Source organism: Jaculus jaculus, chromosome 5 (assembly GCF_020740685.1).
Source record: "Jaculus jaculus isolate mJacJac1 chromosome 5, mJacJac1.mat.Y.cur, whole genome shotgun sequence".
NCBI lineage: Eukaryota > Metazoa > Chordata > Mammalia > Rodentia > Dipodidae > Jaculus > Jaculus jaculus.
In genome coordinates this window covers 140,136,853-140,258,763 of record NC_059106.1, presented here as the reverse complement: position 1 = coordinate 140,258,763, position 121,911 = coordinate 140,136,853, and the positions used below count along the sequence as shown (strand labels likewise).

The following is a 121,911-nucleotide window of genomic DNA, read 5'->3' as shown; positions in this document are numbered from 1 at the left end:
ATATTTGATTGTCTTGTGAAAATGTGATACTTGAAAAACAAAGAAAATTTGGGAGGTGAACAGCTGGCCGTGCAGATGGTGTTGATGAACTGGATTCGGATTTCTGTCTGATGGCTTAAGTTTCTGGAATGCTAGGCTCTCGGCTCAGGGTAGAATTTTTATCTCGCAGGAACATGGAAGACTGTTTTTACATGCAGGCTAGCAATCAAGATTAAAATGCTTTAAATAGAACAAAATATTGCCGCAAGTGTTTGAAGATTCAAAGCAACCATTCACCCAGTTTCACTGGACTATACTGAATAGACTCTTCCAAGGTTTCTTCATCTGACCCTCATTAGCATTGAGCTCAGATAATGCCTGGACAACTTTCTTCCCTCAGGCCCTTACTTGGCCCTTTCTATGGTTGATATTCTATTTGTTCCAAACACACGCCCACTTTTGCCTTCATCTCTACTGTTTACCAGAATTATTCCACATCTGTGTGGCAGCCTGGGTTATATGAATTTTTGCCTGTTCTTCTGTCCATTGTGAGAATGGGGGCTTCCTGAGAATAGAGAATTTTTTCATTATATATCTTGTATTTTCAGGGTCTCAAAGAAGGCATGGATATTTCAGAGGCTCTTTACATGGTTGTTCAATAACCAGTGCAAAATTAAATAAATGAAGCAGTAAGTGATTTTCATTTTCCTTTCTGTTAAGTGGGGAAGAGTGGGCAGAGATCAGTGACTACTGGCTATTTAGAACAAAATGTAATAAATGTTCCTGGTTAGAGGTCAGAGAGCTCTCATAATACAGCTAACTTAAGTTAAGTTTTAAACTTTTCTAGGAATGAAGTAAAACTAGCTTTCAGTGTTAGATGATTTTAGTCAAGCCAAACATAACATTTAATTAAATTGAATTTAAAATGAACTTTAAAAACTCTCCCACTTACATTTGTAGACACTTAAAACAGCCATTAAGACCTGAACACACTCAAGAATGATAAACGGCATGCCTTCCTTCCCTTAATAACTTTTTTAGGAAAACAGACAATTGGAAGACAATCAAACTTGCCAGCTGCAGTATGGATTCTGAAATCACTGTGCCTTTATCAGTTGAACTTGTCATAGTATTCAAAAGAGGTTTTAGGGCCAGATAGATGGCCTAGCAGTTAAAGCCCTTCCCTGCAAAGCCTAAGGACCCAGCCAGATTTGATTCCCCAGTACCCATGTAAAGCCAGGCACATAAGGTGGTACATGCATCTGGAGTTTGTTTGCAAAGGTTAGAGACTTTGGCATGCCCATTCCCCATCTCTCTCTCTCTCTCTCTCTCTCTCTCTCTCTCTCTCTCTCTCTCTCTTAAGTAAATAAACAAAACAAAGAGTTGTTATCTAATATTTTATTTGTTGCTCATATTATTTAGAAAAATGCCTCAAATTGTCAAGATGAGAATTGTCAAAGTAAGTGAAGAAGGGTAGATGGATATATAATTCAGTAGTAAAGCAGTTACCTTGTATGCATAAAATATTAAATATAAAATGGCAAAGACTGGAAAGGAGCTTATTATTTCCAGAACATTTTTAACTTCACTGACAATTTTCATACACATACACATAATGCATTTTGGTCATAATGTCCTCTCAGTACTCTGTCCCTCCTCCCCCATACCCTTCATGACATTCCTTAACTGATGGAGAAGCTGTATGAGAAATGGATAGAGGAAAAATACTATTAGAACTCATTGTATCATACTAACCAAAGTAAATACAATATTATAACCATGTGACCTAGTAAAACACACTTAGCTGTCAAGAACTATTTATCATATGCAAAGAAATTACAGAGCTGGAGAATTCTATGACACTGATTACCCAGTGGTTCTCAGAATTAGGTTTTTTTTAAGCATAGTCTCCTGCTAGCCCAGGCTAACCTGGAAGTCACTGTAACCCAAACTGGCCTCAAAATCACAGTGACGCTCTTATCTCAGCCCCTCAAGCACTGGAATTATAGAAGTGAGCCATCACATCCAACTTTCATAATCAGTGTTTACTTTCAGGTCCATTTCATGCAAAATAATGACATACACAAAAACATATAGGTTTGCAACAAATAAAACTCTCAAGTGGGGCTCAGCAGTTAAAGTTACTTGCTTGCAAAGCCTGATGGTCCAGGTTTGATTCTGCAGTGCCCATGTAAAGTCAGGTGCACAGATGCATCTGGAGTTCATTTCCAATGGCAAGAGGCAGTGGTGTGTGCTTTCTCTCCCCGCCCCTCTCTACCTTTCTGCTTACAAATAAATAAAAACTATGTTTCAAAACTCTCAAGTTTTTTGAAAAGCTCAAGAAAGAAGCATAGGCCATTGCAATCACATGCAAAATACTTTCAAAAGGAGAAACACATAATAGCAGTTAGGTGGATCATGATAATATATATTAATGTTTCTATTTATTTATTTATTTATGAAAGAGAGAAGAAGGGAGGCAGAGAGAGAGAGAGAGAGAATGGACACTCCAGGGCCTCTAGCTACTGCAAATGAATTGCAGATGCATGTGCCACCTTGTGCATCTGGCTTTACATGGATTCTGGGGAATTGAGGCTGGATCCTTTCGCTTTGCAGGCAAGTGCCTTAATCTCTAAGCCATCTCTCCAGCCCCGAATTTTGTTTTTGTTTTTGTTTTTTCCAGGTAAGTTTTCACTGTAGCCCAAGCTGATCTGGAATTCACTATGAAGTCTCAGAGTGGCCTCAAACTCACGGAGATCCTCCTACCTTTGCCTCTCAAGCGCTGGGACTAAAGGCATGTGCCACCATGTGTGACCTGATAATATGTTTTAAAATAGAATTAAATAGTGCTTTTCTTATGACATTAATGACTTTTTAGGTCTGTGTATTTAGTATGTGTGGTGTGCTGATGTGTAGTGTATACATGTGTGCAGATACATACTCCCCACACACATGGCTGCAGAAGAATGTCGACTGCCCTCCTCCTTCACTCTTCTGTATTATTTCCTTAACATGGCATCTTTCACTGAACTTGGAGCTGCTGTTTTCAGTGGAACAGACTGACTAGCAAAGTGAAGAGATTCTTCAATCTCTGTCCTCCCTCAGCCTTGGAGTCACAGGCATATGAGGCCATTCCTGGGTTTTTATGTGGGTGCTGAGGCTTCAACACAGGCCCTCTCAGGCCTTTTCAGGCACTCATAATTACATGCCATGAGATCTTACCTGCTGATCCATCTCCCTAGCCCCATTATTAAATTTTAAGTAAAAATAAATAAATAAATAAAATTCAATAGTTTAATCAGACAAAGAACTTTAAATGAAACTAATATTTAATGAATATCTACTTCTGTGCAGACTTTCATTTAGATCACTTTCAAGAATGCAAGAAAGCCAGGTGTGGCATGTTTGAGGCCAGAATGAGACTACATAGTGAATTCCAGGTCAGCCTGGGCTACAGCGAGGCCCTACTTGGAAAACAAAATAGAAAAAAGAACCCAAGGAAGGAGAAAGTAACACATCCCCCAAAGAGGTCTAGAATATGACATTTCGGTGACTCAGTGTAGTCCAGAGACAGAACATAAAATGATGAACAGAGATGAACAACGTCTGCATGGGTTTAGTTAAAAACCACTGAAAATATAATAGTAAGAGGAATGATATGTGCAATAGAATACTTGGCGAATTGCTTTAGTCTAATATTGCTTCTTTTTCTGTTTATAAACCATATCAATGAGAAGAATGAAAATCATGATGTCCTGTCCCTGTCATCATTTCTCATAGCTTTCTCCTCTTCCACTTCACTGATTCATTCCAAATGCAGGCCTATGTGTAAAATATACATACAAATTTGGATACTATGTTGATCCCTGTAAAGAGTCGGAGGCTTTATGCAAACTCGCCAGTTTATTGGCTACAATTTCATGGCTGTGTGCTGACAGAGGCTGAGACTATGGGCTTAGGGGGAAAGGACCTGAGACTCATTGCAGTACCACAGCCAGATGCTGCCACCATCACAGAGCAACACAACGTGTGTCCAAATGGCAGAGGCAACCAGAAGCTAATTAACTCCAATCACTTATTCATGGACAATTCACTTCCCTGAACTTTTCCCCACAAGGAGAAACTGTCCATTTGTATTTATGCGGGGGAGTCAACAAGGTTTTCCTTTACTCCAGTAATGAACTACTCTTCTCTTCTATATTCTATATTTCTATATTTTCTTCTCTAGTGTCCCACACAAACAACTTAAAAGATTCCATAAAAGCGTGGTCAGTGTCAACACTTGTGAAGTGTGCTGAAGTTCAAGAGACCTAAAGATTTTAAAAATCTTTGGAACTATTACACTGCCACAGAAAAGTACTTTTTTTTTTTTCATGGGCTTCTTTCTCCAAATGAAGCCTTGACCAAAAGTACTGACAGACTTATAGCTGGAACTTGTGGCCTCAGAGCAAAAGTTGTTGCTAGGTTGCCTCTAGAATTAAGTAACCATTAAAGACTGTGATTAATCCTTCATTTAAATGTTGATGTCACAAGCTAAGGCTTCACCAAGTTTATTTTCTTCCTTGATTTCTCCTTTCCCTTTTTCTCTTAGATTCTGATGCTGTCTGTAAACATCTACCACAGGTAAGTATAATCAGGGGACAGAGTTTCCTGAACTATCTTGTGATTCAAAGTATATAAAGTGATAGCCATGGTGGCACACACCTTTAATCCTAGCACCCAGGAGGCTGAGGTAGGAGGATTGCTGTGAGTTCTAGGCCAGACTGGGATGACAGAGTGAGTTGCAGGTCAGCCTGGGCTAGAGCAAGACTCTTCCTTGGAAAAAAAAAAAGTAGTATACATAGGTGTTGCAGTCAAGTTCACATTGCTGGCAGAAATTGCCCAACCAAGAGCAGCTTGTGGGGAAAAAAAAAAGGTTTAATTTGGTTTACAGATTCAAGGGGTAGCTCCATGATGACAGGGGAAAACATAAGCAGTGGGTGGACATCACCTTCTGACCAACATCAGATGGACAACATCAGCAGGAGGGTGTGCCAAACACTGACAATGGGAAACTGGCTATTACACAACACAACCAACAATACACCGCCACCAGGAGGCGTTGATTCCCAAGTCTCCATCAGCTGGGAACCTAGCATTCAGAACACCTAAGTTTATGGGGGACACCTGAATCAAACCACCACATTCAGCCCCAAACTGATAACCATACATGATAAAAAATGCAATGTATTTAGTCCAACTTTAAAAGTTCCCATAGTTTTATCAATCCCATTGATATTCAAACATCCCCATAACCCAAGGTCTTTTAACTGTGCCATAATACCAAAAAAAAAAAAAAAAAAAAAAAATCCCCCCAAAAGCCATAGTGGCACAGAATAAACACACTGCAAAAGATGGCATTGGGCATACCAAAGAAATATTCAACTAATACAAAATTTAAAACAACCAGAGCAAACATCAAACTCTGTAGCTCCAATTTCTTATATATAAGACATAATTCTGGAAATGTTTTTCACCTTCTTTAAACATGTATGATAATCCCCTTATTATTCTTTTATATCCAGTGTTCTCTTTCCTTGTCACTTATCCAGTCCAATACTGTTCTCCAAATCATAAGTGCTTCTACGGAATCTAGTCTGTCTATTGAGTTTCCCCCATGGTTTTATTACTTGGTTTTAAACTGCACAGGCTACAGTTTAGGAACTTAATTCATCAGGTGCAAATACATACAGTAGAAGGGTATTTAGGCATCATGTGGCTAGCTCCATCCATAAACTCAGATGAGCATAGGTTGTCCTTTTTTTTTTTTTTCATTTCCTTTAAATGTACTTAATTTTTTTTTTTTTTTTTTAATCTTCCACCTTCATTGGGAGAAAAGCGGGTCACTGGCTGTTTTACAATGCCCCCTTGTGGACCAACTATGTAATTGGTACATATATCACCAGCCAGGTTTACCCAGAAAGCAAGCACTTAGATGGACAGTAAGGTGCACATAGTAACATATTCCTAACACCTGTCAATGAAGGGAGTACATGGTTTTGATTTTCAGCCTTTTGAATAAAAAAATTGCAGAGACACAGTGGTATTTGAGGACGTTTGTAAACAGTCCATTCTAAGGTGCCCAGGTCTTAACCTCTACACCAAGGCATTCTCTACAGGAACAGTAGCAAAACAAAGAAAACCTTGCTATAGTTTAAGATAAAAAAAAAAAACACCTAAATCAGGCATGATGGTGCACACCTTTCAACCCAGCACTCAGGGGGCCAGTGGCAGGAGGATTGCCATGAGTTCAAGGCCACCCTGAGATTACATTGAGAATTCCAGGTCAGCCTGGGCTAGAGCAAAATCCTACCTTGAAAACAAAACAAAACAAAAAGCCTACCTAACTCAAATATTAGTGGAAAACTAAGTAAAAGATAACTTTATAAATTACTGCTATTCTTTTGCTATTAAGAATCAAAGAATATAGCACTCCTAGGTATATATCCTAAGGACTCATCTCATTTCCTTAGAAGTACATGCTCTAACATGTTTATTGCTGCTCAATTCACAATAGCTGGGAAATGGAACCAGCCTAGATGTCCCTCAACTGATGAGTGGATAATGAAGATATGGCACATTTATGCAATGGAGTTCTACTCAGCGGTAAAGAAAAATGAAGTTATGAAATTTGCAGAAAAATGGATGGATCTGGAAAGGATTATACTAAGTGAGGTAACCCAGGCCCAGAAAGCCAAGCATTGCATGTTCTCTCACATATGTGGATCCTTACTACAGATGACTGGGCTTCTGTATGAGAAGGAAAAAACTCAGTAGTAGAGGCCAGTAAGCTAGAAAAGAGATATAAAGGGAAAAGAAAGGAAAGGAGGGGGTACTTAATAGGATGGTATTGTATATATGTAAGTAGCAGAATAGATTACTGGGGGTGAAAAGGCCCAAAATGAGGTCTGGGGAAGAGATTGAGTAAAGGAAAGGTGGAGAGACAGATAATCAAAATCTAAGAGGATATAAATAAAACATGTAATCCTACTTTTTTGGACAATGGAGCACTCAGGAGCCATAGATTGTCGCTAGAAATTTTTCAGTGCCAGGGATGGGATATCTTCCAGTGAATTGTTGGCCAGGGAGATCCCTGAAGCCCCCAAAACATTATAGGCCATTGCCAAAGCCCTTGGTTTCCCACCAGGAATAGATGGTAAGACCCTATTGCTGAAGACTCCATATACTTGAGCTGCAAGGCCACTGAGAAATCTTGCTGGATCTGAGCTGATAACCTCCTCCATGTAGACCAGCTGACAGAAAGCTGGAAGAAGCCATTCTACATGTAGTTCAATGGGAGAAAGAGAAATCACCAGTGAAGATACTCATCAGTGGACACTGCAAGCCTTATTATTGTCCAGCCAGGACAAATGAGCCAACAGATGCAATAGTGGCACGTCTGTTATGGGGAAAACCAACTACCCTCTAATTGGACTGGAGGCCTGTGTGGGGAGCCCCTCGGCCCGCATGGCCAAGGCCTATGGGGAGAGTACCCCTGGCCAAGCCCTAATGATGGCGCCTGACGGAAGTTAAGTGCTTGGGACAAACAAGTCCATATTTGGAGGAGTTTGCCATCTCTGCCACTCATTGGTTTCTGATGCTCGTCTGGAGGGGTTGCGTGGCCTGGAGTGATTGGGCGGAGTGAGTGCGCGAGTGAGTGCGCTTATAAGGAAGCCCCGCCCAAGGCTCGGAGGAGATGAAGCTTGAAGTTGCCTGAATAAACTGCTGTAAGAAGAACTGGTGGTTGTGTCTTCCTTGCTGGTCGAGGCAGACGCAACAGGCCTGCTCTATGGGAAGGGAATACATCCCTGATACTGAAAGCTTAAAACAGGGGTAGTCATGAGACCTAGGGGTGTAACGTCTGCTGTTGTCTGGGCAATTTTGTATACTATGCTTATCAAACTGCCCAGTAAGCACTTCAGTTAATGTTCACACACTTATATTAATGGTACTCTCACTTTTGGTTGAGCATCTTCTCTTTTCAGATGGCAGTGACCTTGGGACGACTCAAAAGGTATCATGGTGATGGAAAGAAATGACTGCAGTGCTCAGTACTGCAATATCTGTATCATACCTTCCAAAGCTCAGGGTCTAATGTGGATGAGGTGGCAGAAAGAATGTAAGAGCCAAAGGAAGGGCAGGACTCCATACAACATGCTCCCTCCAGATACAAAATGGCCTGGATATCCATGGCCTCACAGTGCCTGACACTACCTACATAAGACCATCACAAGAGGAGGAGAAGATCAAGACATCAAAAGTAAAAGAGAGGGCTGGAGAGATGGCTTAGCGGTTAAGCACTTGCCTGTGAAGCCTAAGGACCCTGGTTTGAGGCTCGGTTCCCCAGGTCCCACGTTAGCCAGATGCACAAGGGGGCGCACGTGTCTGGAGTTCATTTGCAGAGGCTGGAAGCCCTGGCGCGCCCATTCTCTCTCTCTCCCTCTATCTGTCTTTCTCTCTGTGTCTGTCACTCTCAAATAAATAAATTAATTTAAAAAAATGAATTGTTTCATTAAAAAAAAAAAGTAAAAGAGAGACTGAGTGAGATGGGAAGGGGGTATGGTGGAGAACGGAGTTTCAAAGGGATAAGTGGGGAGAGGGATGGTATTACCATGGGGTATTTTTTACTATCATGGAAGTTGTTAATAAAAAAAAAGATTAATAAAAAAAAGAATCAAAGAAAATCTGTAATAGGAAAGGAATGTTATGGAAAGGTTAAAGATTAGGCTGTATTGAGCCGGGCGTGGTGGTGCACACCTTTATTCCTGGTTCTTGGAAGACAGAGGTAGGAGGCTACATAGTGAATTCCAAGTCAGCCTGGAATAGAGTGAGACCCTACCTCAAAAAAAAGAAGTTAGTTTGTATGCATTTAGGTTAATGAATTGCCTATGAATGTCACATTAATTAGCAAGTTCACAGGGGTCTAGCTTTTATTGGATAAATGCCATGGTAGGAAGTACAGGGGCTCCATATAGAGCTGTGTCCCACTGAGATCATCACACAGTGCTTACCTCATTATTGCAGTTAGCTTTGTGTTGCTGGCAAAACAACATCCAACCAAGAGCAGCTTTTCAGAGGAAAGGGTTTTTTTTTTTTTTGGCTTACAGACTGAAGGGGAAGCTCCATGATGGCAGGGAGAAATGATGGCATGAGCAGGATCCAGCAGCAACATCAGCATCTCCGGCACTGGCAACAGCGGCCCTAGCAGCAGCGGCAGATCCAGCAGCAGCAGCTTCAGCAGCAGAAGTAGTGATTCCAGCAGCGGGGGTGCCGATCTGCAGGGCCACAGTTGCCAGGCTTGGTTTGCCCTGCAGGAAAAGCCAGTGCCCAGCTCCAGAAATCAGAACAGCAGCCCAACAACCTAGCCAGCAACTTGACTGAGACCAAAACCATCCAAAAAGGTAACTGGGATTGTAACAGGGAAGGGTCTCACTTGGTCACAAGCTGACTTGGATCGGTCGACAGACCAGAAATCTTAACCTCTCTGTTGATAGAGGATCTGTTTGTTATAATAACTACTCTTGCACAAATACTTGGTGCTGTTTTTGATTGAATGTGTACAGTGTTTAGTTAAATTTTAGAATCTACCTGTATTTTATTCCACTCAGCCTACTTGAATACTCCCATAGCAGGGAAACTCAACCCCTAGGAACACCTTTGTAGATACTCTGAGAGTCTTAAGAGCCACACCTAACAACTTAAGCTCCTACCCTGAAGATATATATCATAAAATCAATTGATACAGCTAAGAAATACCCAGCTAGCAGAATATCCAAGCATTAACTTAATCCAAGATGCAAAAATATATACATTGTAACACAAGAAACACTAAAAAGAAAAACAATATAAATCCACCTAACAGTATTAATGCATCAGACATGACCTCAGTGAGAACGAGTTAGAGGAAATGCCTGAGAAAGATTTCAAAAGAATGATTGTAAATATGTTCAAAGAAGTCAGAGAACAAATCAAAGGAATCAAACAAGAAATCAAAGAGGAAATCAAAGGATTCAAAGAGGAAATCAAAGAAGATGCAGGACACCAATTAAATGAAATAAAGAAGGCAATACAAAACATAAATAAGGAAATAGAAATAATAAAGAAAAACTAGTCAGAATTAATAGCAATGAAGAACACAGTTAATGAAATAAAAAACTCTGTAGAAAATCTCACCAGTAGGATGGATGAGGGAGAGGACAGAATATCTAAGCTAGAAGACCAGGTGGCAGATCTAATGCAGTCCAACAAAGAGAAAGACAAACTTATAGAAAAGTATGAGTGGGAATTTCAAGACATTGGGGACACTATGAAAAGATCAAATATAAGAATTCAGGGCATAGTAGAAGGAGAAGAATTCCACTCCAAATGCATAGTAGGTGTCTTCAACAAAATCATAGAAGAAAACTTCCACCAAATTGGGAATGAGGTGCCAATGCAGATACAGGAAGCCTTTAGAACCCCAGCCAGACAAAACCTGGAAAGAACCTCTCCTCGCCATATTATAATCAAACTACCAAACACACAAACCAAAGAGAAAATATTGAAAGCAGTTAGAGAGAAAAATCAAGTTACCTACAAAGGCAAGCCCATCAGGATTACAGCAGATTATTCAACACAAACTATAAAAGCCAGAAGTTCTGAAAGATAACAACTATCAACCCAGGTTACTTTATTCTGCAAAGCTATCCATTCAAATAGACAGAAAAATAAGGATATTCCATGACAAAAGCAGGTTAAAGGAGTATTTGAAGACAAAACCAGCTCTACAGAAAATACTTGATAGAATCCTCCAGGCTGAAGAAAAGGAAAAGCACACATATAAGGAACCTGGAAAAAACAAGCAATATTCAAATACTATTTAACACAAGAGAGCAAAGGTAGAAAAGGAACCACATACACACACAAAAAAAATGGCAAACATAAATACACACCTTTCAATAACATCTCTTAATATCAACGGCCTCAATGCCCCAACCAAAAGACATAGGTTTGAAGACTGGGTTAAAAAGCAGGGTCCTACAATTTGTTGTCTCCAAGAAACTCACCTTTCTACAAAGGATAGACATTATCTTAGGGTGAAAGGTTGGAAAACGGTTTTTCAAGCAAATGGATCTAGAAAACAAGCAGGGGTTGCTAACCTAATATCTGACAAGTTAGAATTCAGTCCAACGTTAGTCAAGAAAGATAAGGAGGGTCACTTTATATTGGTTAAGGGCACACTCCAACAGGAGGACATTATAATCCTAAACATATATGCACCTAACATGGGGGCTCCCAAATTCATCAAACAAACAGTATTAGAACTAAGGTCACAGATAACACCAAACACAGTGGTGGTGGGTGACTTTAACACCCCTCTCTCATCAATTGACAGGTCATCCCTGGAAAAAATAAAGAGAGGCATATGGACTAAATTAGGTCATAGAAGGAATGGTCCTAACAGATATATACAGGAAATTTCATCCAAATGCTGCTGAATATGCATTCTTTTCAGCAGCACATGGAACATTCTCTAAAATAGACTATATATTAGGACACAAAGCAAATCTTAACAAATTCAGGAAAACTGAAATAATTCCTTGTATTCTATCTGACCACAATGGAATTAAACTACAAATCAGTAGCAAGAAAGGCTATAGAGCATACACAAAATCATGGAAACTAAACAATACACTACTAAATGATGAATGGGTCAATGAAGAAATCAAGAAGGAAATCAAAAAATGTATAGAGTCAAATGATAATGAGAACACAACATATTAAAATCTCTGGGACACAATGAAAGCAGTTCTAAGAGGTAAATTTATAGCCTTAAGTGCCTATATTAAGAAATTAGAAAGGTCTCAAGTAAATGACCTAATGCTTCACCTTAAAGCCTTGGAAAAAGAAGAACAAGGCAAACCAAAAATCAGCAGACAGGAAGAAATAATAAAGATTAGGGCAGAAATTAATGAAATAGAAACAAAAAAAAAAAAATCCAAAGTATCAATGAAACAGAGTTGGGTCTTTGAAAGGATAAACAAGATTGATAAACCCTTAGCAAATGTGATCAAAAGAAAGAGAGAAGAGACACAAATTAATAAAATCAGAGAAGAAAAAGGCAACATCACAACAGATTCCAGAGAAATTCAAAAAATCATAGGGACATACTATAAAAGCATATACTCCACAAAGTGATGAAAATCTGAAAGAAATGGATGAGTTCCTTGATTTATATGATCTACCTAAATTAAATCAAGATGAGGTTAATCACTTAAATAGACCTATAACAAACATGGAGATCCGAATAGTTATCAATAATCTCCCAACTAAAAAAGCCCAGGCCCAGATGGATTCACTGCTGAATTTTACCAGATCTTCAAGGAAGAGGTAACACCATTGCTTCTTAAGCTTTTCCAGGAAATAGAAAAAGAAGGAATTCTACCAAACTCCTTCTATGAAGCCAGCACCACCATGATACCAAAACCAGGCAAAGATAGAACAAAAAAAAAGAAAATTACAGACCAATCTCCCTCATGAATATAGATGCAAAAATTCTCAACAAAATATTGGCAAACAGAATACAAGAATATATCAAAAAGATCATTCACCCTGACCAAGTAGGCTTTATCCCAGAGATGCAGGGATGGTTCAACATACGCAAATCTATAAATGTAATACATTATATAAATGGGTTGAAGGATAAAAATCACATGATCATCTCATTAGACACAGAGAAAGCAATCAACAAAATCCAACATCCCTTCATGATAAAAGTCCTACAGAGACTGGGAATAGAAGGAACCTATCTCAATATAATAAAAGCTATTTATGACAAGCCTATAGCCAACATATTACTAAATGGGGAAAAACTGGAAGCTTTTCCACTAAAATCAGGAACAAGACAAGGGTGTCCACTGTCCCCACTTTTATTTAATATAGTTTTGGAAGTCTTAGCCATAGCAATGAGGCAAGAGACACACATAAAAGGGATACAAATAGGAAAAGAAGAGATCAAATTATCATTATTTGCAGATGACATGATTCTATACATAAAGGACCCTAAAAACTCTACTCGCAAACTGTTAGAGCTGATAAAAACCTACAGCCATGTAGCAGGATACAAAATAAATACACAGAAATCAGTAGCCTTCATATATGCTAACAACAAACACACATAGGATGAAATCAGAGAATCACTCCCATTCACAATTGCATCAAAAATAAATAAATAAATAAATAAATAAATAAATAAATAAATAAATAAATAAAGTACCTTGGAATAAACCTAACCAAGGAAGTAAAGAATCTCTACAATGAGAACTTTAAAACACTCAAGCAAGAAATTGCAGAAGACACTAGAAAGTGGAGAAACATCCCTTGTTCCTGGATTGGAAGAATCAATATTGTGAAAATGGCAATCTTACCTAAATCAATCTACACATTTAATGCAATCCCTATCAAAATTCCAAAGGCATTCTTCATGGAAATAGAAAAAACAATCCAAAAATTAATTTGGAATCACAAAAAACCTCGAATATCTAAAATAATACTGAGCAACAAAAATAAGGCTGGTGGTATCACCATACCTGATTTTAACCTATACTACAGAGCCATAGTAACAAAAACAGCATGGTACTGGCACAAAAACAGACATGTAGATCAGTGGAACAGAATAGAGGACCCAGATGTAAGCCCAAGTAGCTACAGCCACCTGCTATTCGATAAAAATGCCAAAAATATTCTTTGGAGAAAAGACAGCCTTTTCAGCAAGTGGTGTTGGGAAAACTGGATATGTATCTGTAGAAGAATGAAAATAGTCTTCTCTCTCTCCATGCACAAGAATTAAGTCCAAATGGATTAAAGAGCTTACCATCAGACCCGAAACTCTGAAACTGCTAGAGGAAAAAGTAGGGGAAACCCTTCAACATACTGGTCTTGGCAAAGACTTTCTGAATACAACCCCAATTGCTCAGGCAATAAAACCACAGATTAATCACCGGGACCTCATGAAATTACAAAGATTTTGCACTGCAAAGGACACAGTGAAAGAAGCAAAGAGGCAACCTACAGAATGGGAAAAACTCTTCGCCAGCTATATATCTGATAGAGGATTAATATCTAGGATATACAAAGAACTCAAAAAGTTAAATAATAAGGAATCAAACAAGCCAATCAAAAAATGGGCTATGGAGCTAAGTAGAGAGTTCTCAAAGGAAGAAATACAAATGTCATATAAGCACCTAAAAAATGTTCTATGTCACTAGTTATCAGGGAAATGCAGATTAAAACTACATTGAGATTCCATCTCACTCCTGTCAGATTGGCCACCATCATGAAAACAAATGATCATAAATGTTGGCGGGGATGTGGAAAAAGAGGAACCCTCCTACACTGCTTGCTGGTGGTAATGCAATCTGGTCTAGCCATTGTGGAAATCAGTGTGGAGGTTCCTAAAACAGCTAAAGATTGATCTACCATATGATCCAGCTATAGCACTCCTAGGCATATATCTGAAGGACTCATCTCATTTCCTTAGAAGTATGTACAAAGTGCCACAAGTGTCTGGAGTTCCTTTGCAGTGGCAGGATGCCCTGACATACCCATTCTCTCTCTATCACACACACACACTCTCTAACAAATAAATATTTAAAAAAAAATAAAAAAGATAAGCCAGTAGGTCAGCACTAGGATAACAGGAAAGGGACCCCGGGGGTGTGATCCATCCCTCTGAAGGCTCAACATAAAACTAATGGAAATCCTTCTAGAAGCAAAAGGGTCTGAAGAGAGAGTGCTGCATGAGATCTCAGCTCCCCAAGGTCAGCATATGGAGACCATTAAAGCTGTGCTCCATGGGCACCTGGCTTCATCCTGATCTTATAGCAGAACTCGGTAGCATTGCCCACGCTGTACTGGTTTTGAAACAATGAAAGATGTAAGGGCTGGAGAGATGGCCTAGCAGTTAAGCGATTGCCTGTGAGGCCTAAGGACCCCAGTTCGAGGCTCAATTCCCCAGGTCCCATGTTAGCCAGATGCGCAAGGGGGCGCACATGTCTGGAGTTCGTTTGCAGTGGCTGGAAGCCCTGGCGCGCCCATTCTCTCCCTCCCTCTCTCTCTCCCTCTTTCTCTGTCACTCTCAAATAAATAAAAATAAAAAAGATTTTAAAAAAAGATTTAAAAAAAAAAGAAACATGTAAGATGCATAGGTCATGGACTAATTGAAACATGGTTCCAGAGAGAGCCACTGAGGCAACGCATTGTGAAGCAGGGTCAGAACACCCGCGAGGATATCCTGTGAGACTGCTGTGTGAGGGTGTGCCCCAAGTTGCCATGGAGACATCAGGATGTTAGAGATGCCAGGACCATGAGCAATCTGCCAGCAAAAGCTGTGGGACCCTCACCTGATCAAACTGCATATACACCTCTCTTCCAACAAAGTAACTGGCCATTCTAACCTATAGCCCCCTGGAAACCCTAAGTAACTGCCATTCTGTGAGCAAACACATCCTGAAGCACATCCTATAACTAGGGCCAGTGTGCCAATCTATCTCATAATGGTACATGTACATTAAGGCAAACTGTGTCCTCTGAGTTAACTTTTAGAGAAAATCTTCTATTGAACTTGTAAATATCCAGTCCAGACCATAACCCCTAGAGACACACTAATGACCCTAGTCTGTCTTCAGGATGCTGATGTGATCTTTCAGCTTAAAGAGAGGAAGAATTGGGGCAAGAAGAAAAAGGGATGCATAATTAAGTAGTCCTAGCTGACGTATGGCCTGTCTGATCTTTTTCCAGATCTACTGCTGCAAGCTGCTCCATAGTCCTTGCTGGTGGAAACACTTGAGGGGATCCATCTTGTTTCTAGAAAACAGTTACTTTTGCTGCAAGGTATAGCTTTGTTTTCATAGAGAATTACCCTTGCCTTTGTGGGGCCATGGTCTGTGCTGCTGGTTTTGTTCTTATGTGAATCCAAGGTGGCTTAAGAGGAAAGGTCAAGGAAAATGACCTATCTCTGTACCTGACTTCAGCCAAAATAAAATATACAGACAGATATGTATTGCATTTGAAGAAAATATTGTTGAGAATGTCCGGAAGTTGATGAAATACATTAGCCCAAAGTTAAAGAAGCTCATTGAAATCCAAACTTTTATATTTCTACAATAAAAATAATATGGGGCAAAATCTAATTCAAATCATTAGCAAGGTTAGAAGGAAAAAGGGCTGAACTCTTCCCTTGTTGTCAAAACCTATACAATAAAGGGCTGGGGTAACAGGACTTTAATTCCTGACCCTAAGAATGGTCCTGAGTCCTATCCCTGGGCCTGGGAAGAGAGAAGATATCCTGAACTTCCCTCGAGATCATTAATGGTGTCAGGTTCAGTGTTTGAGATAGAGGAGATGGGAGACGAATTGTTTCTTGGGTCCAAGAGAAAATGGCAGGATCTGAAACAAAAATGGAAGAAGGTCTAGAATGCTAGGTAAGGGGAAGGAGAGGGTCTCAATGGTTTTCAGGGAGAGGAGGAAGGAAATTGCACTGTGAGGGAGAGTCCTTGCTTGGGACCATGACAGGGTACTGAATGAGAGGGGCAGAGATAATCCTTCCTCTCACCCCAGCTGTAACTGGGTTTACCCAATTGCCACAACAGACCTAGTGGAGCATAGCTGGTGGGAAGGGGGAAAGAGGGGGAAGGGATGAAGAGACAGGTCTCTTGAAACACTGCATTTCCAGCATTTTTGGTTGCTGTTGTTTTTGAGGCAGAGTCTCATTCTAGCCTAAGCTGACCTGGAACTCATTATGTAGCCCATACTGGCCTCAAACTCACAGTGATCCTCCCACCTCAACTTCCTAAATGCTGGATTTAAAAGCATAAGCCACCATGCCTGACTCATTTCCAGACTTTTTGTCTACATGATAGAACAGAGATAGAACTTTACAGAAAAGGGGATAGAAAGGCAGGTGGGAACCCTCTTGGGATGATGAAATGGCATGATCATACATTTAACTGCTTGGTGCTGAATTGGGGTTACATGGTGTCATGGTCAGCCTCATGTTGCTGGAATGAACTTCCAAACCAGGCATAGTTATGGAAGGAAGGGATTTATTGAAGCTTATTGATCCAAGGGAAGTTTCATAATGGCAGAAAAAGATGGCCCCCTTTCCCAGATCCAAGTATAGAAAAAAGTCGCCACAAATACCATAAGCAAGCACACTCCAGGAACCCAGGCAAAATTTGGGCACTTTGCATATCTTGAGCTGGAAATTCCAGATCCTCCCCAGACACCTTAGGACTGGACTGAAGATCCACAGTGACACCAAATTACAAGCTTGAATAATACTCCTGAATCTTTTGGGGGACATACATTTAAACTACCACACATGGAATCAGAAACTCTCCAACTTGGGATGTCTGAGTGTTTCCACACTAGGAGGATGAGAATGTCCATGTGGCATGATGAGTGGTCATCTAGATGGTAGTAGATGGACTAAGGAGTAGCCTGTGGATATAAGAATCAAAATGGTTACTGAGGGCTGGAGAGATGGCTTAGTGGTTAAGACACTTGCCTGCAAAATCCAAGGACCCATGTTCAAGCTCTCTCCAGATCCCACATAAGCCAGATGCAAGTGCAAGGTCGCACATGCCACTGGGTGGCACAAGCTTCTGGAATTCAATTGCAATGGCTGAGGCCCTAGAGCACTGTAGCAATCAGGTTCGCATTGCTGGTAGAAATCACCTGACCAAAGGCAGCTTGTGGGGGGAAAAAGAGGTTTATTTTGGCTCATATGCTCAAGGGAAAGCTCCACAATGGCAGGGGAAAACAAAGGCATCAGCACAGGGTGGCCATCACCCCCTGGCCAACATAAGGTGGACAATAGCAACAGAAGAGTGTGCCAAACACTGGCTTGGGGAAACTGGCTGTAACAACCATAAGTCCACCCCCAAACAATACACTCCCTCCAGACGGCAGTAATTCCCAAATCTCCATCAACTGGGAACCTAGAATTCAGAACACCTAAAGTTTATGGGGGACACCCGAACCAAACCACCACAAGCACCAATTCTTTCTCTCTCTCTCATGCTCTCCCTCTCTCTCTTTCCCTCTTGCTCTCACTTCTTCTTTAAAAATGGTTACTGAAAGGATAACCGGTAATTATAAAAGCCATCTGGAATTGGACATGCTCAAATGAATTGCATTAGTTAGGTAGGCAAGTTAAAGACAGAGCTGGCAGGCATTGTCATTAAAGCATCCATACTCATGAGGCTGGACAGAGGAAAGATCTCAGAAAACATGAGCCCTTGCATACAGAAGAATGATTACCTCAGAGAAAAGAAGCAAGATCATATATATGATTGAGAGAGAGAGAGAGAGATATCTAGCTTTAAAAGGAATATGTCTAAAAGAAATATGACTCAGAACAAGGGGTGTTCTCTGCTCAGCATGCCACAAAGATATCAAGCCATACGCAGAGAAAGAAAACAGGTTGGCTTTGTGTGTGGGGTGGAGGGGGCCTGACCCTATGAGTCTGTGCGTGCCAGGCATTGCAGCTACTTTCTCTTTACTGGGACAAAAACCTGACCAGAGAGAGGCAGCTTATGAGAGGAAAAGGTTTATTTTAGGCTTACAGAATCCAGGGGACATTCCACTGGGGTAGAAGAGGCTGGCTCACTTCTATAGATTTATAACAGAGAACCACCACCAAACAGCCTGTAAACATAAACAGCCAGAGCTCCCAGGATTCTGGACACACCTTAATACTGGATTTAAGATCCGCCCCCCAGTGACACCTCCTTCAGCAGGATGCTTGAGGCTTAAATTGCAAGCTTAATCAAAATGCCTCCAGGGCTGGAGAGATCTTAACGGTTAGGGTGCTTGCTGGAAAAAGCCAAAGGACCAGGTTCGATTCCTTGTGACCCACATAAAGCCAGATGCACAAAGTGGTACATGTATCTGGATTTCATTTGCAGTGGCTAGAAACCCTGTTGTGCCCATTCTCTCTCTTTTTCTCTCTGCCTTTTCCCCTCTCTGTATCTCAAATAAATAAATAATTTTTAAACTCTTAATTTAAAAAAATACCTCAGGGCTGGAGAGATGGCTTAGCGGTTAAGCGTTTGCCTGTGAAGCCTAAGGACCCCGGTTCGAGGCTCGGTTCCCCAGGTCCCACGTTAGCCAGATGCACAAGGGGGCGCATGCATCTGGAGTTCGTTTGCAGAGGCTGGAAGCCCTGGCACGCCCATTCTCTCTCTCTCCCTCTATCTGTCTTTCTCTCTGTGTCTGTCGCTCTCAAATAAATAAATAAATAATTAAAAAAAAAATACCTCAGAACAGACATGATGGCACATGTCTTTAATCCAGCACTTGGGAGGCAGAGGTGGGAGGATTGCTGTGAATTTGAGGCCAGCCCGAGACTACATAGTGAATTCCAAGTGTCAGCCTGGACTACAGCAAGACCCTACTTCGAAAAAAACAAACCAAACCAAAAAAAAAAAAAAAAAAAAAAAACCCTCTCAGACTGCCAAGGTGGTGGCACTCTAGAATACTAGAATCTTGGCACATGCCCCTAATTCCATACACTCATGACCTAGAATTCACTATGTAGTCTCAGGCTGTTCTCGAACTTAGTGATCCTCCTACCTCTGCCTCCTGAGTGCAGGAATTAAAGGCATGTATACTACCACACCCAGCATATATATAGAGAGAGAATGCATACTCCAGGGCCTCTAGGCACTGCAAATAAACTCCAGAGGCATGCACCACACCACTTTGTGCATCTGGCTTTACATGGGTACTGGGGAATTGAACTCTGGTTGTTAGGCTTTACAAGCAAATGCCTTAAATGCTGAACCATCTCTTTAGCACAAACTCATGAGTTTTGAAGCTTGGTATTCAGCTGATGCCAATTTGGTAGGTGGAGCCTTGCTGGGGGTGGGCTTAGGGGTGTTATAGCCAGAGCTGTTTCTGTTTTCCTCCCATTCTGCAAGAAGATGATGTCCAGCCTCTGCTCATGCCATGCTTTCCCTGATATCATGAAGCTTCCCCTCAAGACTACAAGCCAAAATAAACTTTCCTCCCATTAATGGCTCTTGTTCAGGTGTTCTGTCCCAGCAACATGAAGGTAACTACAAGAGTTCATTGAAGTTTCTATAAAAGTGAAATAACTATGAAAACTTGGAGATGGGCATGGTGGCACATGCCTTTAATCCCAGCACTCTGGAGGCAGAAGTAGAAGGATCACTGTAAATTCGAGGCCAGCTTGAGAGTACAGAGTAGTTCCAGGTCAGCGTGGGCTATGGTGAGATCCTATCTCAAAAAAAATAAATAAATGAATAAATAAATAATAAAATAAAAGTAAAAAATCTTGGCTTAGAAAGGTAAGAAATGTAATAACCTAGTATTATTTTCATGTGCATCTTAATTAAGATTAAGATTAGCCACATTTTTATTGTGTATGTGTGGTTGTGGGCACGAACATGCCATGGTGAATATGTGAAGGTCTGAAGACAACCTCGGAGTGTTTGTCCTTTTCCCTCTGCCTTTCTTGGGACTGGTATCCCTTGTTTATTTATTTGCTGCTTGACTTCATGTGCACCACTGTAACTTGTTTGAGTTCCCAGATTCTCCCTGCTATAGGCACTTTAGGATTTTGATAGGTGTGCCACTTTGCATCTGGCTTTACGTGGGTGCTAAGGAGTCGAGCTTGGACCAGCAGGCTTACAAGCAAACGTCTTTAGCGGCTAAGCCATCTCTCTAGCCCCTAGAACGTTTTTGATTTGTTTCTTTTTTTTATTTTTTATTTATTTATTTTTTTGGTTTTTCGAGGTAGGGACTCACTCTAGCCCAGGCTGACCTGGAATTCATGGAACTCATGGCGATCCTCCTACCTCTGCCTCCCAAATGCTGGAATTAAAGGCATGTGCCACCACGCCCGGCCCCTAGAACGTTTATGATGTTGGCAAAAGGGAAGTGCTCAATGGAGGGCAGGGCGTGTATCAGCTGTGGTCAGTTTTAGCTTTCTAGGTAGTAAAAACCTGGAGGAGAGCTGGGCGTGGTGGTGTATGCCTTTAATCCCAGCACTTGGGGAGGCTGAGGTAGGAGGACCCACTGTGAGTTCAAAGGCCAGCCTGAGACTTCCTTCCAGGTCAGCAAGATCCTACCTCGAAAAACCAAAAACCAAAAACCAAAAAAAAAAAAAAAAAGAAGAGGAAAAGAAAAAAAAGCTGGGGCTGGAGAGATGGCTTAGCATTTAAGGCACTTGCCTAAGAAGCCTAGAGACCCGGGTACCCAGGTTCAATTCTCCAGTGCCCATGCAAACCACATGCACAAGGTGGCACCAAGAGTCTGGAGTTTGTTTGCAGTGACACCCATTTCCTCTATCCACCTCTCTCTCTTTCTCTCAAATTAATTAATTAATTTAACAACAAAAAAAAAGCTGGATGAGTGGAATGGCCAGAAGTTTGAAACCTGCTTTGCTGAGCTCCTGCAATTTCCCCATCGCTGTTAGTCCAAATCCCAGGCAGGTGACGCGCTGCACCAGGTTCCTGCTCGGGCCCCACCCCGACCCCCAGCCGGCTCCCTTGGCCACGCCCCCCGCACGGGGTGTGGGCGGGGCTACGGGCGGAAGGGCACGGAAGGCGGTGACGCGCTCGCGGCTCGGGAGGAAGCTGGGGCGCCGGTGGCGGCCGCGAGTAGGCCGGACAGCCCGTCGCTGGCCGGGTTCTCCCCGGCGTGGGCGTGGACGTGGGCGAGGAAGGGGAGGCCGCGGCCCCGGCGTCCGGGAGGGGCCGCAGGGTGAGGCGGTGGCAGGCGCGAGGAACGCAGGTAAGCCGGGGCTCGGGGGCGGCGATGGCCCGGGCAGACACGGCCCGCGCCAGCTCAGCGCCCGGAGGCCCCGAGCCGGGCCCTCCCCCACCGCTCGCTGCGAGCCCCGGGGAGGAGCTCGTCGGCGGCCACCGCCGCCTTTCTTGCTCCCGGATCCGAAGCTTGCATCGCAGACCTGACAGCACGAGCCCCCGCCGCCTCTTCCCTTCCCTTCCCTTCCCTTCCCGGAGCCGGCGGGGGGGAAGAACGCTGCTCCGGGCCCCGTGCATCCTGGAAGTCTCTGGATTTTCTTCCTACAGCTCTGCTTGCTTCCTGCCCACCACGCTCACGAGACGCTTTCGGGGGAAGGGCTGGAAGTACTTGGACTCGAGGGGTCGTGGAGGGCCTCCCCCTCCCCCCCTCTCTCTCTCCTGTCTGCTGGGCAGCGTAGCATGAACCCTGTTTGCACACGAAGGACGTGGGAGCTTGCACTTTGGAGGCCTAGAAGCCCAGTTGAAGTGCTGCACGAACCCGTTTGATCCTGTGGGTCAAATTCACCGCCTGCCCAGCGGGGTTTTCTTAACATTTACAAAGTGATGGGGAGAAATGAATGGGTGTTGTGGAAAACTACATAAGACACCGTTTAAGAATATTTGGAGTACTTGGTTGGTTCCTTATGATGGTATTTTTGCCATTTATCCAGAATAAGCTTGGGATGCAGCAGGGTATCAGATCGTGTGTGATCAGAACTTGTCTGCGGTCTGTGCTTTGGGTGAATAACATCAGGAAGAAAATCTCTCCTAGCCAGCCAGATAGGTCATGTTCATTGATAATTGGTATGTGAACAATAACTTAAACCAACTTTTTCCGCTTTATCTAAGGCAGCTTTTGTGCAGTTGGCTGTTAATCTAGGAGATACTTAGTGGACTCATTGGCCCACTTGAAAAGGAGTCCCTCCCCCTCATATGTTATTTATTTACTTATTTGAAAGAGAGAATGGGCGCGCCAAGGCCTCTAGCCAGTGCAAATGAACTCCACACACAGGTGCCACCCTGTGTGTCGACTTTAAGTGGATACCAGAGAATCTAATCTGGGTCCTTCGGCTTTGCCGCTAAGCCATCTCTCCAGCCCTCAATACTTTGCTAATTTTTTTTTTTTAATTTACAAGCAGAGACAGATAGAAGAGAGACAGAATTAGAATGGGTAGGCCAGGATCTCCAGCCGCTGCAAACTTAACTCCAAATACATGTGCCACTTAGTGCACCTAGCTTTATGTGGGTACTGGGGAACAGAGCACAGGTCATTAGGCGTTGCACTTAACTTTTTTTTTTTTTTTTTTAAGGCACAGTTTCACTGTAGCTGCGGCTGTCCCAGGGGCTTTTGCTGACAGTGATCCTTCTTACCTCAGCATAAATTAAAGATGTGTGCCACCACGCCCAGTTTACAATTTTTAAGTTAATTTGAGGAGTTAAGCCTTCCTGTGTAGTAGAGGGAATGTTCCCCACTCTGTTGTATACTGTACACCAAATCAGAGGAGAGAGGAAGAAAGTGTCTTGATGAGTAGCACTTGCTCTTTAGGCAGACTAAGGTTGTATTCCTTGCCTCAGTAAGGAATGGTGTTGGCTACAATTCACTATGTCAAGTACACACTTCATTGTACTTCCTTTGATGTGAAAATATTTGGCCATGGGTGGGGTGAGGTACAGTGGACTTCTGATAGAGGTGGCCATATGTTTGCTTGTTCTTTTTTTCTTTTTTGTGGGTTTTTTTGAGGTAGGGTCTTACTCTAGCCCAGGCTGACCTGGAATTTACTATGTAGTCTCAGGGTGGCCTTGAACTCAAAGTGATCCTCCTACCTCTCCCTCTCCAATGCTGGGATTAAAGGTGTGTGCCACCACATCTGGCTGTTTGCTTGTTCTTAATCCATGGTTTCTTATCTTGCTCATATGACCTCAGCCTCCTGAGTACTGGGATTATAGACATACACTACCACAGGCGACCTAAAATACGCATAAATGATAATGTTTCCATGGTTTTTCTGTCTTTGTTTTTTCGAGGTACAGTCTTACCCTAGCACAGGTTGGCCTGGGTCTCACTCTGTAGTCCCAGGCTGGCCTCAAACTCACAAGGATCCTCCTACCTCTGCCTCCTGAGTGCTGGAATTAAAGGTGTGCACTACCACGCCCCCTATTTCCTTGGTTCTTGAAAGGTTATAAAAACCTATCAAAAAGCTAGGCATGGTGGCACACGCCTTTAATCTCAGCACTTTTGGAGGCAGAGGTAAGAGGATAGTCATGAGCGTGGCCATCTTGAGACTGCATAGTGAGTTCCAGGTGAGCCTGGGCTGAAAGGAGACCCTACCTCGAAAAACAAACAAAAAACCAAATAACAATTTATAAGAAGTAATATGATCTTGGGTCAGGAATATGGCTTAATTTGGTAGAGTACTTGCCTAGCATGCAAGAAATCTTGCATTTTATCCCTAGTTCTGCATAAGCCAGGAATGGTGGTACACACCTGAAGTTTCAGCATTCAGGTTCAGAAGTTCAAGATTATTGGCTACACAGCCAGTTCCAGGCAAGTCTGGGCTGCGCAGGACCCTGCCTTATATATAGATGATTGATGGATGGATGGATCAATCGGTAGAATAATGATAGATAGGCTGGGGAGATGGTTTAATGGTTAAGGCACTTGCCTGCAAAGCCAAAGGACCCAGGTTCGATTCACCAGGACCCACATAAGCCAGATGTACAAGGTGGTACATACGTCTGGAGTTTGTTTGCAGGGCTAAAGGCCCTGGCACACCCATTCATTCATTCTCTCACGCTCTGCTTCTTTCTCAAATAAATAAAATATTTTTTAAAAAGAATAATGATAGGTAATGATCATATACAAATAGAAAGACAATATGTATGTAATTTCAGCAACAAAATCTAAGCAACATCAAGAAATTTCAGCCAGAAGTAGTGACTTAGGCCTGTAATCTCAGCACTAAGAGGCTAAAGCTGGAGGATTCCTATGAGTTTTAGGCCAGCCTGGATTAGCTAGTAAGTTCAAAATCAAGTACTGTCCTGAAAAGTAAGGAGGGAGAGAGGAAGGAGATGAATAAAAAGACTCCTTAAGAGGACTTGTTTTCCCGTATGGGTTTACTCACTATGAAGCTTGAGCTAGAACTGACTGACTCAAGGTTGCTTGTTAGGAAAGCAAGAGAAAAAACCTAGTAAGGTCGTTGGGCTGAGCCTCTATAAACTTGAAATGTGACACTTCATTTGTATTGTATCTAGGTTTCACATGTTGCCTGAGAAATGTTTGTTTTTTAATCCTAACAATCCCCTCTGTTCACCCTAGTGGAGACTGAACCTGGGGCCTCAAGCATAATAAATTTACAACTAACCTACAACTCAGCCCTCCAGAAACCCTTTTTTGTCTTTCTCAGACTGGCCTGAGACTCACTTCAGTCCTTCTACCTCAGCCTCCTGGGCCCTTGGAATTAAAAGTGTTTCCATCATGCCCAGCTGAGAAGCTTTGTAAAACATAACAAATTCCATATTGAAAATAATTTCCCTTAGAACTCTGTACGACAGTTCTCCTTTCAAAATTTTAAAATTTATTTTCAGTTCTACTTTTTTTTCTCTAGTTTCTCCTCTTAGTTATTTTTCAAGGCAGGGCCTTGCCATGCAGTGCACGCTGTCCTTGAACTTCCTGTCTAAGCTTTCCAAAAAAGACTTGTATTAGACAATTGGAACCATAGCTAGCCCAGTCAGTTATTTCTTAGAGAAGTTGCAGATCTATTTTATTTGGGAGGGGAGGTTTCAAGGTAAGGTCACCCTCTAGCCCAGGCTGACCTGGAATTTACTGTGTGGTCTCAGGGCCTTGAACTCTCAGTGATCCTCCTGCCTCTGCCTTCCAAGTGCTGGGATTAAAGGAGTACGCCACCACACATGGCTCTTCTATATTTATTATGTGAAATTCTGTGTAGGGAAGAGTTATACCTTATTTTGTCAGCTTTTTAAAAAATATATATTTATTTATTTTTGAGGACAAATCCAGGCTTACCTTGAACTCATTTTGGAAGCAAGTGGCTTTAACCACTGAGCCATCTCCTCAGCCCAAGATCTTGCTTGTAGCACACCAGGGCTGTCCTTGAAGTCATGGGATCCTCCCACCTAGGTCTTCCCCAGTGCTAGGACTAAGGGTGTGAACCGCCAGCACACCTGGCTTTTATTTTGTTTTTAAAAAGTTAAATGAGGGCATGGTGGTGCATGCCTTTAATCCCAGCACTTGGGGGGGGCGGAGGTAGGAAGTTCACTGAGTTTGAGGCCACCCTGAGACTACATAGTGAATTCCAGGTCAGCCTGAGCTACAATGAGACCTTACCTCAGAAAAACCAAAAAAAAAAAAAAAAAAAGAAAGGCAGGTGGTGATGCACATCTTTAATCCCAGCACTTGGGAGGCAGAGGTAGGAGGATAGCCATGAGTTCAAGGCCACCCTGAGAGTACAGAGTTAAATCCAGGTCAGCCTGAGGCAGAGTGAGATCCTACCTTGAAAAATCAAAAAAAAGTTAAATGAGTCTTTTTAAAAAACATTCTTTTATATATATATATGTGTGTATATATATAAATTATACACACACACACCTATAAATTTGAGAAAGTATGGGCATGCCAGGGTCTCTTGCCACTGGAAACAAATTCGTGACACATGTACCCCTTTGGCTTTATGTGGATACTGTGGAATTGAACCAAAGTCTTCAGGCTTTACTAGCAGGTGCCTTTAACTGCTGAACCATCTTTCCAGCCCTTTATCAGCTTTAAAATTACTAAATATTTGTTATTTGGGGTTTTAACTCATATGCTAGTTGGTCCATGGTTGGTTGGTTGGTTGGTTTTTTTTGGCCACTTTGCATCTTCAAGTGATGTGTCCTTACTTTCTGAGCCCTGGGTGCTTTCTGGCACCATGGTGATTTTCCAGGCTCATCTGTCTTGTGCTTTCTCTGTCCCAGCTCTGGAACTCTGAACTCAGCCATTTCTTCCTCCACTGGCCTCCCTTTGTCTCATCTTTCTCTCATCCCTCTGTTCTCCTCCTCTTCCCTTTATTTGGGGCTGGGTTGCCTTTCAATTTACTGTCTAGCCAAGGATGACCTTGAACTCCTGATCCTCCTACTTTAGCCTCCAGATGCTGGAATTACAAACTGGAGTCACCATGAAGGGCTCATCAGTTTCTTTAAGCAGCCCCAGGGATTCCGTCTGCCCTTCCCCAGTGCTGGGGTTACTAGTGCGCACTACCATATACAGCCTTTGACATGCACGCTGGGGCTTGTGGCTCAGGGTCTCATGCTTGCACACAAGCGCTTTACCCACTGAACCCTCCAGCTCTGTCTGCCACTTGTCTCTTTCTCATTGTTTTAATGAATGTTTCTCCAGTGGTGAAAAACTTAGCTCTCCTCCTGCAGATCATAATTAACTAATAACTGACTTCAATGGGAAGGAAATAGCTGCCCACTGTGTAACATTTGTGTAGTGTCTTTGTCATTAGCTGTTGAGCATATAGTCAGAATGTTTTCCAGAGTCACTTTGGGTAATTTTTTTGTGGTTTTCAGTGTGTTTATATTATCGATTGGAAATATAGTAGGCTAGAGGCATAGCTTAGTGGTAGGCCCACTGGGGGGGAAAAAAAAAAGGTGAAAAAAATAGTCATTAGGCTGGGAAAATCGTTCAGTGGTTAAAGGCACTTGCTAGCAAAGCACTTGGCTTGGGGAATCAAACCAGGGCCAGCAGGCTTTGCAAGAAAGTGCCTTTAACCACTAAATGAAAAGGGGCATATAGAGAGAATGGGTATGCAGGGATCTCTAACCACTCTAAATGAACTCCAGATGCCACCTTGTGCATCTGGCTTATGTGGGTACTGGGGAATCAAACCTGAGTCCTTAGCCTTTGCAGGCAAGTGCCTTAACCACTGAACCATCTCTTCAGCCCCTAAAGTCATTTATTTGTTTGTTTCTCAAGGTAAGGTCTTCCTCTAGCCCAGGTTGCACTACAATTCACTCAGGGTGGCTTCAGACTTCTGGCCATCCTCCTACCTCTGTCTCCCACTTTCTGGGATTGAATGTCTAAAGTCATTTTTAAGAAAAGGGTTTTGGGGGCTGGGGAGATGGCTTAGTGGTTAAATGCACTAGCTTGCAAATCTTCCTACTTTTTTTTCTTTTGAGGCAAGCCCAACAGACTGCCTTTTTTATTAATTTTTTTATTGACAACATCCATAATTGTAAACAATATCCCAAGGTAATTCCCTCTCTCCCCCCCTTTCCCCATTGAAACTCCACTCTCCATCATATCCCCTGCCCCTCTCAATCAGTCTCTCTTTTATTTTGATGTCATGATCTTTTCCTCCTCTTATGATGGTCTTGTGTAGTAGTGTCAGGCACTGTGAGGTCATGGATATCCAGGTCATTTTTTGTATGGAGGAGCACATTGTAAGGGGTCCTACCCTTCCTTTGGCTCTTACATTCTTTCCTCCACCTCTTCCAAAATGGACCCTGAGCCTTGGAAGGTGTGATAGAGATATGGCAGTGTTGAGCACTCCTCTGTCACTTCTTCAGATGCCTACTGAGTCATCCCAAGGTCACTGCCATCTGAAAAGAGAAGCTTCTCTAACCAAAAGTGAGACTAGCATTAATATATGGGTATGAACATTAAGAGAAGTGCTTACTGGGCACTTTGGTGAGCACAATATATACATTTAGCCAAACGCCAGCAGACATTACACCCCTAGGGCTCAGGACTACCCCTGTTGTAGGTTTTCAGTATCAGGGATGTATTCCCTTCCATGGAGTGGGCCTGTAATCCAATTAAGAGAGGGGTTGGTTTCCCCTATAACAGACGTGCCACTATTGCACCTGTTGGCTCATTTGGCCTGCCTGGCCAAATTTAAGGCTTGCAGTGTCCACTGTTGAGTATCTTCACTGGTGATTTCTCCTCATACATGGAACTGCATGCTGTGTGGCTTTTTCCAGCTTTATGTCAGCTATTTTGTTTTTGTTTTTGTTTTTTAATGAGGGAAAGAGGAGAGAATTAGCATGCCAAGGCCTCCAGCCACTGATGCATGTACAACCTTTCGTGCTTGCATCGCCCTATGTGTCTGGCTTATGTGGGACCTGGAGAGTCAACATGGGCCCTCAGACTTCGCAGGCTTAACAGCTGAGCCATCTTTCCAGACTTTTTTTTTTTTTTTTTTTAGCTTAGCTTGCTACTTTTTAACCTTAGCAGGCTGGTGATTCTTGGTTGTTAAAGTCATTTTTTCCCCCAAGGTAGGGTCTCACTCTAGCCCAGGCTGACTTGAAATTCACTAATATAGTGTACGGGTGGTCTTGAACTACCAGTGATCTTACTACCCCTTCCTCCTGAGTGCTGGGATTGAAGGTGTGTACCATCACACCCAGTCCTATAAAGACCCCCTTTTAAAAAAAAATTAAATTATGAGATAGAGAAAGAATAGGTACACCATGGCCTCCAGCCACTGCAAAGAAACTCCAGATGTATGTACCACTTTGTGATTACGTAGGTCCTGGGAAACTGAACCTGGGTCCTTTGGCTTTACAGGCAAGTGACTTAACCACTAAGCCATCTCTCCAGCCCTAAAGTCACTTTTAAGAATAGCATTTTACGGATGGGGAGATAGCTTAGTGGTAAAAGGTACTTGCTTGGAATGTCTGATGGCCTGGGTTAAATTTCTCAGTGCCCATGTAAAATCAGATGCACAAAGTGGCACCTCATCTGGAGTTCATTGGCAGCAGCAAGAGGCTGTGATGTGTCATTCTCTGTCTCCAAATAAATAAATAAATACTAAAAAAATTTTTTTTTTTAAAAAAAAGGACTTTGGGGCTGCATGGTTTCAAATGCCTTTACCCTAGCACTTGTGTGGTGGAGATAGAGAATCACTGTGAATTCCAGGCCAGCCTGTGCTAGTGTGACCCTGCCTCAAAAACAAAACAAACAGGGCTGGAGAGATGGCTTAGTGGTTAAGGTGATTGCCTCCAAAGCCCAAGAACTCAAGTCTGAATCTCTAGGTCTCATGCAGCCAGATGTACAGTGACACAGGCACACAAAGTCACATGTGCACAGGGAGTGCATGCATATTGAATTCGTCCCCAGTGGCCGAAGGCCCTGGCGCACCCATTCTCATTGGCGTGCTCTCTCTCTCTCTCAAAATAAATGACAGTAATAAACAAAGCATGGGGGTTTTGGTGTAGTTCAGTAGTAAAACACATGTTTGCCATGCATGAGGCCCTCAGTTCAGTCCCTACCACAACATATACAGCATCAGCAACCAAAAACTCCCAGAATAACTACTAAAAGCTACTGGGAAATTTTGAACACACAGGACTTAACCAAATTTGGGGCAAACTAGGGGTCATGCTAGACCATTTGTGCTAGAATATCTGTATCTGAAGGGTTTTCTTATAGATGTAAACAGTTGTCTGTAGAAAATCTGCTTGGCTAGATAAGAGACAGCTAAGGTTCTGGAAGATGAGTGGAAAAAAGTATGGGAGTCAACTATTCACTAAAATTTCCTCTTCAAACTATCTGGAGTCCCTTTTTTAGGGACCTTTATTTCCCTTTCTTTTTTTTTTTTTTTTTTTTTTTGAGGCAGGGTGTCACTGTAGCTTAGCACAGGCTGGCCTAGAGCTCACTTTGTAGTCCCAGGTTGAACTCGATCCTCCCTGTCTGTTTTCTTCCACTTTCCTTCCTTCCTTCCTGTCTTTTCATTCTTTCAGCAGTGCCTCGCTCTATCCCAGCCTGACCTCAAACTCAGAGTGCCTCCTGAATGCTAGGTTTATAGGCTTGAGCCACCATACCTAACTTGTGGGGTTTTTTTGTTTGTGTTTTCCAAGGCAGCATCTCACTCTCATTCTAGCCCAGACTCACAGCAATCCTCCTACCTCTGCCTCCCAAGTGCTGGGATTAAAGGTATATATGCCACCACACCTGACTTTGTTTTCTTTAACTTCAGAGTACCCTATAGTGTAAAGTAATTGTTCAGGCCTTTTTGTCTAGGCTTTATCAAGTGTCATTTGTGAATTTTTTTTCTTTAAATCATCCCCCACCCATCCCCAAGGGATGGGTGTCCTCATTAAAGGCTATAGGATGAGGTGGGTGAGGGGAAAGCTCAGTGTGATTCATTTACCCTAGTTTAGTTGGGCCCTCAACTATGCCTAACTGCTGGTCCATTATCTCTCCAAATGGGAAACTAGTTGGGTTAGGAGAAAGCATCTGGGATCTAGCTTATTCAGAAATTTCAGCTCATCTTTTCAAGCTCCACCCATACTCTTGACCATCCTAGTTTTGTGGGGTGTGTGTGTGTGTGTGTGTGTGTGTGTGTGTGTGTGTGTGTGTGTTTTGTTTTTAACTTTCAGGGGACATAGAACCTACTTCGTGGCTTTGGAAATCAACACTTTGAGCCTGCTAAGTCTGTTGCTCATCTACTGCTTCTTTCAAAAACAAAAATTATTGTACTTATCTGTTCTTTGATCTTGAGAAGTGTTGTTGCCTTCTTTTTTATTTTTAACAAATCCTCTATGCAGTATAGGAGGGCCATGAACGTTGGCTCTCCTGCCTGTGTCTCCTAAATGTTATGCTGGGGTTACTAGGTGTGCACACCAGATTCAGTGATTTTTGCCTTTTAAAAAAAAATCCATGGCCTGGAGAGATGGTTGAGCAGTTAAGCACTTGCTTGTGAAGCCTAAGGACCCTGGTTCAAGTCTCGATTCCCCAGGTCCCACGTTAGCCAGATGCACAAGAGGACGCACACCTCTGGAGTTCGTTTGCAGAGGCTGGAAGCCCTGGTGCACCCATTCTCTCCCTCTCTCTCTGCCTCTTTCTCTCTCTGTCTATCACTCTCAAATAAATAAAAATAAACAAAAACAAAAATTTTTAAGAAAAAATCCAGGGCTGGAGAGATGGCTTAGAAGTTAAGACGTTTGCCTACAAAGCCATGGGATCCCAGTTCTCTTCTTCAGGCCCACGTAAGCCAGGTGCACAAAGGAACACATGCATCTGGAATTTGTTTGCAGCAGCTAGAGGCCCTGGCGTGCCAATTCTCCCCCCCTCCCTCCCCCTCTCTCCCTCCCCCTCTCTCACTCTCTTTCTCTCTCTCTCTCTCTTCCTCCCCCCCCCTTTCTTTCTCTTTCTCTCAAATAAATAAATAAAATCTTTTTTAAAAATCCAATCACTGGGCTGGAGAGCTACATACAGAGCCTAACAACCCATGTTTGATTTCCCAGTAGCCACTTAAAGCCAGATGTGCAAAGTGGCGTATGTGTCTGGAGTTGGTTTGCAATGGCTAGATGCTGTGGCATGCCCATTCTCACTCTGTTTCTCTTCTCTCTGTCTCCTTGCAAATAAATAAATAAATAAAATATATATTTTTTTTAAGTCTCTCTCTGCCTGTATGTAGGGAGAGGAGGCTCTTTTTTTTTTTTTTTTTTATTTGAGAGCGACAGACACAGAGAGAAAGACAGATAGAGGGGAGAGAGAGAATGGGCGCGCCAGGGCTTCCAGCCTCTGCAAACGAACTCCAGACGTGTGCGCCCCCTTGTGCATCTGGCTAACGTGGGACCTGGGGAACCGAGCCTCAAACCAGGGTCCTTAGGCTTCACAGGCAAGCGCCTAACCGCTAAGCCGTCTCTCCAGCCCTAAATAAAATATTTTTAATAGGGTTGGGAAGATGGCTCAACTTTTAAAGACACAAATCAGTAAATACAAATTTTAAAGTATAGTCATTTGTATCAGTGGGATTTGGAGAACCTGAATAAAACATCAGGTTAGCCTCTTTTTTTCCCCAGAAAACTAATGCATAGAAAAATAATATTCCATTGTGTGAAAGAGAAATTGCATGTATGAATGAGTGGCTTTTGGTTTCCTCTTCCTCTGGCCTTCATTTTACAATGAATGAATCTCTAAAAGTCACCTAGAATTTTTCTTGTGACTCTGCCTTGTGTACGTAGACAGACCCAGAAAGTGAGGTCTTGTTAGTGTGCTCTCCTCTTCCTTCCATCCCAGTTTTCATCACAGTGGAAACCTTGGTTGGGTATATATGTATGCATGCATGTGTCCTCTTATGATGTATGATGTCATTATATCTGATAGAATAAATTGAAGTGCATTTGCCCTTTTTCAGATTTCTATCTTAATTGCTGTATCTCTGTATGCCATAATTTTTACATACAAATGTAACTGTTTAAAACATTTTTTTTTCTTTGCAGCTGTATCCAGTTCTCATTATGAATCAGAAAAATGAGAAAACCGAGGAAATTTTTATGGAAGAAAGGAATCCACTTAGCCTTGTCTGAAAAATGGAGTAATAGGTCTGGAAGCTTTAAGAAATTCCATTTTCCCCAACACTTGTGTGTTCTGAAAGCTAAGCCCATCATTTGTCATAGACAGTTGAAGCATTTCCAGTGTATTAGGAAGGCTCTTCAAATCCAGAAAACGTGGATCCAGGATGAACCCCTTTGTACAAACACCAAGTCCAGTGTGGGTGCCCAAAATGTTAATACTTTGTACTCTGAAGTAAAAGGAAAGGACACTAAGCATTTAATTTCTTCCTCACGGACTCTTCTGAAACTCCATGCAGTTAAGTTGCTGTCGTCAGCAAAGCAGGACCATGAATACGGCAGAGAGAAACGACTCCTGAAGGCAGTTGCTGACTTAGCAGCAAATACTGTTTTAGGTCAGGCCAATGGTCATAGACCTAGGACAGAGCCTCAAGCTTCTGACTTTCCCATGAAGTTCATCAGGGAAAGCCAAAGTCCGGGTGAGAGTGGGAAGATTGTAGTCACCTTGAGCAAACAGAAGAGAAAGCGCTTTTGTTTTGGCTGCTACCAAGGCCTCGAGCACCACCTGAATGGGGGACCCTTAATTACAAAAAAGTTCCAACATAATCAGTATCGAAGAATAAAAGTGTCTCCTCTTATGATGTATGAGAAATTATCCATGATTAGATTTCGGTATAGGATTCTCAGATCCCAGCACTTGAGAACAAAAGGTAGAATTTGCAAGCTAAGAAAAGCCCAGCGAAGCTGGGTGCAAAAGGTCACAGGAGACCATCAAGAGACCCTTAGGGATAACACTGAGGGTGGCACTTGCAGCCCAGTCCTTTCCCCAGAACCTAAAGATCCTTGCCCGCATCAGTCATACTTTCCAGATATGGACGGCAGTGTTTTGGTGACGGGAAAGAACTCTCATATGCCTGATGGCCACACTAAAGGAAGTCCTTTCTTGGACAAGGAGCACAGTTTAGATGAAGCATTCCCCCACCAACAGAATGGCAGTGCTGCATACTCCTGGGACCAGTCAGCCTCTTCTCCTAAGTGGGACTCTACAGAGCAAATTAGTGAAACCCCCTTATCAGAACTTCCTTCTAATAACAGATTCGCCTCAGAAACTGAAAGAGCAGTTTTGACTCTGGGTCAGGAAAGTGGAACAAGTGCTGTCAGTGATGACAGAGTAAAGCTGTCGCTGTCTGGAGCAGCTCAGTCTGTGAGTAGTGCAGATGGGTCTGTGTCTCAAGAGGCTGCTCAGACTGAGAACTCCTATCAGATGGAGGAGGATGGATCTCTCAAGCAGAACATTCTGAGTTCTAAGTTGCTGGACCATCCTTACTGTAAAAGTCCACTAGAAGCTCCCCTGGTATGCAGTGAAGTCAAACTAGAAAATCAGGTAGAAGGTGGCAAGAACAATGAGAAAGCATCTCCAGTGGACGATGAGCAGCTGTCAGTCTGCCTTTCTGGTATGTACTCTGCTTTATTGTCCAAACTATGGCCCACACTCACTGTCCATTATCCTTTCTGGAAGAATCTTGGTTTTTCCTCCCACACATGGTTTAAACCAGACATGGTAGCTCACACCCTTAGTCCCAGTATTTGGGAGGCTGAGATAGTAGGATCACCATGAATTTGAGGCCAGCCTCAGCTACGAAATGAGTTCCAGGTCAGCCTAGGCTAGAGTGAGACCCTACCTCCAAAAAATAAAAATTAGGGGGCTGGGGAGATGGCTCAGTGGTTAAAGGTGCTTTCTTACAAAGCCTGCCGACCTGGGTTTGATCTCCCCAGTACCCACATAAATCCAGATGCATGAAGTTTCAAATGCATCTGGAGTTTGTAGCAGTTAGAGGCCCTGACACACTTTAAAAATTTTTTATTTTAATTTTTATTTATTTATTTGAGAGAAAGAGAGAGAATGGGTACACCAGGGCCTCTGGCCACTGCAAATGAACTCGAGACACATGTGCCACCCTGTACATCTGGCTTAGATGGCTCCTGGGGAATCAAACCTGGGTCCTTTGGTTTCATAAGCAAGTGAGTGCCTTAACTGCTAAGCCATCTCCTCAGCCTAGGCCTGGCATTCTTATATTCTCTTTTTCTCCCTTCCTCACCCCTCTCTAATACATACATATATATACACACACACACATATGTGTATATATATGTATAAATGTACATATATATATGTGTGTATATATATATATATGTATACACACATACTAGTATACATATATATAATAGTTTTTTAATAAAGACAAAGTAGAGAAACTAATTGGGAAGAAGAAGGTTAATGTTTGGTAGGATAGGAAAAGCTATAGAAGGGTGATGAGAGATGAATATGATCAAAATACACTTTATGTATGAAATTGTCCAAAAAAGCAACACAAAAATTCAAAAAAAAAAAAAAAACCTGACTAAAGATAAATAGAACATCAGATTAGGAGTCAGTGTGTGCCAGTCAATATATATATATTTTATATGTAGTATATAGTCCCTAAACTTCTATAGCATTAGCCAGGGTTAAGTTGATACGATGCTAAGGACTGTCTCTTCTCTATGCATCTTTTTTTAAATTATTTATTTATTTGAGAGGGACAGACAGAGAAAGAGGCAGATAGAGAGAGACCAAATGGATGAGGCAGGGCTTCCAGCCACTGCAAACAAACTCCAGACACGTGCGCCCCCTTGTGCATCGGGCTAACATGGTCCTGGGGAATTGAGCCTCGAACCAGGGTCCTTAGGCTTCACAGGCAAGCGCTTAACCGCTAAGCCATCTCTCCAGCCCGTCTCTTCTCGAATGTAAGTATTCCTTATAGTTTATTTGCATATTTGAGTTACTTGTACTGAGAGGAAACCCACTGCAGCTTTGTAATTTTATTTAGTATTGCATAAACATGAAGTGTGAGTGTAGAAAGTGAATAGTTATTCCCTTGAAAACCAAGTCAAATGTTATAATGACATTCCTGAGTTGCTCCCCCTCAAGGAAAAATTAATACTGAGTTGCTCTGTGCAAGACTGCTAGAAAAAAAGATTTGCAGACCCCAGGTGTGATGGCTCATGCCTTTCATCCCACCATTCCAGGAGGCCAACGTAAGAGAGCTGCTATGAGTTCAAGGCCATTCTTTTTTTTTTTTTTTTTTTTTTTTTTTTTGGTTTTTTTGAGGTAGGGTTTTGCTTTATCCCAGGCTGACCTGGAATTCATTATGTAGTCTCAGGGTGGCATTGAACTCATGGCCATCTTATTCTTGTTTACAGAGAGCTCCAGGTCAGCCTTGTCTGGAGAGAGTCCCTGCATCAAGAAGCAAACAAAAAAAAAAAAAAAGATTTGAGGCCATTTATGAAAATCAGGTTTTTGTATTCAGATTCATTTGAAAGTATCTTTAAATTCTTCCTTCACTTTAAAAATGAGCTAAGGAGCTAGAGAGATGCCTTAGTGGTTAAGGTGTTGGCCTGCAAAGCCTAAGGACTCAAGTTCAATTCCCTAGGGCCCACGTAAACCAGGGGCACAAGGTGGCACATACATCTGGAATTCGTTTGCAGTGGCAAGAGGCCCTGGCATGCTTGTTCTCATTCTCTGTCTCTTTCAAATAAATAAATTAAAAAAAAAAAAAACTTTAAAAAGATATCATGGTGTTCTGGAGATTATAGAAAGGAAACTAAAGAAAATAACAAGGGTTGTTTTCTATGGGTGCTCAAATTAGAGGCCTGTGCTGGAGCTCAGTGGTAGAACACATGCGACTGAGACCTTCATTCAGTCCCAAGCACAGACATGAAACAGACAACTTAAGAAGGCTAAGCAAATGCCAGCCAGGGCGCTAAAACACAATATATATACTCAGAGTCTCTCAGAATTATGTGCAGTAAAATTACAGCATATTAAGATTAAGAGATAATGATATTTAGCTGCCTGCTTTGCAAGGAAGAGAGTCCTGTGTCACAATGCATTCTGTTTGGGTTAAAGATTTAAATAACTAGAGACAACAGCTCAGTGACAGAATACTTGCCCAGCATGCCTAGACCATCGGTTTGATCCTCAGCATCCCTAAAACAAAACTTTGAAACAAACACACAAAAGCTTTTATTTATTTTTTTATTTTTGCTATACTGAACATTGAACCCAGCATCTTGAGCCTATAGGTAAGCATTGTACCAGTGAGCCCCATTTCCACATCTTTGATATTTTATTTTGAAACCCGAGGTCTCATGAAATTGCTGGCACTGATTGTGAGTTTGTGATCTTTCTGAGTAGCTGGGATTTTAGAAGTGTGCCACAGCACCTGGCTCTTTTGGTTTTGGTTGGAGCTGGGTGTTTGTGTGAGCTAAATAGTATACTGAGCTCCACCATCAGTGCTCATACACAGCCTTGTACATGAACATTCAGAATAGCATTACTCATAATGACCAAAAGTGGTGACAACGTAAATTTCCATCAGTAATGAATGGGTAAAACGTGGTTCGTATAGCTGGGCATGGTGCCATAGATCTATTATCTCAGTGCTTGGGAGGCTGAGACAGGAGGGCTGCAAAATTTGAGGCCAACCTGGACTACATAATGAGTTCCAGGCCAGCTTGGGCCACATGGCAAGATTTAGACCTATTTTGAAAAAGGCTGAATATTTGCTAATTTGGAAATACTGATCTGACTACTCTCCCATCTCATTTTTAGTTTTTAGAACCTTGATATTGTTGGTCCCAAATCTCTCCATCTCCTTTTTGAATATTAGGATTTTTAATCATTGTATCATTATTTCATTCTTTTGTGAAGGTGTGTGCTTGTGTGTGTGTGTATTGTGGTGTTGTGTTGTGGTGTTTATGCACTTGGCCATGTGTAGATCAGAGGAGAACATTGGGTGTCCTCTTTTGTTCATCTACATGTTTCCTTTAGATGGAGTCCCTGACTGAACGTGGAACTGCCGTTTTTGGTCAGACTGGCTGAGCAGTGAGCCCCAGTGATTCTCTGGTGTCCGCTCCCTACAGGACTGAGGTTACAGCCATGCTTGCCCACACCCAGCCATTCTACATGGGTGCTGGAGAGCAAACTCGGGGCCAGTCAGGCCCATATGCTTGTGTGGCAGGTGCTTTGACCTGCTGAGACATTTCTCATCCATTTTGTAGCCTTTCATTAGGTTCTTAAGTTTATTCTTCACAGGACTTGTCTGGGGTGTGTTGTATTTTGTTGAAAATGCACATGTTTTATGTAGTCATCTCATCCTACTCCCCCACCCTCTGTAGCTCAGGCTAGCCTGAGACTCAGGTGTTTAGCCTCATCTGAGATTGCAGGTGTGCACTACCATGTCCTGTTGTTTCTTATGTTCCCAACACAATAAGCACCATTACACATGTGTAACCTACATCAGTAGCCTCGGGGAACAAGCTGTCCAATACAGTTGGTCTCCTAAGATGGGCAGTTAGGCTGTTTTAAGGGGGCTGACAGATATTTTAATATAGATGTAAGCATAAGGGCTGAGAAAAGGTGTCTGAGAAAGACCTGCTCCAGAGCATGGGTGTGCGCAGTTGAGTTTCTAAAACAGCTGAAGGTTTTGTTTTGTTTTTAATAATTCTTTTGTACCTTTAGGATGCATTCTGATTTGAACTCTAGTTTTTTCTTGGATAACTTGGACATTTTTACTATTTTGGAGTCAAACATGAAGCATTTTTCCTTTTACATCGCTCAGTTTGGTGAAAATATTGTGACATAAAGTACCAGGTGCTGTAAGGAAATAGGTTATTCTGTGCCAAAGATGAGTGACTGTGACTGGGAACAAAGTGACCTGAATGGCATGCCTCATCTTGGAAAGGGTACAAAGCCAGATGTGCTCACACCTGCAGTCCTAGCACTTAGGAGCTGAAGGCAAGAGGCTTAGGAGTTCAAAGTTATCCTTACCTACATAGCAAGTTTGAGGCTGGCCTTGGCTACATGAGACTCATATCTCAAATCTCACCTTGTCCCCTTAAAGAAAAGACAGTACAAATAAAGAATAAAGGTTCTTATAAAATACTTAGGTGGGCTGATCAGGTAAACAGGCTATACCAAAGAAGGGAATCTATAGGATTTAAACCTTGAACACATTCTTAGATTTAGTAGATTAAGATCAGGTATAGAGCCAGGTGTGGTGGCCTATACTTTTCATCCTAGTTACTCAGAGGCAAAAGTAGGAGCATCTCCATGAGTTTGAGGTCACCCTGAGGGTACATAGTGAATTCCAGGTCAGCCTGAGCTAAAGTGAGACCCTACCTCGAAAAACAAAAAAGAAAAAAAAAGTCAGATACAGGTACTAGTAAATTCAGTCTTTAGTATTTAAAAACACATGCATGGGGGCTGGAGAGAGGGCTTAGCGGTTAAGCGCTCACCTATGAAGCCTATGGACCCCGGTTCGAGGCTCGGTTCCCCAGGTCCCACGTTAGCCAGATGCACAAGGGGGCGCACGCGTCTGGAGTTCGTTTGCAGTGGCTGGAGGCCCTGGCGCGCCCATTCTCTCTCTCTCCATCTGTCTTTCTTTCTGTGTCTGTTGCTCTCAAATAAATAAATAAATAATGAACAAAAAATATTTTAAAAAAACACACATGCATGGGCATTACAGGGTCTCATGCTACTGCAAACTAATGTCTAACAGGCTTTATGTGGAAGGCTGGGAGTTGAACCCAAGCCTTTAACCTTTGAGATATCTCCCTAGCCTCTGGGCTGAAGCAGTGCTCCTACCTCAGTTTCCACAGTAGTTGGAACTATATGCATGTAGCACACTGTGTGGCTCCAAGGTCTTTCCATAGAAAAAAGGTGATAGCTATTTCTTTAGTTCTGTAGTTCTATGACCTACATTAAAATCTTAGCTGTGCTGTTTGCTAGTTAAGTGTTCATGGAATATTTACCTCCCCATTTCCAGTGTCTCCATTAGTAAAGTGGGATAAATATGAGTTGATAAGCATTAAATAAGATCTGCTAATGTTTATCTTATGGTAAGTAACTTAAACTACTGGTTGTTTTACTTGTACTAGTGAGAAAGGTGTATTACTGAATTAGTGAGAAGTTGACATCTAGGGTTCTCCTTGAATATCCTGGTAGGTTCATTCTACTGAATAATTCTTTAAATACAGATAAAATGAAAATCTATCACAAATTTATATATTTTTAAATTTTACTTACTTGCATGTGTAAATTTGTGCAAATAACCATGTGTATGGGTATGATAAGGTCTCTTGCCACTGCAAATGAATAAATACCCAGTGTACGTGCAACTTTACATCTAGCTTTACGTGGGTGCTGGAGAATTGAACTATGGCCCATCAGGCCTTGCATGTAAGTGCCTTTAGCTGCTGAACCATTCCTCCAGTCCCTGAAATTACTTTTACAATTTTTGTGTGTTTGTTTGTTTTGTTTTTCAAGGCAGGGTCTCACTCTTGCCCAGGCTGACCTGGAATCCTGAGTGCTGGATTAAAGGCCTGCACCACCACACCTGGCTTTGTTTTTACAGTTTCTTGAGTTAGCATATAAAGAGTGTGTGTGTGTGTGTGTGTATGCCATTATATAATTTCTTTTTTTTCCTTTGCATTTTCAAGGTAGGGTCTCACTCTAGCCCAGGCTGGCCTTGAATTCATTCTGTAGTGCAAGACTGGCCATGAACTCACATTGATCCCCCTACAGTGCTGGGATTAAAATGTGTAGCTTATAGTTTCTTATTTATGTTGAGAGTGGAGAAAGAGACAGATAGAGAGAAAATGGGCATACCAGGGCCTTTAGCCGATGTAAACAAACTCCAGACACATGTGCCACCTTGTGTATCTGGCTTATGTGCATCCTGGGGAATCGAACCTGGGTCCTTTGGCTTCCTAGGCAAACACCTTAACCACTAAGGCATCTCTCCTGCCCTAAAGTTTCTTATTTAAATGCAGTTCTTTAAATGTTGAGATTCTTTATCTCTTTTGGGCCTATATCATGTACAAACAAGGCCATGTTGAGATAACTGGGGATGCAGCCCAGTGCTAGAATGCTCGCCTAGAGTCAGCAAGGCCTGGTGTTCGTCATAGTCCTAGAACATTAAAAAAAAATGAAAAGGTAAACACTATATGCAAATATATCAAGTGTATAAGCTCTTCCGAGTTTTGAACCTCTCAATAGACTGGCATGGTATGTTTCCAGCACTCTTGAGGTAGAGGTGACAGTCAAATTAGAGGTCAGCCTGGGCTACATAATGAGACCATCTCAAACCAATGACTGGGATGCAGTTCAGTGGTAGAAAGATTGTCCAACCCTGGGCCTAGGCTGGATCCCCAGCATCAGAAACAAACAAAGCCAGGCCTTAGCTGCTCTGTATTTCATTGAAGCCTAGACCAAAACCCAGCCTCAGTGAACACCTTTTTCCTGTTTTCTGGACCCAGACCTTTGCTTTTGCCTTGAGCTTTTAAGGTTAGGACCCACTCTGGTAGGAAATTAACAGGAAGAGAAGTAGGCTTTTCACTTTCGTCTGTCCCTCTCCTTATATGAAATACTCCAAAAACACTTTTTTTAAAAGCTCTTGAACATATTTATTATCTGGAATGCTGTCAATTCTGGAAACAGATGTCATTAGACAGATGAAAACCAAAGCAGGGTGGAAGCAACAGAACCTCTGATGCAATCCATTCCTTTATTTATTTTAATGTGTAATTGACTCGGACTCACCTGCATCTCATTCTGTAGCACCAGGCTGGCCTCAGCTCTTGGAGATCGTCCTAGTCCTACCTCAGCCTCCTGAGTGCTGGGATTAAAGGCACACCCAACCCAAGAAACTCTTGATACTTCCTATCCATTGAACTGATGTGTAGCAGAAGCCGTTCTTTTTTTTAAATTTATTATTTTTATTTATGTGAGAGAGAGAATGAAAGAGCACAGCAGGGCCTCCAGCCACTGCAAAAGAATTCCAGATGCATCCACCACCTTGTGCATCTGGCTTATATGGGTCCTGGGGAATCAAATCTGGATCTTTGTATTTGCAGGCAAGTACCTTAACCACTGAACCATCTCTCCAGCCCACATTCTTATTCTTTTTCTTTTCTTTTCTTTTCTTTTCTTTTTTTTTTTTTTTACAGTTTTTATTAAAAAGAGAAGATGGGAGAGAATGGGAGCATTAGGGCCTCTAGCCACTGCAAACAAACTTCAGTGTGGGTATTGGGCAATCAAACCTTGGTCCTTAGGCTTTGCAGGCAAGTGTGTTAACTGCTAAGCCATCTCTCCAGCCTCAGAAGCCATTCTTTTTAATATATATTTTTAAAAATTTTATTTACAATCAGAGAGGGAAGAGAGAATGGGCATGCTGGGTACACCAGCAGCTGCAACTGCAAACAAATTCCAGGCACATGCACCACTTTGTGCATCTGGCTTTACATGGGTGCTAGGGAATAAACTCGGGTCATTAAGCTTTGCAGACAAATGCCCAAGCCACTGAGCCATCTTTGCAGCCACAGAAGCCATGCTTAGTGATGGAAGGGGCCCTGTGTATGCTTTGTTCTCATTTTAGCCCAGCCTTAATTGTTGGCCTGATAGACTGCTGTTTTCCCCTTTTTGAGATGAGTAATAGTGGATTAAATGTAAAAATCCAGTATGAGGAATAAGGAGATGGCTTATCGGGTAAAAGAGCTTATTATGCAAGCCTGATGACCTGAATTCAGATCCCCAGAATTCACATAAAATCTGGTGTGGTGACAAGTATCTTTAAGCCCACCCTCCTATGGTGAGGGGGAGGAGAGACAGGAGGATCCCGCATGCTTGCAAGCCAGCTAGCCAGGCATTCTCAGGGTAAACAACAAGAGAACCTGCTTCAAACGAGTTAGAAGATGAGGACCAACACATGAGCTTATCCTCTGACCTATATACATGCACGTTGTAGTACAGATGCACCTACACTTACAGGAATGAACACACTCATGTCCTACACAACCATAATTGCATGAGCTCAGCGTGGTGGTATCAATAATCCCAGCATTCAGAAGGCAAAGGCAGAAAAGGCCAGCCTGGGCTGTGTACTGAGACTGTGTCTCAAAAATCACTTCTTGGCCTTTTGCTTCAGATCAAGTATAAGATAATCAAAAATCCAAGGTGAAATGCCTCAGAACATTCTTCTGTAGGCTACAAGGATGAAGGCTTAATCCATTTACCCCCTCAAAGGTATATGTGGTACACACCACAGGGCATGTGTGGAAGTCAGGACAAGTTTGAGGTGTCTGCTCCACCTTTTTAAAAAAAATACATTTATGGGCGTGCCAGGGCCTCCAGCCACTGCAAACGAACTCCAGATGCATCTCCCCATCCCCCCACCCCCACCACATCTGGCTTACCTGGGTCCTGGAGAGTTGAACCAAGATCCTTTGGCTTTGCAGACAAATGCCTTACCCACTAAGCCATCTCTCCAGCCCCAAGACAGGGTCTCTTCCTACTGAATGTGAACTGCCAGACTGCAAGTGAACATCAGACTAGCTTTGGATTCTCCTGATTCCACCTCCCCTTGTGGAAGTATTGGGATCACAGCTTCCACTTTCCATGGATGTTGGGAAATTGAACCCAGGCTGGCAGGCTGTGAAAGTGTAGTACACAGCTTCGGGTTGCTTTAGATGAACTTCCATACACAGTTATGGGAGGAAGAGAGATCCAAGGGAAGTTCCATAATGGCAGAAGTAGTTGCTCCACTTTCACAGGTCTAAGCAGGGAGAAGCCACAAGGCAAAAAACTCAAAAGCCACATCGCACAGCACACTTAACGAACTCCAGCATTTTGTATATCTTTAGACTGAAATTCCAAATCTACCTCCACACCTTAGGGCTAAACCCCAAGATCTACCCAGTGATATCCCCAGCCAGGTAGCTGAAAATCTAAAAAGTTTTAATAAACTGCAAACAAACATTCCAGACACCTTGAGCTTTATGTGGTTACTGGGGAATCTAACCTGGGTCCTTCAGCTTTAGGCAAGTGTCTTAACCACAAAGCCATCTCCAGCCCAGAAACAACTTTTAAAAGATTCATTTTAGCTGCGCATAGTGGTACATACCTTTAATCCCAATACTTGGGAAGTAGAGGTAGGAAGATGACTGAGTTCAGGGCTACCTTGAATCTCCCCCCCCCCCAATATATTATGGGTGTTTGGAAAGATAGCTTAGCACTGAAGGTGTTTGCCTGTGAAGTACAAGGACCCAGATTCAATTTCCCAGAACCCACATAACTCAGATACACATGGTGGCACATGCATTTGCAGTGCCTAAAGGCCCAGTGTGCCTATTCTTTCTCCCTTCCTCTCTCTCTCATAAATAAATAAGAAAAATATTATTTAAATGCAAATAAATTGTTTTTACAAGCTATAGTACTAAGTTGCAATACATTTAAGTATGTGTTAAATGTTATGAGAGCAACTTTGCTGAAGGTACTTTTTCTATTTTTTTCTTTTCTCCTTTATGTAAGGATTCCTAGATGAGGTTATGAAAAAGTATGGCAGTTTGGTGCCACTCAGTGAAAAAGATGTTCTTGGAAGATTAAAAGATGTCTTTAATGAAGACTTTTCTAACAGGTAATGTCAATGATGATGAAGGAAGCCCTTGAAAATAAAATTATTGGCACATATGACTTTAATTCAAAATCTCTGTTTCAGAAAACCATTTATCAATAAGGAAATTACAAACTATCGGGCAAGGCATCAGAAGTGCAACTTCCGCATCTACTACAATAAGCACATGCTGGACATGGATGATCTGGCAACCCTCGATGGTCAGAACTGGCTGAATGATCAGGTTAGTGCCTTGTGAGAGCCCAAGGTAGTGGGTAACTCGGGATACTTGTCATTCCATACAGTGCAGCCTTTGGCTTGACTTGTCCCATACCTTCATACCTTTTAGAAACGATGACTTCTATCAGTCTTTAATGAAGTGAGTCTTCCTAACTCCACAGTCTAAAGGGTTTTGTACTGGTGCAACTATCAGTGTGGCTTGTTCTGCTGAGACTGCTCTGGATTGTACAGGGTTAGTCAGCTGGTTTTACTTTTTACAGGTCATTAATATGTATGGCGAGTTGATAATGGATGCAGTGCCAGACAAAGTAAGTGAAAACTCCCTCCTCACGAGTGTCCTTATAGTAGTATAGTAGTCCTTTGTTTGCAAAGCCTGCCCATCCAGATTCAAGTCCTCAGTTCCCACATAAAGCCAGATGCAGAAAGTGGAGAATGCATCTTTGGTTTGCCTTGGCTAGAGGCCCTGGCACATCCATCCTCATGCATGCCCATTCTCTTTGTCTCTGTCTCTTTCTCTGGCTTGCAAATAAGTTTTAAAAAAAAAAAAAAAAAAAAAAAAAAACTTAAATAATTACTTGCTACTCTTTAGATCTCACATATGGACTGGATTATGTCTTGATCCTGTTCTCGCAGATCATTTCTGCTTACAATGGGTGTTGTTACATGCCTGTAATTCCAGCATTTCTGCTTGCAATTTTTGTGGTGGTTACATGCCTATAAGAAGTTTAGGGCTAGAGGGATGGCTTAGCTTTTAAGCCACTTGCCTGCAAAGCCAAAGGACCCTGGTTTGATTCTCCAGGACTCACGTTAGCCACATGCACAAGGGGATGCATGCGTCTGGAGTTCAGCAATGGCTGGAGGCCCTGGTGCACCCATTCTCTCTGTCAAATAAATAAATTAAAAAACAAAGATCAGAAGTTTAAGGTCATTTTGATGATATAGCAAGTTTGCGGACAAGTTGAGGTACCTGTCTCAATTTTTTTTTTTTTTAGGTCAACAAAGTCAACTTTTTTCTTATCTGGGTAGATATATATATTGGTAACTTGTAATTTTTTTTAGATATGTACAGCAAAGATCATATCACATTTTAAATTAAACTTAGTCTTAATTTCCTTAAAAATGTAAAATGGTACTTATATTATTAGTTACTCTTATTGCCGTGACCAAATAGCAGACAAGAAGCATCTTAAGGGAGGATCAGCTTCATTCAGTTTACAGTTCAAGGTTACTGTCCATCATGTCAGGGCAGGTATAAAGTAACTGGTCACACTGTGTTGCGTTGCAGTCAGGAAGCAGAGTGATGATCTGTTCAGATAGCTGTTTCCTTTCTATGACCCTACTCTGTGGAATGGTGCTGTCAGTATTTGAAGTTGGTCTTCCCATCTCAACCTAATCTGGAAAATTCCTCACAGTCTTAATTCATATTTTCTTTCTGAATACTCAAATACCTCATGGGCCAGGTGTGGTGGCTCACGTCTGTGATCCCAGCCTAGTACTGGTGAGGCTGAATCAGGAGACATGAGAATTGCAGCCCAACTTCAGTTTCAAAAGGAGACCCTTCTGATAGCACTTGTGATTTTAGGAAAGTATTTAATCTTCACTTAAAAATCACAAATTTGTAATGAGTTATAAATTGGTTCTGAGCCAAACATGATGGCACACACCTATAATGGAAGCACTTGGGAGGAAGAAACAGGATGGTCAGCTAAAGTTCAAGGCCAGCCGCTTGGTCAATGAAGAGAGTCCCAGGCAATCAAAGACTGTTATGAACCTTTACTACGAAAAGAAAAAGAAAGAAAGCAAAAAAAAAAAAAAAATCAGGAGACTTAACTGTCAGATTGTTGCATCAAATGCTCTCAACTATCAAAAAGTTAAGCTTTATTTTGGGTATTAATTTGACTTCCTTATCTCTACATTTAATTCCAACCTCTAAGGTAGTAGTTCCTAAAGTCTGTTCCCCAATCAGCAATATCAGGATTTACTGGAGACACACACTCCTGTTACGGCTCAGACATGGTGAACCAGGCGACAGGGTTGGCCAGCAATATTTAAAAGATGATTCTGATCCAGAGTCACTGCCACAGAGGCAACCACATATTCTTCTAATCTATGTTAAATGACATAGGTGTGTGCACGCGTGTGTGTGTGTGTGTGTATGTTTGGGAAGAGGTCAGCTTTGGGAGGGGAAAGGGTTCGAGGTAGGGTCTCACTCTAGCTCAGGCTAATCTGGAATTCACTATGTAGTCTCAGGGTGGCCTCGAACTCATGGCGATCCTCCTACCTCTGCCTCCCGAGTGCTGGGATTAAAGGCGTGTATCACACACCTGTCTGAGGGCAGCTTTTTGAGTCAGTCTTGCTGTGTAGCCCTGGGTATCTTGGACTTCATAATGTTACCTAGAATGGCTTTAAACTTTTGGTGATCCTCCTGCCTCTGTCTCCTGAGTGCTTGGGATTACAGGCAGGCACCACCATGCCCAGCTCTTGTGTGCTAGCATAGATAGAAGCTCACTAAGTAGCCCAAGATAACCTCAAACCCACTACGTATCCAAGTGTGGCATTGAATTTGGGGTGCTCTTGCCTCAGCATCCACAGTGCCGAGAGATTACTCCGTTTGTGTAGTTCTTAAGAAAAGAATTTGCGCCGGGCGTGGTGGCGCACGCCTTTAATCCCAGCACTCGGGAGGCAGAGGTAGGAGGATCACAATGAGTTCGAGGCCACCCTGAGACTACAGAGTTAATTCCAGGTCAGCCTGGACCAGAGTGAGACCCTACCTCGAAAAACCAAAAAAAAAAAATAAAAAAAGAAAAAAGAAAGAAAAGAATTTGCATTGTGGGGCTGGGGTCCTTGCTCACTGAATAAGTATGAACTGTGTTAGATCCTCAGTATCCATGTAGAAGGCTGGACCTCTGACTCCACTCCTGAGGTAGATGGAGATAGCAGAATCACTGGGGCTCACTGATCAGCCCGTCATACCAAAAAAGGAAAACAGTCCAGTGAGATTCTGTCTTAAGAAGGCAAGAGTGAAGCCAGGCGTGGTAGCGTACACATTTAATCCCAGCACTTAGGGGAAAGAAGCAGGAGGATCACTGTGAGTTCGAGGCCACCCAGAGACTACATAGTGTATCCCAGGTCAGCCTGCTCTGGGTTAGAGCAACACCCTACCTTGAAAAACCAAAAAAGAAAAAAGAAAAATTCATCTGCCACACATACTTGCATATGCCACACACACTTACTCAAAAAGAGAAAAAATATTGCATTAGAATAACCTAGAAGGTTTATAAAAATCAGTGGTTGCACCCTACCCTGTAGTTTCTGCTTTATCAGGCCTGGAGTGGGAACCTGAGAATGTGGATATTTGACAGCTCGCAGTTGATTGTGATAATCCTGGTCTGAGGCCTATACCATAAGAACCATGAGCAGTAAGGGAATAGTTGTAGCCTGTGAAGATGGTCACAACTAAAGTGAACATTTTTTTGTATTGTTTTCTTTGTTGAGGTAGGGACTTTTTCTAGCCCAGGCCAGCCTGGAATTCGCTATATAGTCTCAGGGTGGCCTAAATTCATGGCAGTCCTCCTACCTCTGCCTCCCAAGTGCTGGGATTAAAGGTATGCACCACCACACCTGACTAGAGTGAACATTTTAAGACTATATGGAGCTCTTGGCAAATATGCATGTGTTCCTGACTCCATCCCCCGCTCTGCAATAAATGTGTAAAATAGTTTGATGAATGGAGACAAACAAATCTTAAGCCAAGGATATAGGTGTTAATGCTCCTAGTGGCCAGAGTAATGCTCACAGATTAGAAATGATTATGCTGCCGGAGGGGTGGCTCAGCGCCCAAAGAACTGATTGTAGCCAGGCACAGTGGTGCATGTCTTTAATCCCAGCACTCTGGAGGCAGAGGTAGGATGATCTCTGTGAATTTGAAGCCACCCTGAGACTACATAGTGAATTCCACGTCAGCTTGGGCTAGAGTGAGACCCTACCTCAAAACACCAGAAAGGAAGAAAGAAATTATTGTGCCGAGGCCTTTTATAGTCTCCACATCCCTCAGACGGTGTTTTTTTTACAGTCTGTATCTCTGGAGTTACAGGCATCCATTTTTTCTTGTCTTCTTTCAACTTATTTATTTATTTTTATTGTTTTACTTATTTTTGGTTTTTTTCAAGGTAGGGGCTCGCTCTTGCCCAGGCTGACCTGGAATTCACTATAGAGTCTCAGGGTGGCCTCGAACTTATGGCAATCCTCCTACCTTTACCTCCTGAGTGCTGGAATTAAAGGTGTGTGCCACAATGCCCGGCTTCATTTCATTTTTTAATCACCTGATTTGGAGAGGTTAGTCAAGTTACCTGTCAACTTGATTGGATTAAGGTCAGCTGCTAAGCCCCACTCCAGTTCTGACTATAGACCACAGCTTTAAGGTCTTTCTAATGAAAATTTGGAATAGACTTGTAATGTTTTGTAAGTTTTCATGTAACATGTTTTCATCATTTCCTTCTCTTTATCCTGTTCATCTTCTGTTTTTCTTTTCTGTTTTTTTGTTTGTTTGTTTGTTTTGTTTTGTTTTTGTTTTTTAGGATTTTGAGGTAAGGTTGCACTGTAGCCCAGACTGACCTGGAACTCACCCTATAGCTGTAGGCAGGCCTCAAAGTCATGAGGATCCTCCTACCTCAGCCTCCCAAGTACATGTGGAAGACAGGATCTCACATTAGTCCAGGCTAACCAAGAACTCACTCTGTAGAATAGGTGGGCCTCAGATTCACTCCTACCACTTCCTCCCAAGTGTAGGAATTATAAGTATAAAATACCACATCTGGATTATCCAGTTTGAGATAGTCTCATGTACTCCAGGTACCATGGCCTTGAAAGATGACCGTGGCTGTTTGAACCAGGTGATCCCATACACTCAGGTGTTGTGAATGCTTGCACACTAGATGGCAGCAGTTTGGAAGGTGGAGGCTTGCTGGAGGAGGTGTGTTGCTGGAGGTGGACCTTGGGGCTCACTTTCCTGCTATGGCAGAGGGGATGTCCAGCCAGTGCTCATGCCATCATGGAGCTGCCCTTTCCTCAAGATTGCAAGCCAAAATAAACAACTTTCCTCCCACCAGCTGCTTTGGTCATGTGCATTGTCCCAGTAACCAGAAGGTAGCTACAGCATTGACCTCCTCCACACTGCTAGGATCATAATATGTGCCATTGCACCCTGTGTGTAACATGCTGAGACCTAACCCAGGGCTTTCTACGTGCTAGATAAACATTTCACCAACTGAGCTTACCTTTCCTCCCCCCTGCCAAAAAAAAGAAAGATGATCATTATGTTCAATATGAAGCTTTTCTGTTTGGGGTTTTTTTTTTTCCTCCTTTCTTTTTGGTGGGGGGAGGGAAAGAGGTTTATTTTGGCTTACATGCTCAAGGGGGAAGCTCTATGATGGCATGGAAAATGGCATGAGCAGAGGGTGGACATCACCCCTGGCCAACATAAGGTGGACAGTAGCAACAGGAGAGTGCCAAATACTAGCAAAGGGAAACTGGCTGTAACACCCATAAACCCGCCCCCAACCATTTTTAGTTTTGTTGAGGTAGGGTCTCTCTCTAGTCCAGACTGATCTGGAACTTGCTCTTTAGCCCCAGGCTGGCCTTGAACTCATGGTGATCCTCCAACCTCTCCCTCTCAAGTGCTGGGATTAAAGATATGCACCACCACACCTGGCTTCCCTTTTCCTTTTTTATTTGAATGTTCAAGCATTTTTTTAAAGCTTATTTATGAGAGAGAGAATGGGCACATAAAGGCCTTCAGCCACTGCAGAAGTACTCTACATACATGAGCCATCTGAGATATCTGTACTTATGTGGGTACTAGGGAATCAAACCTGGCTCCTTTGGTTTTGCAGGCAAGTGCATTAACCACTAAGCAATCCCTCCAGCCCTTTTTTTTTTGTAAGTTAACTTGAGTATAGCATATATAATCAGTTGCTTATATTCGGTGTCTGTTCTAGGTTCACTTCTTCAACAGCTTTTTTCACAGACAGCTGGTAACCAAAGGATATAATGGAGTTAAAAGATGGACTAAAAAGGTATTCTATTTTTTTATACTAAATTTAAAATGGATAGGCCTCTCTAGGTGGAAGAGTAAGAACTTTAATGTCAGTCAACCTAATCAGACCCTTCAATGTGACAGTTTTTAATATTAAATCATAATGCTTGATTGGATGTTCTGTGTGTGAATTGGAATGTGCTGTAACTGAAAAACCACCAAACTGGGGGAGTTCGTGATTGCACATTACTGTTAGCCTTAGATGGCTCATTTATTGCAAAATAAAGTGCTAGGTTAGGTTAGCTTAGTATGTAAAGTACTTTCAGTGACTACCAGAAACTGTTTGTTTTAAATTTTGTTTTATTTATTTATGTACTTATGAGAGACAGAAAAAGAGACAGAGAGAGAGAATGGGCACATCAGGGTCTCCAGCAACTGCAAATAAACTCTAGATGCATGCACCATCTTGTGCATCTGGCTTACATGAGTCCTGGGGAATTGAGCCTCAAACTGGGGATTTTAGGTTTCACAGGCAAGCGCTTAACTACTAAGCCATCTCTCCTGTGTCAGGTGCTGGGATTGTAATTGTTCTCTACTTTTCCTACTTAGAGACATTTAAGTCTTTTTATGTCCTATTTTTGGTATTTCATCAATATTAGCAAGTTCAAATTCAAGTCATAGGTGTAGAAATAGTGTGGTTTTAACTTTTGTTAGTGGATAGCGTTGGTGTGTGTGAGAGAATATCATTGACTCATGTAGCTCAGGCTGTCTCAAATCCACAATGTAGTCAATGCTGGCCTTTAAACTTATGATTCTCCTGCTTCCACCTCCTGAGTACTGGGGTTATAAACCTGTGCCACAGTGTTTAACATGCTTTTCAGTTTTGTAATCCTAATATTTTTGTTTCTGTTTTGTTTTTCAAGGTAGGGTCTTGCTGTTAGCTCAGGCTGACCTGGAATTCACTATGTAGTCTAAGAGTGACCTTGAACTCAAACAATCCACCTACCTCTGCTTCTCAAGTGCTGGGATTAAAGGCATGCACCACTATGCCCAGCTCAATCCCAACTTTTTTTTTCTATGTGAGAAAGCAAGACAGAGAATTGCACACCAGGGCCTCCAGCCACTGTAATCGAAAAATAGACACTTGTGCTATGGGGTGGTACACACCTTTAATCCCAGCCCTCAAGAGGCAGAGGTATTTCATTGTGAGTGTGAGGCCACCCTGAGAGTACATAGTGAATTGCAGGTCAGCCTGGACTACAGCAAGACCTTACCTTGAGGGGGTGTGAGGGTTAAGAGGGCTGGAGAGATGGCTTAGCAGTTAAGGCCTGCAAAGCCAAAGGATCCAGGTTTGATTCCCCAGGACCCACGTAACCCAGATGAACAAAGTGGCACATGTGTCTGAGTTTTATTGCAATGGCTGGATGTCCTAGCATGCCCATTCTCATTCATTCATTCATTCATATTCTCTCTCTCTCTCTCTCTCCCCCCCCCAAAAAAAAATAAAATAATAAAAAAGAAAGTAAGTAAATTGGGCTGGAGAAATGGCTTAGTTAAGGCACCTGCTTGCAAAGCCTAAGGATTCATGTTCAACTCCTCAGGTCCCACGTAAGTCACACACGAGGTGATGCAAGCACATGATTGTACATAAGGTGGTGCATGCATCTGGAGGTCTTATTTATAAAATGGGAATGCCTAAGGTATTTGTTGTGAGGATTAAATGAAAGTATATTGTACACACAGTAAAATGATTTATATTATTAGTTACCACATGTGCATTTCAGTTCTTTAAGTTGGAAATCCAAATACTGGGGATTTTTTTTTTAAAAGAAAGTGCCTTTTTTTTTTTAACTTATTTGAGAGACAGAGAGAAAGAGAGAGAATGGGCACACCAGGGCCTCCAGCCACTGCAGTCGATCTCCAGATGCATGCGCCCCCTTGTGCACGTGGCTTACATGGGCACTAGGGAATTGAAGCTGTGTCCTTAGACTTCATAGGCAAGTGCCTTAACTGCTGAGCCCCTAGTGGGAACTGTTTTAACAAAATTGGAAAAAGAAAGGTCTTTTTATAAAATAGATTGCTAATTGCATTAGCAAGATTAAAGTATTGGGTAAATTGATAGCTCATTCATAGAATTTTCAGTTTTTGATAAACCTTATGGTTTTTACTCATTATTTCTTTTAGTAAATGTATTCCCTACTGATAAAATGGTAACAAAATCAGGAATTAAAATGCTGATACAGATTTCTTACTCTTTATAGTGGGAAGGAAGTAGATATTTCTGGACTTGCTAAATTATAAAGCAAAGAACAAATCACACAATTTGCATTGACTCCAGGTCACACACCCATCATACCATCTTCCTTGCAAAACTTAGTTCTTGTCTCTCCTCCTTTTCACTTCCTTTACCCTGTGCATAGGATGGTCTTATGCATGTAAGATTCACTTCTCGTTTATGTACTCTCTTCTCTTCCTCTCTCCTCTTGCCCACCCCTCCATAGGGTTGCTTTGTGTAGCCTAGGCTGGTTTTGAAGTCATCTCCTTTTCATTGCCTTCCCAGTACTTGCTTTACAGCCCTGTGCCATTCATCCTGGTTCCTCATCAGTATTTTCCTTTCTAGTACTTTTTACCGCATGATCTATAGGACTCCTTTATTGCTTCTCTACTAGAATGAACTTAGCATGAGACCACCTTGTTTTATGTAGGAATGCTAGAGCATTGAGTAATTTCCAGGACAGAAAAGGTAACTACTGATAAGAACTAAAACTATACTCCACATTGCTGGTGTATACTCTATGGTATGGTGGTGCACTCTCATAATCTCTATACTCATGAGACTTGGGCAGGCCAGAGGAGAGCTTGGGTCCCTTCTGTGTGCTTAGTCATGCCCACTTTGTATGTGGGTCCTGGGTAGCTGAGCCATATTTTAGCTTAGTAGTTACAAGCATAAACATTAAAGATAAACTTGGGTTCACATTATGGTTCAACACTTCCTAATTTTATGACCTTCAGTGGATAAAAAAAACCAGTAAATGAAAGCTGTTTGTTGTTGGTTCTTTGGTGATGGCTTCACTCTATTTCTTTTCTCTTCATCAGGTGGATTTATTTAAAAAGAGTCTTCTGTTGATTCCTATTCACCTGGAAGTCCATTGGTCTCTCATTACTGTGACACTCTCTAATCGAATTATTTCATTTTACGATTCCCAAGGCATTCATTTTAAATTTTGTGTAGAGGTAAGTTAATAACCAGCCTATCTCATTTATCTTGTGATTGACCAAATTGTATCATAGCTCTAAAATTGAACAGCGGAAGACAGTCCCCAGAAGTAAGTGTCTGTTCAGAGAGTTCTCCAAACTTCTGTTCAAGACAAAGAACTATAAGAGGGCTGTTTGAGCCAGGAAAGGAAGCTGCCAGGAGCCGCACTTCCTTGGAGAAATGAGCACCCTATCAGATTCTGTCTGCATCATCTGTGCTTTTCCTGTAAAACTGCCTCTTGAATTGAGTTAGAAACTATTCCTTTTTTCTTAGAGTGGATTTTTTTCTTTTTAATTTTAGAGCTAGAGAAGGACTGAGATAATTGGCACACCAGGGCCTCTGCCACTGAAATTGAACTCCAGACGCGTGCGCCACCCAGTGGGCATGTGCAGCCTTGCACTTGCCTCAACTTTGTATGTCTGGCTAACATGGGATCTGGAGAGTCAAACATGGGTCCTTAGACTTCTCAAGCACCGTAACCATTAAGCCATCTATCCAGCCGTGATTGGCTCTTTTTTGAACATTTTATTGATTTGAGAGAGAGAAGGAAAGAGACAGAGAAAATGGGCACATCAGGGCCTCTAGCCACTTCAAAGGAACTCCAGATGCATGTGCCACCTTTTGCATCTGGCTTGTGTGGGTAATGGGGATTGATCCTGGATCCTTAGGCTTTACAGGCAAGTGCTTTAACCACTAAGCCATGTCTCCAGCCCCCTGATTGGCTCTTTTTTTAAAAAAATATCTATTTATGAGAAAGAGATGGACATGCCAGGGCCTCCTACCACTATAAAGGAACTCCAGATGTGTGTGCCATTTTATGCATCCTGCCTTATGTGGGTTCTGGGGAATCAAACTCAGGCCATCAGGCTTTGTACACAAATGCCTTTAACTAAGCCATCTCCCAGCCCATACAGAGGGAGAGAATTGACGCATCAGGGCCTCCAGCCTCTACAAACTCCTTGTGTGTGTGTGCCACTTTGTGCATATGGTTTTACTTGGGTACTGGGATGTTGAACCTGGGCCAGCAGGCATTACAAGCAAGTGTCTTTAACCACTGAGCCATCTTTAGCAAGCTTTAGCTCCTATATTTAAAGTACCTTCTGTAGAGTAAGTCATAATCAGCTCATATTAATAACAGTATTGGGAAAAACAACAGAAACATTAGGTTTCTAGGTAGACAGTGTGACTGAGAACAAAAGGCCATTCATAACATGATCAAAGCATAAATTTGCTCAGGAATATTCCCTAATGAGAAATGTAGAAAAACTCCTACGGCTTGACAGTTTGGAGGAAATGTGAGTAAGTGGAGAGGGAGAGTAGGTACAAATTTGTGAGGGATTTTGTTTTGTTTCTCTAGACTAACCTCAAACTCAGCCTTCTTCCAGAGCTTTCTGAGTGCTGACACCACAAGTTTAGGTCACTGTTGCATGCTCCAACTAGTCTTCCTTTCCTCCCTTGTCCCCTCCCTTCTGTCCCCTCCCCAGAGTTTGCAATGGATAGGCCACTCTTTTTTAAAAAAGGGAATAAGGGACTGGAGAGATGGCTTAGTGGTTAAGCACTTGCCTGTGAAGCCTAAGGACCCTAGTTCGAGGCTCAATTCCCCAGGACCCACGTTAGCCAGATGCACAAGGGGGCGCATATGTCTGGAGTTTGTTTGCAGTGGCTGGAGGCCCTGGCACGCCCATTCTCTCTCTCTCTCTCTTTCTCTGTCTGTCACTCTCAAATAAATAAATAAAATTTTTTTTTAAAAAGACATAGCTGCAATTTTTTTTAAAGGGGGGAATAAAACACCACCCTGCATCAGTGGGCTGGAATGGCTGCTCAGTTGTAGAGTACCTGGTCTAGCAATGGAAGATTCTTGAAGACTGGTTGGGAGGAATTAGATGTCCATGAAGGTGTAGGAGACTCCAGGCTTGTGGACCCCAGTTTTCAGTTCTTACCCTGTTACCAAAGAATTGAAAATGTGGATTCAGAAAAGGGTAGATTACAAGTTATGAGGTTTATTTCTGGGAGTTATGATCCATAGCAAAAGCAAAGCAGGAGAGCCCAAGCCAAAGGATCTCCTTTGAACAGGGAGGGGTCAAGGAAGATCAAAAGAGAGACCACACATGTAGCAAAGCAGGAAAGCACCCAAAAGGAAACAAGGAAGTGCTGCCCCTCTGGGAAGGGGAGGGGAGACCAAAGAGATCCCTCTTTGGGAAGGAGCCAAGAAGCTAGGACCCTGAGGCAAGAAGAGGAAGAAGCAACTTCCACACTTTTATATGGGTCAAACATCCAGTTAGGATGAGCCTTATCATTTGACTCAGGCATGTAAGGGGGAAACCAGATAGGTTAGTGGGCTCAGGAGGCTGGCTCAGGAAGGGCCAGTCCACAGGTGTGGTAGGAGACTTGAAGCCAGAAGCTGCTGAATAGTGTTGCTTGCAGCCATCTTGGATGAGATTGCATTAGACTTTGGTGGTAGTACTTCCAGGGCAGACAAGGTGGCATCCATGTTTCTGTTAGTCCCTGCCTAACTACCTACCAGAAAAAAAGGATGTCGTGCACCTAACCCATAACACTAGCAAGTTCAAAGTCCTAGGATTGATTTCCAGCATTAAAATAAAAATCTACATTATCTTTATCTCCCCCACCCATTAAAAAAGTTCATTAGTACTCAAATGTTTCTATGTGATTGTAAGGAAATAAATATATAAATATTTCCTGGTGGTCTGTAACAGTTAACTTGGCCACTTAAGGGTAATTGCAGTGGTAGCAATAATAATCAGTTCTGAGTGCCTTTCACCTTAAAAACTACATATCCTGGCTGGTTATGTTGGTTCACACTTTAATCTCAGCACTGAGACTGAGGCTGGAGTAGGATTACTGTGAATTCAAGGCCAAACCAGTCTGGATTGTGGAGTGAGAACCTTTCTCCAAAGCAAAACCAAACAGGGCTGGAGAGATGGCATGAGGCCTCTTGGGCCAGAGACTGCCAAATTCCACTCCCCCCAGACCTACATAAAAAGTTGGACATAGCTACACATCTGCAACCCCAGTCTTGGGGGAGGGGATGCATGGAGAATAGAAAATTCCTAGCTGACAGATAACAGTTCAAGGTTGAGGAAGAGGACCCATCTCACAGAAATATATGGATGAGCAAAAGTGATGCCAGCTGTTCTTCTCTAGCCTCTGCACATACATGTATGGGATGTGTGCATGCGTCACACACAACACACGAACCCCCCAACATATCTTACTGTATACTTCTTGATGTCTATAGCATAAAAATTCTTGTATATTTACATAGATGGGACATGTACTAGGATGTTCATAGTAGCATTTATAAGAGTAAGAAATAACCCAATTTTTTTTTTATTTTAGAGGAAGAAAATTGGTGTGCCAAAACCTCAGCCACTAAAATTGAACTCCAGACGCTTATGCCACTTAGTGGGCATGTGCAACTTTGCGCTTGCTTCATCTTGTGTATCTGGCTTATGTGGGATCTGGGGAGTTGAACACAGATCCTTAGGCTTCTCAGGCAAGCACCTTAACCACTAAGCCTTCTCTCCAGCCCAAACCTAAATTTCTAAGTGTGGAAGGACAGGTCTATAATCTCAGCATGTAGGAAGGTGAGGTTTTCAAGACCATCTTTGGCTACACATCTCAGAAGCACAAAGGGGTTGAGGATGTAGCTCATTCATTGGTAGAGTACTTGTCTAACATGCTGCAAGCCCTAGGTTGTTCCCATGTCATCGGATTAAAAACACTTAGAAACAAAAATTCACAATCTAAATTTACTTTCAGCAAGAGACAAGCTAAATACAATAGTAACCTTTACTATCAAACTGATCATAGCAGTTAAAAGAGAATATAGTGTGTATAGTCCATAAGATTACACAGAAAGATCTCCAAGACATAATTGAGGGGTTTTTGTTTTGTGTTCCTACAGTACTCGAATATGAATCCAGCATCTTATACATGCCAGGCAATGTTCCACTGCTGAACTGTGCCCTCAGACCCATAGCTGAGTTTTTAAATCCTTTTACAGCAGAATGATACAGTAAAATATTTACATGGGGAAAAATTCATGTGTGCATTCACGCGTGCATGCATACACACACACTTTGCGGTACACAAAAAGATGGGATGGCAAGGCTTAGTGATACATGTTTATAGAGCTAATTACTTGGAGATGGGATAACCAGTTGAACCCAGGAATTTAACATCAGCCTGGTTCTGAGACTTATCTTTAAAACAAAATGGACTGGATGCAATTTTGATTTTCAGTGTTTGCATTTTGCTAAGAGTTCAAAGGAGAAGGACTAACAGTTAAAGAGAATTTTGCCTATCGCTTCTTGGCCTTTTGGTAAGATCAAATGTGGAGAATTTTGCCTTACATGAGATATTTTAATACTTTAGAAGGAGAGTATATTATTCTATTACTTGTATGATTAAAATTGAAATTAAAGAAGCTGATATGATGGCTTAGTGGTTAAAGCCATTTGCTTGCAAAGCCTAACACCTAGGTTCAATTCTGTTTTACCTACATAAAGCCAGATGCACAAAGTGGCACATGCACCTAGAGTTTGTTAGCAATGACAGGAGGCCTTGATGTGCCCATACTCACTCTATCTGCCTCTTCTCTCTCAAGAATATTTTTAAATTTTTTAACTTAAAATTAAGGTCAAGTTTTCAAAATCCAAATTTGTGGTTCTTATAAACAAATCCTGACTAAACTCAAACATATTCCTCCTGAACCTAGATAGAATTCAATATCTCCACTCCAGAAGAAGCTCATTCAATATTGGGCATGAGTGTGTTTTCCAGTTAACTTCCCTAATTCTTTGCTCCTCTTTCTACCAGTACTTCCCTCAGTTGCCAGCACCTGTCTGTCATCACTTCCCTTAAATATGCAGTGATAAAAGTGTAGCCATATTAGTTCCCTTAACAGTCCAGATATAACACAGAGTAGAGGACAGGGTTCTCATCTAGGAAATGAGATATTGGTACTTGGGCTGTGGGCTGGCTGCTGACATGTGCCTTCATGGAACAAAGGATGGGTACAAAGAGTTTTCTTTATGTAGTAGGCATTTTATCCCTGTGTAGTGACAGATGCCTGTAATCCCAGCATTCAGAAGGCTGAAATGGGAGGTCAGGAGTTTAAGGGGGGCTTGTGCTCCATAGCAAGACCCTATCTTGGGGAAAAAAAAAAATAGGTAGCTTGTTTCCAAAACAATTCTGAATTATTTGCCTTTTGGTTCTGCTGCACAGTCATTGAGTGTTTATTTTTTTAAGACAGAATTTTGATGATGTATAATGCAAGACTGGCCTTAAACTTGTGATCATCTTCCCTTAGCCTCCTGAGAAGCTGTGGTTACAAACATGTGACAGTGGCCAGCTAAAAAATTCATCTCAGTTTCTGCCAAATTGTCTCTGCCTTTTCCGCAAAATTACAATTAGCCTGATACCTTTGCCAATTTGCAAAAAGATGTTTAGAGCAGACTTGTTTTAGTCACTTTGAACCAAGTTCAGTGTCACGCAGGAAGGTGGGTTTCATTAGGCAGTTGTGGGGAATTTAGGAGTACTGGAAAGTGGCTGTAACAGAATTGCACGCCTGTATTCCCAGAGCTGATAAAAGTAGCAGCAAATGTGAGGATTCTGTGAGAGCTGAGACTATAATGGCTGTATACCTCACACATGACACCTCATATATTGATGCACAATAAATGTTAATATGGGCAAAATTTTTTAGGGACAGATCTTTTTGCTTATTTGCGACATGCTGTAATGTTTGGTAAATCTAAAGTATCTGTTTTTACCAAGTGATTTTTGTTCTGTACAAGTACCTTCTGTTCTGCCTTCCAAGGAGTTTACTTAATTCAAGTAACCTTAGTGTTGCACTTAATGTGCACAAAGAGGTTGAAACTCCAGCAAGCTTCATTATGGTAGAAATTTCAGCAATGGACTTAACTGCATTTTATGAGTCAGTAGGATTAATGTTCCAAAAAAAAGTTTCTTTTAGCTCTCAAAAATAGTTTTTGTCTGACTGGAATGTTTTTCATTTAGTTTTATTACTGATTTCCACCATTCTTTCCTTCCCCTGTGAGCACTGGCAGTGATGAAGATGGTCAGTGTTTGGTAATTCAAGTTTCAAATGGAGCAATTTGACTTACTGTTGGAAAAGGCTACCTAGTTCATAAAACATTTTAATGTCACAAATAGCAATGTCTACAGTCTGCATTCTTTAAAGTACAGGTCTGAGAGAGAATTCTGAAGTTCTAGCTCCAAAAAAATTCAAACAGAAGAGTTATTTGGAAATAGCTAGACATGGTGGTGCACGCCTTTAATCCCAGCACTTAGAAGAAAGAGATAGGTGGATCACCATGAGTTCCAGGCCACTTTGAGACTACATAGTGAATTCCAGGTCAGCCTGGACTAGAGTGAGACCCTACCTCAAAAAAAAAAAAAAAAAAAAAAAACTTGGGAAAATGACTATTTGAATACTTTTTGTTTTGTTTTTTAAGATAAGGTCTTAGGTAGCCCAGGCTGAACTGAACTCACTCTGTAGTCCTAAATTGGCTTCAAACTCATAGGATCCTTCTACCTCTGCCTCCGAGTGCTGGGATTAAAGGCACACACCATGCCTGGCTTATTATATAATTTTAATATAGTGTTCACTATTTTCTGACTTCCCCCCAAAAAAAGAAAACCCTGTTTTTAGGTATTCAGAAGAAGTCTGTTTAAAAAAAACTACTTGATTTGCCTATTAATCTGATTACATAATTTCCTAGAGAGGAAATCCAAAACCAGCATTCTTAGCACCTTTTTACTTCTTGGATATTTCCCAGGGCACACCTAGTGCACAATGCTGGGCCCACAGCAATCCAGGGCATAATTGATTATCCAAACTCTTTACTACAGATTTCATCCGGTTATATGAAGCCAATCTTCCTTTGCTTCTGTCTGCTGGTGGGCAGGTTCCATGTTTTCACCAACTAATAGAACACAGCATATGTGTGTGGTTTCTTTTTAACCAGAATATAAGAAAGTATTTGCTGACTGAAGCCAGAGAAAAAAATAGACCTGAATTTCTTCAGGGTTGGCAGACTGCTGTTACAAAGGTAAGTGTGTGATACAAGTGAAATTTAGACATGCCCAAGGGAGATGGTGATCCAAAGGGTGGGTGTACCTGTGAGATTGAAGACTGGTGACAAAAAAGAATCTCCAGGGAAGGAGCTCAGGATAAATCGATCTATATTAGTTACATTAATCACCTGACAGCTAATTTCCCAGTGTTTGCTGGGAGCAGATAACATCAGTCATGTCACCCCTAAGGCAGCTGCTAATAATACGGTTCTGCTGAGAAACAAATTTGAGCTCCTTTTTTTGGGGGGGGGGATTCAAAGTAGGGTCTCACTCTAGTCCAGGCTGACCTGGAATTCACTATGTAGTCTCAGGGTGGCTTTGAAGTTAGTGATCCTCCTACCTCTACCTCCCTAGTGCTGGGATTAAAGGGATGTGCCACCACACCGGGCTCCAAATTTGAGTTCTTGATAGGTGACTCCTATCTCTTGTCTTGTAGCTGTAATTTCCATATGGCCCATGTAGACTCAGAGAAATGCTAACATGACTATTTGGCCTCACTAAAGAGCAAGAACTTATAGTTTGAACTCAACATATCTGGTCCATTAACCAGTTCTTTTGGAAACATACCTTTTGCCTTCAGGATTTCTTTTTTTTCCTAAGAATAGGGCAGATTTGAGTAGTGTGAGATAAAAAGTGATAATTGAGTCCACCATCAAGTATTCACAGTCCAGGCACATGTTCTCTGATCCACATTCCACTATGTTCTCATGCTCATAGAATTGAGAGCGCAACTGATTATCCAGATTTTTATTTCCCCATTCGTCGCACTTGGGCTTTAAATTGTGGTTGCTACTTGAAAGATTCTTTTATGTGGCCAGATGCCTTCAACATCAAGATATTAGAACGGGGTCTGGGAGATGACTTCGCAGTTAAAGGCAGTTGCTTGTAAAGCCTGCCAGCCCAGGTTCAACTCCCTAGGCACACAAAGCAGATAAGTGTTTGCAGCCACAAGCTACCCTGGCACACCATGGCACACAAACACACAAATTTTCAAAGATATTAAAAGTGTATACCAGGTGCCCTGGACAGAGACAAATTTCCAATCTCTTATTCATTTATCCATAAAGGACATCTTCTTGAAGAGGAATAGTTGATATATTTTAATCAACTTTTTTTTTCCTTCAGTGTATTCCACAACAGAAAAATGACAGTGACTGTGGAGTCTTTGTGCTCCAGGTAAGTATTTTTTCCTACAGTATTTGAATTATTTTTTTGGCTTAGGAGAAAGAAATGGCAGTCCCTGTGTGTATACCATACTAGGTACAGGCAGGCAGTTATACAATGGTTTTTGCATTTTTAGATGTAACCTTAAGAAACAACTACTTCCCAATGCCAAGAATTAGTAGGGGCTATCTCCCATGTCTTACTGGAGGTTTGTTAGTGAAGTCACACCAGAGAATGGGATTTGCAAAATTAATTTTTAAAATTGGGCAGGCAGTTAAAGCCCTTGGCATAGTGTAGATTTTAAACGAGGGCTACATCCAAAGCTGTCAGGCACAAAGCTCTCCTTGAAGGTGTGGAGTGTGTTTTTATAAGTTCTCCCAAACTTCATTCTGCAGCCTTACAGTGTTAGGTCTGCCTGTGGGGAAACAGTAGCAGGAGCACCCACATGCCACTCACTTGTCTCTGGGACCTTTGCAGTACTGCAAGTGCCTCGCCTTAGAGCAGCCTTTCCAGTTTTCGCAAGAAGACATGCCTCGAGTGCGGAAGAGGATTTACAAGGAGCTGTGTGAGTGCCGGCTCCTAGACTGAGACCCAGCAGGGACTCTGGAACACTGACCACATCGGAGCAGATGGTTTGTTACTTGAATCTCCACAAACACTTATTTGAATTTTTACAGATTTCAGATTGGTGGTATTGGGCCACTGTTGTTACCTCAAATTTATTTGTTGCCCTTACTCATTTCTCCCACTACCATGTACTTTTTTTAAATGTTTAGTTTAATTTTTAACTTTAAGAATTCCGTGCATCCCTCCCATATTTAATATTTATTATCCAAACACATGCATGTAGACAGAGCATGCAGTGAAAAGTATTAAAAAAAAAAAAACTAGTAGATTTGGTGCAGCTTTTGAAACTTAGTTAGATGTGAACTGAATACATTTAAAATTTAGCCCCACCACCTAAAATGCAAGATGTTTGTGATGCAGCATTACTCACAATAGACGTTCCCTGTGGCAAAGAGGGTAGGGAGTGGTTCTGACAAAGCCAGTCTTGTAAACCAGCAGCACCTCTCACTGGTTTTCTGCTCCAAGTCTCAGCCTGAGATACGTAAGGAGCTGATAAGTGAGGCTGTTCTGTTCATGGAGGCATGCTTGTAAGCACAGTGCCCCTTTGGGAACTGCTGATTAAGGTCTGAGAAAAAGGCAATGTTCTTATGGCCCAGTTATTTTTAAAAGTTTTTTTGATTTTTCCTGACGGGGTTTCACTGTAGGATCCAAGCTAGCCTGGAACTCATTCTAGCCAGGCTGCCCTCAAACTATAGCCCTGTTTGTTTCCTGAGCGCTGGCTTTACACTGCCACACCAGCAGTGAATGAGAGTTCAGACTCGGTCTTGGGAATTAGAGCACATGGGCTAGATCTCATAGGGCTTTTGCTTCGTCATTGAATTCCCTGGATTTTTCTGGTTTTGACCTGTGAAAAAATTTAGCATCCATCAAACTTGTTAGAAGTAATTTGCAAGTTCTCACTTCCCTTTTACCTCCCATGTGGAAGATGTTTGCAATTTACCAAAAACATTTCAGAGTATCTGAAATGTAAACATCAAAATGGAAGGTTGATTTTAGGTCTTTTGCAGATGGTGGGGAGAAGAGAGAAGGAAGCACCGAGTTCTGTGGGAGTGCTGCACGCAGATTAGGAATGTTTGCTCCCTTCTCTGGGAGCGCATACCATACAGGCTTCATCTGGCTTCTGCAAGAACAGCCGTGAGCCTGCACACAGGAGTTGCCTTTTCCTCCTCTCTTGAACTGTAAAGGGCTCTGTCTTAGCTGCATAGGATGCCGGGATGGATCTTCTCTCTTCAATCTGGCCTTTTGTGACATTTGAAAGGAAAGGAAATAAGGAGCATGTTAAGCTTAACCAGTTATCTTTTCTGAATTGAGAGAGAATGTAAGAAACTCAGAAGCTTGTACAGAGAAGTACTAAGTGAACGGCAGAAGATAACTTTATGCCTGGTTAGGTACAGGCTGCTGGAAAAACATAGTGTTTAATTTGCCCATAAGATGTGGCTGGCTGAGCAGGGCTGACCGCCCATAGTTGAGGGTCGAATTAGACAGACGTTGATATGCAGAATTCCTGACACCAGTGTGGACACTGGGATGCAGCCCCAGCACTTTGTTCTCCTAAATCATCCAGACTTCAAAAGTCCTTAGCATAAAAACCAGGTCAGTATTTCTTACTGTGCTTCAGGTCATTAAAAAGACTGGGAGTAGATGCTGCTACAGATAAGGTGGTATCACCATTAAGAAAGATGAGAATTTAAGAGTAGGAAAGAGGACTTTTTTTTTTTCTTTTATGGTACTGGGGCTTGAACCCAGGGCCTGTGTATGTGCTAGGCAAGGGTTCTAGCACTGAACTACACTCCCAGTTCTTTTTATTATTTTTGAGGCCCAATCTCACCTTTAATTGTCTTGCTATCCTCCTGCATCCCAAATAACTATGACCTACACTACCAAGTCAGACCTAGTTGAAGATGTCTTTTTTTTGGGGGGGGGGAGTAACATAAGGATTCAGGGTCTCATGTAGCTAAGGATGACCTTGAATTCCCAATCCTCCCTCCATCTCCCAAGTGCTGACATTGCAGGTATATGCCATCATAACCCAGCTGAAGGTGTGGTTTTAATGCTTTCAGACATAATGGCAACAACATGGGACTCTTCAAAATTTGTATGCAAGACATTTGCTGTGTTGTTGTTGGGTGGTTTTCTTCTTTTTCCTTTTTCTTTCTTTTTTTGGTGTGGCTATACCAAAGTAGCCAGTTAATGATTGACTCAGTGTCTCTCGTTTTAAAACTTCTTGAATAATGAAGTAATGCACTTCCCCATGACAGACCCATCATGCAGAAAAGACAGTTGTATTCTTCTAAGAAATTTTTTTTTTGAGATAGGATCTCAATTTAGCTCACGCTGGCCTCAAATTTGCAATCTTCCTGCCACAGCCTCCCTAATGCTGGGATTACAGGGTCATGCCAGCAAGCCCATTGCCTGGGAGAATCATAGTGCCTAGAGCTTGAGTTACCAATTTCCTCTAGCCAGAAATGGTCACATTAGCACTGAGGCATGCAGGGGTGAGCAGAGACAAGCTGCTACTCTCTACTCCTAGCATGATAGGGTGCCTTCAAGTCAGCTGCTCAGCATGCTTTAGCCTGAACGCTGAATATTTTAAGTATGTTTTCAACGTGTTTCTGTCATTCATAGCTTGATTTCAATATACAGTTGCTCTCTCTCCTTGTGACTACATGTTAACTTCTATTTAGCTTAAGTCCTAGATGAGAAAGTCTTGATGTTTGCAGTAATTACTTTCTTTCAGCAAAGCCACTCTTGAAATATACTCTGGGCTGTTGGTAAGACAGGCATTGCTTTACTGTAACTAGCTTGGCACTGAACTGTTTGGGTGCCCACAAGGTAGGCAGACCTTATGCCATTGGGGTTAAGTGCAAGCTTTGCACAAACTAAAAGCTATATATAAGCCTCCAACAAGTTGCCTAGTCCTTTCTCTGGGCAAATTTATCAGGCTATATTTGCTTCTTTCCAGTGGTTGTTTTGTTAAATTTATAGCAGTGAATGTAGATTTAATTCATCTTTTAGTTGTCTTAAGAATCATGGAGAATTTACTTTTAGTTTAACCTCTTAAAGTGGGGGGGAAGCAGTTGCTGCCAATAATCCCAAATCACATTTGTGTCTTTGCATTGTATTTTCTACTTACCATTGAATATGAATAACTTAGTCATCTTGACTTTATATTTGGAACAAAACAGTAACAGACCCATTGGGACACAGCCAGCTGCAGCACTTGGCTAACCATAATTGTGGTTCACTGCTTCTTCCTAGATTTGAATTGTGGCATCTGAATGGGTCTCTGGACCTTTAAGTGAGAAACAATGAATTACGTATACTGACTATCTACTCTGCTTCATTATATTAAGAGGCCAGTTACAAAGCATATACTTTGTTATTGTGCTAGGCTCTGCCTCCTGGCCAGGAGATAACTAAGACCTAGGGAACACCGTCAAGAGATGTGCTAATTTGTATTTGGGCGTTACAGAAGCAAACCTAAGAGAAGTTGTTCACTTAAATGGTACCTGTTGGTCAGAAAGATAATTTATTAAATATTATGATCATGTAAAATTGCAGTACTCAACTCTTCTAGCAAAATATTTTTTTGAGAAATAAACTAAATGCCTTTATAAACTTGTGTCTATTCTGTTGAATGTGCATAGCCACACACACCTCAAACTGTGTGCTCTGGGGGGCAGTGACAGCACAAGAATACACAGTAACATGGAAAAGCAATGGTGGACAACTGGCATCCTCTGGCCTCCACACACAGGCCAAAAGGACTTGACAAAGTAAGTTGGTTTATCTTTACTGCAATGTTACAGAAGATACATCTCAAATAAGAACCACTGTCTCTGGTGTGAAAGCCTTTGGAGATGTGAGTCATGTTTTATTATGGAAGAATGTAAGAAACAGCCAGATGTGGTGGTGCACTCCTTTAATCCATGAACTCTGGAGGTTGAGGTAGGATTGCTGAGTTCAAAGCCAGCATAGGGCCACTGAGTTCCAGGTCAGCCTGTGCTAGAGTGGGGAAAAGAAAAAATGTAATGAATGGTTTAAACTCCAATAAAAGCACATTTTAATACCAAATTAATGTCTACTCATGTTTATAGATATAATGCTTAGAAATCATATGTAAACTAGTACTTTGTTGCTAGATAATTTCACATTTTTTTCATAGCAGGGAAAATTATGCTCACATAGAGTAGTGAGAAATCATCTCTTGTTTTACAAAATGCTAAGTAAATTCTTCAGTCTTCTCTGTAGAGACCATAAGATCACAATTTGGGAAGAAAAACAAGCATTTCCTGGAGGAAATCTGATTTTGTTACGCATTCTCCCAATTTTCAAGCTGTTTTTAGCTCTTTTCTAGGGATTGAAGCCAAGGCCTCTCAAATAACAGGCAAATGTCCTGTCACTGAGCTTACCTCTAACACCTCTTTTGTTTCTATTTGAGACAATGTCTCTCACTTCACTCAGTTACCAGACAGGCCTTGAAACTCTTCATCCTCCTTCGCAGCAGGGTTATTTACAGAGACAGAAGGGGCAAGCCAGGGTCTCCAGGTGCTGCAAACGCATTCCAGGCACATGCATCAGTTTACATCTGGCATTATGTGGGTACTGGGGAGTTGGGTCACTAGGCTTTGCATAATGCAGGTGCCTTAATGACCATCTTTCCAAATCGAAGCTCTTTTTAAAAACCCATCCTATCCTCAAGATCACTTTGAAAATGGACAGAATAAATCTGATGGCCCTAACAGCAGCTTTCATGTCCAGGCAATGTTTTAAGTTTTACTCCATTTCCTACTGTGTATTCTACTTTGGCGGGGGTTATATGAGGTTCTCTATACATCACAAATTCCCCCATCACCTTTTTCTCTCTTTAAAGTGGTCAATGGAACATTTACATCATTTGAGAAATGTGTCTGGCAGATACCCTTCAAGTTCTGGTAGTCTTCTGATATGTAAGGCAAAGAAGCAAACAGTACCCCCAGGACTGTGTAAGGCTGGCTTTTCTGCTGAAATACAGAAAACAAGTCCAGTTGTCAAATACTTGTTCCTGTTAGAATAAAGCCATAGGGGGCTGGAGGGATGGCTTAGCAGTTTAGGCATTTGCCTGCAAAGCCAAAGGACCCAGGTTCGATTCCCCAGGACCCACATTAGCCAGATGTACAAGGGGGCACATGCGTCTGGAGTTCGTTTGCAGTGTCTGGAGGCCCTGGTGCTCTCATTCTCCCTCTTTTCTCTGTCAAATAAATAAAAATAAAATACAGAATAAAGCCATAGAGCCTACACAGAAACACACCATTTAATAAAGGTATTATGATGCAAACTCAAGATTTTAAAAATAATTATCTCAGGCCCCATGAGAAACATGAATCTCCTAAGACAGCAAAACAAATTTTTTACATAGTTCCAGTCTTCCTAAAAGAAATTCAGTATTTGGGGCTGACAGAGTAATGGACACAGATCTGTTGCCCAGGAACACAATCTTTACTATTAACAGAAAACCATTCTGATTTAAGACTTGAATTCAAGACATTCTTTTGGCTTCTGTCCTTTAATATTTCAGAGGAAAACTATGAAATGGCTTCCAGCTCAGCAGAGACATTGATCGAGACCTTGAGCAATGTACAGTGAGCTGTGCACTGACAGGTTCTCACCACTCACTGGTTTGGTGCCAGTTTTCCATAGCCACCTCTTCCAGCATCATAGTCCTCCCGATACTCATCTCGAACCTTAATTGAAAAGAAAGATGATATAACAGATATGTCTCTCATAATCATGTCAGACAGTATCATCACATGAAAATAACACATGTATCAAGCTCTTTAAAGTAAAAGGCATTTTGGGCTAGAGAGATGGCTTAGTGGTTAAGGTGCTTGCCTGCAAAGCCAAAGGACAAGTTTGGTTCCCCAGGACCCCTGTAAACCATGCACAAGGTGGCACATGCATCGGGAGTTCATTTGCATTGGCTGAATGCCTTGGTGCACCCATTCTCTCCTACTCTTCCTCTTTGCCTCTTTCTCAAAGTTAAAAAAAAAAATTAAAAGGCATTTCAGTGCATTTTGATTTTGTTCTAGACTTTCTTGCAGTGGGAAAATAGCCCCTGGTAGAAGTTCAATAACAGTTACTCCCATGCTAGCCCAGCATGATCTGGAACTCACTTCAGCTTCAGCCTGGCTTCAAGCTCACAGCAATCTTCCTACCTTAGCCTCCCAAGTGCTAGAATTGAACGCATGCACCACCACACCTGGTTAAGTAACAGTTATTTCAAGAAGATACATACAAATGTATAGATATTCTACTTCAATGTCAAAAAAACTTTATAATCAAGTCAGGTGGCACTCATCTGTAATCCCAACATTAAGGAGGCAGAGACAAGGATCTAAAGGTCCAGGCCAGCCTGGGCTTACATAAGATCCTGTCACAACAAAACACACAAAAACAAAAACCGATCAGTTTGTTTCATTATTTTGCCAAGACACAAAATCCCTTACAAAGAGTAATGACAAACTGACAAGCACCTGCATTACATTGGAATCCCAAGCAGATAAAGCCCACAGGTACCATACCTGGCCCCCAGACCGCCCACGTCCGTACTGCCTGCCCTCCTTGAAGCCTGCATCCCAGTCTGTGCGAATGACCCGGTCATCCAGACGTGTTCCATTTATGTACCGCATGGCGTTTTCTGCATCTGCTCTTGAATAGTATCTTAAGTATAAGTATTAAGGAACATTTGCATTTCTCCAGTTTTGGGAATGAGAAGCAACTCATCTAAACGAAGGAAAGTTGCTAAGACAGTATAAAACCTAATCCTACCAGACTGATTTCAGAGACTACTCTGTTTGCATAGGCCTGTCAGAGGCTGGTCCAGTAGCACTTAAACGAAGCAAGTTATGAAGGGCTACACTGGTCAGGATTGCCTAGACATTCCTGCTAACAACTGGTCCACTGTTGATTTAGACTAAAAATATGCTCAGTGCAGATTTAGATCATAAACTACATGGCTTATCTAAGAACCTCTGTAAAGTTGGGCATGGTGTGGTACATGCCTGTAATCCTAGCACTAGGAGGACTGAGGCACAAGGACTGCTGTAAGCTTGAAGCCAGCCTGGGCTACACAGCAAGACCTTTATAAAACTCACCAAGAAGGGATAGTGGGGGACTTAATAGATAAGGTCAGGCATATATGGAACTGCCCTACAGAAGGAAAAGCTCAAAGGTTAGTGGTTCCCAAGCCTATTTAATCAGATCTATGAGAGTACAGGTGTACCTCTGAGCTTCTTGTTGCTTCCAAACACATGATGCCACTTTGTGCATCTGGCTTTATGTGGACACTAGGGAACTGAACTCAGGCCAGCAGGTTTTACAAGCAAGCACCTATAACCACTGAACAATCTCCCCAGCCTTAGTATGGTATTTTTTTTAAGTCACTTTCCAATTATGATTATCAGCTTGGAAAATGTTGGTCTGGGCTTAACGTTTTTCAAGCAGGGTCTCACTCTAACCCAGGCTGACCTGGAACTCACTGTTACTCCAGGCTGACCTCAAACTAATGGCAATCCTCCTACCTCAGCCTCCCAAGTGCTAGGATTAAAGGTGTGTGTCACCAAGCCCAGTCTTCTTGTCTTTAAATTACACAGGAAGGGAAGCACTAGTTGCAATTCCAGCATCAAACATCTAGACAGTGCCTAACAAACAGTAGACAACTATCTGTGGAATGAATGCTCAAACGACAAACAGAAAAACCAACTAGCAATAAGTTGTCTTGGACACTTGCCATCCTGTTGATCTTGGACTTGGAAGACAAATGGAAATATTCTGGTTTTTAGAGACCTGATTACCTGTACTGGGGAGATGGTTCAGGAGGATAAGTGCTTGCCTTGCACACATGAGGACCTGAGTTTGATCCTCAGCACTGGGGAGATGGAGACAAGGACTTCTAGGGTTGCCATGCCAGCCAGTCTAGCCAAGCTGACAAGCTCTAGCACAATGAGACCCTTGTATCAAAAAAGGGGAGGGGAGGTGCCTGAAGAATGATACCAATGTTTTTTGTATTAGTATTAAAAAAAAAAAAAAAAAAAGATGGCTCAGCATTTAAGGCGTTTGCCTGCAAAGCATACCAACCCTGTTCAATTCCCCAGTACCCATGTAAAGCCAGATGCACAGTAGCCCATGCATCTGGAGTTCATTTGCAGTGGCTAAAGGCCCTGGTGTACCCATTCTCATTCTTGCTCCTTTGTATCTCCCTACTTGCAAATAAATAAAAACATTAAAACAGCTGGATTCCACAGTACTCATATAAGCCAGATGCTCAAGGTGGCACATGCATCCGGAGTTTGTGGTGGCTAGAGCTCTTGGTGTGTCCATCCTCTCTCAAGTAAATAAAATTAAAAAAAAAAACAAGTAGCAGACAACTACTCTGCACTCTACCAGGAAGGATACTCCACAAAACAGAATCCACATGCAGTTTTCTTCATTTTATCCAGACCCATAATAATCTTCTTTATGTCACCACTTTTGCTGAAAAGTTCGTAAATTTGTTCTTCAGTTGTATAAAAGGAAAGATTTCCGACATACAATGTGCAGCTTTTCTTCAGTAGTTTCTCTTGTTCTTCATTGTCACCCTAGAATTCCAAAGACACAGTTAATAAGTATTACAACACAAAAAGTGCCTTGCTGAGGCTAAGAGATGGCTTAGTGGTTAAGGTGCTTGCCTACAAAGCCAAAGGACCCGGGTTCAAGTCCCCAGTACCCACATAAGCCAGATACACAAGTGACGCATGCATCTGGAGGCTCTGGTGTGCCCATTCTCTCTTCCCTCTCTCACCAATAAATAAATTAAAAAATTTTTTAAAAAGTGTTCTTAACTAAGATAAACAGTCTGATTTGGAAATCAAAATCTCTCACCATCCCAACACCCAGCAAATCTCTTGGCAAAAGAGAAGCCATCAATGGTCTTAACCAGCGGCAGACCCTGCAAGCTCAACTGCCGACCAAACCAAATGTACCAACTGGTGCAATGGTGGCATGTTATGGGGAAACCAACTGATCTCTGGTCAACTCCATGTGAGGGAATTCCTGTCTGGTACTGAAACCTTATGAAAAGCTTATGGCTTGGAAGGTTATAAGCCATAAGTGTGTTGGGAGGAGGGAAACTACTACTATTTCCTGGCTAAATGGATATATTATGCCAACCAAACTGCCTTCTAACATACTTATGTTTATACCCATGTATTAAAAACATTAACACTGCTCTCACTTTTGGTTACAGAAGCTCCTCTTTTTAGATGGCAGTGATCACTTTAAGGCTATCACACCCTTAAAGGCTCAGGGACCATTGTGGTGGAAAAAGCCAAATATGCTTACAATACTGTCTTCCAGACAAAGTGGCCTGAATATTCATGACCTCACAGTGACTGATACTGCCTACACAAGACCTGCATAACAGGAAGAAAGAAATGACATCAAAATAGAAAAGACTAGCTGGAAAGAAGAGATTCAATGGAGGGAGAATTTGGGAAGAGGGGAAAAAAGAGCATGGAGGAAGGGGATTATGATCATGGTACACTGTTTATATTTACGGAAGTTGTCAATAAAAAGAATTTTTAACAAATAGCTTTTCAAAGACAGCATTCCCCTTGTAGTACTCCCAGAGACTGTCCACGGTAAAGCCTGCCGAGATGACTTGCGAACTCATACATGTCTCTATGTGTAGAACATTTAATGGCTACTGAAAAGGGGCACACTTTCGTTCATATATATGTATACACACATATGAGAAGGCGGGGCAGACAGAGTGCGCCAGGGCATCCTGCCACTACAAGGAATGCCATTTTGTGCATGCAGCTTTACAATCAGGCCTTTAACCACTGAGCCATCTCTCCAGCCTACATGCTTTCTTAACTCTTCCTAATTTAGGAGACAGGATAAAGCCAGAAACAGAAACGGGATTCACCAATACACCTGACAATCCTTGGGAACAAGATGGTGTGTTATGGGCTAGACATAGTACTTCCTTACCACCCCTTGCCCACCCCCCACCCCCCGACAGGGTTTCACTCTAGCTCAGGCTGACCTGGAATTTACTGTATAGTCTCAGGATAGCCTGGAACTTGTGGCGATCCTCCTACCACTGCCTCCAAAGTGCTGGGATTAAAGGTGTGTGCCACCATGCCCGGCTCATTCTTTATTTTTTAAAAAAAAGGTTTTTGTTTGTCTTTTTTGAGAGAGAAAACACTAGGGCCTCTAACCACTGCAAAACAACTCCAGATGCACACATCACTTTGTGGATCTGGCTTTACATGGGTACTGGGAATGGAACCTGGGCCACTAGGGCTTTGCAAGTACATGTTTTTAAGCTCTGAGCCATCACCCCAGCCTGACTTTATTCATCTGTTGGTTGAGGAGCATACTGAAGGTCTCAAGCATCCTAGACAAATATTGTGTAACCTCAGCTACAGCCTCGGCCTTAGACACACTTTTTCTTCATGGTGCTTTAGGGTGGTTTTTTTTTGTGTTTGTTGGTTTGTATTGTTTTGAAGACGGGGTTTCACACTATATCCCAGGTTAGCCTTGAACTCTGAGCAATTCTGCTTCAGCCTCCTGAGAGCAGGAATTATGTATGTGAACCACCAAACCCAGCTAGATATGGTATTTTAGACACCTGAACAAAAATCAGTGGCCATCCCAGAGCCGCCTTCATGTGGGGGAAGACATATGTTATTAAACAGAAGCTTATTAGCTGAACTCATACCTTTTTAAAAAATATTATTTGAGAGAGAGTGAATGAGTATGGGCACACCAGGGCCTCTTGCCACTGCAAAGGAACTGCAGACACATATACCACTTGTGCACCTGGCTTTACTTGGGTACTAGGAAAATGACCTGGGTCAGCAGGCTTTGTGAACAAGCTCCATTAACCACTGAGCCCTCCATATGTGATGGTAGTATAGTTTCCTTCATTCTGAGAATAAACTATCAAATGGTTTGTAACACAGTGCTCTGTGAGACAAGTTTCATGTGAGCACATGTAATGATAGAGAAATACGTGGAAACATATAAAGGAAACGACAGTGCATCTCTGTATGTGAAACTATACAGTTTACATAAACATGTACATCTACGCACCTCGCCAGATGTGGTGGTGCACACCTTTGTTAATCCCAGCACTCGGGAGGCACAAGCAGGAGGAGCACCATGACTTTGAGGCCACCATGGGACGACACAGTAAACTCACTGAGCACTTTTGTAGGTCGGGCAGTCACAGAAAACACTGGGCTGGGAGTGCTAAAGGGTAATACTGAATTAAAAAAATAAAAAATAAAATAAAAAAACAGGGCTGCAGAGATGGTTTACTTAAGGAACTTGCCTGAGAAGCTTAAGGACCCAGGTTGGATTCTCCAGTACCCACGTAAGCCTGATGCACAAGGTGGTGCATGCGTCTGGAGTTCGTTTGCAGTGAGTGGCTGGAGGCCCTGATACGACCATTCTCTCTTCCCCCCTCTGTCTGTCTGTCTCTCTCTCCCTTTGTCTGTCTGTCTGTCTGTCTGTCTGTCTCTCTCTCTCTCTCTCTCTCTCTCTCTCTCTCTCACACACACACACACACACACACACACACATACATTTTTTTAAATTCCTGAGTCAGATGCCATATACTCTGGGGCCGAAAGGGACCTTCCTCCCCCCCCACCACCACCACCGCGCATCACCCACTTTCCCAAGGCACAGCCCGTGCAAACACGAACGGCCACTGCTACTGCTCGAGCCTCCTGCATTGATGCAGGAAGCGGGCAGCGGCAGCACGAGCGTGTGCACGCGGCTTCAGTGGCATGCAGACACTGGTCTGGCCTCTCCCGCAGGCACGGGGACGCCAGCGGCGCAAGAGAGGCGACCCGGTGAGAACGTGACGAGTGCGAACTGTTTGTTTCCTGGCGTTCCGGCCCCAGGCTGGCCCCTCTCCCGACAAGGCGTTCCTCACCCGGAAGTGTTGGTCCCGGTACTGACTGAGCTCTACGTAGGAGTCGCTGCGCAGCGTCTTCAGGAGGCCGCCCGACATGATGCAGAGCGGGTAAGCGAGGAGCCGAGCACTGCGCGAACAATCCGGCGGCGGCGGTGGGCGGGCGAGAGGGGTGAAAGCGGAAGTGGGCGCAGGCTGTTGCCGAAGGCGGAAGTCCGTGCGGGCCAATCCGGGCGCGGCGCTGTCGTCATCACGCCGCGCGGGCGCGCCCTCGTCCGTCGTCGCGCGCGGCCGGTGGGAAGTGGAGGGCTGCGAGCGGCGCGTTCCGGGGCGCTCGGAAGGAGGATGGTTTTCCGGCGGCTGCTGGCGGCCCTGCTGCACAACCCGCAGCTGGTGGAGCGGCTCTCCGAGTCGCGGCCCATCCGGCGCGCGGCGCAGCTCACCGCCTTCGCGCTGCTCCAGGCGCAGATGCGCGGCCCGGACGCCGCCCGCCGCCTGCGCGCCCTCGCCGGCCGGCCCGCGGGCTCCCTGGCCCACCGCCTCGCGCGTTTCCGGGACACCTTCACGCAGGAACTGCGCCGCGGACGCCAGGAGCGCTCCGCGCCGCCGCCCGGGCGCCAGAAGGGCTCGGGCGCCAATCTTTAAGCACGGAGGAAGCCGGGGTCCGGCCGAGGTCACCTACTGTCCCTTCGGTGTGCCAGACATCGACCTTGGCGTTCATGAGTCATCCGGGGCACTGCGCACGGCTTCGAATCTTGACTGACCTTGTCGGCTGCAGACATCCGACTCCTAAGAGCTCAAGGTCAGGCATCCTCGTGGCGGGCCTATGACCGAGCCAGAGCACAGTGTGGAGAAAGACCCCGAAGCCCGAAGGATAAAGAGACACTGGACCCGACCCCAGACGCCTGCCTTCTGCAAGCGGCCCCGCAGTTCTTGATGACTGCTGCTGTAATGTGCGCTGCCGCAGCGGGTACTGACTCCAGGGAATGTGGTGCGTTGGAAAGACGACCCGCAGCTGCCAAATTCTCTGAATAAATAATAAATGCGTGAGCTGATTTGCCGGCTGAGGCGTGGTACTTCTCAGACAAAATCAGTCCCGAGGGCCTTTGAAATTGCCCAAAGTCTTGTAGAGCGGGATGTGAGTGCAGACATGTGACTGTGTGGATGGGTAGGTGGGTAGATAGGTGGGTGTGTTGTGCTGGAAATTGAAGCCAGGGGCTCACACATACTACGCAAGCACTCTACCACTGAGCAATGTCCCCAGCCCATGGGCCTATGTTCTTGACCACAGCTCTCTGCCACGTTTAACGTGCTCCTCAGGGACTGCCTTTTTCATGACCAGCAGGCTAAGACTACGATACTTGTATCCCTCTTCCCTATTTTTGAGGATCTGGGATACAAACCGTGGTTAGCTAACTGGACATATGATGAAGAAATCCATTGCAGGGCTGGAGAGATGGGTTAGCGGTTAAGGCGTTTGCCTGTGAAGCCAAAGGATCCAGGTTCGATTCCTCAAGCCCCATGTAAGCCAAATGCGTCTGGATTTCGTTTACAGTGGCTGATGGCCCTGGGGCACCCATTCTCTCCAACCCCCACCACCACCTTTCTCAAATAAAAATATTAAAAATTACTAAGAAAGAAAGGGACTGAAGAGATGGCTTAGCAGTTAAGGCACGTGCCTATGAAGCATAAGAACCCAGATTCTATTATCGAGGTCCCATGTAAGCCAGATGCACATAATGGCACATGCGTCTGGAGTTCGTTTGCAATGGCTGGAATCCCTGGCATGCCCATTCTCTCTCTCCCCACTCTTTTTCTGTAATAAATAAAAATAAAATCTTTTAAAACAAAAAGAAAAATCCATTGCAAACATATTTCCCATCTTTCCTGGCCCTTTCTACTGAGGCTCCCAATACCATGCAATCTAGGAAGTTTGAAGCCATATGAAAGACTTTTAGGCAAGTTAGGAGATCCTGAGCAACTTGAGTTCTATGTTCCCATTGGTAGCAACATGCTGAGGGGTCCTCAGCCACACAGCAGTGTTGAAAAGGCAGAACATTTGGATTGCTTAATCCGGGAGAATTTTATTACCTTGGACAGGGGGTTATGCCCAAATCCTTGAGCATGCTGAACAGACACTGTACCACTAAACTACACCCCTAGCCCCTGGGAAGATGGATGGAGAGTTTCCCACTACCTCTCAAGAACAGGAGTAGAAGAAAATGGGAAGAAGGCAGACTTGGTGGCACACACCTTTAATCCCAGCACTCAGGAGGCAGAAGTATGAGGATTGCTGTGAGTTCGAGGCCAGCCTGAGACTACATAGTGAATTTCAGGTCAGCCTGGGCTACAGAAAGACCCTACATCAAAAAAAGGGAGAAAAATGGGGAGAAAATTCCAAGAATGATTTATTTTGGTATTAAACACTGAGTCAACAAGTACCAAAATGCAATTTCTACATCCATGGTTAAAGAGCTTTGTAAGAAATAAGCTAAGAGACGTGCTCTGGCTCCAAGAATGACACTGGCCACTGCTAAACACCTGCTAAACATGAGACACTCTGATCCTCTGATCTTTTGTAAGATTGATCTTTTGTAAAATTGAGCAGTGGGTTTGGTGAATATAAGGGACTTTTTAATTTAGTTATTCGCAAGCAGATAGAAGAGAAACAGAATGGGCATGCCAGGGCTGCAAATGAATTCCAGATGCATGTGCCACTGCATCTATCTGGCTTTATGTACGTATTAGGGAATCTAACACCAGTCATGAGGCTTTGCAGGCAAGCACCTTAACCACTGAGCAATCTCTCCAGACCCCCCCCCCGCCCCCATTTTTTGGTTTTTTGAGGTTTTGGTTTCTTGCTCTAGCCCAGGCTGACCTGGAATTCACTATGTAGTCTCAGGGTGTCTCAGGGTGACTTCATACTCATGGTGATCCTACCTCTGCCTCCCAATGCTGGGATTAAAGACATGTGTGACCGCACCCAGCCTTATTTTTCTTTTTGGAAGTAAGGCCTTACTCTACCTCAGGATGACCTGGAATGAACTCTATATGCCCAGACTAGCCTTGAACTCACAGTAATCCTCCAAACTCTGCCTCCCCAATGCTGAGATTAAAGGTGTGGTGCCCAACCTTTTAAATTTTTTATTGAGAACTTGAAGATATGAATATATTGCACATTTGTCTTATTCCCATCTGTTGATGCCCCTTTCCCCCACTCTATACTACAGAGGGCTCTCAGTGCACTGGTCAGTCCCTGGGGTGGGGGAACAACAATGCCTCAGTACACCTTCACAACCTGTGGCTCTTAACGTTCTTCCCGCCCCTCTTCCACAGAGTTCCTGAGCCTTGGAGGGCATGTTACAAGTCTTTATTGTTGAGCTCGCTTGGTGAATTTTGAATCTCAGTGTCTATTGCCATCTCCCTGGAGGATAATCTTAAACTAGCCGGAGAGTGGCACTCATACTCAGTCATGTAAGAAGGGGCTTTTTAGAACGCAGTGTGGAGCAGGTCAGGAACAAGAACTGGAATCCCTGAATCTGAGCCGCCTCTTTGCTCCTTTTCATGCTATCAGAAGTGTGGGATGCCAGACTGTCCTTAGGATGCCAAAAGACTGTCATGATAGCAAGAATTAAGGCATCATGGGAGGCTTGGGAGAGGTCACAGGAATATCAGCAGCTCATTGTCTTTCAGAACCAGGTGCCATTATATATTTAAAGCATTACAAGGGTTGGAAGCAATAGGGCAGAAACATACAGGCGCCATTGGTACACTAGGATTCTTTGGGGACCTTGGCATTGGGAGTGTGACTCGTCAGATCTTTGGTGTCTACGGGGAAGGAGTGTGCACTCACCCGAAAGGCAGAACAGCAAATGGCTATGGCCAGAAGCAGCAGCCGTGAGATCCCTGAAGGAGGTCCCAATGTCCCAACCCAGCTGCCTGGGTCAGTGTGCCACTTTCTACAGTTGTATCTTGGGCACTGGCTGCTTTGTCATATTAGGCGTCTCCTCCAGCTCTGCAATGTGAAGACTAAGGTCGTCCTTCCAAGCCCCGACCAGCAGGGAGGATAAGGCTGGTGGGTCCTCCAGGGTCAGGTGGGGAAACATGAGTGTCTCATTTTTGAGGGACAAGTGACACTTCTCTAGGACGTGCCTGGTTGTCCCAGGGGTTACCACAAGGAGGCGGCAGAACCAAGGCCCGCCAGCCACTTGGCAGGCTGGCTGCCTGGTGAAGTTGTTCAGAGCTTGGCACAGGACCCAGTCCTCGGCCCCACCCATGTCCACCACCTCCACAGGTGACCCCAGACCTGAGAGGTGTAGCAGATGCTTGGGAGGCATATAGGTGTGAGTGAAGAGCAGCGTGTAGTGGGTAGGCATGCCTGGGAGCGCAGGCACATGGACCACCTGCTCTAGGAACTTCAGGCCAGGTACCAGGCCCCCCTGATGCAGGCAGCCAAAGAAGAGGCCACCTAAGGCATTAAAGAGGACCAAGGTGCCCTTCCAGGGCACAGGTTGTGTTCGTGGACTGCAAAGAAGGACTAAAGGGACGATGAGGGGGATGAGGAACCGAGCCTCTTGGTGGCTAAAGGCCGACAGCAGGATCAGAGGCACAAAGTAGAGGAGAAGGAGAGAAAACCTGGGGCTGGACCGCAGGCTCGGGGTACCCAGCGCCCTCCGGAAACCCATCTGTGCAAAGGCTCGGAGGCAGACTTGGAACTGTCCCCACGCAGCCCGCAGTGTCCGGGCGTGCAGGACACCGAAGAGCAGAAAGCCATTGACTGCCAGGTGAGTGAGCCGCGCATGTGTGCCGTGCCTCGCAAGGTTTTGGGGATCCAGGTTGTAGTGCAAGAAGTTGACAGGTGTAAGAACCAGGCTACTTGATCTAGATAAACTGGAGAAATACCAGCTGTCGGTGGCCACAAACATCAGTGTAGTGAGGGCTGCCCCGGGCAGCAGCCTCAGGGCCTCCCGGGTCAGGGTCTTGAAGTTAGGCTCCAAGACTCTGTGGACACCCCACAGAAAGAGTGGGACCACAGCAAAGGCTAGAAAGGTAGGCCTGTTGAAGAAGCCAGCAGCCACTATTGCTCCAAGTAGCCAGCTGTACCACCACGGACCTGGGTCAGGCTTCTTGGGTGTGGAGCTCCACGCCAAATAGGGAGACACCAGCGCCAGCAGCCATGTGAAGAGCAGTCCCTCGATGGCGTTGGAGAAGGTCCTTGTGTAGAAAACCAGAGTGACATAGGAACCAGACAGTAGAGCCAGGGCGTTCCAGCGATCTGCCCCCCACAGTGGGGCCAGATTATACGTGGCCCCATCCAGGGCAAAGGAAAGAACCGTGAGAAGGAGTCGGGGCCCCACGAGCAACACATAGCCACTTACTGGGCCAGGCCAGGGTCCCAGCTCTTCCCAGAGCCTGAGTAACCAGAAGGCCAAGCCTGAGGTCAGCAGTGGGAAGACCACCGTGCGGCAGGAGCTGCTGGGGTAAAACTCCCAGGGCCGCGTAGCCTGCACGCCCAGGATGTCCTCTGCAGAGAGAGAGGCAGAAGTGAGCCAGTTCCAAGTTTAGGCACGTGCTGGATAGTTTCTACGATGACACCTGGATTGCCCGCCCCCTAGTGGTCACTCTCGGCACAACGTCTGGGACTGCAAAGGGAGGGTTTTACTGCTGCGGTTAAATGCCACTTGGCAGCCCTGACTGAAACAGATTATCAGATGGCCTGACTTCCTCACGCCAGCCCTTCAACGACAGTTTTCTTCGGCTGCATGCAGAGGAGGCAGGCAAAGACCTAAAAGAATGAAAAGGATTTGATGTGTCCCCGCTGGCTTACGCTAGGAAGGGGCTATTGACAAGGCATGTGGGTGGCTTCCACAAGCTGACAGCAAGGAAATAGCAACTATGGTTCCACAGTTGAAGTGAATTAAAATTTGCCAACAGAGATCTTTGAAGCTGGGAGCGGTGGTGCACACCTGTAATCCCAACACTTGGGAGGCAGAGACAGAAAAATTACCAAGAGTTTGAGGCCAGACTCTAGTGAGTTCCAGGCCATCCTGAGTTATATAGCAAGACCTCAGAAAAGGGGGTGGGGCTAGAGAGATGGCTTAGCAGTTAAGGTGCTTGCATGCGAAGCCTAAGGACCCATCTTCAATTCTCCAGATCCCACATTAGCCAGAGGCACAAAGGTGACACAAGCGCAAATTCACACATGCCCACTAGGTGGCGCAAGCATCTGGTGTGCGATTGCAGTGGGTGAAGCCCTGACACACCAATTCTCTCTCCCTCCCTCCCCCTCTCTCTCTCTCTCTCTCTCTCTCTCTCTCTCTCTCTCTCTCTCTCTCTCTCTCTCTCTCTGTGTGTGTGTGTGTGTGTGTGTGTGTGTGTGTGTCACTCTTGCTCTAAAATAGTAATCATTGTTTAAAAAAAACTTGGATGCAGATTTTTCCTTAGAGCTTCTGACAAGAACTCAGGCCAGCCAATATCTTGAGTCCAACCTTGTAATAGCCTGAGAACCCCTGCCAGATATGAATGTATGTGCATGTGTATGTTGGGGGGGAGAGATGCATGTGTGCATATATGTCCTTATGTGTGCATGCTGGTGGGCTCCAGAGGATGGTCTTGGGGTTTCATACTCAGGAATGTTGTCCCCCTTGAGATGGGGTCTCTCATTGACCTGGAGCTCACTGATTAGTCTAGACTGGCTTGCCAGAGAGTTCTAAGGACCTTGAGTCTCTGCCTCCCCAGTGCTGGGATTTCAGACACACGTGGTCACACCTGACGTCCATGTCAGACTTCAGATCTACAGAAATGTGAAGCAACGTGGGTGCAGTTTTAAACTGCTAGGTTTGTGATGATTGGTCGTGCAACACAGGAAATAAATCCAGGGTAGCTCAAGGTAGGCTAGGCCATACCTTGTGAAGGGTTAGGGAGGAACCATATCCAGGAGACAAAATGACAGTACAGCCTGAATGGAGACAGAAAAATTTAGCACCAAGAAACTGTGGTGTAGGGCCCTGCCTCAAAAATGTTTTAAGAAGTTTATAACTTATAAAACATGATCAGAAAGGGAGAAGGCCCTCCTTCCTAGAGCCTTCATGAGACAACTTGATGTAGATCACATCCCCAGGTAAGCTTCCCAAGCCACTGGGGAAGCCCACCTCTAAAGTTGTTTCCTTGACAGGTCCAACGCAGCTTTCACTGCGAATGAACCAGTGGTCGAAGCAGATGCTGAGGCTTGGTTGGTATCATCCAGAAGGTCTTTGTCACCACCCAGCAAGGAGGTGCTTTTCTCAGCTCTCATTGCTCATTTGTCCCCACATGCTCTTCCCTCCTCACTAAATATCCAGGCAGCCCCTCAGGCAGCTTCTGTGGCCACAAATCTTAACCCTACGCAGGGAGCTTTACCTGCCATGACCTCAGGCGACTGGAAGAACTCATCTGGGTGTATGTAGCCAGTCTGGGGAAGGAGACACCACAGCACTCGGAATAGGCTAAGGCTGCCCCAGAGCACCCTGGCTGCCATCTTCAGATCAAATTCTGGTCAAAAGTGTGGAATCACATCATATCTGCAACAGGTGCCACTCTACATCTGCCAGAGTGACATTTGGTAGTTATTATAATGTAAGTAATAATTCCTGAAAATTGTAGGAACAAAATCAGCAATCTTGTCATATTCTAATAACTACAATAGCCAGGTGTAGTTGCCCATGCCTTTGATCCCAGTACTTGGGAGGCTGAGGTAAGAGGATCACTGTGAGTTTGAGACCAGCCTAGAGCTATAAAGAGTTCCAGGTCAGCCTGGGCTAGAGTGGGACCCTACATTGAAAACAAAATTTAAAAAGAATACCTACAGTATTCTAAGCTATCATATGTACTCACTTAGAACCTTTCTGGTCTAACCTGTGGTGATAATTTGTGTATCTCTACTGCTATCAGAGCTGACTTCACCACTGGAAATAGAATCTTAGTACTATTTTAAAAAGATACTCTTGGGCTGGAGAGATTGCTTAGTGGTTAAGGTGCTTGCCTGCAAAGCCAAAGGACGCAGGTTTGATTTCTCCAGGACCCATGTAAGTCAGATGCACAAGGGGGTGCGTGCCTCTGGAGTTCGTTCATTTTCAGTGTCTGGAAGCCCTGGCATGCCCGTTCTCTCTCTATCTGACCCCCCTCCCTCTCATAAATAAATTATATATATATATATATATATATATATATGAAAAAATTTCAAAATGTTCATTAATATTTTATTTATTTATGAGAGAAAGAGTGAGAATGAATGAACTGTTGCTGCTGCAAATGAACCCCAAACTCAAGTTCCACTTTGTTCATCTGTCTTTACTGGGTACTCAGGAATCCAACCCAGGTTGTCTGGCTTTGCAAGCAAGCACCTTTCTCTCCAGCCCTATTTTTAAAAAATATTTATTTATTTACTTGTTTATTTGAGAGAGGGAGAGAGAAAGAGAGAGAGAGGCAGAAAAATGGTCATGCCAGGTCCTTTTTTGCTATTGCAAATGAACTTCAGATGCATGCTCCACCTTGAGCATCTGGTTTACGTGGATACTGGGGAATCTAACTTTTTTCAAGACAAGGTCTTTGTATGTAGCTCAGGCTAGCCTTAAATTCGTGATTCTCCTGCCTTAGCCTCCCAAGTGCTAGGTTTATAGTTATTAGAGTTTTCAATGTAGTCAGACTAGAGAACCAATTATGGAAAATCCTCAACTTATTCAGAAAATTTACCCCTAAGCTTTTGTTCCCTAGCAGGGCCTGGTGGCACTTGCCTGTAACCCAGGCACTGAAGCTGAGCAGGACGATCATGACTTCAAGGCCAGCTTTGTCTACACAGAAAGTTCAGAGTCTAAAGCCTGTCAGGCAGGGTTGATGTCCCAGTACCCACAAAAAGCCAGATGCACAATGTGGCACATGCATCTTGAATTTGTTTGCACTGGCAAGAGGCTTTGGTATATTCATATTCTCTGTCTCTCTCCCTCTCTCTCTTTCTCTCTCTCTCTCTCTCTCTCTCTCTCTCTCTCTCTCTCTCTCTCTCCCTCTCTCTTTCTCTCCCAAGTAAAACACTTTCAAAATAAAATTAAATTTTTTTAAAGTCCTGAGGTGTTACGCTCACCATGCACAAAGGCCTAGGTTCAATCCCACGCAGTGCAAAAAATCAAAGATTCTGTTCCTCTAGATCTAGTTCTCACCAAACCTGTCATTTATCAGGGTTCAAACGAGGGGGGGGGGGAAGCCAGTAGAGGGAAGAGATGGCTCAGTGGTTAAAAATACTTGCACTTGCTTGCAAAGACTGACAGACTGAGTTTGATTCCACAGTACCCACATAAAGTCAGATGCACAAAGTGGCTCATGTGTCTGGAGTTTGTTTGCAGTGGCAGGAGACCCTAACATGCCCATACTTTCTCTCTGTGTCTTAAATAATAAAAATATTTTTTAAAAAAGAAAAAGTATGTGTCAGGCAGAAGGAAAAAATAATTCCAGATATAATATCTGAAAAAAAAATAGGAACAAAGAGCAAAGAAATTGGACAGTAGCTTGGAGACATCTGGAAAGTGGAGGTCAAGCGAGGGTCATCATCTCCTTCCACTTCTGGTGGTGGGGCAGAAATGGGGAAGCTTTCTGAGCAGCATTCTGTGGCCAGTCACCAGCTTGGCTGTGGATACAAGGCCACTATGGCTGCCTGGTCTTTGAGTCTCAAACAGAACACTGTCCTTAGTGGCTCCTCCAGCAGGTCAGTTTTATGGTGTTCTCAGAGTTATTCCTGGAGATTGGGTGAGAGCTTGGATCCACAGAGGCACTCCCCTCTATTAAACCCCTTTGTGATTGAAGTACTTGGTTGGTGGCAAATAACATCAGCAAGAACTCTGGACTCAAGCCTGGCATGGTGGTGCACGCCTTTAATCCCAGCACTCGGGAGGCAGAGGGAGGAGGATCGCCGTGAGTTCGAGGCCACCCTGAGACTACACAGTGAATTCCAGGTCAGCCTGAGCTAGAGTGAGACCCTACCTTAGGGGGGAAAAAAAAAAGGAGAAAGAAAGAAAGAAAGAAAGAAAGAAAGAAAGAAAGAAAGGAAGGAAGGAAGGAAGGAAGGAAGGAAGGAAGGAAGGAAGGAAGGAAGGAAGGAAGGAAGAAAGGAGGGAAGAAAGAAAGGAAGAAAGGAAGGAAGGAAGGAAGGAAGAAAGAAAGGGAACTGCAGGCTCAAGCAACTCCTGTCACATCCCACAGCAGCCAGGCTTGGTGTTGCCAGGGCCCATTGCTGCTTCTCAGTCATGCTCTTGAGTCTGTCTGGCTCCTCATGCTGGAGAGAGATGGCGATCTCATTCAGGCATGACCACACTGGAAGTGCTGTGTTGTGCTGTGCAGCTAGCTCCTTAAACACACACACACACACACACACACACACACACACAACACCTATTTGGGGCTGGAGAAATAGCTCAGCAGTAAAAGGCACTTGCTTGCAAAACCTGACAGTCCAGGTTCGATTCCCCAGTACCCACCATAAAGCCAGATGCAGAAAGTGGTGCTGTGTCTGGAGTTCGTTTGCAGTATCAGGAGGCCCTGGCACACCCATACTCACTCTCTGTCTCTCGCTCTCAAATATAAAGATATTAGAAGAAAAAAAAATGGGGATGAAGAGATAGCTTAGTGGTTAAGGCACTTGGCTACAAAGCTTAAGGACCCAGGTGCAATTTCCCAGTACCCACGTAAGCCAGATGCACATGGTGGTACATGTGTCTGGAGTTCATTTGCAGTGGCTGGAGGCTCTGGAATGCCCATATTCTCCCCCATCCTCTCCCCCTCTCTCTCTAATAAATAAATAAAATATTAAAAAGTAAAATCTGTCTATCATCTTCTATCTACTTATTTGTCTGTGCTTGTTTGTGTGTATGTAGATGTGCATACATGTGTGTACATGTGCTTGTGAAGATCAGAGGAAAACCATGGGTCATGTGCCACCAACCTTTTTTTTTAAAGATATTTTATTTATTTGAGAGAGGGGGGGAGAAAAAGAGTGGAAGAAACAGATAGTGAGAGAGAATGGGCGTGCCAGGCCCTCAAGCCACTGCAATCAAACTTCAAATGCATGTGCCACCATGTGCATCTGCCTTAGATGGGTCCTGGGGCATTGAACCTACATCCTTAAGCTTCGCAGGCAAGTGCCCTAACGACTAAGCCATCTCTCCAGCTCTCACCAACCTTTTTAAATACAGGGTCTCTCTCTCTCTCTTTCTCTCTCTCTCTCTCTCTTTGTTTTGTTTTGTTTTGTTTTTAGAGGTAGGGTCCCAGTCTAGCTCAGGCTGACCTGAAATTCACTCTGTTGTCTCAGGGTGGCCTTGAACTCACAGCCATCCTCCTACCTCCGCTTCCCAAGTGCTAGGATTAAAGGCATGCACCACCACACCCAGCTTAATACAGGGTCTCTTATTGGCCTGGAACTAATTAAGCAAGACTGGCTGGCCAGTGAACCCCAGAGATCTGCCTATATCTGCCGCCCCAGAGCTGGGATTACAGGCGTGTACCACTGTGCCCATATTTATTATTTTTAAATATATATATATATATATATATATATATATATATATATATATATATAATTTTTTTTATTTGAATGAGAAAGAGATAGAGAGGGCAAGAGAGACTAGGTGTGCCAGGGCCTCCAGTAACTGCAAAAAAATCCAGATGCCTGTGCCTCCTTGTGCATCTGGCTTATGTGAGTCCTGGGGAATTGAACCGGGGTCCTTTGGCCTTGCAGGCCAATGCCTTAACCACTAAGCCATCTTCCCCAGCCCCTGGTTTTTTGTTTTTTTTTTTAAGTGTGCTCTGGGCATCAAACTCAGGTTCTCATGCTTACAAAGTGAGCACTTTATTGACTGACCTATCTCTCCAGTCCTAGCTCATGCAAAATAGTTTTATTGAGATATAATTAATATACCATATAATTCACTCATCTAAAATGTACCACTGGTGGTTTATAGCATATTCATAAATAAGTGTAACAGTCCATCTTACTTTTGTTTGTTTGTTTGTTTTTTGAGATAGTATCTCTCTCTAATCCAGGCTGACCTGGAATTCACTATGCAGTTTCAGGGTGGCCTTGAACTAACAGCAATCTCTGGCTCCTGAGTTCTGGGATTAAAGGCGTGTGTGCCACCACGTCCGGCAGCAGTCCATTTTACTGATATTTTTAAATGGTTGGTTGGATTTTATAAAACATTTTTGCTTATTTGCAAGAAAGAAAGAGAGAGACGCTAGATGTACCAGGGCCACCATCAAGGAACTCCACACACGCACCCCTATATGGCTTTACACGGGTACTGAGGAATGGAACCTGGACCGGCAGGCTTTGCAAGCAACCTCCGTTAACCTCTGAGCCATCTCTTCAGCCCTTTCTGTTTGTTTTAAGAGATGGAATCCCACTGTCTGTCCAGGCCGGACTCAAGTGGCTCCTGCCTCTGCCTCTCTAGTAACTCGCACTGTAAGCACTTGCCACTGTGACCTGCTCATTATCTCACTTTAGCTTCACAAGTCTTCAGTCCCGTCAGCTTGCCTATCTTGTAGAGGAATCAGCAGACTTTTGAGTCTAAGATGACATAAGTAACTCGGTGAAACTGGGAGTTGGCCCCTTTCTGCTTGACTCCAGAGCCTGGTGCACTGCCTAGCGCGTTCTGTACCCCTCGGGCACAGTGCTGCCCAATAGGGCCTCATCTTGCCCAAGCAAATCAGCCCTGGTCCACTTTCTTTCTCGTCCCTCAACAGGCTGTACCAGCTTTGCCTTCGGCCATTTTATTCCATTGCCATCCCTCTGAATCCAGGTGTGCCGTGACTGCTATACGTGTGCCCTGGGATTCCTCAGCCCTAGGCGTGTCTGTGCAGAGGTGTCATGGCTGAAGCCCCAAAGTTGGCCGCGCACAGTTGAATGGCAGACGCTGCCTTCGTCCCTGAGTGTGTCAAACAGCAGGAAGCAGTCTCTGCGCGCCCAAGGAGAAAGATGTTGAAAGGCCAGCTGCAAACAAGCCAGTCCCGGCCCTCGGCTCCCTCCCCCAATGCTGCCATCTTTCCGGCTGTGACCAGGAGAGCAACCTGGATAGGGGGTTCGGGCCCAGCTCTGCACGTCTTGAGGGCCAAGTCCAAAGTCTCCACTTAGGCACACAAGGCCTGCGCACTCTCCTTTCTTTGTGAGTGGAGCTTGGTGCCCTAGCCATGGGGTGCTTTTGTAGCCCCTCCTCCATCCTGCGGGTTCTCACAGCTCCCTGGAGGCCTTTGCTCACTGTGCTAATAGCACGGAGGTTAAGAGCAGCCATGACTTCCAGCAGCTCAGGAGTCAAGCCCTTGCTCACCACTTGCTCATGGTGAAAGAGCATTCAATCTCTGAACCTCAGTGTATATCTCATCTGCAAAATGAGTGCCTACCTCGTGGCGGTTGTAAAAAGCACAAATGCAGACAAGAGGCAAGTGGTTGAGTTCATGACCCGTTCTGCTTCAACTGCCCGCATCTCCAGGAACCTTCCCAAAGCCCGCTTCCCACAGAGCCTGTGCCAAGGTTTGCTATGAGCTGGGCTCTCACCGTCACTTCTCGGCCCTGCTGGGCACATGGGCCCTTGGACTGGGATCCATTCAGATGTCTTAGACCTAGTCTAAGGGCTGGAAAGATGGTTTGGCGGTTAAGGCACTTGCCTGTGAAGCTTAAGGACCCAGGTTCAATTCCTCAGTACCCACATAAAGCCAGATGCACATGGTGGTGCATTTGTCTGGAGTTTCTTTGCAGTGGCTAGAGGACATGGAGTGCCCATTTTCTCCCATTCTGTCTCTCTCACATAAATAAATAAATAAATATTAGGCCTAGTCTAGAGTCCAGTCTGATCGATCCCAATGCGGTCATCTGCCAAGAAGATCCAGAGATCCCCGGGAGGAGATGGCAACCTGGGGACTCTGAGCACAAGTGGGAACATTCTCGAGAGCCTTTGGCTGCCAGTGCAGCCGGCTCCCCAGGCAAAATGCCAGGTTGGAGGAGGGGGTTCCTAGTGGCTTCGTCTTGACAACACCCTAGGGGGCGGAGCCAACGCCGAGGGGCACGACGAATACACTCACCTGAGCCCAGTGAGAGAGCGAAGTCTGCTTATTCACTCAAAGGAGCATACGGATTCGCCTGGCTGCGGCTGGCGCGTCGGTCCACATCCTGCGTCTTCCGCAGCCGGCTGGCTAAGGCTCTCGGAGGCAGCAGGGGGAGCAGGAGGCTGGGGGAATAAAAGGACAGGTGCCGGGGCGCTAGACGGGACCGTGGGGTAGGGGAGAACCGCGGAGACAAGGGGTACGGCGCGCGGGGGCGGGGAATGTGCGGGGCCGAGGCGGGCAGAGACCATGTGATGGGAGGGGTACAGCCAAGGGGAACCGCTGCGCCGGGCGCAGGGGGTGGGGTGCTGGGGGACAGGCCACGCCGGAAGGGCTGGGGTGGGGTGGGGTGGGGTGGGGAAGCAAGAGACTGCTGGGCCGGCCAGCTGCGGGTGATCAGTCGCTCATTCGGGTGGACTGAGCCAGAGGACTGGGGTCAGCTCTGGACGCCTGAGGTTTCTCAGACGTCCAATGCGTGCGCGCAGTGACATGTCGACTCTGGGTGCAGCCGTTGCGCGTGGCTCACGCCAAGTGAATGTCCCTCCTTCACATTGATTGCAAACTTCTTCCTGAGAAAGCTTTTGGGTCGTGGCTAATGGGGGATTGCAATCCGAGATCTCCATCGGATCTAGCTTTGGGAACAGTTTTAGGGACTCAAAGAGAGGGTCGCCAGCACAGCCACCAAATGCTTCTTCCGGCCCATTACATGCAAAGACCATGCTCTTCGAGACCAGTCCATCCCAAGGACAGAGTGAGAGTAGCTTTGCTAAATGCCTTCTCCTGTGCGGGGCACTTTACCCTCACATTGACCCCGAAGCTACAGTACGTTCCGCAGGGGCGTGGGGGGGGTGAGCTGCCTGGTCAGCACTGGGAGGACTGGGACTGGCTGCCTCCGTCCTCTGGACGCCAGTGGAGCCCATGTTTATTCCTTCGTTAACAGCGACTACAAACCCACAGCGCTAAACACAATTAAGGAGACTGGAAGAGAATAAAGATTTTCTATTAAAGGCACATCACTTAACCATCACAACTAAGCTACAAAACGAAAACTCCACTCTGCAGCAAGAAGATTCCAGGTGATACCGGAGTGGTGGCGCCGCACGCCTTTAATCCCAGCACTTGTGAGGCAGAGGTAGGAGGATTGCCGTGAGTTCAAGGCCAACCTGAGACTACATAGTGAATTAATTCCAGATCAGCCTGGGCTAGAGCAAAGCTCCACCTCAAAAAATTAAAAAAGAAAAGAAAACAAGAAGATTCCAGCTGTTAACCACCTCGACGGAGGTACTCTTTTTGAGGTGAAGATGTGTGGAGATGAAAAGTGACATTTGAGAAGGACAGGTAAGGTAAAAGACAGTCTTAAGGAAAGCAACATCGGTGGCTACCACAGTATGTGTACAAGTGCTCCATGGTCGCCAAGAAAACTTTGTGCTGGCCCACAGAGTCCCCCTCTGTCCTTGTCCTTGCCCCCACAGGGCTCCCGGGCCCGCCCCCCTCACCTGGGAGGACAAGCCTAAGTAGCCTCCAACACCAGGCCTTCCTAGCAAAAGTTAGGAGGATTCCCTGCTCATAGGGACCTTGTGAGGTAACATTATACTACTGGGTTGTTAGTTCTTTCTTTCTTTGTTTTAATTTTTTTGAGGCAGGATTTTGCTCTAGCCCAGGCTGACCTGGAATTCACTTTGTAGTCTTAGGCTGGCCTCGAACTCACAGCGACCCTCCTACCTCAGCTTCCCGAATGATGGGATTAAGAACGTGTGTCACCAGGCCTGACCTATTCAGCTGTTTAATAGATGGGGACACGGAGACTCAGCAAGTTCTCAGAGGGTCCTAGGAACCCCAGGCAAGTCTGGCATCAGGAGAGGACAAGCCTGGGCCTCTGGACGCAAAGTCAGTGCTCTGAGAGTGAAGAATCCCCTCTTACCTCTCTTACTGACAAACAGCACCGCCAGCTCCTGGGTCTTCCCCAAGGTTCCTTGCAGGTACCGCTGGCGGACCCGGTTGGAGAAAGCTGCCAGCGAGAATGTGGCTGCCAATAGCTCCTCTGCCTTCCTGGGATCTCTGGCAGTTGCTGGTCTGTGAGTCGGCTGCGGGCATAGATTAAAAAAAAAAAAAAAAATTATGCTCTATTCCCCGCCCCCTTTGCGCCTCCAGCCCGGCCCTAAGCCACTCTTTCCCCGGTTGGGGCTGAGTCACCCGCGCAACGCCTCGGAGGCTCCACCTGCAGCGCTGGCCACTGCGGTCCCCAAGGCGAGGCCCGGAAGGCTGGGCAAGGTGGGGCGGGGCATCGCCTGCCCTCTCGGTGGCCGCTTCTCAGCTGCGGCCAGGGAATTAGGCCAGGGTATTTATCCTGCAGGAGCGGGACGGGGACCCGTGCTCCTGCAGGCGCCGCCCCCGCCCTTGTGCATCCCTTCCCCTTGTAGGCGAGCCACTCTTGATCACTAGCTCTTTTTGGCGCAAGGACACAATCGTACTTTAATTAATTGTCTATTTATATATATTTCTTTAACAGGGTTCCTTGGAACTCCTCCCGCTCGGCCTCCAGAGGGTTGCGATTCCAGGCGTGCGCTCATGCTCGGGCTCATGGCCACACTTTTGTAGTCCACAGCCACCCTGGGGTGGGGGAGGGCTCGAGGTCCAGCGTTAGCCTTGTGTGTGCGAGACCCCGGGCTCTTCCTTAGAATCCAACAAAAACAACAACAAAAATACTTTGAAAAAAAATAAACAAACAAAAAACGACCATTAGGCAGGCAGTGGCAGGTGGCGATGCGACTGGGAAGTGACACAGCCCCGCGCTCCCGCGCTCCCTTTCTGCACTGCGCAGGCTGGGAACGACGGGTTGGTTCTAGGCTGTCCCACAGCCAGGGGCTGCAGGGAGGTCGCCGTGTCCCCAGGAGTCCAGGCCCTGCCAGCCGAAGCCAGGTCGGGGAGGGATGGGGGACGGACGACTCGTGGGATGGGGATGTGGCCAAGCCCGGCCTCTATCCACCACTGAGGAGCTGTGGCCTCAAGTCCCCGCCTACCGCTAAAAGGGGAACGTGGCCGACTGGTGGAACTACAGGCTTGAAACGTGTACCATCGCCAATCTAGAGCTGGGTGGGTGGCTCCGTGGTAGAGCGCTTGCCTAACATGCTTACAGCTAGTAAGCATGTAGTCTTCCTCAGCACTTGGGAGGCTGAGGTAGAAGGATCTCTGTGAGTTCAAGACCAGCCTGGGGCTCAAAAGCATAAGGACCTGAGTTTGGATCTTCAGCACCCATATAGAAGCCAGGTGCAGAGGCATATGCCTGTAATCCCAGTGCTGGGGCAGCAAACACAGGAAGATTCCCTAGGGCTTGTGGCTTAGTGAGTCTCGCCAAACTCATGAGCTTTAAGGGTAAGTGAGGAAACCCTGTCTCTAAATGGGGAAGTAGCTAGAGCTGGTTTTGAACTCCTGAACTGTTTGTTTTTTATTTTAAAAATCTTTTTAGGGCTGGAGAGATGGCTTAGCGGTTAAGGAGCTTGCCTGCAAAGCCAAAGGACCCAGGTTCAATTCCCCAGTACCCACTTAAGCCAGATGCATAAGGTGGTGCATGCGTCTGGAGTTCGTTTGCAGTGGCTACAGGCCTTGGCAGGCCCATTCTCCATTCTCTCTCTATCTCCCCCACCCTCTCTGCTTGAAAATAAATAAATTATGTACACACACACACACACACACACACACACACACATATATACATACATATATATAGTTTTAAATTTTATTTTGAGAGAGAGAGTGTGTGCACAAGGGCTTCCAGCCACTACAAATGAACTCCAGACACATGTGTCACCTTGTGCAGACAAAGGACTTAACCACCAAGCCATCTCTTTAAACTTGTTTTGTTTTTTTTTTCCCTGAAGAGTCTCACTGTAGCCCAGGCTGACCTGGAGTCTCAGGGTGGTCTCAAACTCACAGTGATCCTCCTACCTCTGCCTCCCGAGTGCTGGGATTAAAGGCATGCACCACCATGCCCAGCCCTTTTTAAATACTTTTATTTATTTATTTAAGAGAAAGAGAGAGAAAGAGGGAAGGAGGGAGGGAGAGAATGGGCACACCAGAGCCACTAGCCACTGCAAACAAACTCCAGACGCGTATGTCACCTTGTGCATCGGTCTTACATGGGTCCTGGGGAAATGAACCCAGATCCTTAGGCTTTGCAAGCAAGCACCTTAACTGCACAAAGCCATCTCTCCAGCCCAAGCCCAGTTTGTTTTGAGACAGGGCTCCTCTGTCTCAGGCTGTCCTGGAATCACTATGTAGACCAGGCTGGCCCTGAGCTCACGGGGATCCGCCTGACTCTGTTTACTGGGATTATAGGTGTCAGCCACCACACCTGGCTTTATAGTATGCTTTTCACTGAACACTTATTTGTCCTAGATCAGATGGCCTGCTGTTTGGTGACTGACCTGTGACCAGGTATACCCTTTATAGGAAACTTGTTCACACTGGCAGGTGCCCCTGTGGCTCCTGTATGGGTAGTGTCCAGTTTATTCCTAGCAAGACAGCCCTCGATAGAAGAACCCTGACAAGAGACAAAATCCCGTGTGTTAGGTGCCTGAGCCACAGGGTAGGCAAGCCAAGGAGACATGCAGGATATCTGGAGTGGTCACAGGTTTTCTGGGAAGGAGGCGCTGACTAGGGTGACGGGGCTCTACCTGGTGCGGTCCTCAACCAGCATCCCGGGAGCTAGGGAGAGCGTAGGCTCTGTGGGTAGAGGCCTTTATTGGGGCCCAGAGTATTAATAAGTAGGCTCCCCAAGATGACTTCTTTTTATTTTTTTTAAATTCATTTTTTAAGTGATCTTCACTTCTTTTTTTTGTTTGTTTGTTTATTTTTATTTATTTGAAAGCGACGGACAGAGAGAGAGAAAGAGGCAGATATAGAGAGAGACAGAATGGGCACGCCAGGGCCTCTGGCTACTGCAAATGAACTCCAGACATGTGCACCCCCTTGTGCATCTGGCTAATGTGGGTCCTGGAGAATCGAGCCTCGAACCAGGGTCCTTAGGCTTCACAGGCAAGCAATTAACTGCTAAGCCATCTCTCCAGCCCCTTCTTTTTATTTTTGAGATGGGGTCTCATTCTTAAGTCAAGCTGGCCTTGAACTCACAGTAATCCTCCTACCTCAGCTTACCCCATGCTGAGATTATAGGTGTGAGCCCCCACTCTGGGCCTACCCCAAGGCAAATTCTAATCGGATGGTGTACAGCAAGCATCTTGAGTCTTGGGGCCACAATGGGACTTAGGAGTGGTTGTTGAAGTGTGCATCCACTCAGTACATGGTGGGTATGAGGTTGGGTGAATCTGGGAGGCTGTGTTTACTTGGGGTTACAGGGAAGTACTTAAAAGCAAGGGCCTTTAAATGCTGAGCTAGTTCCCCATTTAGAAAACAGTGACAGTATCTAGGGCCAGACATCTGGATTCACCACAATGAGGAGCTGGGGGTGAGCAGAGCACAGGAAACTGCCCGAAGTGACTACTAAACTTTGCTTTTGGAGCCTTCGGTTAAACACGTACTCAAAATGGGCTCTGAGGCAGCACAGTTTCTAGTATTCACAGGAGAGTGTGCCATAAATTCCCTTTTCATCACCAGTGTTTTCTACTATATGGCCACGCCACAGGTGGTCCTTTTGGACCTTGTGGATAATGTTGGGGCACCCTCTCAGGACACAAAGGGGGGGGGCATTTGGGTTGTTTCCACTGAAGGATACTGTGAATACAGTGAATTTCACCAACCTATACAAGCCTATGCGTGCGCGCATGTTTTCATTGCTCTTGGGTGAGTATCTCGGCCGGCTTGTTGGGTGGTGAGCCATGCTGTCCTTTGGTAGCACTAAAGGTTGAAGCCAGGACCTTGCACATGCCGGCCACGTGCTTTCCCACTGAATTGTATCCCTAGCTCCCTTTTTGCTTTTCATTTTGAGACAGGGTCTCGTTAAGTTGTTCAAGCTATCCTTAAATTCACCCTGTAGCCAGGCTGTCCGGGAAGTTATTTTTTAGTAGAGGTGCTGCCGAAGCCAGCACGTGGCCTGGAACTTATTATGCCCCAGTTTAGCCTCCCAAGCGCTGATAGTGCAGGTGGGCACCAAAGGCCTGGCTAGAGTGTTTCTTTCCTTCTCCAGGAAGCTGTCAGTTTGTTTTCAAAGCAGTTGCGCTGCTTTCTTACTATCAGAGATGGATCAGCGTGGTGGTTTGCGGTCGCCTCTACATCCTGGCTCAACCCCTTCCTTCCCTCCCTTCCTTTCCCTTCCCTTTTCTCTCTCTCTCTCTCTTCCTTTCTTTCTTCTTTCCTTCCTTCGTTCCTTTCTTTCTTTCTTTCTTTCTTTCTTTCTTTCTTTCTTTCTTTCTTTCTTTCTTTCTTTCTCTCCCTCTCTCTTTCTTTCTTCCTTTCCTTCCTTCCTTCCTTTCTTCCTACCTGCCTTTCTCTCTCTCTTTCTTTCTTTCTTTCTTTTAGATAGGGTCTCAAAAGCCCAGGCTGGTTTGGGAATTCATTATATAGTACAGGAAGACCTTGAACTCTTACTTATTTATTTATTTATTTTGTTTTTTCGAGGTAGGGTTTCACTCTGGCTCAGGCTTACCTGGAATTCACTATGTATTCTCAGGGTGGCCTCAAACTCACGGTGATACACCTACCTCTGCCTCCCTAGTGCTGGGATTAAAGGCATGTGCTACCATGCCCAGCTGACCTTAAACTTTTCTTTTTAATGCTTACTTATTTATTTGGAAGTGACAGACAGAGAAAGAGGCGGAGAGAGAGTGAGAGAGAATGGGCACGCCAGGGCCTCCAGCCACTGCAAATGAACTCCAGACGCATGTGCCTCCTTGTGCATCTGGCTAACATGGGTCTGGGGAATCGAGCCTCGAACCAGGGTCCTTAGGCTTCACAGGCATGTGCTTAACCACTAAGCCATCTCTCCAGCCCTGGCCTTGAACTCTTCATTCTCCTCTGTCCATCTCTTACATTCTGGGATTACAGATAACCTCACTAAAAATAATTATTTGTGGGCTGGAGAGATGGCTTAGCGGCTAAGGCATTTGCCTGCAAAGCCCATGGGCCTGGGGTTTGATTCCCCAGTACCCAAAGTGGCACACGCATCTGGAGTTCATTTGCTGTGGCTAGAGGGTCTGGTGTGCCTATTCTCTCTCTCACTCTCTGTGTTTTTTTTCTCTCTCATATAAATATTTATTAATCATTTATTTATTTATGAATGAGAAAGAGAATGGGTGCACCAGGGCCTCCAGCCACTGTAAACAAATTCCAGATGCAAGCACCATCTTGTGCATCTGGCTTATGTGGGTCCTAGAGAATTGAATCTGGGTCCTTGGACTTTATAGGCAAGTACTTTAACTACTAAGCCATCTCTCCAGCCCTTTTAGATTTTGTTTTAAAGTTTGTCCATTCACTATTTATTTATTTATTTGAGAGAGAGGCAGATAGAAAAAGAATGGGCATGCCAGGGCTTCTAGCCTCTGCAAACAAACTCCAGATACATGTCATCTTGTGCAAGTGGGTAATGGGGAATAGAACCTGTGTCCTTAGGCTTCACAGGCAAGTGCCTTAACTGCTAAACCAACTCTCCAGCCCTCAGCCCACTTTCCTAATGGCATCTTTCAAAGAGCCAGAGTTTGGGTACGGGGAGGACTGTTCAGTGGTTAAAGCTGGATGTGTAAAAACCTGCCATCCCAGGTTCAATTCCCCAGTCTCCCATATAAACTGGAGGCAAAAAGTGGCCCAAGCACCTGGTGTCAAGAGGCTCTAATGTGCCCAAAATAAAAATTTAACATTAAGAGCTGGAGTTTCTAATTGTGACAGCATCTAATTTATTACAAAATTTAGAACTGGGCATGGTGGCTCATGCCTACAATCCCAGCATTCAAGAGTCCAAAGTGGGGGTTAGAGGGATGGCTTAGCAGTTAAGGTGTTTGCCTGCAAAGCCAAAGGACCCAGGTCCAACTCCCCAGGACCCACGTTAGCCAGATGCACAAGGGGGTGCAAGCATCTGGAGTTTGTTTGCAGTGGCTGGAGGCCCTGCCATGCCCATTCTCTCCCTCTCCCTCTTTCTCTGTCAAATAAATAAGAATAAGAATATTTTAAAAAGCAGGGTTCGGTGTTGCACACCTTTAATCCCAGCACTTGGGAGGCAAAGGTAGGAAGATTGCCGTGAGTTCAAGGCCACCCTGAGACTACATAGTGAATTCCAGGTCAGCCTGGGCCAGAGTGAGACCCTACCTCAAAAAAACAACAACAACAAAATATTAAATACAAAAAATGAATCCAAGGTGGGAGGATTGCTGGGGTTTGAGGTCAGCCTGGGCTACAGAGTGAGTTTCAGGTCAGCTTGGCTGAGAGTGAAACCCTGTATCAAAAAAATAAAAATAAAAAAGGGCTGGAGAGATGGCTTAGCAGTTAGGCACTTGCCTGTGAAGCCTAAGGGCCCCTGTTCGAGGCTCGATACCCCAGGACCCAGGTAAGCCAGACGCACAAGGTGGCACATGCATCTGGAGTTCGTTTGCAGTGCTTGGAGGCCCTGGCGCACCCATTCTCTATCTGCCTCTTTCTCTCTCCATCTGTCACTCTCAAATAAATAAATAATGATAAAAAATTTGTAAAGTGGGCAAGGTGGTACACACCTGTAATATCAGGACTCAGGGAGGCAGAGGCAGAAGGATGGCAAATGTGTATTTGAGATTAACCTGGACTGCATGGAGAGACCCTGTCTCAAAATACCAAAAATATTTTCCTTGTAGTATAATACATCTTGGGTGCTTGGGATTGACTATAGGGTCTCATGCCTGTTAATAAGGGCTTCATACCCTTAGCTCTTTAGTTTATTTTTATTTATCTAAATTTTGAGATAAGTTCTTACTAGTTTATTCAAATCAGCTTTAAACTCACTCTGTAGTCCAGGATGTCTTTGTATTCATGATCCTCCTGCCCCAGCCGCTCAAATAACTGGAATTACAGGCACGAGCCTCTAGGCCTGGCTTGGGTCATGCTTTTAGACCTAAGAAAGTTTTGCCTACCTTAAAATTTTCTCTGATTTTTTAAAAAAATATATTTTATTTATTTATTTTAGAGAGAGAAAGAGGGAGAGAGAGAGTGTGTGTGTGAGAAATAGAGAGAGGGAGAATGTGCACTCCAGCCACTGCAAACGAACTCCAGATGCATGCACCCCCTTGTGCATCTGGCTTACATGGGTCCTGGGGAATCAAACTGGGATCCTTTGGCTTTGCAGGTAAATGCCTTAACTGCTAAACTATCTCTCCAGTCCCTTCTCTGATATTTTTGTCTATAATTGAGAAAGATTATGTTTTCTCTTCAGGTCTCTGATACATTCCAATTAAGTTTGAAGTGAAGGTCAAGACTCATTTCCCTCCACACAGATATCCAGCTTTCCATCATATTTCCACCATATCTCATTAAAAATATGCCTTTGGGCCAGATGTGTTGGCACATGCCTTTAATCCCAGAAAAAATCCCTCCCCCTCAAAAAAAGAAGATTTCTTCTCCCTTTCCCACTTTGCCTTACCTTACATACATACCAAATTCCATGGTGGTTAGTCCACCGCTAGAGACGAGCAAGAGAGCGATTCTGGGCTCCTTGACAAGGTCATGTTATTTTGGGAACTGCCTTGCTGGTAGTGAGCCGTTGTGGGTTTGTGGATTGGATTATGGGGGTGCGGAGGGGGAGATGTGGAGCTAGAGGTAAGCCAGAGCCACCTGGCATCTAGGGTGAGAGAGAGCCTCCTGTGTCTGGCTATGAAGTGTGCACTTCACCCTAGGGAGAAGAGAGGCTGCTGAAATGTTTTCATGGGGGAGAGGGGTTAGAGAATGACATGCTCAGATTTGCAGCTCACACAGTCTATTAGGGCTGCATGGGCAGGCCCGAAGGCAGGCTGACAGCGAAGATCATTTATTATGTGCCAGGCATGCCCACTCAGTTAATATACCCAGGTAAATAATGCTATTTGTTGTTTCATTTTTAGACAGGATCTTGCTCTATGACGTGGGCTGGTCTGGAACTCTGGATCCCAAATGCCGGGACGACAGGTTGTGCCACACTATGCTCCTCAGGAGGTCATGATTGTATAACTGGGAGGTGATGATGGGAAGGGAACTGCATTTTTATCCTGCTTTTATTTTGTTTGTTTGTTTTTGTTTTTGTTTTTTTGAGGTAGGGTCTCACTAGCCCAGGCTGATCTGGAATTCACTATGTAGTCTCAGGGTGGCCTCAAACACATGGTGATCTTCTTACCTCTGCCTCCTGAGTGCTGGGATTAAAGGTGTGCGCCACCATAGCCTGCCTTTTTATTTTTTCAAACAAAGTAAAGACTTTACTTTTCATTTGCAAGGATGAGAGAAGGGAAGGGAAGAGAAGGGAAAGAAAGAAGAGGAGAAGGGAGGGGAGAGGAAGGGAGGGGAGGAGAGGAGAAGAGAGGAGAGAAAAGGAGAGGTTAGGGCTTCTTGCCATTGTAAACGAACTGCAGATGCATGTGCCACTTTGTGCATATGGCTTCACATGGGTACTGGGTTAAGGAAAGTGTAATAGAAAAGTGAAAGAGAACATCAGACTTGATCTCTCCAGACTGTTTATTGAGAGAAACAGCAAGGGGCAGCAGCCTTCCCGCAGGATGGAGTCTGAAGCCCTGAGCCAGGCTGGGGTTCAAACTTATAAGGAAGATCCTAAGGAAAACAGACTGTGCCAGGTGTAGTAAAGAACTTGTAGCTGTTTGTGTCCTTGTTCAGAATAGGCTTCCTCAGGATACCTCTTGGTTGGGTGATTTCTACCAGCAGTGTGAACCAGACTGCAACAAACTGTCATTGAATCTGCTGCCCAAGTCCCGGACCTGCCTCCTGGAGCAGTGGTTCTCAGAGCTGGCCGTGTTTCAGAGCCCACTGCAGAGGGGTCTGAGCCTCATTTGTCACCCCCATCAGAGCTTTGTTTAAGGGAGGATACCCAGATGGTCCCTAGTCCTTCAAGGCCATCTAGGCTAAGAGGAGTACATCAATCAGGGAAGGTGTCAAACTTAATGAGGCCAAATACTTCTGTTGCTACTTTATTGCCCATAAGCTTTAGGATGGCTATTAACTCTTTACTTCCCTTTAGTTTTCAGGGAATGCAGGGAGCGGCTACAGATGCCATTACAAGATGGCACTGACTTCCTGCTGAGGGTTGTGATGAACAACCCCCTACTTGGTCATATCCTGGCGACAGTCTTGCTTGATGCTGCGCGTGCACATGATGTAATGCGTCCTGGGCCTTTCCCGTGGCCCTGGGTGGTGGGTGAGCAGGTGGCGGCCAATCCGTAGGTGTCTTGTATTATTACACCCTATAAAAGCAGCTACACTCCTGCGCCCCGGCCCCTTCGCCATCAACTTTCCTGTTAACCAAGAGGCTCTCCAATAAAGTGTGATCAAGAAGGATCTTCGTTTGCTGGTCGTTCTTCTCCTGCTGGTCAGGGAGTTCGCCGCAAAGTGGTGCCAAAAACCCGGGACGCCGGGTGCCTTGTAGGCATCAGGCGAGGGGCCGAAGAGGATCCAGAACTTGACACATGGAGAGGAAGACCGCGGTAAGTTACCCCAGTCATGCTAAGCCCGTATTTGATTCTTGCCATTTTTATTCCTGTGTGGTTCATTTTTCTTGTTGTTTGCTGCTCTTGGTGCCATTGTGACGAACCTGGAAGGGAGTGCTGCTGTTTTGAAGAGGATTAGCCTCACGGTACGAATCGAAAGTAAAAGGCCTTGGTAGATAACAAGGTTTTTTGGTGTGACGCACGTTGCCTTGTCCTCTTGTTCTGGCCGGTAAATTCGCTGGTAGATAACAGCGTGTGCCATGGGCAATTCTCAGAGCGCGAGTTCTGCGCCCGACAACTTTGTCCAACCCGTAAAGGAACTGCTTAAACAGAGAGACATTAAGGTCTCGTCTGCGACCATTAAAAAGATTGTTAAAGACCTGGATGAGATCGCACCATGGTTTGCGGTGTCAGGTGATCTTTCACTCCTTACGTGGGAAAAATTGGGTCGAGATTTGGAGCGGGCAAAGAAAGAAGATAGAATAGGCAAAGGCACATTGCCGTTCTGGTGCCTTATTCATTCTTGTTTGAGTAAAGGGAACCACATAGAGATCATTAAAAAAGGGCGGGAGGCTCTAGCAAAGCATCAGGATAGTCTTTCTGAGTCTGATTCAAATGGGGAGTCAAAAGTTAGGCCTAAGAAAAAGGGAGATATAAAGAAGGAGAAACATATACAAGATAAAGATAAAAGTCTGCAGGAGGAGCTTGAAGAGATGGGGGAAATGAGTCATCGCTTGCCTGAGAAAGGGACTAAAGGGACCTTTACCAGGCTGTATCCCCCTATTGAAGAGCTTGCACGTTTAAGTGTATTTGAGACAGAAGGGGAAGAGACAGATGAGGAAATCACCTCCAACTCAGACCTGGAGGAGGGGGAGGAGGAAGAACTATTACAAAAAGGGGGGGAAGGAATCAAGGAAGTCACAAAACGGCACTATTCATCTCTGCCTAGGCGCCCCCTACTGACAAAAGGAAAACAGGCCCAAGGGGATGGATCTCCGCAATTAATAGAGCCGTCTGCAGTCTGCACCCCCACCCTATAACTCCCCTGGGGACACATGCCGCTTCATTAAAACAAAAAACTCCCCTGGGGACACATGCCGCTTCATTAAAACAAAAACCTGGTCGCGGCTGGCATCCGCTAGGAGGGGCTTCTATTATGGCTTCAAAAAAAAAAAAAAAAAAAAAAAAAAACTCCTTGGGAGCCCACACTCTCCAATATTTCCCACAGCTGGTCGCTCGACAAGCTTGCTTGGGGCTTAAATATTGTTTAATACATTTTACAAAGCTGCCTGACAGGCTTATCATTCCCTATACTAAGGAACAAGTAAAAGTTTTGTCTGGCACTGTGGATGATTGGAGCATTCTCATGTGCGCTTTCCCAAATGTCATAGATAATCATTACCCAAAGAGCCCTATTTTGTCCTTTGTTGAAAATAATCTGGTGTACTTTCCTAAAATCACTGTTCAGGAGCCTATTACATCAGCCCCTGCCATCTTTACTGATGGCTCAAAGTCTGGTCGTGGGGCCTACCTGGTACAGGGATCGGAGCCTATAGTAAGAATGTTCAGACCTGACTCTCCTCAGATTGTTGAATGCTTAATAGTCTTGAAGGTATTTCAGACATTCCCCACTTCCTTTAATTTGTTTACAGATTCCTTGTATGTGTACTAGTCTAGTGTCTAATATTCTTTTACAACTTCAATCTTTAATTTTGCAGCAAACTTGCCCTTTTTATGTTTCTCATATTCGAGCTCATTCACTACTGCCTGGCCCCTTGTCACAGGCTAATGACCTTGTGGATCGGGCCGCTAGGCTAGCCCTGATCTCCTTGGATGATCCAAAGACTTCGGCAACAGAATTCCATAGACTATATCATGTCCCTGCAAATACTTTAAGACTAAAATTTCCTATTTCTAGAAATGAAGCGCGGGATATTGTAAAATCTTGCCAATCTTGTGTCACCTTTTTGCCTTCCCCACATGTGGGCGTTAATCCCCGAGGCCTACGTCCTAGAGACCTTTGGCAAATGGATGTGACACATCTTCCAGAGTTTGGAAGATTAAAATACCTACATGTCTCAGTGGACACCTGTTCAGGCGTTATTTTCGCCTCTCCATTGACAGGTGAAAAGGTCTCTCATGTCAAGACTCACTGTTTAGAGGCCTGGGCGGCTTGGGGAAAGCCACGCCATTTAAAAACTGATAATGGCCCAGCGTACACATCTGCTGGTTTTTGAGCCTTTTGCGCACAAATGCAGGTAGCTCATGCCACTGGCCTTCCTTACAACCCACAGGGCCAAGGTATAGTAGAAAGAACAAATAAAACCCTAAAAGCCCTCTTATGTAAACAAAAAAGGGGGATAGCAGAGGATGCAACCCCTAAGGAGAGAGTTTCTTTAGCCCTCTTCACTCTTAATTTTTTGGTTTTGGATCCATATGGTAAAAGTACAGTGGAAAGACACAGTCAATCTAAGATTCCCATGCCCAGTGAAATGGTGATATGGAAGGATGTCTTAGATAATAAATGGAAAGGACCGGATCTTGTGATGTTAAGATCCAGGGGAGCTGTTTATGTTTTTCCACAGGACCAAGATTCTCCGCATTGGGTTCCGGCTCGCTTGGTGAAAACAATTATCCGACCCCAACAGGAGGCTCCTGGAGACAGAGATGCCTACCAGGATGGAGAGAAGGATGGAGAAAAGGAGAGCCTTATTGATGATCCTCATCCTGTGCCTGGAATGTAGTGGAGCACAGCGTTGGAGCATTATGTCTGCATTTCCCAAACCCATGCCAGTATATCACTCCACTGTGGTTTTTCCCCCGTTTCTTTACAACAGAGAAGGAACTGGGTCTTCCCATGGTGAAGAAAGACACCTTTTCCATTTCTATCGGAGAACAGCGGAGTTTCCAGGCATCGGGGACATTGTGCTTTACGCTTGATCCAACTTATGAGGACTGTATGGTCTTAAAGAAACAAGCCTTTGCTTGGTTCCATGGGGACATGATTTGGGAAAGAAATGACCAACAGAGACGTAATGATTGGTATGGTCCAGAGAATAAGACTTCCCAATATAAATTTGGTAACTATACCTATACTGAATTGGCAATCTGGCTTAATGGAACATTTCTGGTTGGTGTAAACATATCAGACAAAGCATACCAACCACGACTCGCTCCTCATTGTTGGGGAAGTGATGAAGGGGAAACCTGGCCGTGGTCTGACTGTCAGTCTACCGGTGTTGGCTGGACTAGTAAGGGAAAACTCTTTAATTTCTCCCCGGACATGAGGGGTCCCCATCCCTATCCGGCCTTATGGACTGGGGGATTTTTCAGACAAGATAGAAGGTATAATCCATTTTCAAAGTGGATTTTGTGTGGAACAAATGGAAGCTGTACTGATTTCACACCTTTTGTGTTATTACAGGGAGGACAAGTTGCTTGTAATAATGTGACTGCAGTCTTTAGTGAGAAGGAGCAGGTGGTGGAGGAAGCTGATGAGAACTGGGGTGCTTTATACAAAACTCTCAACTCCACAGGGGGAATTATGAGCATTGGACATGGGTGCCAAACTAACGCAAGAAATGCTACTTTCTCCCCAGCACCAGTTTGCGTTCACCCACCGTTTATGTTTGTCCTCAGTAATTCCTCCTTTAGTAGTTGCTCCAATACCTCCTGCCTCTTGTCCCAATGCTGGGATGCTCCAAAGTTTAAAAATGCTATGGTCCTTAGGGTCCCTCGCTGGGTCCCTGTGCCTGTGGAAGCTCCCAGCACGCTGACTTTATTTAGGAATAAAAGGGATTTTGGCATCACAGCAGCAGTTATAGCAGCCGTGGCTGCGATAGCTGCTGCCGCTACTGCGGCGGGTGTGGCCATAGCTTCCTCAGTACAGACGGCTGAAACTTTGAATAACTTGGCTACTTCTACCTCAGAGGCCTTAGACACTCAGACAGCTTTAAATTCTCACTTAAAGGGTGGTATCCAAATTTTAAACCAAAGAATAGATTTAGTCCAAGAACAGGTTGATATCCTTTGGCAGCTAGCTCAGCTGGGATGTGAATGGAAGTATAATGCATTGTGTGTTACTAGTGTCCCTTATGAAAACTTCACCAGAGCTGCTAATCTGTCTCGTAGTTTGTCGCTAGCCCTCTCGCAAAATTGGTCTAAGGAATTTGATAGGGAATTGGAGGAATTAAGACAATCCATAGTACATATTAACTCCACACGAGTGGATCTTAGCTTGGCAAAAGGCTTTACTTCTTGGATATCATCTGCATTCTCCTATTTCAAGGAATGGGTAGGAACTGGAATGTTTCTGGTATGCTGCTTAGGAGGGTGTGTGCTTTGCCTATGGTTGGTCTGTCGCCTGCGAACCCAAACTAGGAGAGATAAAATGGTCATTTCACAAGCGCTCGCTGCCTTAGAATGTGGCTCCTCTCCCCAAATCTGGCTGGCAGCCTTAAAGGGAAAATAGCTCCCCTGGCCCTTGCACCCTCGGGGTCTCAGAGTACCCATTGCACGAGGATGGGCAGGAATATGGTAGCTTTCGTTTGACCGCCACCTTTGCACTCTCAGGGGACCTGTCCCATTGCACTGAGGAAGGGGAGGTTGGACTTCTTCCCTTGATTGGTCAACACATCATGAGGTGCGGACCTGATCGGGAAGGCATGTTTTCTATTTACGCTTGGCCATTTTATTAAACAAAAAAGGGGGAGCTGCAGGGAGCGGCTATAGACGCCATTACAAGATGGCGCTGACTTCCTGCTGAGGGTTGTGACGAACAACTCCCTACTTGGTCATATCCTGGCGACAGTCTTGCTTGATGCTGCGCGTGCACATGATGTAATGCGTCCTGGGCCTATCCCGTGGCCCTGGGTGGTGGGTGAGCAGGTGGCGGCCAATCCGTAGGTGTCTTGTAGTATTACACCCTATAAAAGCAGCTACACTCCTGCGCCCTGGCCCCTTCGCCATCAACTTTCCTGTTAACCAAGAGGCTCTCCAATAAAGTGTGATCAAGAAGGATCTTCGTTTGCTGGTTGTTCTTCTCCTGCTGGTCAGGGAGTTCGCCGCAAGGGAAAGTGATTAACCCTTCACTGGGGGAATTGAACCCCAACCAGCAGGCTTTGTAAGCAAGTACCTTTAACTGCTGAGGCTTCTCTCCGGGCTCCTGTCCCTCTTTTTATGAAGCCACTGGCAGCAGACATGGTAGCTCATGCTTGTAATCCTGCCCCTCAGAGGCTGAAGCAGGAGGATAGGCATGAGTTTGAGGCCAGCCTGGGCTACAGTGTGAGACCTTGCACAAACCAACTGGCATCCAGTCATGGAGTCTCTAATCTGATACCCTTATTTATAAGGGTCCTAGAGGCTCCATACCTGACATTCTCTAGTTTGAATCACTTACTAAAGGCCCCACACCTAAACACCATGGTGGAATTAAGTTCATACCTGACACCTTACACTAGGGATGAAACTTCAACAGGAGCCAGACGCACATCTGTGATGCCAGAGTTTGGGAGGTGGAGGCACGAGATCAGGAGGTCAAAGCTGGCCTAGGCTACACGAAAATAGAAAGAGAAAACAACAACAAAAAACTTCAATAGGAGTTTTCAGAGAAGGCAAACATAGTAAAAACGTTCCTCTGAGGATTCTTTTGAAAGTTCTGAGGTTTGTGTCATGTTTAAGAATAACCCGGCATGGTGGCTGGTGTACACAGGCAATCCCCACATCCAGGTTTAGGTAGAAAGATTATGCGGCTGAAACTTGCTTGCATCACATATTGAGACCCTAGATTTTTTTAAAAAAAATTTAAATATATTTTATGCTTTAATTAATTTATTTATTTGAGAGAGAGGGAGATACACCATGGCCTCCAGCCATTGCAAACAAACTCCATATGCACGCACCACCTAGTGCATCTTGTTTAACATGGGTCCTGGGGAATCAAACTTCGGTCCTTAGGCTTTGCAGGCAAGCACCTTAGCTGAGGAGCCACCTCTCCAGCCCTTCAACTTGTTGTTTGAGACAGTCTCATGTTGAACTTAGAGCTCACCAAATGGCTGGACTAGAGAGCCTCCTGTCTTTGCTGTCTGAGCACTGGGATTACAGGCTTGCCCCATCATGCCCAGTATTTGACGTGGGTTCTGGGGGCAGAGGGGTCCTAACGCAGGTTCTCACACTTTCACAATGACTGCTGCACTGACTGAGCCCTGGCCCTACTACTTGGGGGGAGGTCGAAAGGAGGCAGATCTCTGGAATAGTGGTTCTCAGCCACCTTCTATGCCGGTCACGCTGGCAGTGCCCGAGGCTCTGATGGTGGTGACGGATGAGGCTCAGACCCCTCTGCAGTGGGCTCTGAAGCACGGCCAGCTCTGAGAACCACTGTTCCAGAAGGCAGGTCGTGGACTTGGGCAGCAGATTCAATGACAGTTTGTTGCAGTCTGGTTCACACTGCTGGTAGAAATCACCCAACCAAGAGCAGCTTCTGGGAAAAAGAGATTTATTTTGGTTTACAGGCTCGAGGGGAAGCTCCACAATGGCAGGGGAAAACAATGGCATGAGCAGAGGGTGGACATCACCCTCTGGCCAACATAAGGTGGACCACAGCAACAGGAGAGTATGCCAAGCATTGGCAAGGGGAAACTGGCTTTAACACCCATAAGCCCGCCCCCAGCAATACACTCCCTCCAGGAGGTGTTAATTCCCAAATCTCCATCAGATCAGCTGGGAACCTAGCATTCAGAACACCTAAGTTTATGGGGGACACCTGAATCAAGCCACCACACAGTTCCAGTCCCTATGCATGTTTAGGGGAGGCGGAGCAGACTTAGGAGGAAGGTTTAAGTTCAGTGTCAGTTTCCAGGTACCTGAGAGGCCCTGAGCCTGGAACCAGGACATTCAGTGGGCAGCTTGGTGAGTGTACGTTGTACTACATGATTTCCATGGGGTGAATAAGAGTTTCTAATTCCCAAAGGGCTATCACCCCTCAAGGGGCAAGAACCTCAACCAAAGATAGCATTGGATCCCTGGGACACAATATGATCACGGTGAGACTCTGCTGCCATGAAAAGAAACAAAGCCTACTTTTCTCCTACTCTGGAAGATGCCACCTGCTCACAGACGTCTTTACATCCCTGGTTGCTAGGACGGTTTTGCTTTGTCATCCCTTAGTTACCTTGTGTCTAGTTTATGTCTGTCTTCTTTAATACACCTTTTTGTTGTTGCTGTTGAGTGTTGCTATGTAGTAGACAGACTTGAAATTCATGACCCTCCTGCCCCTCCCTCTCCAGTGCTGGGATTACAGTCATGTGCCACTATGCCCAAACATTTTATTATTATTATTACTGATTACTTTGTTTTGTTTTGTTTTGTTTTTTGAGGTAGGGTCTCACTCTGGTTCAGGCTGACCTGGAATTAACTCTGTCATCTCAGGGTGGCCTTGAACTCATGGCGATCCTCCTACCTCTGCCTCCCGAGTGCTGGGATTAAAGGCATGCGCCACCACGCCCGGCTATTACTGATTACTTTTATGTGTGTGGTATATGTGTGCAGATGTGCTCACAGGCATGCGGAGGCCCAAGATCAGGTATGCATCCTCATCTGTGCATTTCCTTGAGAAGGAGTCTCTCTCTGAATTCAGAGCTGTGGTTTTTACGAGTCCCAGCCGTTCTCCAATCTTTGTTCCCCACAGGACTGGGATTAAAGACGTGTGTGGCCATGTCCAACCGTTTATATGGGTGCTAGGGAATTGATCCCAGGCAGTCTCAGGTCCTCATGCTCATCATAGACCTGTCTTTCCACTGGACCATCCCCTTACTCTCTACTTACTTTTTTTGGGGGGCAGGGTCTTACTCTATCTTGTACTGACCTGAAACTCACTCTGTAACTCCAGGCTGGCCTTGATCTCACTGTGATCCTCCTACCTCAGCTTCCAGGATATACAACCATGCCTGGCCTTTATTTGCATTTCTTCAATACTTTACTGATTTTTCATCCATTTATTTGAGAGACAGAGAGAGGCAGAGAGAGAGAGAGAGAGAGTGAGTGAGCATGGGGGTGCCAAGACCTCCAGCCACTGCAAACAAACCCCAGATGTGTGTGCCCCCTTGTGCATCTGGCTAACATGGGTCCTGGGGAATTGAACTGAGGTCTATTGGCTTTGCAGGCAAACACCTTAACCACTAAGCCATCTCTCGAGCCCCTTTATTTGTATTAAAAATACTTTTATTTATTTGTTTGGAAGTAGAGAGGGGGGACCAAGAGAAGGGAGAAAGAGCATGCCAGGGCCTCCAGCCACTGCAAGTGAATTCAAGATGCATGTGCCACTTTGTACATCAGGCTTTACATGGGTACTGGGGAATTGAACCTGGGCCATCAGGCCTCAAAAGCAAGTTCCTTAATTACTGAGCCATTTCTCCCGCCCCTATTTACGTATTTTAACCACGGCAATATATGTGCACAATTTAGAAGGTCCAGATAGATACATGAAACTTGAAATAAGAAAACAGCAGTAGGGCTGGAGTCATGGCTTAGCGGCTAAGGCGCTTGCCTGCAAAGCCAAAGGAGGTAGGTTCATTCCCCAGGACCCACGTAAGCCAGCTGCACATGGTGGTGCATGCGTCTGGAGTTTGTTTGCAGTGGCTGAAGGCCCTGGTGTACCCATTCTCTCTCTATCTGCCTCTTTCTTTTTCTCTCTCTCTCAAATAAACAAATAAAACAATTAAGTGCAGTATCAGAATTATATAAGCACTTGTGAGTCTTTGAGCACCCTGACACGGAGCCTTTCTTCTACATGCGAGGCAGCTGCATGGTCGTCATCTTCCCTCAAGGGCCTTCCTTCCTTCCTCCTCCCTTAGGAGGCCCTCGGCCCTTTCATCTCCTCTTCCTCGTAGCTACCGTCTGTAACTAGGACTGAGACCAAGGAGTATGGAGAGTCGAGGAACCTGGACACTGACCCTCAGCCCACACGGCAAGTGCCACCTGTGTCCCTTCTTCCTCTTCGCTAGCCCTGCACAAGTACAAACTTTTGCAGTCATGCCTGTTCCTGATCAGCTGATGTCTCACTTCAATTCCCTCTGTGGTTTTCCTTGCACGCCAAGTTACAAGTCAGCAACAGCAGCAGGGTCACAATGTCCTTGAGGGAACGGAAGGAGCTGGCTTGGTGTCAGAGCTGAGGCGTGGGTCCTGGCTGCCCACCAGCTAGAAGCATGACTCTGAGCAAGCCGGCTCAGGGGACTTCAGCTTCCGCACCTGCCCACCGCACTGTGACCTCAGGAAGCCAGCTGGGCCACGACAGCATCCTGATGCGGGAGCGCACAGGACCTCTGCGCAGCGCCGGCATGACAGCGCTTCTTCCCTTTGCCTCTGGGGTTTCAGAGGCCAGTGTTTGCACCGCCAATCTACGAATTCAAAGGATATTTCTATCGACAACAATTTTTTGTTTGTTCATTCGTTTGTTTTTGTTTGGCGAGGTAGGGTTTTGCACTAGACCAGGCTGACCTGGAATTCACTATGTAGTCTCAGGGTGGCCTCGAACTCACAGCGATCCTCCTTCCTCTGCCTCCTGAGTGCTGGGATTAAAGGAGTGTGCCACCATGCCTGGCTTCCAACGTTTTAATAAAAACATTCCATTGAATCGTGCCAAACATTGATTAGTTGTTTTGTTTTAACAGAGAATGCTCCAGAGTGCACTTCCTGAGACTTATGAATTTCTCAAGTCAGGCATGGTGGCACATGCCTTTAATCTCAGCCCTCAGGAGGAAGTAGTAGGACAATTGCTATGAATTTGAGGCAGACTGGGGTTACAGAGTGCATTCAGCCTGGGCCAGAGTGAGAACCTACCTCTAAAAAACCAACCAAACAAAAAAAGACATATGAATTACTTGATAAATATACTCTATAGTACACAGTTTTCATTTTTATGTAGCCCAGGCTGGCCTTGAACTAGAGATTCCTCCTGCCTCTGCCACCCAAGAGCTAGGCTGATAGGTGTGTGCCACTATACTGGGCTTTTCTTCTTCTCTCCCTTTTTCAAGCATTTTTATTTACATATTTATTAGAGACCGAAAGAGGGAGAGAGAAAATGGGCATGCCAGGGCCTCGAGCCACTGCAAACAAACTCCAGATGTATGTGCCACTATATGCATATGGCTTACGTGGGACCTGGAGAATTAAACCTGGGTCCTTAAGTTTCTCAGGCAAGTGCCTTAACTGCTAAGTCATTTCTTCAGCCTGGCTTTTCTTTCTTTTTTATTATAATGGATATTTAGTTTACTACACTACATTTAAAATCAATTTAAACTGGGTGTGGTGGTGCATACCTTTAATCCCAGCACTCGGGAGGCAGAGGTAGGAGGACTGCCGTGAGTTCGAGGCCAGCCTGAGAGTACACAGTGAATTCTAGGTCTTCCTGGGCTAGAGTGAAACCCTACCTCAAAAAAGCAAAACAGCCGGGGGTGATGGCACATGCCTTTAATCCCAGTACTCGGGAGGCAGAGGTAGGAGGATCACCTTGAGTTCGAGGCTACTCTGAGACTCCATAGTGAATTTCAGGAGAGCCTGAGCTAGAGTGAAACCATACCTCAAAAAAAAAAAAAAAAAAAAAACAAAACTAAAACAAAACAAAACAAAAAAGCAATTTGACACATGCCTCAATGGTTGTCACACCTTGCTGTCATGAGATGCTGAGACTTTCGGGTACAGTGTGCTCTGGGGGTCTCTGGCTGGGAGCGCTTACGTCACAGTCTCTACTGTGGGATTCCTATCACATTCTCCCCACAGTGGCAGGGGCAGCTCCACTCACAGTCAGACGTCAGCTTTTGGCAGGAAACGAAGGTATTCTAAAGAGACACTGGAGCCCTTCCCTTTGGCTATCAGGCTACTGGAACAACTTACTCCAAGAAATCGAATTTTCCCCAGGAATCTCATGCTGTGGCCAGCCAGAAGGGGGACCTTGCAGGAGACACAGGAGCTAAGACAGTGGGCTCCGCCACACCCGGACCAGAACTGCTTAGCTATTTACACTGCTGGCTCTCTGCTTAAAGCAAACCTCACGTCAGGACCTAAAGATGCACGTGAGGGCATCATCGGACCTCTTTGTTCCTCTTCTTAATGTGGCCACACTGGATAGATAGATCTCATTTTTTTTTATTTTCCATTATTAATCGTGTCTTTAATTGAACTACAGAGGACACATGGACAAACCTGACTTGTTAGAGAGCTGTTAGGCTCTCACTGTAAATTTGGTTCTGCCTGTCTCCGTGGAGGACGTTTGTCCACCCGTACCCCTGGGAACTCACTTTTCTCACCTGTAAAACGTGTCTAACAATAGTGCATTCCCTTATCTCAGGTAGGAGGTGCACGTAGCTATGACCACAAGTCCCGTTACACTTTGATTTCCAGAGTGGGAGCCAAAGGTCAGCTCTGTGATCATCAGTGACGCATGTTGTTCCCTCGCTGTGGCCACTAGATGGCACCACAGATTCGGGTCTGTGACTGCTTTGGTCTCAAAGGCAGATCTCAATTCTGATTTTCCATAGGCCAAAACCCAAAGGTGATTGGCAATTTCATATGGATTTCCTAATGTTTGCTGTGTCTCCTGCCATAGGATCTCTCCTTTTGACTTTATCTCGACTAAACACTTCGCCATTCGGAGGCTTTACCTGCCTGGCTGCCAACAGTAGACAGGACTGTGCGGCCCTGGCTGTGTGAGGAAGGAGACCCAGCTTGCTGAAATCTATCAAGTGGCCCACAGGACTTCCTGCCATAGGCTTAGGGCCAGGATCCCGGGGAAGAGAGAGCTGGGAAGAATGCATCAGAATCAAAGGGTGGAGCTGGCCGTCACAGAGGCTGCATTTGCAGAACAAGGTCTACCATTTTCCAGTCAGGAAGATCTCTTTGCTGAGCCCAGGAAGAATTTCCCAAGAACCTCCAAGGACATTCCAAGTCCTGACCTTCTGTCCCTTGCATCTTATTCCTTATAGGTGGGGCTGGCTTTGGGCCCCCAGTATTGTAAAACAAGTTGAGAAACATCAGAAAGATCTCAGATCATTAACAGAATTGCATGGTGGCCTTCAGAGTGGGGGTGACTCACAGGAAGGCTGGGTGGGGCCTCAGGCAGGTCATCAAAAAAAAAAAAAATCCCCTTGTTAGACCCAAAGCTCAGCAAAACTGCCTCTGTCACAGGGGGCTTCCTCGAGGAGCTCTCCAGCAGAGAGGCCTAAGGTTTTTCATGTAGAGATGAACCTGGAGCACCTATGGACAGTTTTTTCATGTCTGTTTCCTTTTTCAGAGACAAAAAGGCTCAGATAAAAAAAAGTTGTAGCTTCTTTTAAAAGAAGTTGCTAAAAGAGAGAGAAAGAAAAGACTCAAGAAGGATTTCTTTTTGTCTATTTTGTGTGTTTTTAAATTACTTATTTATTTATTTGCAGGGAGGGAGCAAGCATGGGCATGTCAGAGCCCCTTGCTGCTACACACCACCTCCACGCACGCTCCGCTTTGCACATTTGGCTTTATGTGGATACTGGGGAATTGAAGCCAGGCCGTTGGGCTTTGCAAGCGAGCAGTTTAACTGCTGAGTCATCTTCCCAGCCCCGCTTATTTGCATTAGGAGACAGAATCTTGCTATGCAGTGAGGCTACATAAGCTGTCTTTGAGTTTGTAATGCTCCTGTCTCAGCCTTCCAATTACTGGGTTACAGGTATGTATCACTATGCTACATGCCAGACTTTCAAAGAGGTTTCTTTTATTTCTTTATTTATGAGAAAGAGAGAGAGGGGCAGATACACAAAGAGAGAATGTGTGTGCCAGGGCCTTCAGCCACTACAAACAAGCTTCAGACACATGTTCCACTTTGTGCATCTGGCTTTATGTGGGTATTGGGGAATCAAACTTGGGTCCTCAGGCTTTAAGTGCCTTAACTGCTGAGCCATCTCTCCAGCCCAAAGAGATTTCTTTTTTAAAAGTTACCTCCCAGAAATATAAGAATGGCTCAGATCCTGATCTGAGAGGTTGAGTGAGGCAGGAGGACCACAGGTTTGAGGCCATCCTGGGTTATATAATGTATTCTAGGCCAGAGTAAGCTACAAAATAGACCCTGTATCAAAAACAAAACAAAACAAAAAGTTCATTGCTATGAAATCAATGTGATTCACTAGACTAATATAACATAAAAGAAATCTATAATTATCTGTACAGGTTCCGAAAAATTCAGCAATTTATTCTTAGTAAACACTCTTTATAGGAATAGGTGCATACTTCCTTAATATGATAAGATCTAGTTATCTCACTTAATAGGGACAAAGTCAGGAAGAAGAGAGATGTCACTATTCCACAGCTAGTATTAAGTGTTTTCCTGGATTTGGCAAGAGCTAGAACACAGAGAAACAAAAATGCGAAAGGAGGAAAAATTATATCCAGACAGCATAGTTTTATACCTGCAAGCCACAGCAGACTTGAACAGAGAAGCCCTGCAGACACTGATAAGCACGGAAAGCCATACATAGAAGCAGCATTTGTTTGGAGGCAAAACGACTCGGCCAGTTCGAAAGACACTTTGACAAGTTCTTACAAAACTAAACAGATTCTTCCCCTAAGATTCAGCAATGAAGCCCTCTGGTATTTGTCTAAATGAATTCGCATCTTAGATGAGCATAAACTATGGAGACAGTAAAACGATGGGTGATTACTGTGGCTGAGGCCGAGGGAAGACGAAGAGGTAGAGCACAGAGGATGCTTTCAGGGTTGTGAAACTGTCCTGTCCGGTGCCATATGGAAGTTGTGGGGACATGTGGGCACATGCCATTCTGTATTTGTCCAAACCAATGCAGTATACTACGGTACCAGGAATGAGCCTAAATATGGACCACAGACTTCGAGTGATAATGAACTATCAATGTGCACTCATTAATTGGAATACACATGTCACTCTGGTGAAGGATGGTGGAAGAAAATGCACATGTATGAATGAAGGGGGAGCAGGATTATCAGAACAGTCCCGTAAGGTTCACTCAGTTTTGCTAAGTACCTAAAATTCCCTTTTATTTTATTATTATTATTATTATTATTATTATTATTATTATTATTATTATTATTTTAAAAAAAGGTATTGGCCAGGCATGGTAAAGGACGCCTTTAGTTCCAGCACTGGAAAGACAGAGGTAGGAGGATTGCCATAAGCTTGAAGCCACCCAGAGACTACATAGTGAATTCCAGATCAGCCTGGGCTAGAAAGAAACCCTACCTGAAAATAAAAAAGGTCGTGGTGGTGCATGCTTAACTAAGGAGCATAAACATGAGTATTTAGGGGGCACTTTAGTGGGTATAATATATCCATTTAGCTAGACAACAGTAGTCGTTTTACCTGTAGGGATTATGACCTCTCCATAATAAGTAAATAAATAAATAATTTTTTTAAAAATTTATTCATTTATTTATTAGAGACAGAGAAAGGGCTGTGGGGGAGAGAGAGAGAGAAAGCGGGAATGAATGGGCACGCCATGGCCTCTGGCCACTGCAAACAAACTCCAGACTCACGTGCCACCATGTGCATCTGGCTTACGTGGGACCTGGAGAATCAAGCCTGGGTCCTTAGGCTTTGCAGGCATGTGCCCTAACTGCTAAGCCATCTCTCCAGCTCTAGCCATAGGCTTTTGATTATCTTTACAGTACTAAGCATGACATGGAGCAGGCCTCAAGTCTAATCACAGAGCATTTAGTTTCCCCCATGACAGACATGCCATCATTGCACCAGTTGGATTTTTTGGACTGGCTGTCTAGCTGTAAAGTTGCAGGGCCCACGGCTGGTTAAGACCATTTATGACTTCTCCACCAATAGGCTACTCAGTTCTTTCCAGCATCCTGACAGCTGGTCCACAGGGAGGAGGCTTCCAGCTCAGCAACAGCTTAAATCCTCCGTGACCCAAAACAACTGTAAGGTGTCTTTGTCAATGGGGTCTTACCATCTAGTTCTGGCAAGCAACCAAGAAAGAGCCTGAGCAATAGCCTATAATGTTTTGGGGCCATTAAGGAACCTCCCTGACCAACAATTCACTGAAAGATATCCTATCCCTGGTACTGAAATTTTCTTCTAACAATCTGGGCACAGCATTATCCACTTCCATGGGTTGTTCTCAAATTCTCTCTCTCTCTCTCTCTCTTTAAACATAGGCATTCTTTAGCTAGTGAATAAGTAGGTTTCCATATGGCTTATGCATAATTCTTCAATCTTTCTTAAATATTTTATTTTTATTTATTTATTTGAGAGAAAAAGAGGGAGAGGAAAACAAAGAGAGAGAGAAAATGAGCATGCCAGGGCCTCTAGCCACCACCAGTGAACTCCAGATGCAGGTACCACCTTATGCATCTGCTTTATGCAGGTCCTAGGGAATCAGATCTGGGCCCTTTGGCTTTGCAGGAAGTGCCTTAACCACTAAGCCATCTCTCCAGCCCTATATCTTTAATTTTTATTAACCCTCTTTCACCTGCTCTTCTCCATCTCCTTCCCTGGCTTTCTACTTTAAAAAAAATTATTCACTTAAAAATAAATGAATAATTCACTTATTTATGCATGTGTACATGCACATGTGTGCATGGGTATGCCAGGGCCTCTTGCCACTGCAAACCAACACCAGATACATGGACCCTTTTTTATGCACCCCCTTTTTAAAAGAATTACTTTTATTTATTTATTTGAGACAGAGGGAAAGAGAGAGTGTGAGTGAGAATGGGCATGCCAGGGCCTCTAGCCACTGCAAACAAACTCCAGATGCGTGTGCCACCATGTGCATCTGGCTTACATGGGACCTGGAGAATCAAACCTGTGTCCTTAGGCCTTGCAGGTGAGCGCCTTAACTGCTAACCTATCTCTCCAGCCCATGTGCTCCTTTTGGCATTCAGTTTATGTGGGTATCTTGGGAATTAAACCCAGGACACCACACTTGGCAAGCAAGCACCTTGAACTGCTGAGCCATCATCTCAGCTGCAGGTCTCAATTTTCTATGTGATCCAGGAACCCAATCCAGGGGATGGTGCCACCCACAGTGAGGGTGGGTCTTTCCACCTCAACTAATCTAATCTAGAAAATCATCCGCACACACGACAAGAGATTTGTTTCCATGGTGACTCTAAATCCTATCACGCTGACAAACAGAGCTTGACCGTCATGGGAGATTACAGCTGCTATTTTCTGCCTTCATTTGCTGCTGTTGAGAAGTCTGCTAATTGTCCAGCCTTTGGGAATGAACCGCTCTTTCTCTCTTGCTTTAAGATTATGTCTTTGTTTTTGTTTTCTAGTTTTACTGAGCTGTGTCTGGGTATGGATTGATTCACACTTCTGCTTATTACACATTACTGTTTATAGCCATCATCTCTTTAAGTATTCTATTTGAGACTCTTTTCTGAATTTTGAGGATCATATCACACACACACACACACACACACACACACACACACACACACACACCCCTTAATGGGGTTCCTTTATGTTTTCCCTCTTTGCATTTCTTTTGTAAAACTTAATTTTTAAATTTTTTTATGAGAAGAGAGAGAGAGAGAGAGAGAGAGAGGGAGAATTGGCATGCCAGGGCCTCAGCCACTCCAATCAAACTCCAGATGCTTGTATCACCCAGTGGGCATGTGTGACCTTGCACTTGCCTCACCTTTGTGCATCTGGCTCACATGGGATCTGGAGAGTTGAACATGGGTCGTTAGGCTTCACAGGTAAGTGCCTTAACCACTAAGCAATCTCTCCAGTCCCAAACTTTTAATTTTTAAGTGTGGATGTGTGTGCACCTGTGTGCAAGCATGTTGGCACACATGCATGTGTGGCTGTTGAGGTCAGAGACGGAGGCTGTGTCTTCCTCACTCTCTCTTCACCTTACTTATAAGGGCAGGTTCTCTCATTTGAACTCAGAGCTCACTGACTTAGCTGGTTGAGCCTGGCCCCAGGATTTCCTGGCCCTGCCTCCAAAACACTGGGAACACACGCAGCCCACCATGCACCCCCCCCCACGTCTATGTGTGTGCTGGTAATCTGAACTCTGCTCCTCATGCCTTCATCCTCTGAGCCATCTTCCAAGCCCCTTCCTCTGCTCAGTTTTCTGTCTTTCACCCTTGAAAATCCATTAACTCCCAGCTTGCCAATTCTCTTTTCATCTGTATCAGATTAACATTTTATTATAAGAAATGTTTTGCATCTTAAAAGTTTCTCTGGGGCTGGGGAGATGGCTCAGCAGTTAAAGTTTCTTGATTACAAAACCTCATGGGTCTGATTCCCCAGTACTTATGTAAAGCCAGACACAGAGACACATGCATCTGGAGTTTGTTTGCAGCAGCAAGAGGCTCTGGACACCCATACACACACACGCGCTCTCGCTCGACTAACTAAATGAAGACATAAATAAATTTTTTTTTTGAGGTAGGGTTTCACTCTAGCCCAGGCTGACCTGGAATTCATTATGTAGTCTCAGGGTGACCTTGAACTCACAGTGGTTCTCCTACATCTGCCTCCCGAGTGCTGGGATTAAAGGAATGCACCACTACACTCAGCCCAAATAACTATTTTAAAAATATTTAATTTAATTTATTTATTACTAAAGAGCGAGGAATAAAGAGGCAGACAGAGAGAACTTGCTCACCAGGGCCTTTAGTCACTTCAAAAAAACTCCACATGCATGCACCACCTTGTATATCTGGCTTACGTGGGTTCCGGGGAATTGAACCTGGGTCATTAGCTGTTGCAGGCAAGCCCCTTAAGTGCTAAGGCTTCTCTCCAGCCCCCCACCCAAATAAATATTTTTAAAAGTGTCTCTTCAGGGCTGGAGAGATGGCTTAGCGGTTAAGCGCTTGCCTGTGAAGCCTAAGGACCCCAGTTCGAGGCTCGGTTCCCCAGGTCCCACGTTAGCCAGATGCACAAGGGGGCGCACGCGTCTGGAGTTCGTTTGCTGTTGCTGGAAGCCCTGGCGCACCCATTCTCTCTCTCTCCCTCTATCTGTCTTTCCCTCTGTGTCTGTCGCTCTCAAATAAATAAATAAAAATTTAAAAAAAAAAAAGTGTCTCCATTTCTCTCATTATGTGTAAGCACATACACAAAATAAGTACATTTTCATAATGATATTTTTTAAGGTTTCATGTGTGTTGCTGCATGTATGGTGCTGGGGGTCATTGTGGACCTTGTGCTTGGTAGGTGCATGCTCCCCCACTGAGTAACATTTCTATCCCTTGTTTTATTTTTATTTTATTTGTTTATTTATTTTAATTTTTTTTGTTTTTATTCTTATGTATTTGAGAGCGACAGACAGACGGAGAAAGAGGCAGAGAGAGAGAGAGAGAGAGAGAATGGGTGTGTGCCAGGGCCTCCAGCCACTACAAACGAACTCCAGACACATGCGCCCCTTGTGCATCTGGTTTATGTGGGTACTGGGGAATTGAGCCTCGAACCGGGGTCCTTAGGCTTCACAGGTAAGTGCTCAACTGCCAAGCCACCTCTCCAGCCCTTTTTTAATTTTTTTAATTTTTAATTTTTTTGTTTTTTTGAGGTAGGATCTCACTCTATCCCAGGCTGACCTGGAATTCACTATGTAGTCTCAGGGTGGCCTCGAACTCACGATGATCCTGCTACCTCTGCCTCCCGAGTGCTGGGATTAAAGGTGTGCACTACCACGTCCGGCTTCCTTGTTTTATTTTAAAATAATTTCAGGTTTTCAAAATAACTACGGGGAATACAGCTTAGCACGGTTTCAGTTCAGACTAACATCCTTATCAAGGTTCTTCAGAGGAACAGAACCGATAGAATGAATAGGCAATCTAAAAGGTATGGCCTACAGTAAGAGGGAGGGGGTGTCACTGGGGCAAGAGGGTGGAGAAAGCCTAACCCTAAAACCCTGGGGGCCTGCCTGTGCTAGAACTGGGTTACACCCCACAGTGAGCTGCTGGTCAGGGAGACCTAGGAGGTCCCCAAAATTATGTGGGTTATTGACTAAACACTCGATTAGCCACCAGAGCAAAATGGTAAAACCCTATTTTGGAAGAATACACCACAGTCTGCAGACACAGGACATTGACCATGTTGAAACGGAGATGGAAACCTGCTCCATGCTGGCTATTCCTCATAGTGCTGGACAGTGCTGTGCGAGCTGCTGGGGGACAATGGGCAGCAACAGTGTGAGCAAGCGGAGGATCCCACAAGCTACAAAATCTACCTGCTGGACAAGATGTGTGTGCAGTAGTGGCACACAGCCTGTGTGGGCAATAATGGCTTTCTGATTGGATAAGAAACTTGCTCATTGGGTGAGAATTCATACCTGGTCCTGAGAACCAGGTCAGAATCCTTGGGGAATAATGGCCATAGACTCCAGAGAGAAATCTCCACTAGTATTTGATGGCCAAAAAGTCTCTGGAGTGCAGGGCGTGGTGGCACACACCTTTAATTCCAGCACTCAGGAGGTGTAGGTAGGAGCATTGCTGTGAGTTCAAAGCCAGACTGAGACTACAGAGTGAGTTCCAGGTCAGGCTGGGCTAGAGTGAGACCCTACTTTGAATCCCCCCCCCAAAAAAAAAGTCTCTCAATTACTCTGCCTATCCCCTTTAACCCAAACTATTCCCACTCTTGGTCAGAGAATCTGTCTTTTGTTGCTGTTGTTTTTTACAGATGGCAGTGAAAACCAGGGAGAACCCAGATCCATCAATATGTCAAGAAATGATAGCTGACTGCTTAGCACGAGACAAGCCATCACTAGCACATCTGCCAGGGCCCAGGAGACATCACGGAAGAAGTGTCTGTTAACCACGAGTGCTGGTCTCACTGCTAGCCTGACAACCTGCTCCGGGGAGGTGGACATAGACACTGAGGACACTCAAAACTCATCAAAGCGGAAATTCAGAGATCGTAGAGAGATCAACACTAAAGTAGACTTGTAACACACCCACCAAGGCTCAGGGAACATTGCAGAAGAAGGGGTGGAAATCTTGCAAGAGCCAAAGGGGGGTGAGGCATCCAACCCCACTTACAGAGACTGACTGGTACATGCTTAACTCCATGATGAATACCAACTCTACTGAGGAGAACCCTCAGCAGAATGGGGGCAGGGAAGAAGGGATATAAGAGGATAACCCAAGGGGAATGGGACAAACAAATGGGAGTTTTTCATATAGTAAAATGTATAATTAATTTTTTTTAAAGGGGGTGGGTGTTAGGCCAGAGAAATGGCTCAGTGGCTAAACTCACTTGCTTGCAAAACCTGACGGTCCAGGCATGATTCCCCAGTACCCATGTAAGACAACTGTACAAAGCCGTGCTTGCTTTGGCAGTTTGTTTGCAGTGGCAGGAGTGCCTGGTTTTCTCTCCCTCCCCTCTTTATCTCTTTGTCTCTGCCTCTTCCTCCCCTTTCTCTTTCTCTCTCTGTTTCTAAAGAAATAAGTAAAAATACTTTTTTTTTTAATTTTTTAAAATTTTTTTTAATTTATTTATTTGAGAACGACAGACACAGAGAGAAAGACAGATAGAGGGAGAGAGAGAGAATGGGCGCGCCAGGGCTTCCAGCCTCTGCAAACGAACTCCAGACGCGTGCGCCCCCTTGTGCATCTGGCTAACGTGGGACCTGGGGAACCGAGCCTCGAACCGGGGTCCTTAGGCTTCACAGGCAAGCGCTTAACCGCTAAGCCATCTCTCCAGCCCAGTAAAAATACTTTTAAAAGGGGGGATTATGGGACTAATTTATAAATATAGGATGGACAGTGCAGTATTAGCTGTCTGCAGGCTGGGGTGTTGGAGAACCCAGCAGCTACTCAGTCCACCGAGCTGGGAGTAGCCTGGAGAGTTGAGTAAGCCAGTAGCTGCTCCGTCCATGAGGCTGAATGCAGGCTGGGTTCCCACGTCCTGGGGACAGACAAAGAGCAGCTGCACACGCATGTGAGAAGCAAGGGGAACCAGATCAAAAGATGCACCAGCGACTAGCGTGGACAGCTGGACAAAAGAAAGGGGCTTCTCCTGGAATATCCGTATGTATGCTCCCCACCAGAAGGGCCACCCACTCTGAGGAAGGCCTTCCTGGTACAGTTAACCTTCCTGGAGTCGCCCTTCACAGACCCTCCCGAGAGGCAGCTCGCTCACTCAATTCCTAATCTGAGCAGGTTGACAACAGAACTTAACCGTGCCCAGCATCCTCTATAACCACGACCTATTCACCAAGACAAACACGA

The 121,911-nt window shown here is 44.5% G+C and overlaps 4 protein-coding genes across 8 annotated transcripts; 2 read left to right on the top strand and 2 right to left on the bottom strand.

Moving 5' to 3' along the window:
• Nucleotides 1-21,696: 21,696 nt before the first annotated feature.
• On the top strand, nt 21,697-66,684 carry Senp5 (SUMO specific peptidase 5). Of its 2 annotated transcripts, XM_045151287.1 has the most exons (11): nt 21,697-21,816; nt 33,057-34,582; nt 44,539-44,644; nt 44,726-44,864; nt 45,121-45,168; nt 50,857-50,934; nt 53,991-54,128; nt 61,167-61,250; nt 62,401-62,451; nt 62,917-63,071; nt 64,074-66,684. In XM_045151287.1, exons 2-10 carry the CDS (start codon nt 33,088-33,090, stop codon nt 63,025-63,027), a joined length of 2,250 nt encoding a protein of 749 aa, XP_045007222.1. In that variant the 5' UTR covers nt 21,697-21,816; nt 33,057-33,087; the 3' UTR covers nt 63,028-63,071; nt 64,074-66,684. The 2 variants fall into 2 exon arrangements, with proteins under 2 accessions (XP_045007222.1, XP_045007221.1); XM_045151286.1 differs by having other exon boundaries at nt 62,917-66,684.
• Nucleotides 66,685-66,919: 235 nt separating this feature from the next.
• Ncbp2 (nuclear cap binding protein subunit 2) lies at nt 66,920-75,187 on the bottom strand. 4 transcript variants are annotated; one of them, XM_045151290.1, is made up of 5 exons: nt 75,035-75,187; nt 71,500-71,681; nt 69,627-69,765; nt 68,722-68,789; nt 66,920-67,071 (listed from the first exon to the last, which is right to left on the bottom strand). In XM_045151290.1, exons 1-5 carry the CDS (start codon nt 75,110-75,112, stop codon nt 67,062-67,064), a joined length of 477 nt encoding a protein of 158 aa, XP_045007225.1. In that variant the 5' UTR covers nt 75,113-75,187; the 3' UTR covers nt 66,920-67,061. The 4 variants fall into 4 exon arrangements, with proteins under 4 accessions (XP_045007225.1, XP_045007224.1, XP_045007223.1 ...); XM_045151289.1 differs by having other exon boundaries at nt 66,920-67,066; XM_045151288.1 differs by lacking the exon at nt 66,920-67,071 and adding an exon at nt 67,141-67,617.
• Nucleotides 75,188-75,312: 125 nt separating this feature from the next.
• On the top strand, nt 75,313-76,068 carry Ncbp2as2 (NCBP2 antisense 2 (head to head)). The gene has a single exon (XM_045150522.1). The coding sequence runs from the start codon at nt 75,359-75,361 to the stop codon at nt 75,656-75,658; it is 300 nt and encodes a 99-aa protein (XP_045006457.1). The 5' UTR covers nt 75,313-75,358; the 3' UTR covers nt 75,659-76,068.
• Nucleotides 76,069-78,151: 2,083 nt separating this feature from the next.
• Nucleotides 78,152-100,737, bottom strand: Pigz (phosphatidylinositol glycan anchor biosynthesis class Z). The gene is made up of 6 exons (XM_045149185.1): nt 100,729-100,737; nt 91,050-91,212; nt 89,933-90,071; nt 89,144-89,253; nt 82,412-82,543; nt 78,152-80,537 (listed from the first exon to the last, which is right to left on the bottom strand). Exons 1-6 carry the CDS (start codon nt 100,735-100,737, stop codon nt 78,973-78,975), a joined length of 2,118 nt encoding a protein of 705 aa, XP_045005120.1. The 3' UTR covers nt 78,152-78,972.
• Between the last annotated feature and the right edge of the window lie 21,174 nt (nt 100,738-121,911).

Bases quoted from the DNA above. Each gene is read 5' to 3' on its own strand.
- Ncbp2 (XM_045151288.1), bottom strand. From the start codon at position 75,112: ATGTCGGGCGGCCTCCTGAAGACGCTGCGCAGCGACTCCTACGTAGAG. The intron at 68,790-69,626 runs GTATGGTACCTG...TTTTCAATTAAG, and splicing joins GTGGGCGGTCTGGGGGCCAG to GTTCGAGATGAGTATCGGGA. The intron at 67,618-68,721 runs GTGAGTGGTGAG...ATGCGTTTGCAG, and splicing joins GGAAAACTGGCACCAAACCA to CACCTGGAGACCCTGGCTTG.
- Senp5 (XM_045151287.1), top strand. From the start codon at position 33,088: ATGAGAAAACCGAGGAAATTTTTATGGAAGAAAGGAATCCACTTAGCC. The intron at 34,583-44,538 runs GTATGTACTCTG...CCTTTATGTAAG, and splicing joins GCTGTCAGTCTGCCTTTCTG to GATTCCTAGATGAGGTTATG. The intron at 62,452-62,916 runs GTAAGTATTTTT...GGACCTTTGCAG, and splicing joins GTGGAGTCTTTGTGCTCCAG to TACTGCAAGTGCCTCGCCTT.
- Ncbp2as2 (XM_045150522.1), top strand. From the start codon at position 75,359: ATGGTTTTCCGGCGGCTGCTGGCGGCCCTGCTGCACAACCCGCAGCTG.
- Pigz (XM_045149185.1), bottom strand. The intron at 90,072-91,049 runs GTAAGAGGGGAT...GTGGGTTTGTAG, and splicing joins GCTGTTTGTCAGTAAGAGAG to TCGCTGTTAACGAAGGAATA. The intron at 82,544-89,143 runs GTGAATAAGCAG...ACTTTTGACCAG, and splicing joins GAATCCGTATGCTCCTTTGA to AATTTGATCTGAAGATGGCA.